This window comes from Homalodisca vitripennis, chromosome 5, assembly GCF_021130785.1.
Source record: "Homalodisca vitripennis isolate AUS2020 chromosome 5, UT_GWSS_2.1, whole genome shotgun sequence".
Taxonomy (NCBI): domain Eukaryota; kingdom Metazoa; phylum Arthropoda; class Insecta; order Hemiptera; family Cicadellidae; genus Homalodisca; species Homalodisca vitripennis.
In genome coordinates this window covers 3,232,986-3,377,164 of record NC_060211.1, presented here as the reverse complement: position 1 = coordinate 3,377,164, position 144,179 = coordinate 3,232,986, and the positions used below count along the sequence as shown (strand labels likewise).

The 144,179-nt window shown below is 35.7% G+C and overlaps 2 protein-coding genes across 9 annotated transcripts in view; both read right to left on the bottom strand.

Annotated features, from left to right (window-relative positions):
* The window catches only part of LOC124361727 (ubiquitin carboxyl-terminal hydrolase 48-like), a 213,769-nt gene extending 161,184 nt beyond the window's left edge, over positions 1-52,585 (bottom strand). For 2 of the 4 annotated variants that reach the window (XM_046815669.1, XM_046815672.1), the window contains exons 1-13: positions 52,292-52,585; positions 46,790-46,990; positions 44,314-44,524; positions 43,596-43,711; positions 39,958-40,200; positions 29,618-29,784; positions 26,208-26,312; positions 24,866-25,059; positions 24,240-24,470; positions 15,696-15,859; positions 12,796-13,520; positions 11,352-11,476; positions 1,937-2,115 (exon numbers count right to left, since the gene is read on the bottom strand). In XM_046815669.1, coding sequence (XP_046671625.1) covers positions 1,937-2,115; positions 11,352-11,476; positions 12,796-13,520; positions 15,696-15,859; positions 24,240-24,470; positions 24,866-25,059; positions 26,208-26,312; positions 29,618-29,784; positions 39,958-40,200; positions 43,596-43,711; positions 44,314-44,524; positions 46,790-46,990; positions 52,292-52,422 — 2,792 coding nt within the window. In that variant the 5' untranslated portion in view covers positions 52,423-52,585. The remainder of the gene's footprint in view (positions 1-1,936; positions 2,116-11,351; positions 11,477-12,795; positions 13,521-15,695; positions 15,860-24,239; positions 24,471-24,865; positions 25,060-26,207; positions 26,313-29,617; positions 29,785-39,957; positions 40,201-43,595; positions 43,712-44,313; positions 44,525-46,789; positions 46,991-52,291) is intronic. The other 2 variants (XM_046815668.1, XM_046815670.1) reach the window with 2 other exon arrangements.
* A 14,874-nt stretch (positions 52,586-67,459) lies between these two features.
* LOC124361726 (CXXC-type zinc finger protein 1-like) lies at positions 67,460-135,679 on the bottom strand. Of its 5 annotated transcripts, none has more exons than XM_046815664.1 (12): positions 135,561-135,675; positions 131,315-131,419; positions 130,931-131,066; positions 122,378-122,468; positions 117,540-117,633; positions 105,305-105,435; positions 104,545-104,721; positions 103,643-103,780; positions 99,464-99,622; positions 98,379-98,537; positions 94,171-94,323; positions 67,460-68,574 (listed from the first exon to the last, which is right to left on the bottom strand). In XM_046815664.1, exons 3-12 carry the CDS (start codon positions 131,014-131,016, stop codon positions 68,464-68,466), a joined length of 1,299 nt encoding a protein of 432 aa, XP_046671620.1. In that variant the 5' UTR covers positions 131,017-131,066; positions 131,315-131,419; positions 135,561-135,675; the 3' UTR covers positions 67,460-68,463. The 5 variants fall into 5 exon arrangements, with proteins under 5 accessions (XP_046671620.1, XP_046671623.1, XP_046671622.1 ...); XM_046815667.1 differs by having other exon boundaries at positions 130,973-131,066; XM_046815666.1 differs by lacking the exon at positions 131,315-131,419 and having other exon boundaries at positions 130,973-131,064; positions 135,561-135,679.
* Between the last annotated feature and the right edge of the window lie 8,500 nt (positions 135,680-144,179).

Genomic DNA, 144,179 nt, shown 5'->3' with positions numbered 1-144,179 from the left:
TAGGTTAAATTTGGGTTATTGGAGGTGTTTAAAACCATCGGAGAGGCGAAATGGCGCAAGACGGCCATCGCAACAATAATAGTAAAAGTTTGTTACGTGTAATAAAGTAAGTTAGTCCAGTAAATAAACGTGATCATATACATTAGTCTAGTATATAGATGAGAGCAGCGACTCAGCGTGTTCAGCGCCGACCTCCAACAGCCAGACAGAGACACGATTTTTGTATGCGGACAGCGGGACCTGCAGGTCTCTTGTGTGTTGCGGAATATTTCTGAGTAGGAAATTTGCAATTGTAATAGGGATTGGTGTAATTATACGATTTTACTACTCAGGGAACCTGCAGGCCCACGCTAACAGCATTCCTTGTAAAATATCTATGTGTGACAGTGGTGACCATCTCCTGCCTGTGGCTCCTTGCGAAGACCAGTAAGCTTTTAATATATAGCTGCCGAATTGATAACAATTGTGTCTCTGTATAGAGCAAGATAGTCGGTATCTGTTGTGTTTTTTGAACACTGCCTTAATAACTAAATTTTGAACCGACATTAACGAGTTAATCACAGATAAACTAGAAGACAACAAATTCGTAGCTGCCGTCTTTCTTGACTACAGCAAGGCATTTTACTGCCTCGGACATGACCAAATTTTGATTAAGCTGGAAACCCTGGGCATGAGAAGGAGATCAGGGGACTGGATAGCAAGCTATCTTGAGGGCACAAACAGTTTGTAGAAATACAAAATACAGCCAATGGAAAAACCTCCTTCAGATCCAGTGCTCGGCCATCATCAAGAGGAGTGCAACAGGGCTCAGTCAGTCCTGGGACCCTTTCTCTTTGTCCTATTTATAAATGACTTCCCATCTTTCATAAATGATACCAATGCAGAGACAATAATATATGCAGATGACACCACACTGATACACCATACAAAAACCCTACAAGACCTTCAGTCAGAAATCATCTCATCAACAAATAAAACTCTTCAGTATTGTCTCCAAAATGACCTGGCAATAAACCCACAAAAAACAATCTGCATCAACTTTAGTCAACGACAAGACGAGATCCCAGAAATTCCTAATCTCTGGGTTGAAAGTGAAACCAAACTACTGGGAATCACTATAGAATCAGATCTATCCTGGACCAACCACACTAATAACCTAAGTAAGATAGGGTCAGGATTTTTGTGGTGAGAAGACTGATGTGGGTTGGAGGGTTAGATATGGCAAAAACAGCCTACTATGCACTTGTGGAATCTTACATCAGATACGGATTGTAAGTATGGGGCGGTACAACCAAGCAAAACTTGGGACAGAATTTTAATCCTGCAAAAGAAAGCTATCAGAACACTTGCACATCTCACACCAACAGAGAGTTACAGAGAATCTTTCAAAACTTTGGAAATCCTAACAGTGTCTATACATACACACTGTGATTATCTACACAAACCAACAGGATTACAACCAAAGAGAAAGTGTTCACCATTATAATACAAGACGAGCCAAAGACTACATCCTTCCAGTTCACCACTCCACACAATACAGCAAGATGCCATCATATATGGGGCGCAAACTATATAATGCACTACCTGAATCCATGAAGAACTTCAGCTCTACGAAACTCAAGAAACAACTGCATGACTGGCTGATGGAACGACCACTTTACACACTGGAAGAATTCTTCACTACAACGAAAAACTCATAAGCAATGTAAAGCAAGACCAAGAAAAATACCTACTATGCAATTTAGACACCATTACATTTCTTAACGAAATTGTAAATAAAGAATTTTTGACTTTGACTTTGACTACTTGGCGATACCACTTGGTACTTGGCAAAACCACTTAGTACTTGGAAATACCACTTAGTACTTGCCTTTATGGACACACTCAAATGTGTTGATTATTGTTCACACACAAAAAGATAAGAAACAACACTCACTTTAAGAAGGAACTCCACGGTTGATGGAAGTGCTGCTTGTGTAACAGAAAGATAGTGTCCTCAGTTCTGCCTGGCTGAGGTCTGTTGCGCATGGAATACAGATCGGACAGTATTTTCTTCTGGTTTGTAGCACTTTCATAATAGTGTTGTTTCAGTACTTCATCTTTAGATGCAACATGCTGGAAAAAATCAATTACATTTTATTTGTGTACAAGATTTATACTCTCTGTTAGATTTTGTGTTATATATAGTATACGTTTTAACAGAACAGTAGGACTAAACCAAGTTAAAATAAGCAATAAATAATTTGACATTAAACTAATCACAACTACATGGTTTCTCATGAAAACAGGGAAATCTTTAAAAACACTCAGAAAATGAATGTTCAACCCTTAAGGAACTCATTAAAAAGTGCCAATTTCTCTATCTGGTTGTTTGAAGCTAGTTTTATAGTAACTAGAGTTTTGAAACTCCACAGCTTCAGCACTGCGGTTAGTGATTTGATTCAATTGATTTTTGGATGTTGAGTTCAGCTCCAGTTCACCTGAGCTAAACTCAACATCCACATTGAATCAACCCTTCCCACCATAGCTACATTATGTGTGAAAATTTATTATATTTACATCTTTTTATGCACATTTAAAATGCCTGTCAATAAATGCGCCAACTATAAAAAAAAAACACGTTGATGTTTGATTTCTTTGCACTACATACATGAAACAGTTGAAATTCACTGTCAGAATTGTGAAGTGTATAGGCATAACATTATCAGGTGTTTGCTGAAGTTTCATGAAGTCCGTAATAGACAGAAAGAAGAACATCAGAGTTAGCTGATTTTGGTAAGGTGCGAATGGAAAATATTCCCGAGCTCACTTTGTTAGATACATTTAGAATATGGTTGTAAAATTTTAGTCCAAGGTCAGTCCAAGAAATGTAGTGTTGTTAATCGGTTGGATAGGAATTTCATCTAGATAGAAACTAAAATCAGGAGCGGATTTTTCAGAAATGTGAAAGCTTAGAAACTGGGTTTTGAATGAATTAATTGTGAGCAGATTACTGTCAAACTATTGTACTAAACCGTTGGCTTCAACAAAAGTCAGTTGTTCAAGAGTTTCCGCAGTGGGGCTGAACAACAAAAGAGATGTGTCTTCGGCGTAGAGGACAGCCCTGGCCGACTCGGTATCTACAGGAAGATCGTTGATAAAGATCAGGAAAAGAATAGGACCGATTATGGAGCCCTGGGACACACCACTCGATGTAGGAAGTTCGTGTGAATTATACTACCACAGAAATCCACACTCATCAACTGCTGATACCCTTACACATTGCCTCCTTCCCTTCAAATAAGACTTAAACCAATCTAATGCCAAGCCTCTTATCCTATGACTAATCATTTCTTCAAGAAGGAGATGATAATTAATGGAATTGAACGCCTTGCTAAAATAAAAAAATAGGTCATCTATTTTTTACAAACCCATGTTGATTTTAACAAATTATTTCATGTTTTCCCTAAAATGTAGATAGATGGAGTAAAACTATTTTTTAAAAGACTTTAGAAATAGCTGTCAAAATTGAGATAGGGCAATAGTTTTTGTGGTCTTTTTGGTCACCTTTCTTGTTTAACTGAATTTTGTATGGGACTGATATTTTAGACAATGAATCTTGACTACTACAAGTTGTTACTACATTGTATTGTAAAATATTGTAAACTTTTGACCACCTCAATTCTTGATGATTTTAAATAACATATCTCTCTATCTCTCTCCATCCCTCTCTTACCACCACCCACCTTAAAAAATTAATTAAACTAGAAAATATAAAAAAGAGAAAATAACTCTAATTGAATAATAAACAGTGAAAAATACCTCACAGATGATGTTTCATCAGAAATACCAAGGAGTAAAAATAATTTTTTTAGAAATTAATGAAGGTTCAAACCCAAAGGAAATTTTGATTTTTTAAATATAAGTTTATGAGCAGTTTCGCTCCTTCTCAAATTAAATATATTTATATTATCGTTGGCATATAATGTGACATTATTGATGCCTTTTAATTTATAACAGTTTTCAATTTTGTCCTGATTGTGTTTCCTGGAATGTACAGCGAGGGGCTTGTGTCATCTCAATGAACAACACTATAACGGTGACCTGTCATTGTGATACGAAGAGGGTTAGAGGTTAGGCCAATATATTGTTTATGACAAAATTACAATTTAGCTGATATATTATGTTACTTGAATTGCAATCAATAGTTCCTTTAATTGGATGTTTTATTAATTATGTTGCTGCTAAAATGTTGTCCTCTAGGGACATGATTTTGTATGTACTACAACACGGTTTTTGACAAGATTTACAACTATTAAATTTTTCCACGATTTTCTTTTTAAGATTAGTTGGTCTTCTAAAGATGACTAAGGTGGTTTTAAAAATATGTCTTTAGTTTCCAATGATTATTGTAGAATCTAAAAAGCAGTTTTGATTATGGGGTTTATTTTGTTATAAGTATTTTGTTACGAATTTGGTGATAAATTTAACCTCATCTAGAGGAATAGTTTTGTTATAATTTAAATTTCTTGGCCTCTACAATTTTGTCAGGATAATTTACCTTTTTTAATGTGTTAGTTAATTTGTTAATATAATTTGTGAAATCTGACTCTTTATTATAAAGGCAGTCCTTGCACATAGCTTGGATGAGTTTGTCCAGTAATTAGCAACATAAGATTCAAATGATACATTTTTAAATATATTAGGTAATTATAAACACCTTTGATTCTTTCACTTTTCTATATAACAATTTGTTTTGAGAGGTTTCAAGATTATGGAGTTTCTAAATGTTACAGTTATTTTAACATGCCAACATTGAAAGTTATTAAACCATAAGTATTGTGAAAAGTAAACATCTAGATTAATTATGCATCTTCAAATAAAATACGAAAATTCTTTAATTTCAAATACATACAGATGACGGCCACAGGTGAAATTTACCTTACTCCCGAATGAGCCGGAAGGGATATTTTATTATTTTGTAATTGTATGAATTAGAATACAGAATACAGAATACAGAAGAAGCTTTATTCATAAAACGTCAAGTTTAGAACAGGTGTCAAATACAAAATTATATAAAATGAAAAATCAATACAATGTAATGGAAATCAATTGCCTTTAGTTCCTTGTAAGTTTTTAACAGTTGGTTGCGACCAATTTGCAATGTTCAAGGAATTCACTGATTGTGTAAATTGATTTCTTCACAAGCCAGGAATACAGTCCTTTTTTTTAGATTTTTTTTTATTTTCAATTGTCTTGAGCTCGATAGGTAGAGCATTATATAGTCTAGCTCCAGCAATATGAGGGTTTCTTTGCGAACAGAGCGGTCCTGTGAGCAGGTAAAGTTGTAGTCAAGTCCATGTCTTGTGGTGTCGACCATTGACGATTGTTTTTTGGCAAGTTTAACTTAGCAGGCAAGCATGATGACTTCAAGTATGTAAAGAGATGTGATGGTCAGTAAATCTAGGTTTTTGTATGCATCTCTGCATGCTGTCCCGTGGTGCAATGTCAGCCATTATTCTTACTGCCCGTTTCTGAGAGAACCATGAACTCGTTGAAGCAGGTTGTGTTTGAGGATGCTCCCCATAGTACAATTCCATATCGGGCCCTGCTCTCAAATATTGCATGATAAGTGTTCGGGTGGCTTCAGTTGGTACTTACAGATTTTATTCTTCTTAGGGCAAACACTGTTGTGCTCAGCTGATGACACAAAGATATCAATATGAAAGCTCCAGGAGAGAGAGTTATCTAACGTCAGTCCAAGATGTTTTGTGTAGCAAGAAATTTCAAAGTCATGTGGGATTGTAATTTTGTCCTTGTTTTTTCCAAATATGATGTGTTGAGTTTTTGATTCATTGAAAAAACTAGGTCGTTTTCTAAAGCAATATTGATGGGCCCCCATGCTAACGGAAATGAAGGTTGTCAATTTCAAGAAAGCTCTGTCGATTTGTGAGAGGTGGTCAGAACAGTGTCATCTGCATACATGACTGGGTAGCAGTATAGATGTCAATATAATTTGGTAAGTCACTGGTAAACAAGATAAACAAAACAGGGCCAGCACCGAACCTTGAGGAACACCCCGAGTCAGAGGTTAGTGGTGGGACGTTGCTGTTTTGGTTATTCCAAATTAGTTGTGTGCTGTATTGTCACTATTTGGTTTCCGGTCACTTAAGTAGCTCTTAAACCATTGTAGTGCCGTCACCTTAATGCCAAAAGAACATTATTTTAGCCAAGACCAAATGATGATCCAAAACAGTCATAACGCTTTACTTAAGTCAAGAACATGTAGTGGTGACATTGTTTCCTTCTTCAATGTTATTGATTATGTGCTCTATTAAATCAATAAGGCAGTGTTGGTGGATCTTCCAGCTAGAAAAAACCATGTTGTCTTTCATGTAAGAAGATTGTTGGTTAGTAAATGGTTTAGGAGTCACTTTTCAGTACAAGATTTTTTTCTAATACTTTTGAAAATGTTGACACAAGGGATATAGGCCTGAAGTTCTGTAGCTCATGTTGCTACCTATTTTTATGTAAGGGTAGACTTTAGATAATTTCATTTTTTGAAGGGAAGATTCCCTGAGTCAAAGACTTGTTTATTAAATTTACTTCAGCGGATGGCAAAGTTCGTAACTGCTGTTTTAACCATCCTTGATGAAAACTTCATCTGCATCCTGCAATGAAGAGGAAGATTTTAAAGACTGAATAATTTTGAGCACCTCATCCGGGTTTGAGTCAAATGAAAAAGTAGTTAATAAAACAGTCAAACGCGTTTTGTCAGATATGTTAAATTTAGTGGGGTCTGTTTGGAGGGTTGTTATTTTTTAGTGTTTTCTTCAGCAATCGATGTAAATGTATTCATTAAAAAGTCTTACTATTTGGTCAATATTGCTTATAATGCCATCCCCCATGTTTAGCTCCCATGTACTGGTCTTGACGTGTTTTTTGGATGCCCGTTCACTGTTGATCACGTCCCAGATGGCTTTGATTTTATTGCTATTTGTATTTTTATATGATCTTATTCGCCATCCTCCTAAGGTCTCTTTGTTTTAAGGTCATAGGGCCTTTTTCTTTTGGATAAAATCTAGTTTATCTTCTGGCTTGTTACTTTTAACATATTTTTCTTGTGCCATCATAAATTGTTTTGAATTACTTCTTCAGCTTCATGGTAAGATATTATTTTTAAATTTCAGACATTTAGGCTTGCTACCTTTGATGTTTTTAAGGGACATGTTATATCAAGAGCTGACGTAAAGGTGCCGATCAATTCTGATAACTTTCCTCATAAGCTTGAGGTTCCTGGTAAAAGCCTTTCCCAGGTTTGTAGTGCAAGTAATTCTTTTAGACTTGAGAGGGGTTCTTTGCATTTAGATGTCTCCTTGTCGATGTTGTTAGTTTTTTTTGGGTAGAGTGTAGATATTTAATTTGGTGAGTTGTCCTGTGTGGTCAGAGAGGCCCGAGCAGAGTTATGTCAACTTTAAGGCTGTTATGGTCAAGATTGGTGCAGACCACGTCAATGGATGAACTAGAATCTGCATGGACGATTTCTCGTTGGTGGGAGTTTCAGTCTCGTTATCTCGTACGAAGCAAGGAAGTCATCAAGAGCCAACTTTTCTCTTCTTTGGAACTGTCTAACTGTCTATGTTGAGATCACCGACTAGGCAAATACCACTATTATCATGAGGGTATCCTGTTAAGATAACGGTAGTCAGAGTGGCAATAGGTATGGTTTACAGATGCACTGGGTGGACGATATACCCCAATGAATGTAAATGTGGCTTCTTGTTGTTGTGCTTACTTTGATCCCTGACATTTCACAAATTAGCTCTTCACTAAGATTTTCTATGCCAAGACTCTTAACTTCGGTCTCAAAACTGTTGTGTTTATAATTAGCAACACCTCCTTTGAGGTGAGCTTCTCTGCTGAAAGCTGATACAAGAATGTAGTTAATTAGACAAACCTCCCTTAATGGTGTTATTATTTGAATAACCATGTTCTGTAAGTACTAATATGTCAGGGTTTGTAGTGGTGAGGAAATGGTTGAGTCTGAGAGGTCCAGTTTGTTTAGAAAGTCTTCAATGTTCTGATGCAGAATTTTAATATTCTTTGCTGTGACATTTTGGTGATTTAATTTTTGATTTTCATTTTGCATGGACTTTTGGGGCTTTATCTCTAAAAAATATTACATCAGTAGGATCTGAAAGTTTAGTTTTTTTCCTCATGTTCTGCTTCCTGCAAAGTCAGGTCTTCCATGGACTTTATAGATCTTGGAAAGGTGTCTTCTATAGGTGTTTTTATTCATTCAATATATGATTTGAGAAGAAGTCTTCTATGCTCTCATTTTTATTCTTATTTTGGCTGTTATGGGAGTCCACCGGTTAGTGAGTTGAAGGGGAAATCTAGTGCCACATTCAAACCATTTGCATATCACCTGCAGATATGTTTGTTATGAATCATATCCTGAGTACTAGCTTTGTACTTTGCAGCTTTGAGAGACACACTGAACACGTTCTTTTTTTGAACAGGGTTACTTATCTGGTCGTTATTTGTGGTTTCGGTCATGAGATCCTAGCTACTAACTGAGGAATATCCAAGATTTTTAACTTCTGTCTTTGCAATGTGGATTTGATTTTATTATTCACTGAAAAATATTTAAAACAGTTATTAAAAGTCAGAGCTCATAAAGTTGTCAAGAAAGGAGTTAGTGTAAAGTTTAAATTTGTTTATTTGCTCATGTAAACTTTAGCTGCTTTTTTTTCCGCATCTTCCTCCAGCTTAGACAACAGACTTTGTTGTCCCTTTAACTCTGGTCTCTTTCATTCCCTAAAGTAATTAAATGAGCATTTTTGTTTTAGAATAAGAATTTCATTGTTTTCATCATTTTGCTTGTTTTGTGGTGGTAATTCTAATTCTGCTTCTATAATATTTATTTTACTCACTGACTTGGTTTGTAATTCCTGCAATTCTTTAAATCTAGCATCGCTGATTTTCTTTTCTTCCTCTGCTGTGCCAATAACTCTTCTTTGATATTTTGTTCCTTGATGAGGTTTCTGCTAAGGTAGTTTTTCTTTCTTTTTCAGAAAGGTCCGAGTGTAGTCCGTTAGTGCTGCTACTCTCTATCTTCCAATTCTTCTAGTTGCTTTTCCATGTCTTGCTGTATTGAAGATTTACTATTTTTGGTTTCCTGAGTAGGAATGTAAGTTTATCGTTTTGCAGTTGTGAGAGACACACTGCTATTAATTTCATTCTTCAGGACATTGTTCTCACTAAGTAGTTCGTTGCCGGCTTCCGCTGCTATAAAGTCAGAGAAGTTTCAAGGGTTCAAGAGATCATCAGATAGTCATATTTCTCTGATTTTTGATCTTGTACATTGTTTATGGACTGAGGTGTCATCAGTTTCTTCAAAGGAGCAACTTCTTGAGAAAAATTATGTGGAATAGTTAAATGAGCATCTGTGATTGAGCCTATGGGCTGCCTCAGCTTCTTGTAGCGCTTATTAAATTTCTTGTTTCCAGCTTAAAAAAATTATCTGTCTTGGGTAATCCATACACACATTTTATGTGTAACATACAGGTATAGGTCATTAGATTTTAAATTGCAGTTTTGTTATCACCAAAAAAAAGAATGGTATATTTTAAAGATTTTTCTTTGTCTTGGAGCAGACACATATCTATTATTTTACCAGGCCAATGTGGGTGATATTTAAGTTTGGCAAAAAAATATCTCCAATTGGAGAAGAGATCGCTGAGTGTTGCCATTTTTATGATAGTGCTATTTGTGATCCAATATAGGGGTTTATCACTTGTAATATACTGTTTTTTTTATACTAAGTTTGCCAGTCAGTCATTAGTGGGTTCAATATAGGGGTTTTGTCACTGTAAAAATTACTGTTTTTTTTGATACTACTAAGTTTGCCAGTCTCTTAGTGGTCATATACGTGTTTGGTTACTGTGATAAGTTATACTGTTTTTTTTTTTTTATACTAAGTTTGGCAGTCTCTTAGTGGTCAATATTCAGGGGTTTGTCACTGTAAAATACTGTTTTTTTATACTCTAAGTTTGCCAGTCTCTTAGTGGTTCATATACAGTGTTTGTTACTGTGATATAATGTTTTTTTTTTTTTTTTTATACTAAGTTTGGCAGTCTCTTAGTGGTCAATATAGGGGGTTTGTCACTGTAAAAATACTCTTGTTTTTTTATACTTAAGTTTGCCAGTCTCTTTAGTGGTCATATACGTTAGGTTTTGTTTACTGTGATATACTGTTTTTTTTTTTTATACTAAGTTTGGCAGTCTGCTTAGTGGTCTCAATATAGGGGTTTGTCACTGTTATATACTGTTTTTTTATACTAAGTTTGCCAGTCTCTTAGTGGTACATATACGTGTTTGTTACTGTGAGTATTACTGTTTTTTTTTTTTATACTAGAGTTTGCCAGTCTCTTAGTGGTCAATATAGGGGTTTGTCACTGTAAAATATACTGTTTTTTTTTATACTAAGTTTGCCAGTCTCTTAGTGGTTCATATACGTGTTTGTTACTGTGATATACTGTTTTTTTTTATACTAAGTTTGCCAGTCTCTTAGTGTGGTCATATACGTGTTTGTTTACTGTGATATACTGTTTTTTTTTATAACTAAGTTTGGGCCAAGTCTCTTAGTGGTCAATATAGGGCTAACTTCCCTTGTCAATGCAGTTGGTCAATTATTATATGAGCTTGATTAGGTGACAATCAAGCTCATTATAGTCAGTCAGTCAGTTGCTACTGTCAGCTATTGTGACGGTAGGTCAGGTTGCTGTGACAGCAGGTGTCAGGTCGCTCACACCTTGGCACACTAACAAGCTGTCTGTCTGTAAGCCTGCCACCTCCACTGTTTAATGAAGTTGGAGGAAATGATGTGTGTTGGAGCTTATGTGGTGTTGAGGTTGGCTCTGACGTCACTTTTCTTGAGTTATTTTTATAAAATGAAGTTTGTTATGGCATGTTTTTTGCTTTAGATGCCCTTTAAAAACAGTTTTACTTACTATATTTTTAGCTGAGATCTTTTAAAATTCTTGGATATATATTTATTTAACTGAGCTTAATATTGAATGTGTAAGATTCTTGAGTGGTTGTGAATGTTATGAAAATGTTAATATATTGTCTTCTTTGGTGAGTAAATCTTGGCTTAATTAGTTCATAATTAACTTACAGATTGATGTTGTTGAGAGGTTTTATAGGAATTTGTTGTTTTACCTACTAAAACTTCTCAATTAAATGGGGAGCACTTTCACTAGAGAAAGTTGTATGTCCGCCATCTTTGAATTGTTAGACAAAAAAATAATATATAATGTTTTCTTATCACTGATCACATTAGTATTTTATAACAAAATGATAAATACCTGACATTGTAGACAAGGCTCTGTGTCGTGGGAAAACGAGGGTGCTGAAGGGAAATATTGTTTAAAGATTTCCCACACACGGACAGGAACCAGTTTCCTCCCGGCTTCGTCTATCGATAAGTTTCCTGCAATATCATGAAGATATTAGTTTTATACTGACTCACTAACAACAAGAATAATAAAGGACAGATATTTTTCTTTGTAAAAAGCAGTGTTCTTTGTGAAATAAATAATGGTCGTATTTTACTTTAGCTATAACGATTTCAAACCACTTTTATCAATTTCTTAAAATAGTGTTTTCATTTCCAGAAAGAATTTTTAATCCATAATTGCACAATAACAACTGATGTTTGAGATTTTAGGTTATATCTCAAATAGTTCATTGATCTAAGGAGCCAAGGGGAATCGTGGTTTATGGGTGGGGGAGATAACAAGATGACGAGGTAACCAAGATACCAACATTCAGGTGAGAAATTACAAGGAATTTTAGAGGTCAGAGTAGGACTACCAACTGCATATGAGGATAATTCAATGGTTATTTAGTTTTCCTCTTTACCTTCATTTTTGCAACAGACTCTACCTGTATGTTGCACTCTTGTTTGCCTCTAGGCATCATATTTGCACATCTGGTTGTTAAATGATTTTATACTGTTTCGTGATAGATCAGATTTGCAGTGTAGTAGATTTCATAGTAAGATATTGTTCTTTGTGTTTTGTCGACCCCATTAGCCATTTTGTATCCGTGTTTCCTTGAATTTGGTTACAACAGTGGAGTTATTTTCTACAAGTGTATTAGTTTTACCTATGGGTTAAATGTGTGTACTGTTTAATTGTGTTAAAAAGACAGTATTGTGTCATTTTTAATTAGACATTGAATTTCATGTTTTTTCTTTGTGTACTGATAACAAAAAGGGTGTCCATTGTCGTCTATATCCTCCTCCCCATTAGATATTCTGTAAGTTTACCATTATTTTTATGTCTTTATTCTTTTTTTTATATACGTTTTTTTTCCCTCGGTTATATTTGTTATTTTTAGTTTTAATTATGTTATTGTTTCTTGTGTAGGCCAGGTGACCTCCAGGTATGCCACTTCTGCAAAGTCGAATCACATTGCACTAACTGAGCCCTCAGTGATCTGAGCTCAAATTTAGGTGCTGTCTCGGTGATGTTTTTTTTTTTTTGGCAGTAGTGCGGGGAAGTGCCAAAGGCATCATCAGCCCACAATGATGGCCAGGGGCATTTCGTATCGGTACTAATCCGATGTAATTTCAGTTATTATTTAGGCTTTCCACCCTTTAATATCTATTACACTACTCCCCATACATTTAATTTTTTTTTATTTTAAGTTTAAATTTTGACAAATAATGTGAAGTGGCTAAAGTAAAAAATTACCCTAAAAATTAATATATATATTCTAGGAAGCTTGTGGAACAAGATGACTCACCATGAGGGCACATGACTCCTTCATTGAAAGCTTTACTCAACACTGCCATTCCGTCATCGGACTTGCTGTTCTCCTCTTCTTCTAGTTTCACAGAAGTCTTTTCACTACTATCACAAGGTTGGGAACCTTCACCGTTACTTTCAACATCCGACTTTTTATCAAAATTTACATCTAACTGGCTATCTGCACACGGCTTCACAGTACTCTTGTTCTCGACAGAATCCCTCCTCAATCTAGACATAATTAACGTTTTACTCGATCTGTTTGGCATGGCTAATCTTCTAAGTTTGATTTTTAATTGTTTACACTGGACCAGTAAACTGCTCTCATTGGACTGAATTTTACTGGAACTGTTCAGTTTCATCTGTAGTCTATGACACATAACAAAGCAGTCTTTGATCTCACTTAAAGGCACAGTTATGGTGGGGTTGGGTTTCCTCCTGGCGAGCCGTATGCTCCTATTCCGTTTCCACCTGCAGTCCGTCCTGCTGCTGCTTCCCTCCTTGTCTTCTGCAGGTCCACCGGCCTCCCTCTCCATCTCTGCTGGCTCTGTCAACACGGCCGCTGTGTCTTCCCCGGCAGGCTCAGGAACCTCCCCGTTCGCTGACGTCGTTGCTCCGTTGTTTGACCTGCTCGCAGGATTCTGTCTGCCCTCAATAATGCTCAGAACTCTGCTTCGCCACGTCTTCAGACAATATTTGTCCACAAAATATCCTGGCTCATCACTGTAACAAAACATTCAAACTTTAATACTTAAATTGTAACACAAGTTAAAACGGAAAAGAACTCAACATTGACTTAATATATATCACTTTTCCATAGTCTTTTATTTTACCAGAGAATTCTTCAAAGAGAAATATGATGTGTTACAATATCAATACATGAATTACATTATAAAAACACTCACACTTTCTTTCTGTTTGAATTGAAAAGACATAGTGTTGAATTTACAAAGAAACAGAAAAAAAATTTTCAAACTGTGAACTACCTACCTGTTAATTATATAAATTAAACTTTTCTTCCATGAATTTGAGATGATATTAAGACCTGTTCAAAAACCGTACCTCCTCATCCCAGTAGACGGATGGCTTCCAATTTATATCTTCTAATCTTTTCTGTATACTTGGGCTACAAGTAGTTCGAGATTAATCTAAGTGGGTTGTATTTTTGTTATTTAAAGAAACTATTAACTTTTGAAAATATATAGAGCAATAATATGTAACTACACCTTATTTTTTAAAGAATTGTATAACCTAAGAGGCATGTGATTGTATGTCTTATTGCTTACATATAAAATTAGAGCTTCCCTACAGTGGCGTATGTAGAAAATTGTTTCGGGGGTTAGGGCTGACACACTGTGTGGTTGGGAATTATAAAATTAGAGCTTCCCTACAGTGGCGTATGTAGAAAATTGTTTCGGGGGTTAGGGCTGACACACTGTGTGGTTGGGAATTATAAAATTAGAGCTTCCCTACAGTGGCGTATGTAGAAAATTGTTTCGGGGGTTAGGGCTGACACACTGTGTGGTTGGGAATTATAAAATTAGAGCTTCCCTACAGTGGCGTATGTAGAAAATTGTTTCGGGGGTTAGGGCTGACACACTGTGTGGTTGAGAATTATAAAATTAGAGCTTCCCTACAGTGGCGTATGTAGAAAATTGTTTCGGGGGTTAGGGCTGACACACTGTGTGGTTGAGAATTATAAAATTATAGCTTCCCTACAGTGGCGTATGTAGAAAATTGTTTCGGGGGTTAGGGCTGACACACTGTGTGGTTGAGAATTATAAAATTATAGCTTCCCTACAGTGGCGTATGTAGAAAATTGTTTCGGGGGTTAGGGCTGACACACTGTGTGGTTGAGAATTATAAAATTAGAGCTTCCCTACAGTGGCGTATGTAGAAAATTGTTTCGGGGGTTAGGGCTGACACACTGTGTGGTTGAGAATTATAAAATTAGAGCTTCCCTACAGTGGCGTATGTAGAAAATTGTTTCGGGGGTTAGGGCTGACACACTGTGTGGTTGGGAATTATAAAATTAGAGCTTCCCTACAGTGGCGTATGTAGAAAATTGTTTCGGGGGTTAGGGCTGACACACTGTGTGGTTGAGAATTATAAAATTAGAGCTTCCCTACAGTGGCGTATGTAGAAAATTGTTTCGGGGGTTAGGGCTGACTGACACACTGTGTGGTTGGGAATTATAAAATTAGAGCTTCCCTACAGTGGCGTATGTAGAAAATTGTTTCGGGGGTTAGGGCTGACACACTGTGTGGTTGGGAATTATAAAATTAGAGCTTCCCTACAGTGGCGTATGTAGAAAATTGTTTCGGGGGTTAGGGCTGACACACTGTGTGGTTGGGAATTATAAAATGTCCTCCAAAATCAGGACCAATCTTCCACTGGGAACTTGTTGAGTTCTAAGACCTCATAAATGTGTTCTAGATTAAAACAATCTACTGGATGCAACTTTAATGTTTGCATTATGAGCCCTCTCCTCATATACGCTCTTGCTTCTCTATCATAAAAATGTCAGAAATGTAATGATTATACTTACACTTGCATTCGCTTCTTTAACAAATTAGTGACTTCTTTGCTCTCCTCCAGTATTTTGGCCTTGGTACGAAGGATCAGACAGTTGTTGGTTACACACTGCTCACACATGGCATGTAACATTCTGAGCTCTTGCTTCTCTATCATAAAAATGTCAGAAATGTAATGATTATACTTACACTTGCATTCGCTTCTTTAACAAATTAGTGACTTCTTTGCTCTCCTCCAGTATCTTGGCCTTGGTACGAAGGATCAGACAGTTGTTGGTTACACACTGCTCACACATGGCATGTAACATTCTGAGCTCTTGCTTCTCTATCATAAAAATGTCAGAAATGTAATGATTATACTTACACTTGCATTCGCTTCTTTAACAAATTAGTGACTTCTTTGCTCTCCTCCAGTATCTTGGCCTTGGTACGAAGGATCAGACAGTTGTTGGTTACACACTGCTCACACATGGCGTCTGACATCCTGAGTCGTGGACCTCCTCCGTAGTGATCATATAACACGTCAGCCTGCAGTAAAAAAGTGTTTGTTTCAGGTTCTCGTCTTGGACAAACAAGTTTAACTGTACTTTTAATTCTACCTTGTACCATCGAATAAGTCATCTTCCACAAGTTCACTCAATATGCTTAATAAATGAATGTGGTTTACGGTTTAACCTCTTTAATCTTGCGTTATTTCAGACCTGCACTCTGTACTAACTGGGTTTTAGAGATCAAATATCTTCGTGCACTAGCTAGCTTTCAAAATCATATAGGTAACACTTTAAACCTACAATGGAGGCATTATATAATTTGTATAGCCATAAAATATTGAGATTATGGTTATAGATAGAATAAAGTGGGGAATTAGAAAGAAAAACATGAGGTTATGAGGACTGTATGCAAAGTCCTTAGTGCTTGCCTGTTTCTTGGCATGCCTAAACGTCTAAAGTACATAAAGGGTTAACATCACATCCAAAAAATACTGAGCCTTCATAAAGCATAATGTGTCAAAGTAAAATTTATGTTAGAAAATATACAACAAAAATCTTTTATATGTAGCACCAAGTGCCCTCAACATTATCATGCAGTACACAACCATTTAATAACTAATATCAATGAAATTATCTATGCATTTTATGTAAAATGTACTATAGCAAATAGCACTGCATAGACATTCATATAATATTCAAACAAAATAACAATACACACTAAAATGTTTTATCTTATGACACATGCGTTTTTATGGTAAAGGTTAGTTTTGTACTTTGTTTACCAATAAATATATAAATCTTAAATTGTTAGTATTATTTTACCAAATATTCACATGTCTTTCTCAATTAAATATATTATACTATAATACAGAGGTTTGTTGGGTAAATGTTTTTTTTCAGGTATTTATTAAACTGTTAATTCATATAAAAAAATATAAAAAAGTATCTAACTTTTAAAGGTATACAATTTTAACAGATCAACATTTCATAAATTCCATTACATGTCATTGTTCTCCTATTAATCACAAAAAAATGAGATCAAAATTCAATTCAATTCAATTCAAATCTTTATTTCACAACACGTTACATATTATTATAGCAGTGCTATAGTAACAGGTGATATTGTCTACTATTAAAAACTGTATTAATCATACAAGTAGTATTCGTCGATATAAATATTAATAAATTTGAGTGCTACTATAAAAAGTACAAATCATTAGTTTGTCATAAAATTTAGTGAAATGAAAACAATTGATATCGATGTGTGTCATAATTCGTAAATTGGCTCCGGTGCTACTACGACATACCCAGCGGCTATGCCGCGGCGCTCGACGGGACAAACTGCACCAGTAACTTTGGTGGTATATGATGCGACCTGCCCAATATGCTTGGCTACTGCGACATACCCAGGGGCTATGTCGCGGCGCTCGACGGGACAACCCGCACCAGTAACTTTGGTGATATATGTGACGCGACCTGCCCAATATGCTTGGCGCTACTGTGACATACCCAACGGCTATGTCGCGGCGCTCGACGGGACAACCCGCACCAGTAACTCTGGCATTATGTGACGCGACCTGCCCAATATGCTTGGCGCTATTGTGACATACCCAGCGGCTATGTCGCGGCGCTCGACGGGACAACCCGCACCAGTAACTCTGGCATTATGTGATGCGACCTGCCCAATATGCTTGGCGCTATTGTGACATACCCAGGGGCTATGTCGCGGCGCTCGACGGGACAACCCGCACCAGTAAGTTCTGGCATTATATGATGCGACCTGCCCAATATGCTTGGCGCTACTGTGACATACCCAACGGCTATGCCGCGGCGCTCGACGGGACAACCCGCACCAGTAACTCTGGCATTATGTGACGCGACCTGCCCAATATGCTTGGCGCTATTGTGACATACCCAGCGGCTATGTCGCGGCGCTCGACGGGACAACCCGCACCAGTAACTCTGGCATTATGTGACGCGACCTGCCCAATATGCTTGGCGCTATTGTGACATACCCAGCGGCTATGTCGCGGCGCTCGACGGGACAACCCGCACCAGTAACTCTGGCATTATGTGACGCGACCTGCCCAATATGCTTGGCGCTATTGTGACATACCCAACGGCTATGTCGCGGCGCTCGACGGGACAACCCGCACCAGTAACTCTGGCATTATGTGATGCGACCTGCCCAATATGCTTGGCGCTACTGTGACATACCCAGCGGCCATGCCGCGGCGCTCGACGGGACAACCCGCACCAGTAACTCTGCCATACTGAACTGACTGAATGTTTCCATAACGGGATAAACAGTAGTCTTAAAATATTTCATCTAAATATACGTAGTTACTATAAACATATCGACCAGGCACTAATATTAATACAAGGTTTGAACATTATTTATGATATCATTGTGTTTACAGAATCGTGGATTAACTCAGACAAGACTCTAACTAATATAGATGGATATGAGGTATTTTGTACGACTGACAACTGGAACAGATGTGATGGTACGGTGGTCTACTTGAGAACAGATCTATGCGGCGGCTCGCGACAAATTAAACTAGGGGAAGCGACTGGACTACAACTTGACTTTGACGTTGACGGCCGACATTTTGACATATTAGATATCTACCGCAGCCCTGCGATGGACTGCCAATTATTCTTATCTGATCTAGAACTTCACTACTCGAAACTGGCAAACAATACTTCCTACATATTCACTGGTGATATAAACACTGATATCTTAGATAGTATAATAAACGACGCTCAACAAGACAGTTATCTAAATATAATGTACAAAGCTGGACTACAGTGGAGTCCCGCTAATCCGAACACGTGTAATCCGAACGTCGGTTAATCCGAACAGGTCCAGGAGGAATTATTTATAATGATAATGAACAGTTATAGGAACTAATTACTTAAAAAATGAAAATGGGTGCATCATTTCGTACATAAACAAAGAAAACTTTAATTAAATAGACATACAGTATTTTATTAAGACAAATTGTGTACGGTACAGTACATAAATAATGAAGTTAAATATAGTACCAAATTGAAACTTATAGGTTAAGTATGAGTTAAATTACTGTATTAAGAAGTGAAATCAAACAAAAATTGGACGTACAGTACTGATATTATTATTGAGTACAATATTAATTGTTAAAAGACATAAATTCAGTTATTGTCTTCTGTCGCATTAAAGAGAGTCTATTGGATGACGCGTAGTTTCGTACAACTATTGAACGCGTGGACCCGTACAATATCCAGTACGCTCACATTGCTTAACAATAGAACTCTCACACTAAATACGGTAAATGTGCTTAGTATTCGCAAACACGTTTATTTGTCAAGAAATACAATGCAACAGTCAGAAAACATGTTTTAATAAACAATGTTGATAATTCTATAACAAAATAGACCCATTCTCAAGTTTAAAAACTGTATTTTTCTGTAATTCTGGCTAATCCGAACAATCACATAATCCGAATAGGGATCGGTCCCAATTAGGTCAGATTAACGGGACTCTACTGTAATTAACTGTATAAACAAACCAACACGGGTTACCGCTCATTCTTTGATGTGTATTGACCATATCTTCTTAAAACATGATAACTATGACTTTATTACTTCAGGTATTTTAAAAACAGGAATTACCGACCACTATGCTGTCACTGTTATGATACGTCTCCCAATTACTTCTCCTCACGGTTTGGACACAAACAACACGTACTTGGACATGAAGGTGATGGATGGACTGGTAGCGGCTCAGACGTGGGACCATGTCCTCGGCTTACAAGAAGTAAATGCTAGCTGTAATGCTTTCCTAAACACGTTTGACAAGCTTAGAGCAAGTTCGTTACGAACAAAATATCTATCTACAAGAAATAAAAAACTGAAACCTTGGATTTCATATAATTTAATTCATGCTGTTAGAAAACGTGATAAATTAAGTAAAATATTAAAAAGACAACCATTTAATGAACGATTACGAAACTAATACTTGATTTTTAGGAACAACTTAAGCAATGAAATAAAAAGAGCAAAGACGGCTTATTTCAAAGAAAAATTATTAAATTCAGCGGGAAACGCGAAAATGTTTTGGAGAACTGTTACGAGTTCATTTCTGTCAGGAAAAAGAGAGAGGAGTTTCCTGTGCGCCATTTTACTCAAAACAGTGACAATCCTGGTGGAAGTACAAAGGAAGTGGCTAACTCTTTTAATTTGTTTTTTTCGCAAGTGGGAAGGAAGTTGGCCATGGAAGTGCCAGCATCAACTGGTCCCCTGTTGGTGGATGATACAGTGCATAGGGTACGGGGGCATGAGTTTCGCTTGCGCCCCGTCTCGGACAGCCAGGTGGAGGAGTGTGTCAGGGGAATGCGAGGTGGATCGGTTCCCGGTATGGACGGCCTCTCCGTAGCCCTGCTCAAGCAACAAATTAGTAAGCTGGCGTCCCCTCTAAAACATATAATAAATCTCAGTATATCTTCAGGTGTTTATCCAGAATTATTTAAATCTGCAAAAGTAATCCCAATTTACAAAAACAATAGTAAATCAGACATGCACAATTATAGGCCAATATCATTGCTAAGTGTGCTAAGTAAAGTACTAGAGAAGTGTGTAAAATCTCAATTACAGAAATACCTCGAAGATAATAATATTCTGTCAGAGTCCCAATACGGATTTCACAAAAACAAAAATACTTCAGACTCCCTATTCGCAATTAATAAATGTATAACAGATGCCTTAAATAACAATAATAAAGTGTCACTTCTTTACATTGATCTGGCAAAAGCTTTTGATAGTATAAACAGAAACCTGCTTTTTCGCAAATTAGAATGTGTTGGAGTTCGCGGATTAGAACTGAACTGGTTCAGAAGCTATTTGAGCGGACGTACGCAAACAGTCTCTATAAACAATCATTTAAGTGACACAATGAGTGTTGATTACGGTGTAGTCCAAGGTAGCACTCTTGGTCCACTTCTATTCTTAATTTACATAAATAATATTGTTAAACTCGAGATTACTGGTAGGATATTTCTGTTTGCAGATGATACTGCAATATTGTTTGAGCGGAGATCGTGGGAGGAGGTCTACCGTGTTGCTGCGGGAGAATTGGCGTTAGTAAAACGGTGGTTTGATGAAAATATTCTAACCATGAATGTTTCAAAAACTAAATGTATGCCGATCTCATTGCGCAGCGCGAGCGAGCCGCCTGTGGACATGGGATTGGTACTCCACTCTTGCGGTGACACGAACAGTGGCTCCTGTGATTGTCGGGTGTTACAGAGGGTGAACCAGTACAAGTACCTGGGAGTCATCATGGATTCAAAATTAAAATGGGAACCACACATCCACATGTTAAAATCTAAACTAAGGAAAATGATTTACGTTTTCCATCAATTAACTGAAATATTAAATCCCAATGAAATTAAAACTATTTATTACGCCTATGCACAATCAATTTTACAATATGGTATTATAGTATGGGGAGGGGCTTGCAGGTCTATTTTATATCCGTTAATGACTGTTCAAAATTTAGTTATTAAGGCAGCGTTCAAAAAACACAACAGATACCCGACTACCTTGCTTTATACAGAGACACAATTGTTATCAATTCGGCAGCTATATATTAAAAGCTTACTGGTCTTCGCGAGGAGCCACAGGCAGGAGATAGTCACCCCTGTCACACATAGATATTTTACAAGGAATGCTGTTAGCGTGGGCCTGCAGGTTCCCCGAGTAGTAAAATCGTATAATTACACCAATCCTTATTACATTGCAAATTTCCTACTCAGAAATATTCCGCAACACATAAGGGATCTGCAGGTCCCGCTGTCCGCATACAAAAATCTTGTCTCTAACTGGCTGTTGGAGGTCGGTGCTGAACACGCTGAGTCGCTGCTCTCATCTATATACTAGACTAAAATATATGATCACGTTTATTTACTGGACTAACTTACTTTACTACACGCAACAAACTGTTTTTCACTATTGTTACGATGGCCGTCTTGCGCCGTTTCGCCTCTCCGATGGATTTGAACACCTCTAATAAACCAAATTTAACCTAAGTATCGTTAGTAATTAATTTTGTTCCATTTTAATTATTTGCACTATAGCAAATAACATACCTTATTTTTATATGATCTTTTATATCAAATAATTAGACTATTGGGTATTGTGGCATAATTAATGTTGTCTGTGGCCTACAAATTACACAGATTATTTTAGATTTCATACTTAATAATTGTTTTGAAAATAGATATAAAATAATTTATTGTTATTAAGGATAACTATTATGTATGATACCGCTGTGCACAACAACTAGAAACTGACTCGTCACCACGCACAAGCCTCTATGGCCCATGTGGGACTAATTTCATTTATATTATGTGTACTATGCTTGTTTGCAAATTTTGAAATAAATTTGATTTTGATTTGATTTGACATACCCAGCAGCCATGCCGCGGCGCTCGACAGGACAACCCGCACCAGTAACTCTGGCATTATGTGACGCGACCTGCCCAATATGCTTGGCGCTCTACAAGACAACCCACACCAGTAACTCTGGTGTTACGTGATGCGACCTGCCCAATATGCTTGGCTACTGCGACATACCCAGCGGCTATGCCGCGGCGCTCTACAAGACAACCCACACCAGTAACTCTGGTGTTACGTGATGCGACCTGCCCAATATGCTTGGCTACTGCGACATACCCAGCGGCTATGGCGCGGCGCTCTACAAGACAACCCGCACCAGTAACTCTGGTGTTATGTGATGCGACCTGCCCAATATGCTTGGCTACTGCGACATACCCAGCGGCTATGGCGCGGCGCTCTACAAGACAACCCACACCAGTAACTCTGGTGTTACGTGATGCGACCTGCCCAATATGCTTGGCTACTGCGACATACCCAGCGGCTATGCCGCGGCGCTCTACAAGACACAAGACAACCCACACCAGTAACTCTGGTGTTACGTGATGCGACCTGCCCACATGCCCAATATGCTTGGCGCTCTACAAGACAACCCACACCAGTAACTCTGGTGTTACGTGATGCGACCTGCCCAATATGCTTGGCTACTGCGACATACCCAGCGGCTATGCCGCGGCGCTCTACAAGACAACCCACACCAGTAACTCTGGTGTTACGTGATGCGACCTGCCCAATATGCTTGGCGCTCTACAAGACAACCCACACCAGTAACTCTGGTGTTACGTGATGCGACCTGCCCAATATGCTTGGCTACTGCGACATACCCAGCGGCTATGCCGCGGCGCTCTACAAGACAACCCACACCAGTAACTCTGGTGTTACGTGATGCGACCTGCCCAATATGCTTGGCTACTGCGACATACCCAGCGGCTATGGCGCGGCGCTCTACAAGACAACCCACACCAGTAACTCTGGTGTTACGTGATGCGACCTGCCCAATATGCTTGGCTACTGCGACATACCCAGCGGCTATGCCGCGGCGCTCTACAAGACAACCCACACCAGTAACTCTGGTGTTACGTGACGCGACCTGCCCAATATGCTTGGCTACTGCGACATACCCAGCGGCTATGCCGCGGCGCTCTACAAGACAACCCACACCAGTAACTCTGGTGTTACGTGATGCGACCTGCCCAATATGCTTGGCTACTGCGACATACCCAGCGGCTATGGCGCGGCGCTCTACAAGACAACCCACACCAGTAACTCTGGTGTTACATGATGCGACCTGCCCAATATGCTTGGCTACTGCGACATACTCAGCGGCTATGGCGCGGCGCTCTACAAGACAACCCACACCAGTAACTCTTGTGTTACGTGATGCGACCTGCCCAATATGCTTGGCTACTGCGACATACCCAGCGGCTATGCCGCGGCGCTCGACAGGACAACCCGCACCAGTATCTCTGGTGTTATGTGATGCGACCTGCCCAATATGCTTGGCGCTAAAAGGGTTAATGACTTTTAACAAATATATGACGTAATATGGGTTGGACTTATTTGTTATGCAACGTAAAGAAACAAGTGTGCTATAGATAAACTAAATTGTTTGGGTTAATACAGTGTACAGTGTTTTAGACTTATTAGTTCTCATACTTTTGTATTCTACGAGTGAATAGTTATGAAAGAAACCTTTTGAAACAGCTGTTTGCTGTTCAACAGATAAATAGCTGTGCATTTTTTTTTTATTAAAACCTAATTTTTTATAAAAGTTATAAAATCTATATATTTTTGTAATCAGCATAAAATATATACTATATACTGGGTGATGAACAACGTACAGTACTATCCTTTGCATATTAGGTCTAAAAAATCTAATAATGGTGTACAAAGTTTACAATTGGTTTACAAATAAAGAAATGTGATAGATTATATAATATGCTAGAAAGTCTGCCAGTATGAAGTGGCCCCAAGGCACTTACAGCCAAGCTCGAGACATATTTGGCTCCAGTGACAACGCAGGGGTCCAGCCTGTCATGAGGACAGACCAGCCGTGTGTTATCGATCTGTCGCAATACATCAGTCCTGCTGTCCAGCCACGAGACCAGCCAGTCAGTGGACACAGCCTCCACTTCACTCAAGTCATCCGAGCCATCCACAGACAGAGAGTTGTATAGCTGCCACTGCTGCTCTTGTCGCTCCTGGCCTCGTTTCTGGAAACAAAAGAATGTGTAATAAACTAATAAAGTAACCACTAACTACAACGAGTCGGTTGCAGTATTATGAGATTTTCCCTATAAGAACAATGTTAAACCTCAAGTGGTTTTACACCTTTATTGTTTATCATAGCTTTATAGATGTTTCATTTTAAAGATATAATTAATACACATGCAAATGCTTGTTAATTTTTTAGAATATTTGTATGGACTATTCAGAAAAAAACTCAAAAAACTTAAAAAATAAGGCTGTAAACTGCATGAGGTTCAACATTGTTCTCATGATCTCATGAAGGCTCAAGGTCATTTGACTACAGCCACCTCCTGAGGACCCTAACTGAGCAATCTTTCAACCATGGTAAATGCAATGGAACATGGCAATCAGAACTTACCTTACTAGAAGCGATTTCCTCACAAAACTCATCAAATATTTTATTCTGAGAATCGACGTACTCTTGGAGTTTATGGGGAAGTTTAACTTCCATGGGGCTTGGGTTGTGTTTCTCAGAAGTGTAAACCAACATGTAGGCGTCAGTGGAACTCTGGCAGCCCTTGGGTAATCTCTGAGTTTTGGGTTTCTTGGGATCTAAAACAGGACCAAGCATATCTATTACACATACCAATAGTGGAACATTTAAATACTATACTATAAACCCATGCTTTATTTTGGATTACGAGTAGCTAACAAAGTATACATTTGCTTCAATTATTTTAAATCAGGTAAATTACAATACATTTTGTTTTATAATGTTACAAGAGGGGGTTACTACTAACCACCCCCCCCCTTTTTATTCCTTATTTCAACGGCAACCGTCAATTCAATACAGCAATAATATAATGTGAAATAATTAACAAAATATATTAAACAATAATAACAATACTCCAGCAATACACAGTAACATTTCAACTATAATACACTAGTAATAAATATAGACTATGAGAATATTAACAAGGCTAGACATTACAAAATACAAGACAAGCATTTGCAAATCAACAAAACAATAATAACTGTTAAATATGAATAAATTAACAATATATCACAACAAGGGCATAGTTTTGCAATGACTATGAAAACAATAACAATAACAACAACAAATAAGAATTGAGGAAAACAACAGAATTAACAATTAGTAGAGGAAAATTATTATCAGAGCATGTGTTGCGCGTATGTATCTATCTGATAATAGTTAATGAAGGATGGTCAGCAGATGATTCCTGAAGGGACCACTTTTTAAATGGAAGAAATCCAAATCCTCAGAGATAGAGTTCACCTTGTTCCAGACATAGGCACTCTGAATGTGATTCTCTAGAGAAGGTCAGGGCAGTTCAGCTCGGAGTTGATCAAGCGGTATGAGAACATGATGCAATGCGTCTTGTCTTGAGAATTAACAGATTGAGAAGACTAGCAATATCAAGCAAGGGTGTATTCGAACCCAAGATGGATACCCACCAGTTGGAGGAAACAATTTTTAACCTTTTCAAGATCAGATTTTAGGTAGGCCTGATGAGGAGCCCAGATGACAGATGAGGTCTGATGAACAAACAATAAAGCAACTTATGAGAACTGATGCTTTTGAATGTTCCATAAAGGTGATGGAAGAGACCAAGCACACGCAGTGCTCTGGTGTAGGAAGCAGGAACTGTTCCCAGTTCAGAGATTTATAACAAAAATTACACTTAGGTCCCCCACTTCCTCTTAAATCCGTTATTATTGATTGGCCATATCGTACTTACTTTCAGGATCCTCTTCATCCAGCTTCAGTTTCTTGCCTTCCAACTTCTCCACAGACTCATCATTGAATGTATTCCACACACCAGTCGACCCATCTTTAATATAAGCTGCAACAGAGAGTGTACTCAGATCGACTGATATAACGTAACGTGAAATTGGATGGATCTGAATATACAAATGTCTGTGCTTAAAAATATTCATTATTTGGTTAGGAAATGCACACGTCCATCAACAAAAAGCTTTTACATGTAATTTTTTTATAGAATTCCCAGATTGACTCAAAATTGTCTTATTTTCTGGTACAACATTAAAATGTGGGTTTTAAAGTTATTGTTACCAATAAAATTTCCTTTAAATATTTCATCAAAGAAGATATTAATTGTAAAATTCTAATTAATTTTGCTCCCACAAGTATTTACCATTTTGTCCAATGCATTCACTGCTAACGTTTCTGATCACAGACCTTCAGCTATTATTTGCTTTCAGGATTCAAGCTGGAATGTTGATATTTTCGTAGAGTGTTGTTAGTAACCTAATAGTGTTATATAAGACAATTTCGGATAACAAATTACAACACCTTTTGTTTACCTGTGATTTCAAACCAAGTGATGTGAGTGCTTCAAACCATTTGCTTGTTTTGACAAGTGGCATGTCCCCTAAGAATGGTGGAGTTATGTTGTAATAAATAGTGTAAATGAAAATTATGGGACTTTTAGGATAATAAAAAAACTTTTGTAACTGTTTCCTACCAATATCTACTGCCATCTCCGATAGGAGATATAGCTGATGACATCACAGCTCCAAGGAATTCTATGTCTGACAAATGTTTTGTTGCTGTTCTTGGAATTACCTCATGATAAGGTTTGTTGGTAAAAGAAAATTTTAGCATGCCTGATGAGTTTCACTCTTTCTTTAGTAGTGAATGTGTTCAATCTGAATTTCTAACAATTGCTGGATTCTTAAAAATGTATGTCCTAGATTTTATTTTTTTCTCTGTGTGCCAATGTCATTTTATATTTCTGAGACAAAAATTTACTTGGCTTTAAAATTTTAAAATATTAAAGTACTACTATCATGGGTATTCTTTCATTGTGAATATACTAGTGTGGTGACTAATCACCACATATATCAGAGGATCTGATCCACAGTTGGAGCCAGACTCATCATGTGCTGGTTGGACTGATAAGAGATGTGGGGAAGGGACCAGGACGAGTAGTCACGAGTGAGTGGTGAACTGGGGTGTATCATTCCGGAGGCCAAGGATACCGCAAGTCACCTTAATTATTTGCATATTTGATATAAGCATTATTATGAAATAATTTAATCAGTAGGGAGGGGTAGGTGCTGGAAAATTACGAGGGGTGAATTTGTTTTGTAAATTAAAATATGTAGGGACGGGTTTTAACATGATTGGGGATCAGCGTGGTGTTGGTATGTGCGTGTGATTATTTAGTCTGGTTTTAAGGGTTTAAAATCTTTTAGTTCTTTTCTTTAATTTAATACTATTTTATCAAAGCTGACAGGAGAATGGGTGTAATTAAGGATTATGGTCGCACCAAGGTACTATAGTGCATGCGTAACGTGTCTAGCCCTGCACAATGTCTTTATCGCTTCCACATTATACACTCAAAATCATAAAAGAATAACTTATCACCACATTAGTCCTCAGACCTGAAATTTAACATTTTCATTATAAATCTTGTTTTTTGTGAACTACATATAAAATAAATGAGAAGATTTTACTCTGAGTTTTGTGTTTTAAATTTAAGTTTAGTACATACTAAAAGTATAATTTTTTTCTTCCATGGTACATTAACCCATTGACTGACTCCCAAGTATGAAACATGGGTTTTTGCTATACTCAGTGCAGGTTTATCAATATAACATTATAGACAAATGCCATAATAATTAATATCAGACTGTATCTATCATCGGTAATTAAGTCAATGTTACATGATGACAGGCAATATACATCACTGATAGCTGGTGGGTTAAACTACTACACAAAATACTCCTTTTTTTAATTCAAAAGAGCTAAAAATAAGTAGTAATTCTTAAATTGGAAATTACTGCAATATCCAAGTTACATTATATCTCTGTTTACTCACATAACTTGTACTTAAAGTAGTAAAAAAGAGTGCAAATGTACTCATTTCATATCCACTATTATCAGTTATGACATATTAACCAACAAGAAAATTTAATATGATATAGAAAATCATCTGAAGATGCATTACTTTTTGCCAGAATGTGTGAAAATTTCACTGGTGAAAACACAGATTTTTCCTCATTTTTCATATTGTAACTCAGAAATAAATGATATGACTTTGGATCTGAATAACAAATTGCAGCAATGCCAAAATTACTGTTTACGTTTTGTATTTGATCTAAGACGTGACAACCATATTATAACGCATATTTATATTCAAAATTCTATTCTAAAATTGGCCAATACAAGATTATTAACAATTCTGAAATTGGTGTATTGTAGTCTTACCTCTGGAGAGCCTATATATGTGGCTGACAAATTCAAATTGATCTCTGAAACAAGTGTAAGAGAGAGAGACAAGAATTGCCTCATCAATGTTTCTTATTCCTCGCCACCGAACCTTAACTTAAATAAGTCATTTGTCATTATTGCTTGCCGAGCATGGAATTCCTTCCTAACCATATTAAGTCAGTAGGTAGTAGAAACCAGTTTGCAGCCTTACTGAAAGCTCAATCGCTAGAAATTATGTCAACAATGGGTTGGTTGGGGTAGGTCATGGAGGATGGATGGGGTGCTAATGAATGTGTGTATGAATGTACTGTATGTATGAATGTATTTGCACTCCGAATTCGTATTACATTCTTAAAGAGACCTTTATTATATAATTTTGTTTTATTTTAAATGTAGTAGAACAATGAAAAATGAAATGAATGAATGATGATGTGTTTTTTTTAATGTATGGAGATGTGTTTTTTTTTAATGTGTGTTTTATGTGTGTGTTGTTTTTTGTGTATGTATGTTGTGTTTTTGTATTTGACTTGACAATTATTATTGTATTAGGGTTAATTGTAAGACAGGGCCTTATGGCCATAAATTCGCCCTTTTGTATATTATGAATATAATACAAATAGTCATTTGATTTGATTTTAAAATGTTTTATATAAGGGTAAATAACTTCACAAAGAACATGACACATCCATCACACTTTCATATTATAATTTACTCTATATAGACATGCTAACACTCAATAATATTTTCTAATTAAGTAACCAATAAAAAATGTTTTATAAATGAACATTTGCTGATTACGTGTACAATACTGCTATTTGTTGTAAATGGATTCTATTGAAAAACTCCACACAGCTGTTTTCCAATGGTTTCTGAACGTCTTTAACCAGAAATAGGAGTAAAGTGATTACTGACCAACAAAGTGACCAGAAGAGGCACTTGCTCCCTTATGGATGAGAACAGCACTTAAGTTATACACCAAGGGTTCATCAGTGTCAGTGGCTTTCTCCACAAAGTCCTTCATGTCTAGAGTCTCTGGGAACTGGACCACAGTCTTCAGCTTCTTCCTCTGGCCTTTCTCCCTACGCAAGAAAACAATGTCCTATAAAAACTAAACCATAAATAAGCTGATAATAAGTTGGGTTGACCTGAGAATAACTACTTGAGCAACACGTACAATTTAGTAATCAGCTATTTTACATAAAAGAAAAATAGTCTCATAACATTACGGTTTATAGTCCTATAGTCGGATGTATTACAAATCCACAAAAGGCACATCCAGAGCAAGGGTCACCAATTACTTTTGTTAGAGGTCCTTTTTTAAAATATCATAACCAGTGCGATCCAGAAGGAATTTTTCCCCCTTTGGGCTTAACAATTTCAATAATAAACTGTACTATTTAAATATGTGTAGATACAATATCAATGAATAAATAAAACAAATGGTTTCAAAACATTATTTAATTAAATCATAATAATAATAATAATAATCTCTTTATTGCATTAAACAATTTCTGACATTGTATCGCAATCTTCAACATTAATAAATATTGAAAAAAAAACCATATACACGTTTTCGATCAGTCAGACATACATTTTATAAATACACACAGACACATCCATTTCCACATCAGATCCAGTGTTTATTTCTTATTTCTAAATTTCCCAGTGGCTCATCATAAATTCTTCAACAGAGTAAAACGCGTTAGACACCAGAAGGTGCTTGAGATGAGTTTTAAAATTATATGTGTTGTTTGAATTTTTTGCACAGTCAGGGAGCCTGTTGATTAGTCTGACACAAACTTGTTGCGGGAGGTGTTGAGACAACGTCAATCTGTGTTGCTCTGTTCTGAAGTTGTCTCTGCCTCTGGTTTCATATTGGTGAACTTTCTTGCCATGAACCAAGACACACTTGGACAAGCAGTACATGATCACCTCAGAAATATAAAGGCAGGGAAAGTCAGCAATCCCAGCTCCCTGAAAGATTCTTTGCACGACTCTCTAAAGTTTAACTTTCCATTTAATCTTACAGCTTTTTTTGGAATTTAAAAACTCGCTCCATTTTTCTTTCGGAATCAATCTTCTCTGTCTTATTCCATACACTAAATGTGCATAGATAAGGCCATAACAAGTCATATTTAAGACTTTTGGGGAACAGAACATTGCTAGTTTTTGCAAGGCAAATATGCCTGAGGAAACTTTAGCACATACATTATCTACATGATTGTTCCAAGTTTTCTAGAATGGTGAAGAATCCTTGTAAAATACAGCCTTTACTTAGCCATCTTAACCCATTGGCATGCTGCTTTTTAAATTAACACTTAGCACTGAGGAAATCCTATTTTTTTGGCCTCTCGGGTCTGGGAGTTAGCCTACTTTCCATAATCCAATTTATTTGAAATTTTGCAGGTGGCCAATATTAAAATTATGATCTAAGTTAAACCCCCCATCACCCCCCCTACCAAATGACCCCCCCTTTATAAAAGTTGTCAGATTTTTACAAATTTTTTTCTAAAATGTGCGTTTTGATGTCTACTTTAGGAAAAAACAACCGACGATATTTTTACTCCCAATTCCTTTGGGGGGGGGGGGGGTTAAAAACCCCTGAGAAGTCATAATAAGGAGTGTGGGGGTTAGCCACTTCCTATAATTCTAACTTATTTATATAATGAAAGTGTTGAGACAGGTACTTTTCCTGATGTACTAAAGATAAACAAAGTGATTCCAGTACATAAGAGGGGTCCAAAGGACCAAACTTGTAATTATAGGCCTATAACTATTGTTACAGCATTGTCAAAGGTGTTGGAGCGGCTAGTTCATAAGCAGTTGGTTTGCTATCTCGAAACCAATAATTTACTCAGCACTTGTCAATTTGGGTTTCGAGCTGAGCGGTGTACCGTTGGCGCAGTCCAGTCCTTCATAAATGATTGCTTTGATGGTTTGGAACTAAAAAAATCTGTCAAGTTCAGATCTTATGACTTATCCAGAGCCTTTGATACTGTAAATCATAATATTATATTAAATAAACTTAGGTCTTATGGTTTTAGTCAACTTGCTGTCAGAACTCATATCTCTCAAATAGGTGTCAATATGTACATTTAAATGGCTCTATGTCAGAAACTAGGCCTGTTAAGCTAGGTGTTCCTCAGGGATCCATTTTGGGACCTACTTTATTTATTTTGTATATAAATGACTTGCCTTTTAATCTCAATGACAATTATGTTAGTACGTATTTGTTTGCTGATGACTTGGGTCTCAAGGTCTGCGCAAAAACGAGGAACGAATGTAATGAGCTACTTAGTGTTAAGACCGCAATCAAGGTATTAAACAGATCAAACTTTAAAAATGTTGTAAAGAAAATATTAGTAGATTCATGTTTGTACACTGTTGATGAATTTTTAACTGTGATAAGAAGTAAGGCTATTTAAAGTAAGCTATAGATTATTTATAATATGACGTTGTTATATACATATTTTGTATTCTGACAATAAACCATTTGAATTTGAATATAATCCATTTTTTTAGAAATTTTGCAGGTGTGTACCTGTGGCCAATATTAAAATTATTATCTAAGTTAAACCCCCCATCACCCCCCTTTAGGGGGGCCCAATGACCCCCCCCTTTATAAAAGTTGTTTGATTTTTACAAAATTTTGTAAAATTTTCTACTTTCAGTAAAAAAATAATAGAAAACTTTCTAACCTCCCCAACTGACTTCATTCATCAGTAAATGGCAAAAAGTATTTTCAAAATCAGACAAATTTCATAAAAGGAGTCATGGTATTGCCCTAAAGTAGGAGGAGAGTAGTGGATGATATTTAGATCATAATTTTACTATTGGCTACAGGTTGAAAAATTACAAAAAGTTGGATTATAAGGATTTAGGCTAACCCCCCAAAGCCTGGTGGTTACCCTATTTTTCTTTAGTTTGGTTGTTTTGAACAATAAATTTATATAATTTGGAACTACAAGAGCTATTATCATGAAACTTTACCAAACATGTTTTATATAGATATATAAACATGTATACTATTCTATTGTACAAGTACATTACCTACCCTCCACCATGATAATAAAAATGTGTCCCATGGGTTAGGTTGCAAAAGTCTTTCTAAAACATCACTAATATGAAAGTATAAAGCTAAAATAGTTTACAGTATTTACAAGATATAGTACATAGGTCTACACTGACACTAGGAAGTTCTAGTAGTTTACTGAAGTATGATATACTTCAAAGCACCCGTCCAAGTGCAGTGGAACGAGGCACTGCTTACACTGAATGTGGACTTCTTTCCTCAAACCATGTTTCAAACAAACAGAGCATCTCTTGCTAGGGAACTCTTTATTTGCAGTTGCTGGGATCGCCATTGGAAAGTGTTTTCCATGTAACCTTGTTGGATTGTGAGCAGATCTCCTGCCAGTGGAAGGCTTTGGTCTCAATTCAACTCTCTCATTCAGTTGATCTGCCAAGTTAGTTTTGAATTCAGAAAAATGTTGCTTTTTCTTATTACTTACAGCTGAAAACACAACATGTGCATTGAATAAACACATCTCAAAGAGATAAAAAAATATTTTCTTATATCCTTTCACATATCGCCTCGTAATTAGATTGTAGGAAAGTACTTGGTCATGTCTGTCAACCGCAAGCATGCTATTATTATAATCCATAATGGCCTGAGGCTTCATGATTGCTCTACGGGGTTGTTCTGGTGTTTCACGAGTATATTTCCAGTTTGCTGAAAGTTTATGTCCTCGTGTCTTGAACTGATAACTAAGACCTCCTTTTTGTCCATCCACTTCAAAACTAACAGGCCTTCTCCACTTCGGCGTATTGCCTCACCTCTCTCTAGTTTTGTTGTATTTATTTCTGCTGGCATGTTTTTTCTGTTTGTGCGTACTGTTCCTACAGCATAGGTGTTTTCACCCAAAAGACGACTAAAAAGAGAGGGTGAGGGATACAAATTATCTAAGTGACATATCTACCCCTTCCCTAGGTAGGGCTGCAATTATTATTATTATTATTCTTTATTGAACATATTCTTAGAGAACAGTACAATCGTCAGATTTTATTTTGTTACATCAGGTTAGAAAGTTCTGTTTAAAAATTCATTTATCGTGTAAAATGGATGGTCTTGAAGCCAGAGTTTTAGTTTGTGTCCAAACTGCAGCCGGTCTCTCCTCTTCAGTTCTAGTGGGAGGGCGTTCCACAGCTTTGCTCCGACATACGTTGGCTTCTTCTCCGTGGACGCTAGGCGGTGAGCTGGAAGATGGTAGTTTGCAGCATGCCGAGTGTTGTAGTCATGTTGCTGTGCTCCAGTCATCACTTCATCGGGTGATTTCAGGTGTACGTAGGTCACAGCTTCTAGGATGTATAGGTTGACCACAGTGAGAATCTTCAGTTCTTGAAAGGCTTGCCTGCATGATTCTCTTGTGCGTAGGCTTGCAAGGATCCGAATTGCTCTCTTTTGGTGTATTAGGACCCGTTGCAAGTTGCCTAGTGTGGTACCTCCCCAGACTGCTATACCGTATCGAAGATGTGATTCGTAGAGAGCATAGTATGCAGTTTTAGCTGTTCCTAGGTCGCTGATATGTTTCATCCTGCGGATCACATACAGTCCTGCGCTAAGCCTTTTACAGAGGTTGTCAATGTGGTGTGTCCACGTCAGAGAGTCATCTATTGTCACTCCGAGATACTTTGAAGTGCTGATTTCCTCCAGTTCAGGCAGTCCTCCTACAGTATCTTTGTGTCTTCCAAAGAATAGCTGTTTTGTTTTTGTCTCGTTTACAACAAGGTCATTGCCATGGCAATATTACACTGCCATATTAACAGCCGTGTAAGCAGCTATCTCTAGCTCGTCTTGATTCGTTTTCCCGAGCAGAAGCACAGTATCATCAGCATACATCAGTGTACTGCTGAAATCCTCCATGTACTGAGGAAATTCTTTGTTTGAAGGTTATTTTTGACGATGGAAGGATTGTGAAGGAAACAGGATTTTTCCGGACATTTGCCATCATTCAGTGAAACAAGAAAACAGTAACACTACGTTTCGAGATCTGCAATCTGATCTCTTCTTCAGGTAAAGAACTAACCTAATACATAATTACAAACTAGGTTAAAATAAACAAATCTTACTAAAGCGTTGTGGCACGCCTAAGTCAGGAATCACAACCTACATGTTGTTTGTCAACTTCACTAACTCTAAAGACATGCACTTAATACAAAACTATACCAAACACTAATCATTAAAACTAAACTACGGAATACAGGTCACAATACGTCTTCACTCGTCTACTAACCACCACGACTGAACTGAAACGTAGTGTTACTGTTTTCTTGTTTCACTGAATGATGGCAAATGTCCGGAAAAATGCTGTTTCCTTTACTGAGGAAAATCGTTTGTGTAGAGGATAAAGAGGACTGGTCCAAGAACAGAGCCTTGCGGCACTCCTTGAGTGATGGTTTGTAGTCCTGAGCATATTTGGCGTGTAACTCCTTTGGCTGTGTATTTCACTTCTGTCATCTGGCTTCGTCCTGTGAGATAGCTTCGGAACCATTGCAGGGATTGTCCTCGTATTCCAAGCGTAGCTAGTTTTGATAGCATTGGTCGTCATAATTGCACAACAATCTCCTCACTAGCCAAACTCCCTGTTGGTAAGATCTTCTTCCCAGTATAGATCTCAAAAGCCGAGCAGTAACCAGTTGCAGCTTCACAAAGTTTGTAAAATTTTATTCCAAACCTAGCCCTCTTACTCTTATTGAATTGAATGTAGTGGAGCCTACCCCTGAATTTCATCAGGCTCTCATCAACTGAAACATTCCTGTTAGGAGTGTAGTTCTTCCTAAACTTTTCATTCCAGTAAGTCAAAATTGGCCTAATTTTTTTTTAGTTTTTCAGAATCATCAGTGTGGTTATTATCAACAAAATGCAAAAATCGCATTATTGCTTGAAACATTTTCAGGGTCATTACATTGCCAAAAATCTTGGTTTCAGTTACTTTTCTGGTGGACCAATAGGCCTGGAGATTTGGTTTTTTTACTATACTCATAATAATGCAGAGTGAAAAACGTTTTGATTTCATTTGGGGCACAATCAGTCCACTTATTGTCTGATTTTAGCTGCTTTCTAGAAACATCAGCAAATTGTTGTTGAGCATATCTGTTTGTTTCCATGGCTATCATATCAAACAAATCGTCACCAGCAAAATGTGAAAAGCAGTCAATTTCAGATTCTAGTTCTTCAGGGTTTTCAATGTTAACGCCCACATTTGGGCCAAAAAATAGAATATTGAATGGTTCATTGGACTCATCTTCCCATATGTATGGTTCAGCTAAATCTAAATAGTCATTTGACAATAGACAATTATATTTATTTCCATTAGGCATATTAACAATGCAATAGGACACGTCATTTCTATGTTATAATATAAAACTGTTATGGTAACATCATAACTTTATACACAAAAAGTATTTAAAAATTGTACATTGCATGAGTAAAATTAGTTACAAGCTTAGGATTAAGGTGCCTTAATATAGGAAGTTGTTTTAAGCAGTTTTGTGAAACAGAAGAAAATGCAAAATGAAAGAGACAAACAGGCCTAACTCAAATGCAAACTGAGACATCTGGTTGACAATGGTGGACAGAAATTACTTAATCAAAATACAGATTAATATGAACAAGACACAAGAAGTATTTAAGAGACAAAGGTGGTACTTAACAGAAATATTGACAAAGGTGGTACTTAACAGAAATAACTTAATCAAAATACAGATTTACATGTGGGACTTAGAAGCTAAGACTAAAGTATTCATCAGTTGTGTAAAATGCTTGACTTTTTAACAGTTTAGTAATGATATTTTTAAAATTGTTGTATGTCATGTTTCTAATAGCTAATGGTAATTTGTTAAACAATTTAAGTTGTTGATATACATGGCTGTTGATTGTTTTAGAAAGTCTTACCGAAGGTGTCGCCAGATTGTTTCTTTGCCTAGTTAGATGATCATGAAAGGAGCTTTGGCAAGAAAATGAGTCTATGTTTTCTTTGACATAAGTTAAATTGCCTAAAATATACAAGGACGGCATTGTCATAATTTCTAACCTTTGAAAACTTGCCTTACAGGATTGTTTGTTGGTAAGGTTATCTAAGATTCTAATGGCTTTTTCCTGCCAAATGAAAACTTTTGAAGCATGACATGAATTGCCCCAAAAGCGTATTCCATATGTCATTAGTGAATGGAAAAGACCATAATAGGATAGTATAAGAGTTTCTAAGCTAACTGATTGTTTAAGTTTTCTGAGTAGAAATACAACACGTGACAGTCTTTTGCACAGATTTAGTATATGAGGCTCCCAGCTCAGCTGATTGTCCAGGGTAAAACCCAACAACTTTACACACTCACTTGTGTTGTCCTCAGCAGGAATATCTCTTAGAGAGAAATAGATTAACTCAGTCTTGTTATCATTTATAACTAGATTATTTAATTGAAACCACATTTTTGCTGAATCAAAAGCATTCTTAATTTTTGGTTTAACATTTTCAAAGTTATCATCAGAGCAGATAAGTGTGGTGTCATCTGCGTAAAGTACGCAAAGAGAAGGAATATTACAATACATATCATTAACAAAAATCAGATAGAGAAAGGGCCCAAGGACAGAGCCTTGAGGGACACCTGCAATCACTTCTTGATAGGTTGAACTATTGTTATTGACCACCACTTTTTGTTTCCGCTCAGACAGATAGGATTTTATTAAGTTCAATTCATTATCTCTAATACCACAGAAAGATAATTTGTCATATAAAATATCAAAAGAAAGACAATCAAAGGCCTTGGTTAAATCTATTAAATTAGAGGCTATTATTGATTTGTTTTCAAAACCAGTTAATATATATTCTATTGCAGAGCAGGTGTTGTGCTTTGGTCGAAACCCATATTGGTGCTGATACAGTAAACTATTAGTACTAAAATATTCATACAACTAAAGTATTAAGCAGGATTCAATAATCTTTCCAATAATCGGGACAATAGCAATGGGTCGATAACATTCAGCTGAGTTACAGTCGCCTTTTTTAAAAATAGGGGTTACTCTTGTTAATTTTAAAAAATTTGGAAATATACCATTTACAAGAACTAAGTTAATTAAATGTGTAAGAGGGCTAACTAAAGTATTCCCTAATGCTTTGATAACATAATTGGAGAGGCCAAACACATCTTCGCTTTTACTGTTACTAAGGTTAGACACAACCGATAGTATTACATCAGAATCAACATGTTGCCAACCAAAACCAGTTTCAGGTATAGGCTTATCAAAGTTTAAAAGAAAGTCATTAGGTGCTTCTAGTCCCAATGACCCGACTGCAACATTCTCAATAATATCGTCTAAATTATTGTTCATGCCTAAATCTACCTGGTCGAACTCCTCGTTTTCAAAGTTAAATTCGTCTGCAGAAAGCTCCACTTGATCTTCCAGAACAATGTCATCCATGTCTATATCACTAGGAACAAAATCACTATCACTGTCACTAAGTAAAACTCCATCTTCGTTTATAATTCGATGGATTTCACTGCTGCGTAATCCTGCCATTTTGCGCCGCCGACTACGACTAACCTCCGTTGTCAAAACAATAACAGACATCAGCTGGCTACAAATAAAAGCAACATGTTGTTTTACGAAGTTTAGCCAACTCAAAACATTGAATATTTCATTCAGAAGGCTATGAACAATATTCACGTACTGTTTGGTGCTGCTACCTACGGGGCAATAGACCAACTACGTAGTCAAAGATAATGGTGGAAGCGTTCCGTCACAGCGCGATTGTGGCCACATTTCTACCGGCGGATCGCTTCCGTCACTGCATGCCAATGGGTTAACACTATTATGCTACAATAGATTGCCACTTCGTCAAGAAATATTTTCAATTCACAATGTTTCATTGCTAATTTTGCACAATGAAAGTTTATTTTCATTACTTCATTCATTATTCTCTCAAGACTAGGATTAAGTTTGCAGCAAAGCACAGATTGATGGATGATACAGTGGTAGGAAGTCAAATTTTCATTACATTTTGCATTAGTTCTCAACATGTGAACTGGTCCTTTTTAGACCCAACTATTACTGGTGCACCTTCGGTACTTATTGATTAATGCTTTTTAAAACCCAACTCATATTTAACAAAATAATCCATCTCCGCTTTGATCATGTCTTCTCCCCGGGTTCTTCCTATTAACGGCAAAATAACCAAAAGCTCCTCAACAAAGGTTTCTCTCATTTTATCAAAGAAACATCAAAATATAACCAATTGTACTTTATCAGTAATGGCACATGATTCATCTATAGCTAAGGCAGAATAGTCAGAATTATTTAACTGCCCTTTCAGATCACAATAATTTTCTTCTGCCAAAACTTGTGTGTTTCTCGAGTGAGTACTCGTAGATAGGAATCCGTTGAATAGTTTCAACATCTTTTTTGTTATCAAACAAATCAATGTATGCCTCTAGCATGCATTCCTTAACTATGTCAGCATCGGTAAATGGTTCCATATGCTTAGCAAGAGTCCAAGAAATACAAGAAAACACAAAGAAGTCCCACCACAATTGTTCCTGTTCATTTATTGAATGAAACTTGATTCAAGTCGAAGATACGTAGCTAGACAATAAATTCTCAATTTTAGATGTAAGCAAGTTACTGCCAAGTGGAAAATTTTCCGCAAATGATTTGGGTACTGACGATCTTGTGCTCTGTGACCATCCGTTGGCAAATCAATTACCCACCACGACTACTGACGATCTTGTGCTCTGTGACCATCCGTTGGCAAATCAATTACCCACCACGACTACTGACGATCTTGTGCTCTGTGACCATCCGTTGGCAAATCAATTACCCACCACGACTACTGACGATTTAAGAGAGAGTTTTATTATTGGGAATCGGCAGTCTTCTTTAATCTTCTCATTGACTTTAGAGACAATTTCATTGGTCACAATGCTTGGCCTTCCACTTCGGTCATCATGCACAATAATTCGGCCATTTTTAAACCTAAGTAAGGCACCACTTACACACTCCACCTTCAGTAATCACATCTTTTGTGACAAACTTTACAGTTTTGGTGTGAAAATCCAAGACTAAATTTTCAATTGTAGGATTTTCAATTGCATTACACATTTTAAACTGCTATTGTATAACACCAACAATACTCAGTTGTATCAGTTTATATACCAACACCATAAATGATAAGGTGAATAAGATACACTACGCTCACCTGTCAAAAACGAATCGAAGGAGCTGCAGGTTGAGTACAGGTGGGAGGGAGCAGAGTTTGATAAACCGACAGGCCTCCTGCTTGACTTGACATACGGGACAACTGTAACAATCAGCTCCCTCCAGTCTCTCCACCTGCAGGAACTCTGCCAGGCACTCAGTCAGAGTGTTGTGCCCCTTCACGTTCAGCTCTAGTTCGTAGAACATGGACGGACTCACAGACTCCGTCAGGCACTTGCAACATCTACACATCACAAACATTACTACAACATGCATTGAAACAAGCCTCCTGCTTGACTTGACATACGGAACAACTGTAACAGTCAGCCTCCTCCAGTCTCTACACCTGCAGGAACTCTGCCAGGCACTCAGTCAGAGTGTTGTGCCCCTTCACGTTCAGCTCTAATTCGTAGAACATGGACGGACTCACAGACTCCGTCAGGCACTTGCAACATCTACACATCACAAACATTTTTTTTTTCCCCCTTGGAACGGCCTACTGCCATGCACTTAAGCCTCAAGGGCTTTTTGCGCACCCCGGAAACACACCATGAGGCCCACCAGTCTACAACTTCAGCAGTTTAACAAACCGCCAAAAATAACCTATCAAGTCCTCCTGGGAAAATTCACCACTCCTGTCCAAACTACCAAAGATGGCATACCGCTCTCTTGCTATTGCAGGGCAATTAAAGAGCAGGTGCTCACCAGTCTCCTCCTGCTCATTACACCTTCCACAGAGCGGATCCTCCTGAAGGATGCCGACTCTGTGAAGATGCTTCCTCAGGTGACCATGCCCCGTAATGAGACCAATGACCTTGGAAGACATTGATCTGTTTAATGAGAGAAGGTCCGAAGCCACCCTGGAGGCCTTCTCACTATCTCCTCCACCTCCATCCCACCACCGGACCCACAGGGATGCCTTGTGCTGCTTGCAGGGACAAATGATGTGACTGCAGGAAGACATACCGACATTTTCCGGTGACTGTAATACCATTCTACTCACTCTCAAACCCGGATGCAACCTCCACCTTCTCTCATGCTCCGCGCGAATCCATTTCGAGACAACCCTAGAGGATTCACACCTTGGAGCACCGCAGAACGGTTGAGGGCCCGTCATAATTGTCGCTGAGCCCTGGTTGGCCAGGGCATCAGCTCTTTCGTTCCCAAGAATCCCCTCATGACCAGGAACCCAACAAATGGTTACATTGTTGATTCTGGCATGAGAGGAAACAGCCTGATAGCAATCCCAAACCAGTTTGGATTTGATCACGCAGGAATCCAGCGCCATCAGTGCTGCCTGACTGTCTGTGAAAATATTAATCATCTTGCTCCTATATCGCAGACGAAGATTCTCACGAGCACATTCCATAATAGCTGCGACCTCCGCTTGAAAGACTGTCGGATACGGACCCATAGGGACCACCAGCTCCCTACATGATCTCACTCCCAGAATTCCAGCGCCTGTGCCACTTTTTGTTTTAGAGCCGTCTGTGAACCATTCGAGCTCCGCTGGTGGAAGAGGTTTCCTCCCCTCTAACCAATCATCCCTTGAGGGTAAAATAATCCTAAAGGGTTTGTCAAAGGAAAATTTTTGTGGCATCTGATCAGAGATCATGTGCAGAACATACTCCTGTATCAGAGTGCTAATTCTGCAGTGCCCACCGCTGCAGCCCGACCAGAGTCCCATCTGCTGAAGACAGTAGGCACTTCTCCTGGCCATAGCCCGAATGACAATGTCCAGGGGGGCTAGGTTAAGACAAAAATCCAGAGCCGCACCTGGCGCACTAGGAAAAGCCCCAGTGATAGCAAGACAGGCCATCCTTTGGATACCCGCCAGACGAGCTACCACCGTCTTGGCCTCCGTTTTTGGCCACCATACGACAGCTCCGTACATTAGTGCAGGTCTGACCACGGAAACATAAAGCCAGTACAAGAGCCTCGGCTTCAGTCCCCAGGGCCCACCTATCACACGTCTGCATTGCATTAGAGACCACTTCCCCCTGGCAATAACCCTTTCTAGATGAGGTCCCCAGTTTAGAACCCTATCTAGGACCACGCCCAGGTACTTGACCTCAGACTTCAGCTCAACGGGAGAGCCTTTGAATAGAAAGGGACCAATGCCCTCCATCTGTCGCCTCCTGGTAAAGGCAACCACAGCAGCCTTGGTGGGGTTGACAGTGAGGCCAACCTCATCACACCAATTTCCCACCATGTTCAGAGCAGCATTGGTCAGTTCCGTGATTGTTGTGTTGAACTTGCCACTCACAAGAATCACAATATCATCTGCGTACCCTTGTGCAAAGACACCGATGCTATTCAAAGAATTTAGCAGGTAATCCACAACCAGGTTCCACAGAAGAGGAGAGAGGACGCCGCCCTGCGGACAGCCCCTCGTAGCCTTCGCACTAACACTTGCTCCCATGAGGGTTGTAACAACAACCCTGTCCGTGAGCAAGGCCCCTATCCAGTCACACACCTGACCATCAACACCACGTCTTGAGACCGCATTGATAATCTCCTGAGTGGCTGTATTGTCAAAGGCTCCTTCAATGTCTAGAAAGACTCCTATGGCTACCTCTTTTGCCGCCAGCGTCTTCTCAATCCTGCATACCAATTGATGCAGGGCCGAGTCGCATGACCGCATGAGTGTTGATGTTTTGACATCAAGAGGTGTAATATGATTACATTGATTACCTTTGGGTAATTGGCGACAAGTACTACTTAGTAGGAATTATTTCATCGCTTGTCTTTCTGTAATCACTTCAGAGGCCTCACTTCGTATTTTATTTTTGTTAAATTTGGCAAAAACTATTCTCTTGTAAAGATAAAACTTTAGGATGTACGGAGAGTGAAAATAACTACTCTTTAATAGTTTATGATAAACAACTATGTCCATATAGCGGATGCTTGGATTTCTATAATTCACTTGTGTATACAATAAGAAATTTTTGAATTCAGTATAACAATTAAAAGTATTGAGATCAAAATAAAGTAATTATTCTTTGCTGTCTATGATTATCTTTTATCAGTTACTAACACATTAACTTTGAATGTCAAGTAGACATATTAAGTTGTAGTGTATGCCTATTAAATGTGCAAATTTATTGCCTAAAGTACCTCTCTACATCAGGGACACCTAAACTACAAACAAATGTAACCTAAATGACATGGAGCTGATCATTAACATTCGTATTGAATCAACCCTTCCCACCACGTGTACATAAATTTAAGCTCAAATCACGTAAGTGCTCATAAATGTTGATTTTAATTTTTTTATATTTATAATACGTACACATGTATAGCCTAATAACAAATAGTAGATAGGGACTGGGTGGTCTCCCTCTAGTGATATGTACGTTTTACTGTGTCAAATAAAAACTGTTCTTTCTAATAATGTACTTATTTTAGGTCCTGGGTGAGAAAAACTTTTTTTAAATAGTGGCCTTCCAATATTACAATGGTACCCATAAGTTATATCATTTAATTGAAATTACTACCTATTTAAAAATAATTGGGTAGACTTGTAAAATTTCTACTATTTACTATTTAATTTGGATTTACAGGTCACTATTTCTGGCAACTAAAGATAATTTTGATGTATTTTTCCATTTCATTTTCTAAACGACTAATTGAACTTACCTTGTTACATACTTGTATTCTCCTCTAAAGTTGTCCGTAACAAGATTCTTAACATTTTTCAAACTCTGATGTTTTAGTGTACTTTCTAGAAGTGAGATGAAGAGTTTGGAAAACTCCTGTAAACCAAAAACATTTCATAAAGAAACACTATAGACACTCTGATATTTTATGATTAACATCAAAGAAAACTTATTAACAGTTTAAAAATATAAACCTCCAAATCATTTGCTATTTTTGTAATTCACTATTGCTTATTCCAATATCAGTATTATAATTCAGTATCACATAATACACATTTTATTGCCTCTACATTGAAGCAGTCACAGTCATTTGAACAGGAATATTTAAGTAAAGGGAGAAAGAACTGAAAGTGGCAATCGGTCTTACTATGAACAATGATTGTAACTACGTTTTGACATCAATTGGAAGATATGATTGTACTGAGCCACAAAGCTGCTAAAACTCAGGGTGGATGGAAAATAACTAAAAATGATTCTTTATTCTATGAGGGTTACATCAACATTCTGAAATTTATGCAAATTGAGCAGTCAGCGATAACTGTATCTACCTCATTTGGCTGTCTGAGGATCAAAGTACTCAACATCAAAATATGAAGCATTTTGGTTTATTGTGCTGCCTATAATCTCAATAAAACTGAGCGTCCGTACTATACAGATGTCTGAATTTCTAGGACGTTGGCACTGAAAGGGTTACTGACCTGTGCATCCTGCTGGGTGGATGTATCCAGTCGCAAGGACTCCACGAATGGAGACGGGTCAATGTAGCGACATTTGCTATAAAACATAAGTGCAAACAGTTGCTGTAGGTGCCCCACTACTGACTGAGGCAGGAATGGTCCATCCGAGTACAAGGAAATGTTTCTTTGTTCCACTGGGTCTTCCAGCGGGTTCCACAAGAATATTGCATCTCTGAAATTCATTATTATTATTAATTAACTATCAATTATTTAGAACTGTTTTATAGTAATCAAATAATATGTAACAATGAAAGGACAATAGGATTTTGGACACTTTCAAACGTTATATGTTACAAAATATATATAGCACTATGTTTCGGAAATTGAAATCTACCCTCTTCCTCAGTCTACAAAACTTAATACATACAACCTCCACTACTATGTACTTAAAACCTACATAGGTTGGCCAAAAGTTGAGACATCCTCTCAACTTTAGAGAGATATATATTAAAATCTTTAATATCAGTAGATCAGTAGAGTATCAGAAGATTAAATAACCAAAACGTTTCAGACACACTCTGAAAACAGTAACAAGAACCTAATCTATCCAATCAGTTAAGTTGTTTAAACAAGATCACTAAGACAGTGATCAATGAAGAGTGGAGTAAATTAGATGTTTTGTTATGAAGTGACAAACTGTTTGAAGGTTGAAGGACAAGTGAAAAGCGCCTGTACTAAATAATTTATTCAAAACCCTGTGGAGGAAGTGCCTGTACTAAGTAAGTAATTTATAAATAACCCTGAGGAGGAAACGCCTGTACTAAATAAGTAGTTGATACACAACCCTGTGGAGGAAGTGCCTGTACTAAATAAGTAGTTGATACACAACCCTGTGGATCAAATGCATGTACTAAATAAGTAGTTGATACACAACCCTGTGGATCAAATGCCTGTACTAAATAAGTAGTTGATACACAACCCTGTGGATCAAATGCCTGTACTAAATAAGTAGTTGATACACAACCCTGTGGATCAAATGCCTGTACTAAGTAATTGATTCACAACCCTGTGGAGGAAGTGCCTGTACTAAGTAATTGATACACAACCCTGTGAAGGAAATACCTGTACTAAGTAAGTAATTGATACACAACCCTGTGAAGGAAATACCTGTACTAAGTAAGTAATTGATACATAACCCTGTGAAGGAAATGCCTGTACTAAGTAATTGATACACAACCCTGTGAAGGAAATACCTGTACTAAGTAAGTAATTGATACACAACCCTGTGAAGGAAATGCCTGTACTAAGTAATTGATACACAACCCTGTGAAGGAAATACCTGTACTAAGTAAGTAATTAATACACAACCCTGTGGAGGTAGTTAAGAATCAAGATAGAGGTTGTCTATCTCAGAATCATGAATTCAGTAACATCAGTATATATAATGATCATATATGATTATTTGGCAAGGAATCTTGTCATTCAGTCTGCTGTTTTTTAATGGTAAGTTTTGAAAGCGTATAACAAATTTATATTGTGTCACGTTCTGATATAAACCAACACATCTTTTAAATCCAAAAACGTGGACAAAATGAAAGAGTGTTCTGATTTAAAACCCTACTTCTTCCATCAAGCAATCAACACAGAACATGAAAACTTATCTCATACTCAAGATGGACTTAGGAAAATAAAATTATTGCCAGGTACTGCCTATAAAACTGTAAAGTATAAACATTAACTTTGTTCATTAGACTTTTACAAACTTGTTACCTGACATAATGATACAATCATACTGAAAGCTAGAAGTTAACATCAGTGGGGTCCATCAAGATATATAAAATGAAATATCAAATATAAATAACAACACAACTTGTTAAAAGATACTTGATACTTGTACATTAAACAGGAGGAATAGTTTCAGCCAACACATTAAGTTATTATATCACTGAATAAGCAATAACACAGACACAAAATAAAACAAACTGTAAAAAAACACAATTAAAAGTAAAAGAGGTATGTGTCACTGTTTATACTGATCTAAATTACAGTGATTTAATTAATATATTCTAGATTTCTATGATATACCATAATTTAATTACCAAACATAAACACAAATTGTACCTAAATGCTTTATTGTGGAACCACAACTGTAGCAGGCTGTTGACATAGCAAGTGGCACCTAGATTTAATTACCAAACATAAACACAAATTGTACCTAAATGCTTTATTGTGGAACCACAACTGTAGCAGGCTGTTGACATAGCAAGTGGCACCTAGATTTAATTACCAAACATAAACACAAATTGTACCTAAATGCTTTATTGTGGAACCACAACTGTAGCAGGCTGTTGACATAGCAAGTGGCACCTAGATTTAATTACCAAACATAAACACAAATTGTACCTAAATGCTTTATTGTGGAACCACAACTGTAGCAGGCTGTTGACATAGCAAGTGGCACCTAGATTTAATTACCAAACATAAACACAAATTGTACCTAAATGCTTTATTGTGGAACCACAACTGTAGCAGGCTGTTGACATAGCAAGTGGCACCTAGATTTTTCAGACCCACAAAACTGCCTTCAGTTCTCCTGGGCAAGGCATTGTTTGCATCATCACACGAGTTATTTAAACTGTCTAACAGGCGTGCCTCACCAACACCTGATAAACAAAATGGATTTCCTCGACAATTCCTCCTGAAAAATATATTTAAAAACAGTAAGATTTAATTGAGTTACAGCTTTTAGACATTTTTACACAAGCATCCTAAAAAAGTAATAAATACGAGGTCTATTCATAAAGCATCTGGACTGGTATCACATATCATACGTTATTAGTCCCCGCTTCTATGAAGTAAAACAGTCACTAAAGAATACAACCGTGAAGTGTTACATTAGTTACGGTATGACATTTGTTGGAAAAAGCCATAATTACATTACAGTGAGAATTGGTAACTTCATCAAGAAAACGCTCGAGCTCATGTGCAGCAACTCGGCCAGCAGTTTTTTGATTAAACATAAAAATACACAGATCCAAGAGGTCTCCTATTAACCTCATAATGTTTCTAGTGACATTTTTGTGTCCCAATACGAAATCTCGGATATAGCAGAGCTACAACTTAATACAATGTAGCGTGGCGCTGCGTAACATGTGTGGCATCAGGAGAGAACAAGGGATTATACATTGTACAGTCGTCAAACCCAAATTGTTTAATAACCGAACCAGAAGTTTTGAATAAACCTTGTAGATATAAACAAATATTTAAAAATTCAAATAACCGAATATGAAACTGACGCTAAAATATTTTAAGAGTCCTGAGAATTAAATATTGTGCGTAGTAGGCAAACTCAGGGGTAAGAAAGTGGAGTCTGCATGAATCACTAAGCATGTTGAGATCAATGAAAGTCATTTTAGCTCTACATTAAACTTAAGATACATTGTTTGATGACAATATTTAAAATTATTTTTTCAAATGTTCTTTTATATGTAGAGTATCTTTCCAAAAAACTAACATTAAACAAGAAACTAGGTTATTTACAGCTACAAAAATCAATTAATTTTAGTTAACAATGTTGTGATAAATTGGATGAAAAACATGGAATAAAGGTTCAACTTAAAGTTTCATTTGAATATTTATTGAAAACCATTGAAATTGATACACTAATTGCAGAGAAAGTTGCAAAATAATCATATTGATATTAAATTTTGATATAAATGATGCCAAAATAAATAGCTATATCATAATAGTTGATCAAATTTAAACATTAAAAAAGAAATATACAAGTATAATGATAAAATTACGAGTCATGACATGTTTATAGTGAAAAATAACTTAATTTCAAAATTAGAATTCAACCCAATTTTAGTAGAAACTTCAAAAAGCATGTATTTACATGCACTGACGGAAATTTCACATTCATTCACACTACAGCAAAACAATTGTTTTCTTTTATTTTCATATAATAATTGAACATTCTACATTTTACTAAATTAGCTACCAAATTATGTTTTGTTGAAATTTATTTTTTTATTGTAGAAAGGTATTTCCTTGTGTATTACTTATCCTAACTAATATTATAAATGTGAAAGCGAGTTTGTTTGTTTGTGAAGCTTTCACATGTAAACAACCTGGACAGATTGCATTGAAATTTTACATTGATATTCTTAGGCTCCCTGGTTAACATATGAGCCTATTCTTAATTTCTCCGGGCTACGACTCACTGATCTAAAGTAGCGAAAAAATTACATCTTGGTCTCTAAAGTTGCGTTACAGCAAACATATATTATTAATTGAAAGAGCCTATTAAATGTAATCAACTGTTCTGTGTAAAGAAGTTTTTATGTCAGCACACCCAAACATCCCATGTTCACCATGTAAAGTAATTCTAAGCACTACACTGCTCAAAAAGTAAATAAACTTATATTATTTTCTATCATTTATAATGCATATATTTCTTTTACATATAAAAATATAGCTTCACTATAATACAATCTTAAAAGTTTATAATGTAGTTTAAATCAACATTGTTGTTCAAAATTAATTGAATCAAAATAAACTCATGTGTAGGCCTACATCATATTTGAGTAATGTCTGCTAGAAATAGGAAATATTGTTATTTGTCCATAAATTATTAAAAATATAACGTGTTGAGGTATTATGTTCCAATAACCAGTTATCATCTTCCAACACGATCTGACATCGGAGAAGTTGGATGATCTGGGACGTGATCTGAGGTCAGGATTGGAACTGTCCCTGGCCATCAGTGCGAGCTTCAGTGGCGCCCCACCCCACACTTCTGGCGACAGTACCCAAACTCAAGCTCAGATCACGTGAGCACTTGTAAAGGTTATCTTTAATTTTTTTTATTTATAATACTTACATATGTATAGCCTAATAACAAAAATAGTAAATAAGGATTTTGTAGTGCCCAATATTTGTGTTGTATCGTGAAAATTCGAATCAACCTGTTAACAATTTTATCAGTCTATGTTACATTGTAGTGAGTATACCAACATGTTACCATGGTAACAGGTTACTGGAACATAATACTTCAACATATTATTTTGTAATAAGTTATTGACAAACAACAGTATCTCCTGTCTCTAGTGGCCATTACTCAAAAACCACATACATGGTTTAACTTTGAATTAATTTGGAACAATAATGTCAAACTGAATTACAAATAGACTTTTAAGATTGTGTTATACTGAAGCTATATTTTTATATGTCAAAGATTTTAGATTATACAAAATAATACAACTTTATGTATACTAAATTTGAGCAGTGTGGTACTTGCAATTACCTAATAGGGTAAACATGACTGACAACGGCTAGACTTTAATAAGCGGCCAACACTCGTTATTCGATTGCTATTATCAAATGGTTAGATTGTTTTTATCGGAATTATAATTCGATATTACAATTTATTTAACTTATCATTTGATTTCAACTTATTAGTTAGAGTAATTTTAATGTAAACAATAAACAACAAGAAGTAACTAATATTTTGAGACTTTTAAAATGGCGGTGAATATGAGGAAATACGTAAGATAATTCTCTCAAGTGACGAGATTTGTTTAAGTAGCTTCAACATGTGGGTTCGGCTCTTAGTAACCCATGGGGAGAATTCTTTCCTCCTTTTCACAAAAGCGGTTACTTATTGATATCACGCTGGGCAAGTTATAAATATTGGTTTTATAAAAAGTGTCTTTGATATCTAACTCTGGCCCATAGTTGGTATTGTTGTTTTGTAATTTTATTGTAAAATTTGTGTATTTAAAATGGTAATGTACGAGATTCTTCTTTTACAGTGATTTATTATAACTCTTACTGTGTACTATTTTAAATACATCAAAGTTGGATAATATATCGAATTGTTCGATAATAGGGGGTAGGGTACGATAAGCAGACCCGGTTTTTATATCGAAGAATGTAACCACCGATACCTAATATTCGCATCTCAAATCCTAGACTATCAATCGATATAAAAGTATCTATAGCTCTCAATAACAATCATATATGTGAAATTAATATTTAAAGTGGTCAAACAAATTATTATAACCAAAATTAGGAAAACTGAAGGCGACCATATTAGCTCCTCTCACAGTTACAGTTGTTTCTTTCCCACAAATTTCACATAATGGGGTTTTTGGTACGAATCCAACATGTTTTTTCAAAGCAATGCCGTGTAGTTTTCTAAAATTGACTGCCATTTTTAATAGCCTAATCAAATGTTACTTAAATGTCAAGTTGAAATATTACCTTACATGTATTATTTGAAAGTGTTTACAGCTTTAGATATAGATTATTTGTTAATCATTCAAAATAATTAATTAGTATCGATTGATTATATCAATGGTTATGATTAAATAATATCGTTTGCCAATTTCGGTAATTCTAAGCAATATATGGGTCAACCTCGATTTTTCTCATATTACAATATAATGTTCCAATAGTCAATTAGAAAAGGAAATGACTAGAATTTCTTGCCGGAAAGCAGTTATAGGGAGCAGGCAACCGCTAGACGGTCATGTGTTTAAAATTGTTTTACATACATTACTTACATTATATTGTAATATGTGTAATATGTAATAACAACTTATCAGTAATTTTTAATAAAAAAAAGGATCACGCACGATGCCTGCCCGCTGCGCAGCGCTTCGCGCTGCTTGCTCTTTTAGAAAAAAATTAACTCGAGTAGTTCCAAATTTGAAGCCCAGATCACGTCAGTGCCCCTGATCACTAATAGGTAATTCTAAGCAATATATGACCGTCTGGCGGTTGCCTGCTCCCTATAACTGCTTTCCGGCAAGAAATTCTAGTCATTTCCTTTTCTAATTGACTATTGGAACATTATATTGTAATATGAGAAAAATCGAGGTTGACCCATATATTGCTTAGAATTACCCCAATTTCGATATAAAAAACCGGGTCTGCTTATTGTACCCTACCCTAGCAATCGAATAACGAGTGTAGGCCGCTTATTAAAGTCTACCCATGACAACATTTAAATTGTTCTAATCATGATTCAATACTATCGATCACTCAAGTGTTGAATGCTTATTATACATTTTATCATATGCTGTGAAATCAATTCATCTAGCTTTATTACATGTCCTTAGCTTTTGGTATTTAAAAGTAGGGTACGGTCCAATAAGCGGACCCGGTTTTTTATATCGAAATTGGCAAACAATATTACTTAATCATAACCATCGATATAATCAATCGATACTGATGAATTATTTTTAACAACTTAAATAATCTATATGAACAGCTGTAAACACTTTCAAATAATACAAGGCAATATTTTAAATTTCACGTAACATTGTGTATTAAAATGGCCGTCAATCTTAGGAAGCTTCACGAAATTGCTTTAAAAGACGATAAAATATGTTTTTTATGGCTTCAGGATGTTGGGTTAGTACCTAAGAATCCATTATGTGATATTTGTGGAAAGGTAACAAATGTAACTGTCAGAGGAGCTAACATGGTCGTCTTCAGATGCAAAAAAAGAAGGTAATGGTGGACACAACTTTAGTAAAAACGTTTTCGTTCTGTTTCATTTAGTTAAAGTTATGAGTTTCCCTGATTTTGGTTATGTTCATTTATTATTTGTTATCATTAAATTCACATTTTAATTTAAACATATGATTGTTATTACTTTTATATCGATTGATAGTCTATGATTCGATATGCGAATATTAGGTATCGATGATTATATTCTTCGATATAAAAAACCTGGTCCGCTTATTGGACCCTACCCTAAAAGTATAAACCATATTGAGGTTGACTCATTAGGACCATACTTATATCATTAGGCTAGGCATAGGCCTATATCACTAAGTAATCTTAGAAACATGCAATGACATAAACTGGTCAAAACATGTACTTTTTATAAACTGACTTCATATTCTGTAATGTTTCTGGAAATAAACTACTCCAGAAAACTTGAGTAGTCTGTACTATATTCCCAAAGAAGTTGTAAAAATTAGGTTACCTGCATTGCTTGTTCTTACAGAAGTTTTGTTTGATCCTATACGCTGTAAATATATGTTCATTATTAACTGACTTTGGGTCAGTGTATTCTGCCCAACCCCAAGCAAATTTATCCTGATCTTTTAAAGGCATAGTTACTGTAAAATATGATATAAATACACATCACATAAAACTATGCTATAACTGTAAACAAAACAACAGCCAACGGCAACAACTCTACATAAACATAACCTCAAAGAAATCGCCTTGATAGAAAGAGAAACAACCAAGTCCGCCAAGTCCTCTATCGTGTCAGATTTATCATGCAAGGGTTTCCACCATGGCCATCTGTATAGTAACTACTTCCAGTCAACAAACTATATATATAAAAGTCGTGTTGGTTACACCATTTATAACTAGAAAACGGTTGGACAGATTGTTATGTTTTGGATTTTTCTTCGTCGGGAATAGTTTTAAAATATCATAAAATTTAACAAGATTCCGCCCCACTGGCCTCTAAAAGTTGCTGAAATACCCATAAAAAATACATTGCAGCAAACGGATGTAATTCAGTGAAAGAGCGTGTTAAAATTTAATCGGCTGCTCTTTGTAAACATAAATAATATAATGTAAAAAAAAACTACGTGTTTTCCATTTAATTAACATTTTTAATCTCTTTACATTTATAGTCTAAAAACATATAGCAAGCTTAAAAGTTACAACACATTTTATTTCAACTGTTTCTGCAATCACTATTGAGCACAGACTTTACTATCCAAATAATACAATTCAAATTGTAAGTAAAAATACACTTTTAAATGTAAAATTGAGCTAATATAAACTACGCCCATGCTTGATCAGTAGAATAATGCAGATATCAAAATTACTATCAGAATCAGAATCTGAAATTTATTGTCACGTAACGTTACATAATTTTATTGGAGTAGATTAGATCTACAATGAACAGGTGACTCTTCAATATAGTTTAAAATATACTAATCCTAAAAAAAGTTATAAACATAATTAATAATTCATTGATAAATATTATCAATATAAAAAAAACTATCTTACGTTGGCTACAAATATAAAGAATGTTATAAAACCCACCTTGGTTGTTTCTTGACCAAAGTATTATTCTCAGAACTGCGTGAGTACAGTACATATTTTCTTGATTGGGACAACAAACCAAGCTCAATCATGGCATTTGAAATATTATTAATTCGATCCAGAAGTGTTCATACATGCGCAAAGCCTAAGATAAAACCAAACCAAAATATTTCACAGGAACGTATTAAGACTGTTTTAAAATTTTAATCGTAAATGGATCATGTGCTTGGAATATCTTTCACTGACTATCATTTATCTCAGGAGAGTATTAACAACATTTAAAAGAAATATGCCTCCTTATCCCAGTTTTTTAGTAAGAATTTTAGTGCGAAGCCGTGGGTAACTGATAGTTATAACTACTGTTTGTTTCTGCGATGATGTGCCCACTTCATTTTTATAAGCATTTAGTTAGTCAGAAGGGAGTCAATGTAAATACAATAAATGCAACAACGGAGGAGCAACTATCCAGCTTTGAGTAAATCTTATATTCAAAGGTAAAACTGATGCTTACCGTGGTGATGGGCATGGGATTTTCAAGTTACTGCGCAGCGAGCTTTCAAGAAAATTTTTCTCAAATAATTAAAATTTTTGAAACTTATGTTACCAACTTAACTTTTTTGGACCCATATCAAATTATGTTAGCAAGACTGTGGCTGGGGATCAACAAATCTTGCTTGATGACAATAAAGATAATAATAGAATATGATTCATTTTATTTGGTCCATGTTCTTGTTTGAATTAGTAAAAACGGATATTTAAAAGCGGCATATCTCATAGGTTACATATAATCTTGTCTTGTATCATGTTTTGAGATTTGCTTAAGGGTACTCACATAGAGTGCAAGGAAAACATTAGGATATTTCCCTTTAAAGAAATCGTTTCAAAATCCACTTCTGCAAATCCCTATTTTTCAAGATTTATTCATATATATTTCCTCGCCTTTGGTTTGCTGGGTGGTACGTCCCTAGGCCCCTATTGGGTGTTAGCAAATTCGGGAGTAAGAGGAATTCGGTTACATACTTCATTTGGTGTTGAGTTTAGCCAGAGTGTTTTGGGTGGTTACACTCAGTTTTGGGTGGTAACTGATTTTGCTATTAATTTCTTGTTTAACACAGTGCAAGAAGTTAAAAAGCTGTGCCAGTTAAGGCTAAAATGTCAACTCTAGGGTTAACCCTCCATGCCAGGTCTGATTCTTCGACCATTCTTTCTTCATTGATGGTCTCTGTGTCATTAATAGACTGCCACCATTTCAGAGCTAGTTACCCTCCTTCTGCAATACTCTCTAGATACTTATGTTTTGGTTTGAGTGTTTTTAATCAGAAATCTAAATATCACACCTATTTTAATGATTTACTGTCACGTAACATATACTGTAAAAGTTATTAAAATCAACATAAAACAGGTGGCATTGGTATATATGAGTAAACCATATAAAAAGTAGATATTGTACAGAAAAATATTAAATTGTTTGTGATAATATGACAGTTTTGCTACTACAGTTGAGGAAAGGAGTGATTATGAAATGGCAACAGAGCCTAACTCTAGGAATATTTGTTCCGTACGGTTGAATTGGCAACAATGTTTGAAAATACCCAAACTTTTAAGAGGTCACAGTGTGAAACAACGAAGAAATTTGAATCATAAAAGGCAGGAACATTGCAATGTTTTTTAAATTGTTATTACAATATCTATTGTACAGTATAAATATTTTCAGATATAACTTTGTCACTATATGAAAGCAGTCTGATTTGATGAAATAAAGAACTAAGTGGAATTCATTGAGTGTTTTATAGCAAAATTTTTACTGAACCCACATTGTGCTGATAATTTCTTTCCATTATACAAGTCAGTGTCAAATCTGTGACAAACTTCTGATACTTGACTCTTGCTCTGTGAAAACAGTCTCACAGGATTACTCACTCTATATCTTTATTTTTCATAAATAGAATCTAGATTGCAATATGGTGTGATTGGTTGGGAAGGGACCCACTAGTACTTAATTGAAAGATTAAGCGTAATACTAAACCACTTTATAAGATTAATTCTAAGCAAACAAAAATGGGAAAGCTCTTTTCTTCTATTTATTGATATGAAGGTTTTACCTATCCAGCATCTTTATGTTTTTAACGTTTTGAGATTATTTTATTTGCGTAGCGGAAACACTGGGACAACAGATCTTTTATATTTGACCAGAAGCATTGATTGTAGAATGTTCAGAACGTTGAAAGTATCCGTCTTTATTTAAACATTCTCTTCAGTATAGCGGTCCAAAATTATTCAATATATTACCGGAGGAAATAAATAAATTGCAAAATTGCATATAAAGCATTTTTGCGTTCAAATTAAAAACTGGTTGTTTTGTCAACCAGATGTTCCTCATTTCAAGGAATAATTGTATCAGGGAAGCTGTATAGCTGAAATATTTTATTTGTTACAACATATTTAAGTTTCTTCTACTAATGTGGGGTGAGTTGTTTATTTTTAATTACCACTTTTAGTTAAAAACCTTTCTTTTAAACATATTGTATTACTTTTTTTGTTTATTATAAGCATACAGTAAAATATTTTTGGAAAAAGTACTACAGCTTTTCAAGTAGATTTTGTCTTTAGTCTAAATATGTTAATTAACAAGATAAAAGTCAGCTGTGTCTGACAGACGCCACAAAGTGCGGCTCAACTGGTAGCAATGTAATATTTATGGACTCAAGAATTGTATTAGTTTTTATTTAATACTATCACTGACCACAATTATACTTGTAAGAGTGGTCAGTGTTTTCCAGGGAAATTTTCATTTAATTTGTTTTGTGCATTTTAAATGCTGGAATAAATCATTATTCTCTCATTATTCGCTTTTACTAGATTACCTTCAAGGGTGGTAAAACTGTAAGGCACATACATTAACAGTTTCTATCCAAGATGAAATTTCAAAACTCGGTAATCAAAAATAAAATTATTTAGTACATTTTTACTCTCTGAACTTGAAAATTTCAAGCTAGAAAAACAGTATACAGTATCAAAAGCGAAAAAATCATATAAGTTTTTGAAGAATAGGGTCAAAAGCGTTTTTAAGTATGTAAATAAAATTATTGATATGCCAGTCCCATGATATTATAAAATAGCAGAACCTGCTTTAAATAACAAAGAGAAAAAAATTTAAGCAATGTATTTCCCATGAAAGAAAGTTTGGATGAGCTATGCTGAAACCAACCTTAACACGTCATGTAGATTAAAATTATTTTTTCTATAAAATATATTATAAAATGTTTTCAAAAAATAATTTATTGCCACTGTAAATTGGGGAAACATTGTAAATGAATGTATTTTTATAATAAAATAAAAACCCTACTTTAATTTATATATTAAACTGAGTATATTATGCCTCTCAAAGAGGAGGGCAATTACCAAAGTAATCAAGCATCCTGTATTACGCACTCCAAAAGTACAAAATTAAGCCAGTCAATTTCAGGAGATTTGCTGAATTGAAATGCTAAAAACAATCACAATTGTGTACCTGATGAGACAATGAGACTACCACTTCACCTATTTATAGGTGTCACTGATGTCAAAACATGTAAATGTTTCATTTTGAGGTTCTTCGTCGTTGACTTTCTTTGGATCTCTTTAGATGAACATGACTCCAGATTCCAGGAGTCAAGTCTGAGACAGAGTCAGATACCAGACACTGCTATAAAAGGAAGGTGATTTGGAGCTAAACCCAAAATTCAACAATCTCGTTTTCCTGAGGAAACTCATTAGTCTTGTCTAAAGATAGCAAAGCAATCACTAGCTAAAAGAACATCAAACAAGTTTTCTGCAGTTTCTTGGTCATTGCTACTCCTACTGAGTTGCATCCTCGATTATGCATCCTTCTGAGAGGATTGAATTCTGTACAGACAGTTTTTCACATATACAAGTTTTTTACTGAGGCCTTACTATCCACGAAGATAAACCTCTGTTACAACTAAATGTTTACAAAAAATATGAACAAAATCCTTGCTATCAATTTGAATTATTTTTTTATTATTGTTTGATTCTCTTACTTTTTTTATTGTAACCAGAACAGCTGACTTGTTGAGAGGGGAAGAACTCATGCACACACATTGCACTACTGATATATGGATCATGACAAATTTTCGTTGTACACAAAGTTACCTGTGGAAAGTGATTACAAGTGGTAGTGCATTTATCTTTGCTTAGTGCAGTCTTAAAAAATCTACCAAGTAGAATCAATTACAAAACACAGCCAAAGTTTATTACAAATTTAACACAAAATTAACAGTATTATACAAATTGTCCATAATGTCTTGCTTTCCTCTCTAGATACCCCACATTTTGTGGCTAAAGCACAGAGAGTAACATTTCACAAACCTCAAAATTTGAAAAACAAGCTAAAGTACAACTAATGGATGTAAACTGTGCATCAAACCACGTTGAGGTTCTTGTAAAATTATGAAAAACTGTAGATAGTTGAAAAGCAGCGTAACTGATACACATTACACACCGGGTAGCACATTCACCCGGCAAGTGAGAGATCCAGGTTCAAGTCCCGGCGGAGCAATTCCTTTTTGTGATTCAATGTTTATTGAGATTAAATTCGGCTATTGCTATTTTTATAAACTTAATTAATGTTAATAAATGTGGGTTGACAGGTATTTGGTCTTCAGATCATATGTTAGTTTGTTTTTTAAACACATATGTGACAGTTATAGCCAAATACAAAATAATTGAAAGTATTAATCGTAAAAAGTAAGGGCTCTGTGGTGTAATGATTGTACATTCACCCGGTAAGTGAGAGATTCATTGAAATTAAATTCAGCTATTGCTATCCATACAAATTTTATATATATATATATATATATATATATATATATATATATACACATTAAATTGTATAAATGGCAATAGCCTTATTTAATTTCAATAAACATTGAATCACAATATACATCTTTGTGATTCAATGTTTATTGAAATTAAAAAGGTTATTGCCATTTATACAATTTAATATAAATAAAAGTCATTTGACAGGTATTTGGTCTTCAGATCATATGTTAGTTTGTTTTTTTTTAAACACATATGTGACAGTTTATAGCCACAATACAAAATAATTGAAAGTATTAATCGTTAAAAAGTAAGGGCTCTGTGGTGTAATGATTGTACATTCACCCGTAGTATTTGTGTTCTACCGACGTAAATGAGAGATTCATTGAAATTAAATTCCAGCTATTGCTATCCATACAAATTTTATATTATATATATATATATATACACATTAAATTGTATAAATGGCAATAGCCTTATTTAATTTCAATAAACATTGAATCACAATATACATTTTTGTGATTCAATGTTTATTGAAAATTAAAAAGGTTATTGCCATTTTAAGGACAATAGACAATAGACAATATACTTTATTGACATGTTCTTTGAGAACAGTACATAGCGTCAGTTATACAGGTATAGGTAACAATTTTTAGCTGTTTGTAAATTCTTCTTCTGTGTAAAAAGGTCTCTCTTGGAGCCACAGAGTCAGTTGTTTCTTGAAGCGGTGAGGTGGTTGGTTCTTTAAGTGCTCTGGAAGGTGGTTGAAGTAGGCGGCTCCTTTATAGGATGGTTTCCTCTTGTATAGGCTCAGATGGTGTGGGGGCCAATGCGAAGTCCCAAAGGCATGTCTAGTGTTGTGTGTTGTTGTCAGTTTTAGCCTTACGCTGGTTATTTACCACTTGCCATAACGCTCTGGACCTGTTGTCAGCTTTGTTTTATATATTCTGCCATATATTCTTTACGTAGCGATTTTAGTTTAGTGTCGTAACTCTTTTTTCCTTGCAGCCGTCTCCATTTTGTCTTCTGCTCTTCCTGTGCATTGTTTCCTTTTCCAAAGCTTTTTATGTATTCACTTTTTAATTTGGCACATTCCGTGTCCCAGCACTGCCTTAAGCCTTTGTTATGTCTGGTTGCGCAGGTTTTTTTAATGGGCAGGTTTCATCTAGAATAGATTGTGTGATAGTGTGGAAGGTGTCATACAAGTCGTTTATGTCCTCTTGAGCATGGAGAATGACCCAGTTTTTGGGTTTGCAGTCTGGATTTGAAAAGTTCTATTGTTTTCTTGCTGAAAATTCTTTTTTCTTTCTTTGAAGCTTTCTTTTATTTTTGATGTGATTATTGTGGCTGATTGGGCTGTATGGTCAGAAAGTCCGGATGAGATAAAGATGGGTTTATCAATTGTTGATCAATGTTAGTGCATATCCAGGTCTATTGATTTAGAGGTATCTCTGGTGATACGTGTGGGTGGTAGGTTCATTCTTGTTATCTGATAAGATGTTAAGGAGCTCTTCGAGTTTGGATTTGTCATTGGCTTTCATTCAGGCTGTCCACATTGATGTCTCTACAAGCACGATCTTTTTTGTGTGACTCTAGAGATCTGTCGAGTTGTTCTGTAAGTATGTCAATACCTTGGTCTAAGTTTGCGTTGGGAGGTCTGTAGAACTCCGAGTATTCGTTAGGCTTGTTTTCTTTGTTTTTATCTCGAAGAGAGCTGTCTCGCAAATAAGCTCGCTCTCATCTCCACTTGTGTATATGAGATTAGTGTGCTGTTTGAGGTCATCTTTTATGTATTCCTGCCACCCCTCCTTTGATATGGTTTTTCCCTGGCAAAGCCACCTACAAGTGTATAGCCATCAATGCGGGTGTTTTCCAGGTTTTCTTTGGTCAAGCCGTGTTCAGTTACTATTATAAGGTCCGGGTTTTCCTCGCTTATGAATGAGTAAGTCTGTCAATTTTGTTGGATAGCCAATTTACATTTTGGTGCATTGATTTTAATTTTGTGTTTTTGTATAAGGTGCTGAATTTTCCTCGATGTTACGAGTTCTGTGTCTTTGTGGGTTGTTAGTTCTGTACATGTTGCTATTTTCTTTTCCTTTCGGAGTTTTATGAACGTCCTTGTTACAAAAATGGTTTTTTCTTTGTCCCTTGTCCTTCGAGTGCAATCTAAAAAAGAGCGGTTTTGTTTGTGTTACCAATTTGCAGGGTTGCGTGTCTCTGTTTAGTGTCCTTATCTTTTGTAGTATTTCCAGTCCTCTGAGGATTTATCGAGTGGTCTTTAAGTTCCAATAAATGATCTGGTTCTGGGGAGTGCTTGATTGTGAATATTCAGGTATTACTTACTATTTCATTGGGATCCTCTACTTGGGTTTTCATCTCCCTTACAGGAAATTTCCTTTTCAAGAAGACTGGAAGCTCTGGTTCGCTTCCATCATCGTATTTGTGTATTTCAGGTAATACTATTATGTTGTTTGAGCTGTTTGTTTTGGAATGGCGATGTCGGATGTGGCGGGAAGGGTGGTGTTGTCAGACTTTTGAGTGGGACTCTTCTGGTTCATGGTTGGTGAGGTGTTTCCCTTTCTCAATGTCAAAGGGGGTGAGGGGTTCTGTATCAAACAAGGTTTGGGGGTGAGTTTTTTTTCAATTCTGTTTGTTGCGGTTTTGAGGTGTTTTTCCGTGTGTGGAGGTTGAAAGTGGTCAGCTAGGTCCTGGCTTGCGTGCGAGTTCATCAGTCTTATTCACTTGCTCAGCATGTCATCTCCAGTGGGGGGTGAAATAGATAAAAGATTGAGTGTGTCTGGAGGGATGCAACAATACAGTGTGGTAGGGAGTCATATATGTCTTCTTTTTTCCTTGATGTTCGTATGACTGCTACATGCCCTGCTTGTTTGCTTGAAATTCATGCACTGTTGACACATTAAAGCCTAGGTTATTAAGTGCTCGTTTTTCAGCCTGTTTGAATACAAGGACTTTATAAAGGTCTTTGTCCAATCGCAGCTTTTTTATGTCTTCCAGGTACTTTAGGCTCGTCTCGTTTTTTCACAGGGTTGCAGGTTACCATTCCTTGTTCATTAATAAGATGCTAAGAGGGTGGTGATACTGTTAGTACATCTATATGAGAAACTTAGGACTTGTGTCACCTCAGCCTCTATTGTGATGTCATTAGTATGTCATGTTGTAGTTTGTCTGTTTATGAAAGGTATTTGTTGTTTATCTCCCACCAGTAGTGCTGCTCTTTTTACTCCGGCAATCGCACAAGCAAAGAGGATTTCTCCAGCATGGAGCATTAAGGCTTCATCTATAATTACCCTGTTGTATCTTCCTCCTTTTTTTATGTGGTCTGTTAGATTTATTATGAAGGAGTGCACTGTTTCTGCATGAGTCTTTTGATATGCTTATTATTGTGTGGTTGGGTATTTTGTTTTTAATTTTAGCCGATTTCTAAAGTCATTTGCTCCCTCCTGGTTGGGAAAAGGACCAGGTCATTTTTTGAGTGGTTGTTTATAATAAACGTTGTTTTGCCACATCTCCGGGCACGCCTTGGACAAGTTGGAGTTTTATGTCAGTGTTCTTGTCTATGTCAACATTTTTTTATGCCACCATAGAGCGCCAACTTGATTTCATCACCTCGGTTTCTCCTGAGACCAGAATTATTTTGTTTGCTGGCCTTGTGTTGGCATCGGGACTGTGTATTTTTGAGTTGTTGTAAGTTAGTTTAATAAATCGAGTGCCGTCAAAGCCGTAGCAGTACTGTTTTGTTGGTTTTAGGCGCAGCAGAGGATTGACCGGTTACTGAGGTCAATTATGTCATAAGCTATTTTTGACGCTGCGATCTTTGTTTCTAGTGCTTGTATTGAGAGAGAGAAGAGGGCCTTTTGTTCAAAGGAGTTGGCCTTATAGAATTCAGCAAAGGATTTTAGTAAGGCACCTTCTGCTTGTCTCCAGGCATTTTTTTGTTCCTCCATTGCTGCTTTAATGAAGGCTTGTGTTTCAGTAATTTTCTAGATTTTGATCTTTAGCTGTAGTATTTGTAGTCGCAGGCAATTTGTCATTGTTGAAGTTTGCGCTTCTTCTTCTCCATGTGCTGTATATGGTTGGGTCATAACTAATTTAAAGCCTATTAATAAACAGTTCCAAAAACATTTTTATAAGAATAATCATGAAAAGAAAGAAAAACTGAATCATCCTACCCTTTGTTTTTGAGATTGAATATTCTTCCGTTAAGATATATGTTTGTTTTTAAAGTTTTAAAAATATTTTTCTTGAGAAGCAAAAAATCATAAGTCAACAAATAAATTTAAACTTAAATTAAGAATGCAGAAGACTCATTAGTACCAAAACCTTCAAATACTTTCTTTACAAAAAACTTTTTATTTATTTTAGCACCAAAACTTTTTAATCTGTTACCACTGCATATAAAGAGTTCAGTATTCAATTAATATTTTTCTAAAACAGCTTAAAAAGTGGCTATTGTCAATGAAGGATATTGAAGAAGTACTTTTTAAAATTAATGTTTAAAATGAGGATTTTTCCTTTCCTTGTAATCTGTTTCCAATAATGATAATATGCATAATTTAGTTTATGTTCTGGTTGTGTTCATTGTGTTTTCCATGTTTATTTGTTTAATTTTTTACATTTAGGCTTAGTTGATTATTTTATGTATAGTTAAGATTTTTTATTAATTTAGTTGTGTTTATCACGAACTTCATGTAGAGTAAAAATAAATAAGTTTTACTAAAAATATTACTGTACTGTTTGTAAAGCTGCTAGTTTTCTGTTAATTTTATGATATTTATTACTCCAAACAGGCTTTGCCTTGGAGTTTTTTCTCTTTATTTTTCATAGTGATAGTGTTTTATAGTAGTTTTAGTTGCATATGTATGTATTGTTTACGTGTAAGTAAATGTAATGTTTTTTGGTTAGTTTGTAAAATTTTATAAAAATTTCGTATCTGTAATTTATTTGTGAGAAATAAAGTTTCTTTCTTTCTTTCTTTCTTTCATTTTCGCTGGCTATTCTTGAAAGGTGAGTTGGTGTTTAAAGCAGGTATCTAGTATGGAGTCAATGGTTTTCTTTATTTTTTTGTCACTTGTATAGATTTCTATATCTGTGCAGGTAGGCATTACTATTGAATTGAAGTACAACTTGTAGTATTTCTTCTGTGCTGGCTTTATTTGGCATTATGGATGCCACAGTTTCGTTTATGCTGATGGTGAAAAGTATTGGAAATTTTATGCAGTCATTTGCCGTTTCCATGAATTTGAGAGCTTTGATTTCCAGGTCGTTGTGTTTGTGAGGAGTAACAGATTTATGCTGTATGGTTTCTTGTCATGTATTATGGTGGCAAAATTGTTGTATGATAATTTCTTGCTTGTGACTCTGCCTTTCAGCTCTGCTCTAAAAGTTTCTGAAGGCAGCGTGAGGGAGGCAGATGGATGTATCTTTGTCGTAAAAGCCAATTACCGCAGGCCCTCTCCCAGTCAAGGTCAGAGTGTTAGTTGTGATGTCACAAGGGGCGTATGTTCAGGCACAAAAGCTACAGTTTTCAGGTTACTAATCTGTTTGTATCTTGTATGTTTAAGAATGAAATGCGGCCGGTATTTGTATTTACTGCAGTATTGCGTATTATTTTTCGTGCAACTGATCTGGTTTGACATGTGTCTGTGTCTTCTGAGTCACTAAGCTCTTGTTGCTCAAGGGTACATGAGAATGTGTTATCTATGTTAATCACATTATTGTCCATTTCTGGGTTTTCACGGTATAGGTTCAAGTCTGCCATTTTGTCTACATTTGAAGTTCTTGACACAAGAAATAGGTTGTTGTTGTTTCCTCTTGTGGGAAAGTCAGTTTTTTTGTGGCCAAGTTTTTTATGTGATGGCTTTATATTGTTGTTTTTTCAAGGCCTTTGTGTCTTTTTTTACTTTTCCAGTGACTGAAATCTAGAGTCCAAGATGTTCAGGCTGTTCTGCAGTTCAGTAAGCTTGGTCACAATTGAGGGGGTTGTTGTGAGGAGCAGGTCACTGTGTTTGAGGGGAGACACGTGTTTGGGTGGCCATGCATTTTACCTGTTTGTTAGCGTTCTCAGTTTTGCTACTGCCCTTTTTATTTTGGTTATATATTGCTTCAGTTCTTCTATTTCTTGTAAGTGTGCATTATAATTTGAGTTTGTTCCCTGTCATGTTCCTCAAAGACACTTTGAAGCTTCCTTTGTGGTCTTTTCCTTTTTCAAGGGAGTTGTCCGATTCAATTAGTTTTAATTCCAACTGTTCATTTCTCACTAAAATGAGATTCTTCTTTGGTTAGTAGATCTTCTACAATGGCCTCCATATTATCAAGCTTTATAGTCAACGCACTATTTTCCCTTTTTAGCTGATTATTTTCTTCTAGGAGTGCAGACCCCTTATTTTTGCTGCTATAATCAGCTGTTCCTATTCTGTGGCGCTGTTTATTGGATCATCTCCAAGAATACTTAATTCCAATCCTCTGATTGAGTTGTTCAGTATGTGGCTATCGTTAGGAGGTGTTTTGCTGAATACTTATTTACAGCTGAGGAGCAATTCGTGACTTCTTGGGAGGGTATAGATAAAGGGCAGTCACCCTGTGTGGTGTTCAGTGAGGATGCACTTCCCTGCTGTAGGGGGGAGAGAGTGAGGGTGTGTAAATGGGTGGTCGTCCAAATTGATTCTGCTTCTCTTAATGCTTCGTTGAGTTTTTTGTTCTTGTGGTTGTCTGCTTGTTGGGTCCCGTATAAATGCACATTTCCCGAATAGGAAAATAGTTCTGTGGCTTTTACTTTTGCTGTTTTGTGGTCTCCATAGAACATGATGTTAAATTTAGGATGATTTTTGCCAATCGCATTTTATTATCTCAGTGATAACTGCAGGCCAATGTCTATAGCCCTTTAGCTTGGCGAAGACCAGGTCTCCTACTGAGAAGCTCGTCATTTTGTGGGACCCTATTTAGCAGAGAAGTCCTACTTTATTAAAAAGATTGAGGCAGTTTGTCAGATTTTATTATAAAATAAAATTGGAAATAAAAGATGTAATAAGATTGAGACAGTTAGCAACTAATAGTAGTATGCTAATATGGTAAAGGCAGTTTTTTGTCTAGCAGTGTTTGACTGATTCATGGGTTATCCTTGTAATTTATTGTCGAAGATACAGTAGAAATGAGAACGTTTTTTTACTGGGTAGATTTTGCAGTAAATATACTGTTTTTATTCAAGCTTTGGCAGGCTTGCTTATGTCATTAAAGTGTGGTCTGGATAAAAATAATAAAAATTCTTGATCAGTTAATAATATTGAAGTGAAATTACTGTTTTTTATTCAAGCTTTGGCAGGCTGCTTATGTCATTAAGTGTGGTCTGGATAATAATAAAAATTCTTAATCAATTAATAATATTGTAGTGAAATACTGTTTTTTATTCAAGCTTTGGCAGGCTGCTTATGTCATTAAGTGTGGTCTGGATAATAATAAAAATTCTTAATCAATTAATAATATTGTAGTGAAATACTGTTTTTTATTTCAAGCTTTGGCAGGCTGCTTATGTCATTAAGTGTGGTCTGGATAATAATAAAAATTCTTAATCAATTATAATAATATTGTAGTGAAATACTGCTTTTTATTCAAGCTTTGACAGGGCCTGCTTAAGTCATCAAAGTGTAGTCTGGATGCTTATAAAAGACGTCAATCAATTAAAATAAAAGTCCATTTAAGACAGAGAATGTATAGTTGTGCTTGATTTCAATCCCTGTCAAATGAATGAAGTAGAACAGCACTATTGTACTGCAGGTCTGGTCGACAGTTGTTGTGGCAGTTGATCTGTTTGCTGACTGGCTGACGGCTTTGTCAGGTGTGGAATGTGATATGTCAACACTGACTGCCACTACTTCCAGTTGTCACCATATGGTACCAGGCAGTTCTCAATATATTGTTATTAATTTAATCAGTGTCCCCTTAGTCAGTAGTGAGTGTTTAAATGTGTTAAAATATACATATATATTGTATTGTTTTGCTTGACAATGGTTACATGAGTGTTCATAAGTAGTTCTTAGTGGTTACATTTGCTTGGGTTTCTTGAAGTAAGTAATTTTTGGTTTTTATGATAGTATAAATTTCTTTTTGAGGTAAGTGAATATTACTACAACTTACAGTTTGATGTGGTGTTGCAGTTTGATTGGGAATATGTTGTTTTACCCGTTCAAAACTTCACTTAAAATGAGGGAGCACTTACACTAGTTGTGTTATATGTCCACCATCTTGAATTTTTTTTTTTTTTTTTTTTACACAATTTTATTTATTTTATTATAATTTTATTTATACAATTTAATATAAATAAAAGTCATTTTGACAGGTATTTGGTCTTCCGATCATATGTTAGTTTGCTTATTTAAACGCATATGTGATAGATACGGCGAAATAAAAAATAATTGAATCAGAAAAAGTAAGCGCTCTGTGGTGTAATGGTAGCACATTCACCCGGCAAGTGAAAGATCCGGGTTCGACTCTCGGCGGAGCAAGTACTTTTTGTGATTCAATGTTTATTGAAATTATATATATATATATATATATATATATATATAAAAAACTACCCAGGTAATTATGCTAATCAAGAAAATCTCCTCTTATAATACAGAATGAAAACAATGTAAAATTAAACAGACCAGAATCCAGCCGACAAACATAAACAGCTGTGAAAATTGCGCAGAACATCAGAGAACTACAAGTTTTAGTTAAATGTAAAGAAATGTAATATGTATAAAAGAGTACATCAGAAGAAGAAAGCATGAAATCTGCTAATTACAAGGATATAGCTTTTATTACAATTTATGCACTGCATATTATGACTTTACCAGTTCCAGCGTTAAAGTACTTTATGTGCCCACCACTCCCATCCCAAAGGATTTTCTGCTCCAAAAACGAAAAGATGCTTTCAATGAATCTTTAGAGATGAACCTCTATAATAATTCCGTCCCAATCCCATCTCATTCAGGAAAAATGTTGTGGGTTTAATTCTAAGACCTCGGTAACTACTTTCACCGCACAAAAGTGACGCTGACACCTTTTTGTTGAGTAATTGAATAGAAAGTCTGACACTAAGTTTAGTTTGAACAAGTGTTGTCTCAGAATATTTGCACTAACTCCCACAGAACAGTCAGCTCAACCACAAGGCCAGGTCGCAGTGATGTGACACCCAAGTCCGATATAAACTTATAAAATCCAAAAACATTTAAATATAAAACAGAAAGGAAATTAAAAAACCAAGTACTTTAAAATCAAACAATTTATTGATATAATATAGTAAATTACCTACCTTAATTTATAATATTAGTTGCACCATTACAGTGTTGTTATTTACTATGAATCAAAAACCTTGTAAAATGGCACACAGATACATCTATTATTCTATTGTAATGCTAATATTATACTACGAACATGGATAGACGTAAAGAATTAGAATTAAACTAAAACCTATTACTTTTGCTACATTGTATTGATATTGTAATGTTTAATACAAATGTTATTACAATATTATACAGAGGGAAACATTGGTGTGCTTTGTATGTGGTTTAGCACAAATGTTTTGACAAATAACAATACAATTTATCCACTATTTTAAAAACAACTTATTAATTACTTCAGGATGAGGCAGATACAGGAGTTCGGGCAACTTAATTACAACTCAGATTAATTGCCCACAAAATAATTATTGTCAATAGTACTTCATTACATTTACACTTAACTTTATTAAATAAGTAAATATGCCAAAATATATTGAAAGAAAACATAATGGGGAAAATGCAAATTACTGTTTACATAAAAGCACACATCACTATCACTGCAAGTGTTATTAACATTTAAAAAGTCTGCAGAACTAAGATGCCATAAAACTTGTTGTGACACCTGACTAATTCTGGTTTATGTAAAATATCAAAATACTGGGAACATTGTTACATTCTTAAAGAACTCTGAAATCTATAGTAGTTTTACAAACATGTCTTTAAGATTAATAATAAATAATGATTATTATAGGCTTTGAAGAAAGTTGTTCATATATTTCCTGAATTTGAATATAAAAGCCTCATTACACAAGACCTATTTGATATTTGAACTAACATGTATTTAAAAATGGTTTAAATTAAAGTATTATATGGAGAATCCCATGCTTATTCTAAGAATTTTTTTATTTTACAGCAAAAAAGAAGTTAATGGTAAAATCATTTTAACAAATACTACTGAATCATTTACTATAATTATTAAATCAGATTTTCACTTGTGCACTCTTGTTGAATGAAGCAGAAGTCCCACTACATTGCATCGATTTGTAAGTTGCCTCAAAAGATGATATTCTTCTCCAAATAGCGTGTTGATTTTGTTCAACTGTAAGCAAAATATTATAATAAATTAACAGATTATTATTAATTTTAAAACAAATATCCATCTTTCACAACATAGACAATAGACAATATTCTTCATTCATAAACGTTGAGTTTAGAATTTTTGTCAATACAATAAAGGACATACAGAACATAAAATTTAAAATATCAGTTCATGATGCAATTGATTTCCAGTTTATGAACTCTTGAATAGTGTAGAAGGGTTGCTGGAGAAACCAACTTTTGAGTGAGTTCTTCAGGTGTTTGACTGGTGTTTTCTTCAGTGAGTCTGGTAGAATGTTGAAATAGATTGCTCCTTTGTATGATGGTTTCCTCTCATATAAACTTAGGTGGTGTGTTTCAAGAGCAAAGTGGTGTCTATTTCTTGTGTTGTAGCAGTGATGGTCTCCAGTTCTAGTCTGCCCAGTTGTTACAGAGTGCAAAATAGTATCAATTATATAAAGAGCTACTACTGTTAAAATCCTCAGTTCTCTGAAGGCTTCCCTGCAACTGTCTCGTGGTCTCAGTCCAGTAAGAACTCTGATGGTTCTCTTTTGTATTACTAATACTCTTTGTAAATTTGTTGCTGTTGTACTTCCCCATACAATTAATCCATATCTCAGATGGGACTCAAAGAGAGAATGGTAGGCTGATTTACCCATATCTATATTGCTAATTTGTTTAATTTGTCGTACTACATAAAGGCAGGAGCTAAGTTTTTTGCAGAGTTTATCCACATGAGGCTCCCAGGATAGTTTGTTGTCTAGAGTCAGACCTAGGTATTTTGTTGATGTTGTTACCTCTAGCTCTGGGAGACCCCTGTGATGGTTTCGGGAGGCAGTGAAAATCAGCTGTTGTGTTTTCTTCTCATTTAGTACCAGATCATTGATATGGCAGTATTGCTTTGCCATATCAAAAGCTATATACGAATTGATGTCAAGTTGTTCTTTGTCTTTCTCGGTAATAATAAGGGCAGTGTCATCAGCATACATCACAACCTTGCAGTATTTCTCCAGATATTGTGGGAAGTCATTTGTCAAAAGAGTGTAAAGCACTGGACCAAGCACAGATCCCTGAGGTACGCCTCTTGTTACTGGTAATAGTTCCGACTTTATTTTGTGAATTATTCCGTTGCTTGATGATGTAAGATCTACGAGTTTTTTCCTGTTGCTCAAGTAGCTTTTGAACCAGTCTGCCTCTTTGTCTTCAATTCCTAATGATCTCAGTTTTTTAATTACTAAGCCATGCTCTAGGCAGTCAAAGGCCTTACTGAAGTCTAGGAAGATACTTGTGGCTATACAACCTTCTTCTAGTTTGTCGATGATAGATTCAACTAGCTGAGTTATTGCTGTGGTTGTTGATTTATTCTTCTTAAAGCCATGCTGTCTTGGAGTAAGAAGTTCATTTTGATTCAGGTGGCCTAGAAGTCTTTTCAAGATGACACGTTCTAGAATCTTTGAGAAGGTTGATATTAGTGAAATGGGGCGGTAGTTGCATGGTTCATTCGTTTGACCGTCTTTATATTTAGGATATATTTTTGAAGTTTTAAACAATTTGGAAATATTCCTTGGGAAAGAGATTTGTTATTTAAATTTGTTAGTGGGATGAGAATTTCATTTTTGCAATATTTAACCAATTTTGATGAAAAATCATCTTCTCCTGCTGAGGACTTTTGTTTTAGTCCATTTATAATTTTGCCAATTTCATCACAGTTTGTTTTATAGAAGTACAAATTGGATTTTGAGGTTTCTTGGGTTATTGTTTTCGTGTGCTTGTTATTCTGCGTACTGTTCATGAGTGTTCTTTCAGCTGTGGTTGCAAAAAATTCATTGAGATGATTTGCTATTTTTGTTGGTGAAGAGATGGTTTCTCTGTTGACGATGAGAGTGTCTAGCTGCACGTTTGAGGTACGAGACTTTCTTTCCTGGTTAATTATATTCCATAAAACTTTGGTCTTGTTGTCTGCTTCCTCAAATCTGTTTGCGATCTCTTCTTTCCTAAGTGTTTTTAATTTCAGATCATAGGCTTTCTTCTTTTGTGCTGCTTCCAACTTATCCTCTGGTTTCCCTGTGAGAATTGCTCGGTTTATGGCTTCTAGGTAATTGTCCTTGAGCTCATTGCTTTCTGCATCCCATATTTTTTTGAGGTTTTTCTTTTTTAGTTTCATAGTAGAGAGAGGACAGGAGATGTCTAATGCTTGTTGAAGTGTTTTGTGGAACATTTCAAATGCGTCATCAACATTGTTTGTTTGTAATACCTTACTCCAGTCTTTTACTTCCAGTAAAAGTCTTAAGTCCTCCATTGTATCTGGAGGGTCGTGAACAGCTGGTGGAATTGAAGGAATCTAGGAATGGAGCAACATCTACAGTAAGATCTACCAAACTTCCCATTACCAGAGGAGTACCCCAGGGGTCTGTCCTGGGCCCGGTGATGTTCATACTTTTCAGTTTTGACCTCCCTTATTTTACAGAACAATACTGTCGAATCGTGATGTATGCTGACGACTCTGTCCTTGTGACTTCATCAAGGGTTGTGGAGGATCTTCAAGTGCAGACATACATAGCCTTCAACATGGCTCTTGACTATTGTAGCTCCAATGATCTTGCTCTAAATGAAAGCAAAAGTGTACAAATAAACTTTGGAAGCAAGAGAGATGACATTCACGCTCTTCCTAATTTACAATGTGCTAAGTCAACTAAGCATCTAGGAGTCATACTGGACAACCATATTTCCTGGGCAAATCATATTGACCAATTATGCAGCAAGCTGAGCAGCTCACTTTTTGTCTTGAGACGGATGTTGACTATAGCCTCACCTCAGGCAGCCAAGACTAGCTATCATGCACTCTTTGAGGGACACTTAAGGTATGGCATCGTGCTTTGGGGAGCCTCGTCACACAGCCACCTTGAGCGAGTGCTGATAATGCAGAAGCAGGCTGTGAGGTTGCTGCATGGTCTAGAAAAAAGGTAAAGCTGCAGAGACACCTTCAAGGGTAACATATTAACTGTAGTGGGCATTTATCTATTGGAAACTATCTGCCTAGCTAATTCAAAAGGCCTTGTACGGAATGGACACTTCCATTCTTATGGTACTAGGCATGCAAATGACTTCAATCTGCTTGCTCACAGGACTGGAAGATTTGAAAAGAAGCCTACATACGCTGGTGCTAAATTTTACAATAGACTGCCTGCTGAAATCAAGACAACTGAATCAAGGAGTTTCAGAGCACATCTTCAGGATTGGCTTCTTCAAAGACCTTTTTACAGTATAGCAGAGTATATGGACTGGCCAAACAACTTTCCATGAAATATCTGTATTTAACTACCCAATTTGTATTGTATGACACCATTTTCAATTTTGATAATTGTAAAATAAAGTTTCTCTCTCTCTCTCTCTCTCTCTCTCTCTCTTTGTTTATTTTTCTTGTCAGTGTCTGTGCTGGGATGAGTCTTTTGTCTGTATTGATGTTACATAACTGGGCACAGTGGTCAGATATTCCTGTGTCGAGGACTTGGGTAGATATGTCAGCTTCACTCATGTTTGTACATATAAAGTCGATGGAGGTTTGGCTACTATGCGTTATTCTTGTGGGGGGCAATTTAAGTCTTCTCAAGTCATCTCCTAGGAGTGCTTCTTCCAGTTTCAGTGTGTTTTCATTCACTGTCATGGCACCTACATTTATATCACCCATTACAATCATAGGGTTATTTGTTGTAAGAGCATTGTCTAGTTGAGCCATGAGTTCTTCAAGAAGGGAAAAACAACTAGAGAAGGAAAAGCAACACTTCCAAGAAATGCAAGACATTTTTGAAGAGCATGATAAGAAACAATTACATATCATGGAAGGATATATCAAAGACATTGACAATTTGAAATCCAAACTCCTGGAAAAAGAAGCAACCCCTCAACACAAGATTTCGGACAGACCTTGCCCTATCAGTGAAATAAAAGAACCTTCTAAAGCTCAACCTACAACCACTTGGATGTCACCAACTTTTCTTTGTGACCTTAAGGAATTAAAAGAAAAACAATGAGCTATGGAGCAAAAAATTGTACTATTGGAAGGAAAAATTGCTTCCCAAAGTCAAATTAAAAATACAGAAAATACTAAAGCAATCAAGCAAAACAGAAAAAAAAACATGTTTCCGTCGAAAAAGAGATAACTCAAAAAACATGTTTAACATTACTAACATAGAAAATGAAAACGAGCTAGCAAATACCTCAACGAGTTTGAAGAGTTCATCTCCGAAAAGCGACGGCGACCTTCACATTTTACTACTTGATAGCGAGGCTGCAAGAGATGCCTCTCCTCAAGAACTTAGCGATGATGAGGACAATGGAATCACTCAGACAAGAAGCATGAGCAGGAGAATTATTAGAGCTGTAGCAGTTAACTCTAATACCGGTCGCATCTCCACCATAGACCCTCAAGATATACCAGTGATTGGAAAGCTAAAACTGTCCGGCTTCATTCCAGATGAAACACCACTAATATCTACAACGCTTTGCAACGATGATGATAGACCTAAATTGTGTGAGATTGGGTTCTTTGACATAGAAAAAACAAAATGCTCCTTGAAATTAACCTCAGAAACAGCGGAGGATATTTTTAAAAGGGTGAATGAACACAAACTCTCATACAATAGCTTTGTGACATTTTTAGACAAAGAGAAGATCTACTTTGTAATATGTTTCTCATCAGAGCAAAACAACTGGAAAGAAAAACTTTTCAAATTTAACGAAACTATCAACGAATGCATCAAATTCCCAGTACTTTTCTCATTGGATGTAAGTGACATGCTTAGCTCGCTGCAACTAGGTATCACCAGTGTTGCGGATATCCTTCAAGTCTTTCAACAATTCTCCTGCTGCATACTTACATAGATTCAGATTCTATACCATTGACAAAACAATTAAAAAATCTTTGGACAGAATACTTGAGGATCAATACAATTCACAACTTACAATATCCCGTTTGGCACCTAAGACAGGTATCTACAATGTCTGGAGAAGCAATGAGACTGTAACCCCTGCTCTACACTCAACTAAAATAGGAGAAGAATCAATGGTACAAAGCTTTGCAGTGGCTGCAATGGAAGAACAAAAAACACTATGGAAAACTGCAGAATATACACTTCTTCAAAAATTCTCCCAATTCTACAAAAATAACACACTAAACAACAGCACATTGGACCAAATTAAGAAGAAGCTGACTGCTTTGAAATTCAGTTACGATGTAATTGATCTTAAGACGGGAAAACTGCTTTTAGGTAACCATCCAAAAATAAATGATCAATTTGGCTTTGAAGGTATTCATTTCATAGAACTTCAATGCAACAACAATTTCAAGTACTCGGTTCCCTCGAGTGCCAAACCAATAAATGAAATTATTTTAGTCTCTGACGAAACAGTCATTATGAACCAAATCAGACTCTACAAAAGTGTAAAACGCCTCCAAATTAAAGATCCCTCTAACATCAAAATCAAATTGGTTCAGGGAGTACCAGGGTGTGGTAAAACCACTTTTATCATCAATAACTATAAAGATGGAGACCTAGTGCTTTTCCCTACGAAAGAAGGGGCAAAAGATTTTCGAGAGAGACTAAGCCAGAAACAACCAAACCGTGATGGCACAAAGGATGCATGCAGGACAGTCCACTCATTCCTGATAAACAAGACAAAATATATGGAATCGGGAGGCACCTACAAAAGAGTGATTTTTGACGAAGCCCTGATGATGCACGCTGGTGAAATACTCTATGCTTGCGCATTAGCAAATGCTCAGGAAGCCCTTCTCATTGGTGACATTAACCAGATACCATATATAAATAGAACAACACATGACTTAACCTACTACGACATCATGAAGCTGACAACTGTTGATAAAATCCTACACCATTCATACAGGTGCACAAACAGTGTGGCAGCTCTAATGTCTCATTTCTACCCACAAGGAATGACAACATGCAGCTCCATAAAGAAAGAAACACAAACTTTTCAACTGGACAACATCAAAAAACTCAACATTGACAAACATGAACACAAAGTACTAGTGTTTAAACAATCTGAAAAACTGGATACAAAAATTAGGGTATGATGTGTCATCTATCCACGAATATCAAGGAAAACAAACTGACCACATTGCGGTTGTACGAACATCAAAGATCCCAGAAGAGGAGCTCTACAACTCTAAACCACACTGCATTGTGGCAATTACAAGACACAGAAAAACATTCAAATATTTCTCACCAGTGGCAAATGACACACTAAGCAAATGGGTGAAGCAAATGAACAGTTATTCGGACAATGATCTAGCAAAACATCTTAGGGCTGAATCACACATAGTACCACACACGCAAGCAGATGAACACATCCCTCTAAGTCAATCTCTTACACTTCAGACTCACAGTGCCTCTACTCTGGAAAATACGGAGAAAGGTAATAACACATCCTTGCCGATTACTCAAGAGAACTCAACCATGACACACCACACCTTGCTGCCACCCATTACAGTAGGTGAAGACCACCAAGAAACCCAGGAAAATGAACATGAGACAAAACTCACGAACAACACCTCTTCAGATCAGTATTACCATACTGAAAAAGCTCCTTTTTTAGAATTTCGACGTCCAAGAAAGACAAGGCACAAACAGGCTACAAAAAAACACAAAATCAAAATATTTTGGAATTCTATCCTACACAAGATGAAATAGCTCCCATAACTATATTTCATCAAAATGTCCAAGGACTATCAAAAAAAGTAGAGAGAATAAACCATCTAATGAATGATTTAAAACCAACAATACTGATACTTTCTGAACATGGATTGAGCACAGAAAAGCTATTACTTACCAAGATTAGTGGATATGAATTAGTAACATCTTACAGTAGGAAAAATCATAAAATGGGAGGAGTTGCAATCTACGTACAGGAAAAAGGTAACCTAAAAACAGAAGCAATTGACATATCTAATAGGAACGTGGAACTGGTATGTGAAACTGCATTAGCAAAAATTAATATCCAGAATAAAACACTCTATGTACTTGGTGTTTATCGTCCTCCAGGAGGACAAGTCAAATTAGCTGTTGACATATTAGCTGACGTACTTACTACATATAAAGCTGAAGCTAAACTCCAAATCTTAATGAGAGATGTCAATATAGACAGATTAACCGTAAATACAGACAACACTTTCTTTGAGGATGAACTATCAATTTTTGGTATCAAGCGGCTATCTCTCCCAGAGACAAGGACTACTTATCACTCCAGAACATCTATTGATTGTATTTGCACAAACATATCAGAAGATATGGTGAACTTTACAGTAGTACAGACTGGAATATCAGATCACACTGGCCAGATTTGCACCGTCAACATGCAAACAAATTTGTCCTCTAAGAAAGAAGCTACTGTGAGGAGAATATTTTCAAGGAAAAATCTGGACATACTTAAAGACAAATTCTTTCTATAAAATTGGGAGAGCGTGCATGCTGCATCAGACGTTGAAGAGAGCTATAACTTATTTTTAACAACAGTAAGAAAAACACTAGACCATGTATGTCCTAAGAAGAAAGTACAAGAAAACCAAGTAGGAAGCTTAATGTACAATATGATGAAGAAGTAAAAATTCTAAAAGAAGACTTTCTAACTGCCTTACACAGATATGAACTAACTGGAAATAATGATGACAAAATAGCAATGACAAAAAAAAAAGAAAACCTACGACCTTAAACTCAGAAATCTCAAACGAAGCATAACAGCAGAATATATTAATCAGGCTGACAACAAGAGTAAAGCCATCTGGACACAATCAACTCGGAGAAACAAAATAAACAAAAAGGTGAAGCAAATATACAGTTGGAGATGGATGGCAAAATAGAGGATAACCCTGTTCTTGTGGCTGAACACTTTAATAAATATCTTTTGAAAATAGCAGCTTCCACATTGGAAAACAATCGCAAACAATTTAAAAACACAATAATAACTCACCAAATTACCCTCCCACAAAGTGATACCCGGTTACTATTTTTAAAACCTACTAACACAAAGGAAGTCATTGCAACAATATCCTCACTAAAATCTAAGTTATCTTGTGGAGTAGACGAGGTTCCATCAAAAGTCGTAAAACACTGTGCCAAACAACTAGCACCTCCATTATTCAGCATAATAAACAAATCATTTAGTTCAGGACAATTCCCCTCTGCTTTAAAAACTGCTAAAATATATCCAAAACACAAGAAGTCAAATTCAAATCTTTATTTGTCATTAGGCTATATTACAAGCAATAGACATTGTCATACTAATACTAAATATACTATGCAGTATACAAATTGTCATAACTACAATAATGATAAAAATCTTCAATAGAATATGGTGCAGTCCTCACAAAAAAACTTGTAATTATTGTTTTGAATACATTAACACTTAATTTTTTTACATATTCAGGTAAACTATTATACAATTTAATTTGCATATATTTATGACTGTTTATCACTTTTTGGAGTCGGGTACTTGGTAAATTAAGATTATCACAGTTCCTAGTATAGTGGCTATGATACACATTGCGCTCAACGAAATCAGATAAATGTTTTTTAACATATAATAAATTACACAATATATACAAGCTAGGTACAGTTAAAATCTTAAAACTAATAAAATATGGCTTACAACTGTCTATCTGACTTATACCAGCCATAACTCGAATTGCCCTTTTTTGGCATAAAAATACATCGTTAGCTCCAGGACTATTTCCCCATAGCAATATGCCATAGTTCAAGTGACAATTAAAAAATGCAAAATAGGCCATACGCAAACAATCAGATTCAACATTATACTTAAGCTTAAACAATAAGTATAACACTAGATAGTTTAGTAATTAGCTGCTCAGTATGATAATGCCAACTAAGTTTTGAGTCCAGATGAATACCGAGCAACTTGACATGCTGATTGACTAACTCTCCATCTACTTTCCTTAATGTAAAGACGATTTGTTCTGACTTATCATCATTAAGTATTAACTCATTTGCTGAGAACCAGTCACCAGCTCTTTCCACTAATAGAGCAGATTCATGTTTCACATAATCCAGAGAGTAACCTTTAACCAGTGCTGATGTATCATCTGCAAAGAGGACAGACTCATGGGGGAGGTTGGATGGAAGATCATTAATCATAATGACAAATAGGAGTGGCCCCAAAACAGACCCTTGGGGAACACCTCTAACCACTTCCCGCGTACGAGACACCTGATCCCCCATTACAACCACCTGTTTTCTGTTCACAAGGTACGAACGTATAAGGTTTAATTCTTTGCCCATTACACCATACTTAGAGAGCTTTTTAAGCAGTATTTTATGCGATATAATATCAAAAGCTTTTCTTAAATCTAACAGAGTCAAAGCCAAGAAAGAATTTTTTTCAAAAGCCTTAAGAACTTCAGTAACAACCTTTTCAACTGCATCAATGGTAGACTTACCAGCTAAAAAACCAAATTGTGCATTCGTAAAGTAATTATTTTGTAGAAAAAAAGAATATAGTCGTCTTTTGATAAAGTGCTCAATAATTTTAGAAAAAATTGGTACCAGAGCAATTGGTCTAAAATTAGCAAGTTCATCTACATTCTTCTTCTTTTGAACTGGGATAACTTTAGTAACTTTTAAACTTTCAGGAAATATTCCTTGATCTAAAATTGTATTTATTAGATATGTAACTGGAGATACAATTGCTGGCATTATACACTTTATCATCTTGTTTGAGAGACCATAGTAGTCCTGACTAGTAGAACCTTTCAAGTTAGAAGTTATATGCAACACCTCTGCCTCTGACGCTGGATCCCAGGCCTGTCTAGCATCTGGATTAGATTTTATTTCGTTGACATTATTCATATAGTCAATATGACTATGCTTCACAGGATTGCCACTACCGTTTTGACCATCCTTAGCAACAGATTCACCTACACTAACAAAGTAGTCATTAAATGTATCTGTTGAAATTGAAGAAGGTTGCTGTTTCTTTACACCAACTTCGTCTTTAATTACCTTCCAAGCAGTTTGATACTTGTTTGTTGCATTATTGATCAGGTTTTCATTATACTTATACTTAGCCCTCCTGATAAGATTTCTATAAGTTGCCCTACAATTTAAATAACAATTTTTGTCTCTAGTATCCTTAGTATACTTATATCTATTGTACAAATTTATCATTGTATTCCTAACCCTATTTAGTTCAGGTGTAAACCATTTATTATTTGTTTTCTTGCTTCTATCATTAATTAAATTTACTTTTTTATTTTTTAAAGGACAATAAATATTAAAGTTAGTACATACAACATCCATAAAATGATCAAAGGCAGCACTAGCATCTTCAACCTCAAACAATCTGAGCCAGTTCAGATTATTTAAACTACTGACAAATTGATCAATATTGCCTTTTCCCATCAGCCTAAAGCGAATTCTTTTTGGGACATGTTCAGGCTGTCTTACAACTATGGCGTCTGTATTAAACCAGATAAAATCATGGTCAGATACTTTAAAGCAGCCTATGTTGGACTGTAATCTAATATTAGTTGCCAGATTGTCAAGGCAGTAGTTACCCCTAGTAGGAGTAAAATTTGTTAAGTGGAGGTCAAAAGACTTGAGCAAGTTGCTGAGTATTCTACTCTCCTTTGAATCACTTAATGTACATACATTAAAATCAGACCCTAAAATTACTTTAACATGGTCAGAATTATCCAGAACTTTACTTAAAAAATTTTCAAGTACCTCTAAAAACATTGATAATTTAGAACTTGGTGTTCTGTACAGTGATATTAAAATTACTGGTTCTTTACTTTCTAATTTTACGGTAGCAACTTCAAAAACACCAGGTTTACAAAACTCATCAACATTCAATTCCGCAACACAAATGTCTTCCTTAACCAGCACGGCAGCACCACCATAGTGTTGTTGAGGTCGGCAGTAGGTAGCAGCCCACTTGTAGCCTTGAGGGACGTACAGGGGTACCTCGTGTGGAGATAGCCAGTGCTCATTGACAAGGGCAACATCAAAGTCATGTTCATGTAGAAGGAGAGTAAAGTCTTCAAGCTTGTTGCGAATAGATTGCAAGTTAATATGCACAACCTTAAACCCAGCATTAGGAACATTTATTAAAGTCTTTTCCCCTAAGGCCTTGGTTCGTGGGGATCCCATTTCCACTTGTAACTGAGAGTATGGTATTGGAGGGAAGTCATTTCCCGAAAAAACAAAACTGTCTGTAGTCACTGAATGAAAACTCAAACCATTTGCATCTTGATTACTCATAAGGGGTGTTGAAGTACTTGGCGCTGGTGAGCCACCAGGGACCAGGGGGTCATTAGATGGCAGTAAGCTTCCAGGAGCTGGCAGACCTCTGACACTCAAAAGCAGGTTGTCCGGTGCCGGCTGAACACTATCAGCCGCAGGCGGTGTGCCCAGATATGAAGGTGTGTCCAGGCGGTCAGGACTTATTTGATGTTGAACATCACCACCCGCCACTGCACAGATACCAGCCGCCTCACAGATTTCCTGAGCGAGCCATCTCTTGCCTCTCTTGTTGAAATGCAACCCATGACGTGTGTGTAAATGTCTTTCTGCATAGCTTGCCTTGACCAGTGATACATTAGTATAGTCACTACTCAGTTCCACTAAAACATTATTTACTCTCTCAACTTCTTTATTTACACAAGACCAAGCTTTAAGGTCATATCGATGGGGTACATCAACCACAATAACCTTGTTTTTACCTACCATATCCAGGGTTTGTTTAATATATGTCAGTAGTTTTTGTGCTTCATTGGCAGCTACATCATTCGTACCAAATAACAAAATTAGAATATCATCTTTACTCTTAATACCATCACAGATGTTTTCTTTATTAAGTACCTGTTCAGCTTTACCTCCTGGTCTTACAAATCCTACACTGTCATAAAGTTTTTGACACTGATTTATGTTCCAACTTAAGTCTCTTCCATGACTATCAGAGCATAACAACATCGTCTTTGTTTGATTGGATAAATTTGTTTTATTATGTAAAGCGTTTTTTCGATACGGCACCTTTGGACCATGTTTTTTACTATTTTTTGTATTCTTTAATAGGAACTTTGAACAGGTGCTCAAACCTATGTTGACATCTTCCTCCATTTCATCCTGACTGTCAGACAATGGTTGGAATACATTCTTAGTCTGTAGTCCAGAGTAGTTTGGTAAACTCATTCTTAGTTGTTTACTTGAAGTTGACCCTTGTTTAAAATTGTCAGCATTAAATTTTAATTTAACTATTTCCTCTTCCTTCTCAAGTATAATTTTCTTTAAACATTGTATTTCCCTCTTGGCTTCCACAACGTCATCATTAAGAATTTTTATAATAGATTTTTGGCTGTTTATTTCCTCTTTTAAAAGCATATTAATGTCAATATTAATATTGACATTAATATAAGGATCCCTCATCAAACCAGAGAATTACCGCCCTATCTCGCTAATATCAACACTCTCAAAAATAATAGAAAAGATTGCTCTGTCAAGAATGCTAGACTATATGGAAAGAAATGAACTTATTACAAAAAATCAACATGGATTTCTCAAAGGTAGATCCACCACCACAGCTGTTACAAATTTACTTGAAAAAATCACAGACAACCTGGAAGATGGCAAACATGTCTCAGCTATTCTACTTGACTACAGCAAAGCCTTCGATTGCTTGGGTCATGACCTCATCCTGAGAAAACTCTCAGCTTTAGGTATTGACGGCCTAGCAAAAAATTGGGTGGCTCTACCTGAAAGATTGTACACAAATTACTGAAATTCAACAAAATCTGAATGGAAAAAAATGTGTATACAGATCAAAGCCACTGCCAGTGAGAAGAGGAGTGCCTCAAGGCTCAGTACTGGGCCCCTTTTTATTTATTCTTTTCACCAACGACCTTTCTGTTTTTATCAATGATGACAATGTAGAGACTATAATGTACGCAGACGATACAACTCTTCTATTTGCAAATGACACATCACATGAATTAGTAACTAGCATTTTATCATCTACAGACAAAGCACTCCAATACTGTCTTCAAAATGACTTAGCTATCAATCCATCCAAAACCACACATATCAATTTTAGCAGAAGACATGAACAAATACCAGATATTCCCAATATTTCAACGGAACAAAAGACAAAACTACTGGGGCTTACAATTGATGCTGACCTTTCCTGGGGAGATCATATTAATGCACTGACCAAAAAACTCTCATCTGGGATATTTGTAGGCAAAAGAATGATGTGGATGGGAGGCCCGGAATTAGCCAAAACAGCCTACTACGCGATGGTGGAATTAATTCACTCACATTAGATATGGATTAATTTCTTGGGGCTCAACATCCGAGGCCAACCTTAACAAAATCCTGATCCTCCAGAAAAAAGCTATTAGAACACTTGCAAGCCTAGGCCCTACAGATAGCTGCAGAGAAGCGTTCAAGTCACTTAATATCTTAACCGTCACATCACTCTACATACTTGCAGTTGTCATCTACACCAATCAGCTGGACCTTCCAAGAAATGAAGACATACATTTATACAACACTAGGAGAGCAGCCGACTACAGTCTTCCTATTCACCACACAACAACATTTAGCAAAAAACCTTCATACATTGGCCGCAAAATCATCAACTCATTGCCACAAAACCTTAAGGACAAGAGAGGAAACCAGTTAAAAAATGAACTTCAGAACTGGCTAGTGGAGCGACCCTTATACTCGACCAAGGAGTTTTTTGACCTTTTATAAGATGACAAAACATTACACAAAATGAATAAACAAATAGATACATAAAATTGTAAAGCAAGATTACCAAATGTTGACGCCATTGTATTTTTTAAAGAAATTGCAAATAAAGAATATTGTCTATTGTCTATTGTCAATGGCTTGGTCAAGATTACTGCTAGGTGATCTGTATACCCCTAGAATATACAGTTGCTGTTTTTTTCAGTTTTATTTTAAGAAGGGTTGTTTCACATATACATTCTGAGGCTGGGTTCGATGTTGAGACAAGTGTTATGTCATTTTGCACATTGGATTTTGCAAATACAGCAACACCTCCTTTTTTGTGATTCTGTCTGCTGAACCCTCCAATTAAGCTATACCCTGTAAGTCTGGTATGTTCTAACTTTTCAAACATTAGGCCATGTTCTGATAGTATTACTATGTCGGGCTTAGTGTAGTGAAGAAAGTCCATCTACATTTTGGTGTGCCACTACTAATCTTTTACTGTTTTTGGCTTGATATATTTTTTGTTTACAAAAGTCCTGGTTTTGTAGTGTATTTTCTCTTTGTCCTTTTGTTTCTGTCCCATGTCTAAAAAATGAGTGCTTTTATTACTGTTGTCATAGGATTTGGTTAATTGTCGTTGGTTTTCTCTGTAGCAGCTAATGTTTTTATTAAAAAATTCTTCATTGGATTCAGATGGATCCAGTTTTGTTGCAGTTACAGAAGGTTTTTCACGGCTACATCTAGCAGAAGATGAAGTTCTGAGCTGAGAAACTGGTTCGTCCAATACCGATGAGGGATCCAGGAAGTGAATATCAGCTTCCACCTCTATGATATTAAAATCTTCATCGTCGCTTAATGCTGTTATAGACAGTTTTTCTGGTGGGGTTCGGCTGATTCCCTCTGTTAAATTTGTCAGTTGGCTGGGTTCCCCTGTCAGTGCTGTTACAGACAGTTTTTCTGGCGGGGTTTGGCTGATTCCCCCTGTTTAACTTGTTGCCTGTGAAGTTGTCAGTTGGCTGAGTTCCCCTGTCAGTGCTGTTACAGACAGTTTTCTGGCGGGGTTTGGCTGATTCCCCCTGTTGAACTTGTTGCCTGTGAAGTTGTCAGTTGGCTGAGTTCCCCTGTCAGTGCTGTTAAAGACAGTTTTTCTGGCGGGGTTTGGCTGATTCCCCCTGTCGATCTTGTTGCCTGTGAAGTTGTCAGTTGGCTGAGTTCCCCTGTCAGTGCTGTTACAGACAGTTTTTCTGGTGGGGTCGGCTGATTCCCTCTGTTAAATTTGTCAGTTGGCTGGGTTCCCCTGTCAGTGCTGTTACGGACAGTTTTTCTGGTGGGGTCGGCTGATTCCCTCTGTTAAATTTGTCAGTTGGCTGGGTTCCCCTGTCAGTGCTGTTACAGACAGTTTTTCTGGTGGGGTCGGCTGATTCCCTCTGTTAAATTTGTCAGTTGGCTGAGTTCCCCTGTCAGTGCTGTTACAGACAGTTTTTCTGGTGGGGTCGGCTGATTCCCTCTGTTAAATTTGTCAGTTGGCTGGGTTCCCCTGTCAGTGCTGTTACGGACAGTTTTTCTGGCGGGGTTTGGCTGATTCCCCCTGTCGATCTTGTTGCCTGTGAAGTTGTCGCTCCGTTGGATTCACCTGAAAGTGCTGTTGTAGGTAATGTCTTAGTTGAAATATGACTGTTGTTCAGCTTTATTTTTTGTATTTTTTATTTTGGCCACTTGCAGAGACACGCTAAAAATATTCCCTTTTCTATCAGAATTTTTTGGTTTTATAAAGCTGGTAGTAGTTTGGTCCTTGAGTCGGTGCCTTTGTTGCTTTTGTTTACTGCAGTAAGGACTATGATTTATTAAGTAATTGAAATGTTTAGGTAAGGTGTTATGGTCGAAGTGAACAGTGAGCTCCTTTATTCTGTGCTCCATTTCATCCTGCCTCTTTTTCAGCTGAGTTATATCCAAGAGTAGAGGGGTACTTATTAGTACGGGAGTAGGTGTTGTGTTGCATGTTTGGGTTTCTATAGTTCTGTGGTATTTTAGATTCTCCGACTCAACAGTGTTTTCATGTAAATGTTTTGCTTCATTGTCCGTCTTCAAAAGTGTTTTTTCTAGATTACTTATCTTTACTGAGTATTGTGTAAGCAGTTGGCTTTGAGTTTGGTCATGATCTTCAAAGATGTGTTGTTGTTCTATCCGTTGTTGCTTACTTTTATCGAGTTCTAGGAGAGTATCTTGAAGTTTTTCTTGTAACACTTCATTTTATTTATATATTTTTCTTCATTTGCTAGAAGGTCCTCTATTTTAGCCTCCATGCTAGCCAGGTTAGCCTCTAACATGGACTTATGCTTGTGAATATTTTGGATGCCTTGTCTTAGTCTATTATTCTCATGAAGCAGTGCATTTCCCACTTCTGCAGCTAAAGTTAGTGAAGTCTCTAGGTCAGGTTCTTCTAGCGTTTTACGTTCTTGTACTTTTGACTTCACATCCTCAAATTCTGAGATTTGGTCACTACTTTTAGACAAAAAGGAATTTTCTTTGTAGGGGGATTTTTCTGGGATTTTACCAATTTCACATTCATTGCAGATCCAGGATTTTTCTGACTTGGACATCTTTGTAAGGTTTTTTTCTGATAATTGTACACATGCAGCATGGTACCACAATTGGCAGGGGCCAGTGCACTTTAGTCCTGAGTATCTGACTCCAATACTGCATACACCACAAGGATATTTAGTTTGTGGCATTTTAGGCTGACATGGCTGACAGCCAACACTACCTATGAATTGTAAATTCTTCTAAAGTGTAGTTTTAGTGGAAAATTACAACACATGTTTACCAACTAAACTCACACCCAACCTAGAAGAACTGTAAGTCCATTCCAATATAACTTTTGACTCGAGATTTAAGAAAAAAACAAAGTAAACCAATGAAACTTAAACTTTCACGTAGCTGACTCACCTAATGAATAGCATCTCATATTTGTTCCAAATAACACTATTGTTGAGATATTACAAGATAAACAGAGATTTAGTTTTAGATTTAATTTTACTAAATCTATTCTTGACTTTCCAACTTTTACCCACATTAATGACAACCAAAACATCAGTGACGTAGAACTAACAACATGTATAACAGTGATGTCACCGCAGAATTAAGCTAACAGATATCAAACAGCCACATCACTCAGTGCCAGCATACAGCTGTACAGCTGCTCTACCATATGTGACTGTGACCATTGACCCAGACGCTGTGTCAGCACCGTCAGCATTACATCACATAAACAGTGCTGTAACTACTGCTGTAATCTATACCCGGTTGACAGTCAAATATCCAAGAACACTCTTAAATCTCTGTTCATTATTGTCAACAACTTAAAAACTGTACATTTTCTTCTTTTTATATCATAACAAAAAAGTTCAGACAATCCTGACTGATATTAATCACTTTTAGACAAAACAATTGGTTAGCTCTCCACCATTAAAACCATTATTACAGACACCAAACACTGATTTGTGCATATTGGTATTTACTTTTATTTATTTTCACTTAACACCCAGTCATAAAATGTCAAAATATCCTTGTGGTGTATGTGACATAGAGGTTAAATATTCTGCTATTTGTTGCACTAGTGGCTGTCATAGATGGTTTCACTCAAAGTGTCTTGACTGGTCGGACAGTAAACTTAAAAAAATTAGCAAAAATGACATTGAACAGTGGAAATGTAAGCGGTGCAGTGAAGAAAAAGAGTATCAAAGACATTGAAGATCTGCAAAGCAAAATTTATAACCTTTCAATAGAAGAATACTTGGACCATGAGACCTCTCTCACCCTCGCAGCTGAACTTGGCAGTGCACTTCTGAAGGAGAACTGCCTCATTAAACAACAACTCCACGACCTGAAGGAGACAAAATCTGAAAATCTATTGGAACTGGAGGACAGACGTAAAAGTGCTGAAGAAATCATGTCAGAATTAAAGGGAAATAACCAGATGATCAAAGAAGAGCCGTGCTTCATAACAAGCAAACTTGAAGAAGAGCACAATCTCAAACAGGACTTCTTGCTCCAAGCAGAGATTGAAAAAAAATGAGTTCGCCACAAAAATTAATAACCTAAACTCAGAAAAATCAGTACTTAATACTAGAATCCAACAACTCACAGAGGATCTTGACAGCAAGACCATCTACTTTAAAAAGGAAACCGATAGACTTCAGTTGGAAATAGCTGCCTTGAGGGACAATAGACAATATCCTTTATTACAATTTCTTCAAGAAATGTTACAGCGTTGTACCATAGTTCTAATTATTTATGCTGAATCGCGGTAGGAAGTAGGCTCTTGTTAACTAGACGCGGTGCGTGGACTTTGTTTGTTCAGTTAGACCGGTCAATCAGCTGATCGAGCTACGGTGATACGTTCCGACCCGGCTCGCTGGAGAGAGGGAGGGAGTCAGTCGAGTCTTGGAGTTTCCACGAGAAGGTGTACCGGTCCAGTTAAGAAGCTGAAGTTCTTTCTCTAACCCTATAGTTGGGATTTAGAGTAATTATTTTATCGCGTGTAAATTCAATTTCAAGTATTTAATTTCTTTAGTGCGTTTTAGTTTCCGATCTGCCTCCGTAATCTTCAAAGTAGTAAGTCCCGTACCAGCGTATAGTTAATATCTTTTATTTTTATAATACTGTAATTAAAATTTCTAAAGTTTCCCATATTTCAGAGTCTGAAAATTTAATTCAATTTTTTTGAAGTATTGTGAATTAAATTTTGGTGATAAAGTAAATATCAAGTTTTGTGTTATATTAATTTTGAGTATTTTGAGAAGAGAACTTTTTATTTTGTTTTGTTAATTTAAACCATTTTTGGAGAAGTATACATTTTTAGTTTAATTTAAATTTTAATTCCTTTTTATCAGACTCTTAATTAGATTTGTTCGATTGAGTGACATTTTGAAGAAAATCGAATCACAAGTTTGTAAACTTTGTTAACCTTTTGGTGAACTTAAATTTCGGAATAAATCAAGTATTTCCGAAAGGTTGTTCTAATTTATAAAGTATTAGCTCTATACAAATTCAATATATGTACTATAATAACGGTACAGCGTCAAATTTAAGTCAAATTAGTATAATAGGTACAAAGTGAAATGAAAAAGCTTCTTCAGTGTTATGTGGGGTCTCCCCAAGTAAAGAATTCATTTAGGGTGTAGAAAGCCTTGTCTAGAAGCCATCTCTGTAGCTTCCTCTTCATCAGCACAGGGACTCCAGCTTTCAAGTGGTCTGGTATCTTGTTTAGCATCTTCATTCCTGCATAAAATGGTTTCCTTTCATACATGGCTGTTCTGTGACCTGGCAGCACATAGTTTCCTGCATATCTGGTGTTGTATTCATGCACGTCACTTTGTTTAGGGGGGTCTTTGGTCACACAGTAAAGGACAGTATCTAGGATGTAGATGGAAGTGACCGTCAGGATGTTCAGGTTCTTGAAAACATCTCTACAGCTTTGTCTTGGACTTAAGCCTGCTATTACTCTGATTGCCCTTTTCTGCATACCCAGGACGCGGTTGAGATTGCCCATAGTGGATCCACCCCAGACAGTAATACCATAGCACTGAAGTAGTGTTGAGAACTGAGCTAGAATCCAGGAACTTTCTCATTCACTCCATTCAAACAAATTGTCAAGAACTTATCCTTAAGCTTGATGAACAAGAGTGTACTATAAGAGCCTACCTTAAATCTCTTGTAGTAAACACTAAATCTTACCTCAACATGAAACTTTACAAAGCAGCTCTACAACACCTTACAAGAAAAACAGCATATCAGTCCTTCAACCTCCCACTATCTATGAATCTTCACGTGCCCTCCTTATAACTAAAACTCTGGATAACCCCTGCCACTCCACTATTTCTCTTCATGATGAGCTACTTAGCACTTCAAAGGATTTAATCACATCAGGAATCAGACAAACCTGCAATAAAAAACTGGAAACCACTTTGACTACATCTCCCACAGAGCAAGGCAACTCTCTGACTTCAGGAATCAGACAAACCTGCAATAAAAAACTGGAAACCACTTGGACTACATCCCTGACAGAGCAAGGCAACTCTCTGACTTCAGGAATCAGACAAACCTGCAATAAAAAACTGGAAACCACTTTGACTACATCTCCGACAGAGCAAGGCAACTCTGACTTCAGGAATCAGACAAACCTGCAATAAAAAACTGGAAACCACTTGGACTACATCCCTGACAGAGCAAGGCAACTCTCTGACTTCAGGAATCAGACAAACCTGCAATAAAAAACTGGAAACCACTTTGACTACATCTCCGACAGAGCAAGGCAACTCTGACTTCAGGAATCAGACAAACCTGCAATAAAAAACTGGAAACCACTTGGACTACATCCCTGACAGAGACTAACAGCTCTCTCACTTCTGGAATTAGACAGACTTGTGTTGAAAAACTAAATCTTAAAAATCCCATACAAACCAACAACACCTTATGTGTTTTTGCAGTGGCTTACAGTGTCTGTTTGCAAATGGCTAAAGTGGGAAAACAATCGAACGATACAGAATAAACACACAAAACACCTGGTAAAAGGAAACCACCATTATTTGCCAAAATAAAGCCAAAGGAGGAATCTTTTGAGGAGTTCTTTTCAAAACAAATTGATTTTTATAAGGAATGTACGACCACCATAAATTTGACCCATCAATCCTACAAGCAACAAACCTACTCCCCTTCTCAGCCACAAGATCTGTCACAAAATCAAATTGAACACCATATAGTGAAGGATACAATTACATCTCCAGTGATGTCAAAAGGAAAGTCAGAAGCATGCAGTAGCAACATTTTACAATGCTAAGAGTCAATAGAAACAAACTGTTTTTTAGGCAACACTCAGCAGAGAAAATTGACAGAAATCAGAAATCAATAATCTTTATTCTTGGACTTAGAGTACAGAATTTGCGTCATACAGTTATACATGATGTGAATCAAGGACTTTATTTTCTTTGTTCATGTGGTTAGGTGTTCCTCCAGGTGACAAACTCTTCTAAGGTGTAGAAGGAGTGTTCTAGCAACCATTTGGTGAGATGTTTCTTGAAGTTTTTCTCTTGGTGGATCCTTTTTAACTGCTCAGGCAAGAGGTTGAACAGCCTCCTGCATAGCACGGCTTCTTCTCATAGAGAGTCAGGTGGTGAATTGGCATGGCAAAGTTTGTGGTGTTCCTGGTGTTGTATTGGTGATTATCTCCTAGTTTCTGATGAAATTTCTCTGTGGCATGTTTGACCACTTCTAGGATGTAGAGTGATACTACAGTAAGGATTTTTAGTTCTTCAAAGGCGCCCCGACAAGTGTCATATGGGTTAAGACCTAATAATGTTCTTACTGCTTTCTTTTGTAGTACCAATATTCTTTGGACGTTTCTGGCAGAGGAGTTTCCCCACACTATCAGCCCATACCTAATATGCGACTCAAATAGCGAGTAATATGCTATTTTAGCTGTTTCTAGATCATTAGAGCTCTTTATTCTTTTGAGTGCATATAGGCTGGTGTTTAACTTTCCGCAAAGCTGGTCTACGTGTGATGTCCAGGTGAGTCTATTGTCTATTGTAACGCCAAGATATTTTGCTTTGCTTTTAAGTTCGAGATCTGGAAGCCCAGGTAGCTCTGCAGTTCTATTTCCAAAGTTTAGTTGTTGAGTTTTGTTCTCATTCAGGATCAGGTAATTTTGATGACAGTACTGCTTGGCCATGTTGAATGTTACGAAGGATGAGATTTCCAGTCTGTTTGTCTGTTTTTCAGTAACCAGGAGTGCCGTGTCATCTGCGTACATTATTGTTTGACCATATTCATGCAAATATTTTGCCAGGTCGTTTGTAAACAGGATAAAAAGAATTGGTCCCATTACCGAGCCCTGAGGAACACCTCTTGTGATTGGGAGTGAAGAAGATCTTGCTATGCTGGCGGTGTTTTTCATAGTGTACATTAGTTCAACTATCTGTGTTCTGTCGGTCAGATAGCTTGAGAACCACTTTGCAGCATTACCTTTTATTCCCATTGTCTTCATTTTATTCAGTAAGAGGGAGTGGTCTAATGTGTCAAAAGCTTTGCTATAATCCAAGAGGAAACCAGTGACCGATGCCCCTTCCTCTAATTGGTCGATGATATGCTCAACTAGGTTTGTAAGGGCTGTGTTTGTTGATCTCCCTTTTAGAAAACCGTGTTGTTGAGTGCAGAGGATGTTGTTATTGATCAAATGACTCATGAGTCGGACAAGCATTGCATTTTCAATTACCTTGGATATAGTTGATAGAATAGATATTGGTCTATAGTTTCCTACTAATGCAGTGTCCCCTTTTTTGAATTTTGGAATTACCTTAGATTTTTTCAGGGCATTTGGAAAAAACGCCCTCCTTGAAAGACAACCTAACAATATGCCATCAAAACATAAGAGGTCTGATTTCAAAAATAACCGGCTGAACCATCTACTATGTGAAATATGTCCCAGCCTCTCAGTCTTAACAGAACAGGGTCTCAAGCAAAGTGATATTAAAAACACAAAACTTCAAGGATACACTCTCATAGCTGAATATTGCAGAAAAGAACATAAATTGGGGGAGTTGCTATTTATTGTAAGGACAGCTTAATAAACAGTATATAAGCTATTGACATAACTGACTACTGTGAAGAAAAACTACTCGAGGCTGCAATGGCTCACATAACAATCAGAAGGAACCATCTCTACCTCCTATGTGTTTACCGCCCTCCTGGGGTAAACATTCAAACTAGCTTGGACATTCTATCAAACATCCTGGAACATATTCAAGCACATAATAACTTGTTTATTATGACAGGAGACATAATTATTGACAGATTAAAACCCAACCACCCGAACCACATAATGCTTGACAACAAGCTGGCAACACAAAACATAAGAAGGCTCCCTTTACCACCAACTCGCATTACACCTGACACAAGTACTTCAATTGACTGTATATGCACTAATATTCCAGAACATGACCTTAGTGCAACAATTTTACAAACTGGACTATCAGATCATACAGCTCAAATGTGCAATGTGTATTGTAGTAAACATTATACTAATACACAAACTCAACGGCGACAAATGGGAAGAAGAAACCTCGACCAGCTCAAGTCACTGCTTTCCATTAAAAACTGGGATACTGTCCACAATGCTGAAGATGCAGAGTCAGCATTCAATATATTTGAAGGAGTACTGCAAACTGCCCTTGACATCGCTTGCCCTCAAAGGAAGAATAAACCAATTCACTACTATGACCAAGAATCAGCCGAAATGAAAGCTGCCTATTTAAGAGTTCTAAACACCTATGAAATAACTGGAAAGGTGCAAGACAGAGAAAATATGGTATATATGAAAAAGATGTACGACAATAAACTAAAAGCACTACAACAAAATGAAAATACCCGGAAAATAATGACATCTGACAACAAGTCCAAAGCTGTATGGAGCCTAATAAATACAGAGAGCCATGCTAAACAACCTAGTAAAACCTGTCCTAAGCTAAACATTAACAATACAGTGGTAGAACACCCTATTCAGGTAGCTGAACAACTAAACACCTATTTTACTCAAATAGCTGAACTGACGATACAGCAAAACAACCAACAATTGGGAGATTGCAGACTAGGAGAGGATCTAAACACCCCTTTAATAGAACCATTTCATCTGACTCCCACAACATGGAAAGAAGTAAAACAAGTAATACACACAAAAATAAATCATCCAATGGTACAGATGAATACTCTTCAAAAACTGTAAAGCATTGTGCAGAAGAATTGACTCAACCTCTTACATCAATCATAAATAAATCATTTTCCCTAGGCCAATTTCCTACAAAACTTAAAATTTCCAAGGTATATCCCAAGCACAAAAAGGGGTTAACAACTGACTCCAAAAATTATAGACCCATATCATTCATCTCTACATTTTCAAAAATTATAGAAAAAATTGTATTGAAGAGGCTAATGACGCATCTTGCAAAACACAGCCTTATTACCGACTGTCAACATGGCTTCCAAAAGAGAAAATCAACTTTATCTGCCATCATAAGCTTGGTTGAGTCCATAATCAACAGTATAGAAGAAGGACAATTTGTGACTGCATTATTTCTAGTTTACAGCAAGGTTTTCGACTGTTTGGGACACAATCATATCTCCAAAAAACTTGCAGCCTTGGGAGTAAGAGGCTTAGAAAACAAGTGGTTTGACAGCTACCTAAAAGGAAGATCTCAAGTTGTGGAGATTAAGCATACAACATCTAACCTCACTAGCATGTTCAGATCACACCCTAAACCAATTACAAGAGGAGTCCCACAGAGATCTGTACTAGGACCCATCCTGTTCATTCTGTTGACTAACGATCTCCCAGCCCTAATTGAAAACAACAGTACCAGCTGCATAATGTACGGAGATGATACAACTCTCCTTTTAAGAAATGGCTCAGCTAAAGAATTGTATAATAACTCTGTTCATTCTCTACAAAATGCCATCGCCTACAGCAAATTAAATGACTTGGCGATAAATCCTGACAAAACTACACAAGTGCATTTTAGCAAGAAAAAAGTCCTACCTGCAAGCATCCCCAATATATCAGTGCTTAACCAGACTAAGTTTTTAGGTGTAACTCTAGACAGCGGCCTCACTTGGACAGATCCCATAACAACATTTGCAGAAAGATCAGTAAAGGTATCTACGTTGTTAAACGTATCAAATGGGTTGGCACTCTGGAAGCGGCAAAAGTAGCCTACTATGCATTAGTAGAGTCTCACATTAGATACAGCCTCATAATCTGGGGAACCTCGTTAGGGAACCTTAAGAGAGTGCTTGTACTACAAAAGAAGGCAGTCAGGACCCTTGCAAACCTTGAGCCGCTGCAAAGCTGCCGACAGGCCTACCAGACCCTAGGCATACTTACAGTACCTGCCCTCTATCTATGAAGCGATCTTACATGTCAACAAATTACACCTGCAGACTCACATGGATGTTCACAATTACCCCACACGCCATGCCTCAAGACTTACCATTCCACAACACAGAACAGCCCTCTTTTAAAAAAAAAACCATCAAACATAGGCTGAAAATTAAAAAACCTCCTTCCAGACTTCCTCCGAAACCTGACAGGCGACAGACTGAAGAACTCGCTTAGAGAATTTCTGCTTAAGAATCCTGTCTACACTATAGAAGAGTTTCTGGAATCTGCAAATGCAAGAACTACCATGACCTTCAACATTTAAACACCAACTTTTAATTCACAAGTATTATATTACAATTGTATTATAATAACTTTGTATTATAATCTGACAAATTACTGTTCTTAATGATCATGTAATAAAGATACTTTGACTTTGACTTAAAATATTTAGGAAGATTATTTTTGTTATGTCAAATCTAAACTATATTTACAATTAGTCTGACAATGTATTTTATACAGTAATTCCTTATTGTCTCCAAATTATACGTGGGCTGCTAGATGTGCTAGTTTAACAAAAATATGAAAAGTAATAAAATATCATAAAACCCTACGAGAACACATGATATAGGTTCAACTGGAAAGTACAACCAACCAGAAATGAACCCTGAGGTAACTCTCTTGGAGTTGGACAACGGCCGACTGGTGCACACACTCCAACAGGTAACTAGTCGGCACAGCCACGCTACACTTGTCATACATAACAAGCTCATTGGTGAACCTGACTTCACTTATTAAATTTGTTGCAAACCTATGCATAATCAAAAATATTTTAGTTTTAAATTTATTTACCAAATCTACTTATTTTTCTTATTAAAAAGTTTCTCTTATAATTAAGCTTTCTTACCTCTCTAAAACGATCAAAATCAATATCAGCCAGGAAGAGGCTCTCCCAATTGAAATGTTGGTAACAGTTTTTCTTAAGCCTCTGGCAGAATTTATTCACCACACCAGAATAAATTGTTTGTAATATTGTTTCCTTCATTGGGCATCCACAAACCTGTGACAGGTAAATTAAAATATATATAACAAAACATTTCAAATACTTTTCAACATGCATTACTAAAACAGTAAAAAATATAATAAATCTATAAAAGTATTCAGTAACTGAAAAATACAAAGCTTGATAGCAAATTGGCATTACATTTATTGTTAAAAATAAACAATTTTTTAAAATAAAATATCACATATATTTCTATGAGGGTGTATCAAATATAAACAGGACTGATTTTAAAATATAGAACTTTATTTGACTAAACTTATGAATAAGAATTACTTTTCTACATATTCTCTCCCACTCTTCAAATACGTCTTCCCAACCGGATTGAGAGCTTTTTTTTCAATCATCACAAAAACTCCTGAGACATTCTCCTACACATTGGAGCACAAACACCTCATTGGCCTCCACACACTTCTCAGTGAGGTTCAACAAGTCTGGGCTATAGTGTATATGATCCACGTTACACAACCTAATGCAACAAATCTTTGTCACTTCTGGCTAATTGCTGCTACCAAATCTTCATAATAATGTTGTGTATTGTGATTTCAAAGAGAGTTGTGTAAATTTTCCTCATTGAACTGCCTCAATGTTAACCTCAGTGGATGACAATCATGGCTCTTGTTCTCAAACTTTTCCCGCACTACAGAAAATTCTTTGTACCAAGCAAACACGTGGGTTCTTGACAAGGTATTGTACACAAACTATGCACAGAATCACCACAAAATTTCAGTTGAGCTCACTCTCTGCTTGGCCTAAAGCTCTATTACAATGCACTGTCCACAGGAGTGTGCACTTCCTGTTCACTCATGATTTGTTTTGACAGTCTCCCTCTTCCTAACAGTACAGATTACCTGCTTATCAACCAATTGTAGACCAATGACCCCTTCATGTTTATATTTGACATACTCTAGAGTTGCAGTACCTACCATACTCCAGCTCACCGGAAACTACAGGCCTTCCAGTAACACGTGGCACCAGTATCAAATTTATTAATACCAAATACATTCTACCATAAACTAGAAATAATTCTGTTGCCTTTGGTTTGTAAACATTTCACTCTAAATGTTGAATTTATTGTTTTTGACTGAGATATATGATAATCATACAATATCAACTGCCATACAAACAAAAGTTCATAGATCTGAGAATACCTAGCATCGGAAGACTATAAATAAAGTTTTCAATTAATAAATTATATCTTAATAGATACGGCAATTTAGATAAACCATGTTAACAACTAGTGATGAAACCGAAATCACAACCTGTAATTTTCTCTCTGACCTCCTCTAATCACAGGTTGTCCTGTAGATCACAGGAACTGCTCTTTACAGTAACTGGTCTCATATTGCTTGGCACTACAAACCAACTTGACTGAATGTTATTCTTCACTGTCCTCCTCTAATCACAGGTTGTCCTGTAGATCACAGGAACTGCTCTTTACAGTAACTGGTCTCATATTGCTTGGCACTACAAACCAACTTGACTGAATGTTATTCTTCACTGTCCTCCTCTAATCACAGGTTGTCCTGTGGATCACAGGAACTGCGCTTTACAGTAACTGGTCTCATATTGCTTGGCACTACAAACCAACTTGACTGAATGTTATTCCTCACTGTCCTCCTCTAATCACAGGTTGTCCTGTAGATCACAGGAACTGCTCTTTACAGTAACTGGTCTCATATTGCTTGGCACTACAAACCAACTTGACTGAATGTTATTCTTCACTGTCCTCCTCTAATCACAGGTTGTCCTGTGGATCACAGGAACTGCGCTTTACAGTAACTGGTCTCATATTGCTTGGCACTACAAACCAACTTGACTGAATGTTATTCCTCACTGTCCTCCTCTAATCACAGGTTGTCCTGTGGATCACAGGAACTGCTCTTTACAGTAACTGGTCTCATATTGCTTGGCACTACAAACCAACTTGACTGAATGTTATTCCTCACTGTCCTCCTCTAATCACAGGTTGTCCTGTAGATCACAGGAACTGCTCTTTACAGTAACTGGTCTCATATTGCTTGGCACTACAAACCAACTTGACTGAATGTTATTCCTCACTGTCCTCCTCTAATCACAGGTTGTCCTGTAGATCACAGGAACTGCTCTTTACAGTAACTGGTCTCATATTGCTTGGCACTACAAACCAACTTGACTGAATGTTATTCTTCACTGTCCTCCTCTAATCACAGGTTGTCCTGTAGATCACAGGAACTGCGCTTTACAGTAACTGGTCTCATATTGCTTGGCACTACAAACCAACTTGACTGAATGTTATTCCTCACTGTCCTCCTCTAATCACAGGTTGTCCTGTAGATCACAGGAACTGCGCTTTACAGTAACTGGTCTCATATTGCTTGGCACTACAAACCAACTTGAGTGAATTTTATTCCTCACTGTCCTCCTCTAATCACAGGTTGTCCTGTAGATCACAGGAACTGCTCTTTACAGTAACTGGTCTCATATTGCTTGGCACTACAAACCAACTTGACTGAATGTTATTCCTCACTGTCCTCCTCTAATCACAGGTTGTCCTGTAGATCACAGGAACTGCTCTTTACAGTAACTGGTCTCATATTGCTTGGCACTACAAACCAACTTGACTGAATGTTATTCCTCACTGTCCTCCTCTAATCACAGGTTGTCCTGTGGATCACAGGAACTGCTCTTTACAGTAACTGGTCTCATATTGCTTGGCACTACAAACCAACTTGACTGAATGTTATTCCTCACTGTCCTCCTCTAATCACAGGTTGTCCTGCGGATCACAGGAACTGCTCTTTACAGTAACTGGTCTCATATTGCTTGGCACTACAAACCAACTTGAGTGAATTTTATTCCTCAATGCACATTCTGTGGTACTGGAAGTGATTGACAATCACCGCTGTACTGAATTTGTTCTGTGAATTAATTCACATTTTATAGCAGAAATTAAATGAGGTCCACTTTGGAGCTTTTTACCACAATAAATGAGATCTTTGCTTTTTGTAATATATGTAAACATAAACTTTCTTACAAGACCACTACTTCTAACCTAAGCTTTCTATCATTCCTTGTCAACTTATTTGTTTCACAAATAAAGATTTATAAAATAGAGTATGATTGATTGTATGAAAATAACATCACTGAAATTAATATGCAAAGAAACAAAATCAACAATTTTTTTGGTAGTTAATTGTACAAAAATTTGTCTTTAGAAATTGAATTGACACTAGTTATTGCCCTATATGAGGAGTTTTTAACCTCCCTTATAAAATCTTGTATAAGAATTCACACTATACGTACGTTTGCTTTTAATATTAGAAAGTGTATAATTTTTAATATAATTACCTAATTGATTTTCCTCAACAAAACAGAAAAAGCACAATATAGTATTACTCACTAGCTAATTTACAACAAACATCACTTTATCACTTTAAAAAGCATATCAGCTCCTAGTAACACAAGTCCTCTATAGTGATCAAACATTTTCATCACTGTCAGAACAGAAATAATGGAATTGCAGGTTTAAATCACAGGTCATCCAAGTTATCATATCTCACTCAAAATGCCATCAATAAACTTCATCAAGATTCAAATGTCATTCTCTAAACTTTCGTATTCATTTCTTGCACAAAATCGTCTACAACTGATATTATAGTTTGCTATCAGCCACATTGAGTTGTGTAAACGTTTTACATCGCCACAGACATCTGTGAGCTAACATCTGGATCTGAGTTTACATGGCCTGGATAGTTCACTAGACATGTGTGAAGTCATGTACACCAGAACGTTACTGGTCTGCTCTGTGCTGGAGCCAGTGGCAGCTCTTTATTGTTACACTTCACCATGAGATTGATCTTCCCTATGTTTTTCTAAAATTTAGTATTATCACATTTTCAACTCTGAATTTAGTTTATTCACACAATTCTTTACTGATTCTAACACACACTGTCAATATATCAGTGAGCACAAGGAAATTTAACCATTGCCCACTATACATAGGTTTCTTAGTGATAATAAGATATTTACAATGTATAATGTAAATAATTTGGAATTTACTGTTAACTTATTACCTCATTATCTCCAGCTTTCGGAAGTTTGTAGTGATCGGGACAAACATAGCGTAGACGTTTACAGAAGGTGTTTTTAGATGAATCGTAGAAGTTGCAAAATATTCTACAATACTTTGAATTTTTCTCAATAACTTCCACAACGGCATCATGACTTTCAACCTTAAAACAAAACATGTTAGGAATACATTATTTAGATGATATATTATACAGTAGAACAAGAGAACTTTAGAACTGGGTATATGCTGTATACAGAAACATATTAAGTTTATTTGAAAAATCTATATTGTGATATTGAGTCAATATTAAAAATTACACATAAAATGTAGATTGCATAGTAATCATGGATTTTAAAATCTTATCACTAATTGCTCACCAAACCAAAAGTTATGTAGTTTAGTTATAATTTCATATATCTCTATGAAAGTATGTACGAGCCAAGTTTTCATTTACATGTATTTCTGATCTGGAAGCTATCTTTGAAAATTAAATGTCAGGGTCGAGGCTCATGAACCTACAGACAATTAATTTTTGTCTTGTTGAGTACTGAGAGTTTCCAAGGGCTCTGAGATTCTAGAGGCCAGGGGTTTCTAGACACTAGAAACTCACAGAGAATGAGGGTTGAAACTGCTAAACTCTTCGGCTGAGATTTAACTTTCAATAGTTCAAGAACGTTCAGATGCAAAACAATCTTCCAAATGTCAGAAGCTTCCAGAGGTCGGTGTCCGGAAGCTTAAAAAACAGGAAGCTACTACAGCTCTAGATGTCTCATAGGCTGACGTTTTAGACATAAAGATTTTATAAAAGTACAAAGAAATACACAAATAAACAAAAGTTTACAACTGTATTTTCTTACAGCTGATAAAAAAATCCATATGTATGTAAAAACTGGATCTTTTCCACTATTATTTTAATGAACTCAAATATTGATAATTATACATAGTTTACACCTTTTTTAATCAGTTTGATGTTCTAGGTAAATATAGGATTCCTGAAAGAGTGAATGCATGTGAGCTTGTAATAAAGAGACAGGAAGCAAAAACTCCACTCATTTCAATTTTTGAGAGGATCAAACAAAAGCGACCAACCTTTCTGAAGCACAGTTCCATGTGCCTGACGGCTGTTTGTATCGGTATGTCCCACCCACACGTGACACAGTACATCTTCGTCTCATCTTCCTCCCTGGACTCTTCCTCTGCTTCGACAACAGGCATTCTCTTGCCTCTGTTTATCAGCTCTTGCAGAATCTACACAAGTACAGCTACAAACAGCTGAACAGATACATTCAAAACTAATCGCTCAATTTTTGTATCAATTTTATGATGTTCAGTTTGGCAAATAACAAAGAACTGGAAAAAGGACAATGTTGTAGAGAGAAGAATGAAATGCAATACAATTTACTAATGCTACACAAAATTAACATAAATATACTAAATAATAGAACTATTATGCAACTTAGCTATACCTAGAACAGAATATGGGAGATGATTACACAGTTCTATATTTCCTTACTTGTTTAGCAAATGCCTAGGGATACAAAAAATGTAGCAAATTAAAGTAATTAAAAATTGTGTTTTTGAATTACTAATGGAGAAGGAGTCATAAGTAATACTTAGATGTTTAACCCGCATGAAAACACTACTAAAAATAGAACCCGGCTCTGGCTCACAACACAAATTATTGCACCTGTTTTGTGTTCCACTTTTAACACACATACCAATAAATCTGTATCATTTCAAAATAACATAAATGTAATGACAGAATGTGTATCTTTAGTAATATGTTGCACATATCATTATAGACAACAAATAGACATAGTAATAACAAAATGCTAACTGGTTTAAGTTTTAGTAAAATAAGTGTTTTAGTAACTGGAAAATAGTGTTTTAAATCATTGATTAAGATATACGTTTCAGAATATAATACTTATGTAAAAAGGCACCAAAAATATATAATATAAACCAGTAATTAGATTGGATTCTGATTGAATAGTGTTTATATGTAAAACACAAACCCGAAGCAACTAACAGACTGACCTCACTGTCCCCTGAATTGTGAGGAGAGAAGGTGTACAATCCCAAGTGTTGAGTTGCTACTGTTTGCAGGTATACCAACAGGACAAACATTTAATGTCAGTTCTATAAAACTTTCCTTTTCGTGTTTCTTATCTTTTTGTTTTATTTGGTTAGTACAGTTATAGTTGAAGTGGCACACGGAATGTCCTTGCATAACTATTGTGTCAATCTATGTATTACACGTTTACACCTACAAGTTGATGAATAATAATCATTATTACAAGCTATCAGGTGATCGTATCCTGGTCCATGGCTCATAACAAATTCTAATTTGTGTAATAACTCGTGTACAACATAATTATTTCTGAACAGCTATAATCTCAGAGTGACAAAATATGGTGACAGGTGAAGGTAAAGGAATCAGATGGTAATATACGACGTCTGCAGCGGTAATGGACGTTACTCTAGCTATAAAAAGAAACTCAGTAAGTCAATTTTATATACAGGGTGATTCATGAAGTTCTCCCCCACTTCTACAGCACATTGTACTAGTAAAAAATAATGAAAAAATGTTATATAAACATAGGTCCGAAAACGCTTCGTTAGCGAGTTACAGCTAGCGAAAGATTTCGCCTGAATTCCTGGGTAAAGAGTAAAAATAAAAGCCATACTGAACTTTTGGAAAGGTTAATTAAGTAAGAAATATCGTGGATTCTTATGTATTTTTTACTGATAAAGCTAATAAAAATAGGTTTCAAAACTGTACCTGTAGTAGTTTTTTGAGGGATTCAGGGTTAAATGCAAAAATTGGGGCACGAAACAATGTTTTGTTAAGTTTGATGTACAATAACTTTGTTAAATTGGTAATAAATACATAAAAATCAACCAAACATTAATTGTAGAGAATTTAATTCTGAGAAAATTGATATAATCAAAGTCTAAAATAAAACAGAAATAAGTACCAAAAAATCGATTTTATTCAGTATAATACATTACTAGCTGTAAAGAAATACCGTACGGTATTTAGTTAAAATAAAACAAAAACAAAATGTTTGTTCCTTAATGATGAGATAAATTGAGAAAACAAGATTAACTGTTAAATAAATTTGTTTGTAAATAAAAATATCATGTTTTATTACGTTGTATTTTTTTTTTTTTTTTTATAAAAATTTACATCAAATGTTTGAAAATAAAGAAGCAAACATTTTCCCATTATTGTTTACTAATCATCGAAATGCAGTTTTTTGTTTTATTAATTTTTAAGTTTGTAACGCACGAATAACAGCTGATCAACAATGGTATTCTGTACTGTTACGTTAGAACTGTGTATTAGTGGTGTTTTGCAAACTACAGCAGGAGATCGGGTTCTGTGAATCATGTTATTAAATGCAATTTTTCTGTGAGTTATAATTCGATTGTTTTATTCAGCGAAAAAATGCCTTACTTATTTACATCAGAGGAATACGCTGATGATATGGTTTTTATTTTGGGGTTATACTATAATGGTAATGCTAGAGCTGCTGTAGAAGAATATGAACTACGTTACACCTAATAGGAGGATTCCAGATACCAAAACAATTTCAGGAACTTTTCGTACTCTTCGGGAAACAGGATCACTACCAAGTTACTAGAAACCAATTATGAACGAGCTGTCCAACTTGATGATGATATTGTTATTAATGCTGTTCATCGCAGTCCAGGTGTAAGTACACAACGTATTTCTAGGCGGATAGGAGTTTTCACAGTCAACGGTGTGGAGGTCACTAATCGAAACAAATTTTATCCGTTTCATAAACAAAAGGTTCAACATCTACAACTAGGGGATGATCCGCTTCGCTTGGAGTTTTGCAACTTTTTGAATATTAATAATCAACTCTACAAGCGTATTTTGTTTACGGATGAGGCACAATTCACTCGGGATGGTGTCAATAACTTGCACAATGAACACTCATGGGCAGAAGAGAAAATCCACATGGAGGTAGTGGAACAGAACTTTTCAACACCGATTTAGCGTCAATGTCTGGTGTGGCCTTTTGCACAATCGGCTGATTGGACCTTTCATATTACCTGGACGCCTAAATGCTGAGTTGTATTTGCATTTCCTTCAAGAAGAGTTGCCGCAGCTGTTAGAGAATGTTCCTTTACATCTCAGACAAAATTTGTACTTCCAGCATGACGGAGCACCTCCCCACTTTTCACGTGCCGTTTCTGCTTACTTAAATCATCAATTTCCTGGACACTGGATTGGTCGTGGAGGGCCTCACCCTTGGCCACCAAGATCACCAGATCTATCTCCATTGGATTATTGCATCTGGGGATGGATGAAAAGACATTGTGATTACAAGACAAAAGTGAATTCTCGTGATGAATTAATTGCCGTATTATGGATTCGGCTGTGCAGATACAGGGAAGTCCTGGAAAAATTAAGAAACGCAACAAAAAGCAATACACAAACGTGCTGCATAAATGTATTGATAATGATGGCCTCATTTTTTCGAACATCTATTATAAAAAGGTGCGTACGGTTGGCCCAACCTGATTAATTTTGCTAAAAACTAGTAATGTATTATACTGAATAAAATCGATTTTTTGGTACTTATTTCTGTTTTTATTTTAGACTTTGATTATATCAATTTTCTCAGAATTAAAATTCTCTACAATTAATGTTTGTTGATTTTATGTATTTATTACCAATTTAACAAAGTTATTGTACATCAAACTTAAAAAAACATTGTTTCGTGCCCCAATTTTTTGCATTTAACCCTGGAATCCCTCAAAAACTACTACAGGTACAGTTCTGAAACCTTTTTATTAGCTTTTATCAGGTAAAAAATACATAAGAATCCACGATATTTCTTACTTAATTAACCTTTCCAAAAGTTCAGTATGGCTTTATTTTACTCTTTACCCAGGAATTCAGGCGAAATCTTTCGCTAGCTGTAACTCGCTAACGAAGCGTTTTCGGACCTATGTTTATATAACATTTTTTCATTATTTTTACTATTACAATGTGCTGTAGAAGTGGGGGGAGAACTTCATGAATCACCCTGTATATATATATATATATATATATATATATATATATATATATATATATATATATATAATATAATATATATATAAATAAAACTCACTTTCTATCTATAAAACAGTCTAGGTGTATTATAGAACACATAAAACTCACATACAGATTTTAAGTACAATAAGGATACCACAATATTAGTTTGGGCTTCAACGTGTTTTGTCCTTTACCTTCTCTTTCTTGTCAAGATTCTGCAGATTACTGATACAAACATTCTGTTCATCTCTGATCTGTTTCAGTTTACGATGATCATTGATGTCTGCCATACAGGGCACTTGTTCTTGTTCCAAGATGCGGTTCGGTATTATCTGCAAATGTGAAAGTACAATAATATTAATATATTTGTTATTCAGATTACAAGTTATTGATGGCTTTATTATTGAGGTTTTTGACTCAGTTGAATTTCGCCTGTCCCACACAGAACTTATTGTTAGTATCTGGAAATGCAAATACAGTAAAACTAGTGGCTAGTAGCAATAATGCTAAATTATTAATTGAATATTGTACACAAGTACTTTTGGTTAAGGAATTAACTGGTTTGCCACATGGCACAATGCATCAGGTACGGTGGTTTTCACAAGATAATCAGAACAAGCAATGTCAAGCGTGGCGATGTCAAGGATCCTGTACTTGCAAGCACCCCACCTACCCGACCATTGGTGGTGATTCGGCAGTCACCTTTAAGCCGTTGGTCCCCAGGTTAAGTGTTAGAGAGGACTGGTAAAATAAGACATTCTTTGACTTTTACTTTTTAAAACTGGTTTTTAATATTCATTCAAAATGCTTTAACATACTGCACAAACATACTGTCAGCAGAAACCATGATGCCAACCGTTTTCTGCAAATCTAAGAGTTAAAAAATATGGTACATTATTTTCAGAGCGCATTACATGCAGGGACTAACACTGTACTATTAATGTAAAAAATTTTCTGTGCCATTTTAATCTAAATGTAGTGCAATTTAAATCTTAATTTTTAGTATATTGATTGATTTTCACACTCACTGATTGAGTGAAACACAGCTGCATGTAAAAAAGATTAACTTAAAAGCTGATAATTGTAAAGAACTTACTGAAATTAGCCGCAAGTGGTTCAAAGCATAGCCACAATCGTGACTGCAGTATTTACTATTGACTCTTGCTGGTTTGAGACAGTTCGGCCCCATACACTGTACGAACACTTTCTTTGGATTTTCACGACATTCATTTCTTCTTAGCTGATTGATGCCAACACTCGCTTTGTCGTACACCTAAGAAATAACAAACAATTCTACTGCTGTAACTCCCAATCAGAGGTAACCATTATTTTGAGATATTCAAAAAGGACAATATAAATTACAATACTACACCACAAATAAGAAAAAATGACACTTTTTGTGTATATTTCTTGTTTGAACAATGTACAAAAGTAACTACAACTGCCTACTTTTTCAGCTTTTAATACTGTGATAGACTTGATGATTGATGAATAGATTATTTCCACTTGGTGGAACCTCAGTTGAGTCAATTCCTTCAAAGCTTGTTCAACTAGCATTTCTTATCCAGTCTTTTAAAAATCATTAAAATTTAAGCTTATTCTCATTGTTTTAGACTTTTGGTTTTCCAAAATAAAGTTAAAGAAACTGAAAACAACACAGACACAGTTTTATTGTTTGTTAATCTTCTCCAAATTTGGAACATATCTTGCAATTCCTCTTTGCTATTAAAATTTGGCTATCCATTATTTAATTTTTAGGCCATTAGGCTATGGAAAAGTTTATAGACATTTCTTACAGCGAAAAAAAAAAATAAAAAAAAACTGCACAATTTAATTTCAAACATAGAGTAACCTACCAGCTCGCATCTGGTCTCCTCATTCTTAAACTTCTTTCTTTCAAAGAAACTCTTATTGCCACATTCTTCATTTCGAAGACAGTTACTACATTGTCCGCAGCAAGCAGAGTCTTTCAAAGGAATCTCTGAAACTGAATGAAACTAAAGTAGAGATATACTAAAATAAATTCATATGGATCTTTATAAATCAAAATAAATTAATATCATCACATTCATCTGTCCCATGAGATATCCCCACAGTTACTGTGAAAGAATGCAATAATTTGGAGTCAAAATATCTATGTTTAGCAGCAACTCCTGTCAGTATATACTTCATTACACCAGAAAGGCTACTTAAAACTGTATCACTTATTCAACCATTCTTTGTGACGTGTACTATTCTTTTATAAATAGTCCTGCTTAGTCGGAAAAAAAGTATATCTTGTAACAACTGAAATATTAACACAGTTTATTTTATAAAACAAGGATTCCAGTTAAATTTGTACGAAAACAATGTTTTTTAGGCCCACAAATTACAAATTTGTGAACTCTTTTTAAGTTTGAATGTCCAATTGGAACAAAAGGGTGTGCCAACCTGACTAATGAACTTAGCTGAAATATTGATAATATCAACTTATGTAACAAATTTAAACTGGTTTCTGCATTTATTTTGCCAGTTCTTGGTGATAAAAAAAACATGGGATTTGCATGTAGTAACATAACTGGTTGTATCAAAAAGTTCAGAAAATGTTATATGTATTCCAAAACACTATTTACTTTATCTTTTGTGAATTTAGTAAAAGACTGAACAGCCACCACATTGTTAAGAAATGGATACAAAGCTGGTATATTTGGCCAAGGATCATGTTTGATGGAATTATGCAGAAAAGTGCAAGTGTATACCAAATCCACCTAAAAAAATCCGATGTTTTCAAACTAATAATATAGATATTGTTAACACTTGAAAGAATACAATGGAGCACATATTAACCCTCAAAGTGGTGTGGGCCTGATAATTGACTTATAGTCATTACATAAGCGTGTGCACCCGACATAAGGCGTGTGCGTATTTGATCTTTTCCACAACTTGTGAAAGAGATATTCTCCGATCACTTATACAATCATATAGGAGCACAGAAGATTGAATCTACACATTAAAACCGGTTTTGTCGGATTTTATTTTGATTTGCTTCCTCTATATTTGTAGTACGTTACTTCTGGTCAAAGTCTGTAGGCGGACAGCTTGTGTTTTGTATTTACCATATTATAAGTACAGGTCGGTTGTATAAATTCTTAGTTTTTAGTTAATGCCACAACTGCATTGCATATTGAATTGTCATAGATAGGTATTTTTATTTGTTTGTTGTATGTTCCAAAAAAATAAAAAATGGTAATTTCGAAGAAGTTTTTCATGTGATAAATATGACATATGGCTGTATGTATTACATTTTAAACACAAGTTGGTAGTATAAATTTATCTGTAATAGACCATTTAGGTATCAGTTAATTTTTTAGTAAAGAGAAAAAGTACATTTTTATATAAATTAATACTTGTAAACATTTTCATAAAAATGTACTTTTTCAGGATAAAGACATACAAAACAATGTATATTTCTGAAATCAGAATGATATTTCAAACAAAACATACGTTGGCCATTGCTGTACATATTTAAAGTTACTTTTACAATAAAATTAATACATAAAAATGTGTTCTAGTTATTTAAAACATTTTTGGAAAAATAATAATTTTAAAATAAAATTTCAAAGATTTTCATGTCTTTTTTTTAAAATAAACAGTATATGACATGTTATAATTAGAGTATTGGTTATGGTTAAAATAATTATTAAAAATGGTATTGTCGGTAGGTGTAAAATAATATGCCACAACTGAAGATTTAGATGTAACTTTGAGAGTTAAACTCTAACTACCAATTTAGTCTTTGCAAACACAAAAAGCTTTCTGTTCATTTCTTGCCATCTTTACTAATAATCACTTTCTACAAGAAGATTGAGGAATAGGTGTAGCAATGAAACTCTTGGTTGCTCTTCCATTTGATGTACGAAAGCTATTTAAAAGTTAATAACATTTTGCAATTTAAAAAGAAAACCAAGAACAAGGAAAACATTTTATTATATACATGTAAAATAGGGACTAAAATACTACTTTTTTACATAATCACCATACAAGTTCAGCCACTTATCATAGCGGTGGACAAGCTTTAAAATTCCTGTGTCATAGAATCCTGCCGCCTGTGATCTCAGCCACTCAGTGACACGTACCTGGAGCTCCTCATTGTTGTTAAAACGATGTGTTGCTAACCAGGTCTTCATTTTTTGGAACAAATGAAAATCACTTGGAATAAAATCAGGACTGTAGGGGGATGAGGAAAAACTTCCCAGTTGAAAAGTTCAAGATTTTTTGCTTACAGTTTGCTGTGTGAGGTCAGGCATTGTCATACAAAAGCAAAATTTTGGATGACAATTTACCTCTGCGCTTGTTTTGGACAGCTCTCCCAAGATTTTGCAACGCCGCAGTACCGCGGAAGTCCGTGAAATTTTTGAGAAACAGAGAAAGCTCAGATATTGTGAAACTGCGGTTTTCACAAATGTTTTCGTCAACTTTGGCGACCACCTCGTGAGTCACAATGCTCGGACATCCACTCTTCTCTTGATCATGAACGTTTGTTCTGCCATTTTTAAACTGAATGCACTACTTCCCGACAATCAGGTGGAAATGTTCTATACTTTCTGAATAGCCTTTGTATAATCTATAATTTTACGTCAAATGATATAAATAATGCCTTAAACCCCAATATTTACTTTCCAAAACCTAATGTAACTGAATGTAATCTTGTATTCTGGAAGCTTGAAAGTTTGTACACAAGTTACCTGGTGTGGGAGGGGCTGGTTTTTATATCCTTAGAATATTAAAACAAATGTACATACTGCTCTTTATGTTTATCACAGCCTTATTGGTTGGTCATAGAGCAATCAACATCCTTCGCCCCTTTCTGTATCTATGTGTAGTGAGTAAGAGATAGGGAAGTCCTTAAGACAACAGTTTATGGTAAGAAAACACACACGGGCCAATATCTAAGACAAGACAAGAATTTCTTTATTTTCACATTCATCAAGAAAAAAGGGCGTCAAATACATAGTATCTTAAAATTTTTGCCAGGTTTGTTGTCATTAGCTGCCTAGGTGGGGTTCCCCAGGGTTCTGTCCTGGGTCCCTTTCTGTTTATAGTTTTTATAAACGACCTTCCCAATTTTGTACCTAATAAGAGTGTTCTTTATGCTGACGACACCACACTAATGTGTTCTAATAAGCTATCTGACATTAATTCTGTAGTATTAAATTATATGAGGGAAAGGTCTTACCTTTGGTTTGATGCCAACTGCCTATATGTTAATGAGGATAAGACAGAGCATATTGTTTTTAGTTTAAGGAAATACTCTGACAATAAATCAATAAAGTTACTGGGAATTAATTTAGATTCTAGGCTTACTTGGAGAAGTCATACTGATGCTCTTTGTTCTCGCCTGTCTCGAGTAATTTTTTTACTGAAAAGACTTAAAATTTGTACTAGCTCTACCATAGTTACTAAGGCATATTTTGCGCTGTTTCATTCCCACCTTTTGTATGGTGCCCTACTTTGGGGCAATTCAAGTGGTGCCAAGGAGGTTTTTTTATGTCAAAAGAAGGCCTTATGCACAGTTTTTGATGTCAGTACTAGTGATTCTTGTAGGCCTATTTTTGTAGAACACGGTATACTTACTTTGCCGTGTATTTTTATATTTCAATGTTTGGTATATGTAAAGGAAAATCTCGATGTTTTTAACCTGAGAAGTGTCGCTCATAATTATAATACAAGGTACCAAGATCTTCTAGATTTAAGATATGTTAGACTCACCAAAACCAGCAAATGTATTTGTATATTGGGAAAAAGCTCTTCAATAAGTTACCATTAGGCTGTAGAGATATTACGTGTAAAGTTTTTAAAAATGGTTGTTTTAAGATGGCTTAAGAAAAAAGCTTTTTATTCTGTTGATGAGATGTTATCAGGCAGTATTGACATTGTATTTTAATTTAGTTTTTTATGTTTTCTGACATGTACTTATGACCATAAGTGCTAAACCTAGTATTATCTAATTTCTTTGACTTTGTCATGGCATTGTAATGTGGGACGACAATAAAATGATTCTTGATTCTAGGTCTTCACATTCTCTGCAAGTTGGCTCTCCAATTCAAGAATTCTTTTACTGAGTAAAAGTGTCTCTCTTGGAACTAGGAGTGAAGGCTTTTCTTCAACTTCCTTCCTTCCATTTTCTTCAGCTCGTCAGGGAGATTATTGAAGAATTTTGCTCCAGCATAGGTTGGTTTTGTTTAAGAGAGAGTTAACTTGTGGATCGGCAAAGTAAAGTTATTGGCATGCCTAGTATTGTAAGAATGAATGTCTTGGTGCTGTTGGACATTATGAGTTGTAGCTATCACAATACACTCTACAATATAAAGACTGACTACTGTTTATAACCTCCACTCTTTGAATAACCCTCTACAGCTCTCTCTAAATCCCAAGCCAGCCATGATTCTTAGAGCCTATTTTTGAAGAATGATGATTCGTTGGAGATTTCTTTCAGTTGAACCACCCCAAACCGCTAAGCCATATCTCATATGGCTTTCAAACAGAGCATGATAGGCTGTTATTGTGGCTTTTGTCATGCTTAGAGCTTTCGTCCTTTTTATGGCATAAATTGCTGAGCTAAGCTTAAGGCATAAGTTATCAATATGATTTAGCCAAGAGAGTTTGTTATCAACAATGATTCCAAGATAATTGGTTGAGCTGACAGATTGAAGATTTGGTAGATCTGAAATGTCATTCTTCTTGTTCCCAAATGAAAATTTTTTGTCTTTGATTCATTGAAAACCAAGTCATTGTTTCTACAGTAGCCCATATCAATGTTAACAGCAATGTATGAATTTATTTCTAGATTTTCCACTGAGCTATTGGCAGTTAATAGCATAGAATCGTCAACATAGATGACTAAATTACTGTATGAATGTAAAACCTTAGGAAAATCATTAGTAAATAATATAAAAAGTACAGGCCCCAACACAAATCCCTGTGGTACACCACGGTCCATTGACAGGACCTCAGATCTTGAAATTGCAGTAACTCTTTTTATGGTCTGAGTCACTTCTACAACCTGGTGTCTTCCTTAAAGGTATGCTGAGAACCATGAAAGTGCTGTTCCTTGGATTCCTAGATGAAAAAGTTTTCTTACAATCAAGACAATCAAATGCCTTACTCAAGTCAATTTGCACTCCCACTACACTATTTCCAGCCTCGATGTTGTCAACAATGTGCTCAAACAGATCAACTATTGCAGTCATGGTGGATCGTCCCTTAATAAAACCATGCTGTTTCTCTGTCAAAAGGTTGTTTAGTTGATGATGCTTGAAAAGTCTAGAGAGTACAATTTTCTCAATGATTTTGGATTCAGTAGGAATCAAAGATATTGGCCTAAAATTTTACTGTTTTTTTTTTGTGTTTACTGGATTTTTTGTGAAGAGGGATCACTTTGGAAATTTTCATGCTTGAGGGGAGTACCATGCAGAAGAGACAGTTGTGTGATATGAAAAAGCGGTACCGCTACTACTTCATTTTTTCAAAATTTTAGAATTCCTCTTTCCTCTTATAAACCTCTAAGCCAAAAGAGGATTTTGTTTTCAGTGAGTCTATTACTTTACTTATTTCTTCAATTGATATGGGTTCCATAGAGGTCAGTAGCATTTCAACAGGTGGGTTCTGAACATCAGTCGTAGGTTGTTGGTAGACGAATGCAGACGTATTGAGACCTGTATTCTGTAGTTCAGTTTTAATGATTAGAGTTGTGTATAGTTTTTTATTAAGTGCATGCTTCTAGAGTTAGTGAAATTGACAAACAACATGGTGGTTGTGATTCCTGACTTCAGCGTGCCACAACGCTTTGGTATGATTTGTTTATTTTAACCTAGTTTGTAATTATGTATTAGGTTAGTTATTACCTGAAGAAGAGATCAGATTGCACGTAGTGCACGAAACGTAGTGTTACTGATTTCTTGTTTCACTGAACAATGGCAAATGTCCGGAAAAATCCTGTTTCCTTCAAGGTATTATTCTCATTGAGTAGTACAGAGTCTATTTTTGCAGCCATTTCAAGCTTTCCCTCTTCACTGGCCGTGTTTTCAAAAAAGTTGTTCTCAGTTAGGCTATGTTCAAGTTCTTTAATAGAAATGTTCAGAGAATCAGGACCATTGTTCACGTTTGTGTTGATAAAAGTTTTACAGGGAGAGCTTATTTTTTTTATTCAGCCCATCAAAACTCTGTCAAAGGAGTCGCAAAGGAGTACTCTGACAGAGAAAAGAGCTGTAGTCAGGAAAAGATGGGTTAAAAGAAGAAATAAACACAATGTTGAATTAGATCTTATAAAATGAATATCTTCTGTTGTCTTACATAAGTGGAAAAGAAACAATAGAAAAAACTTTTTAGACAAATATTGTAATCAACAAAAAATTCATGTATATATCAATCCTTTTTGTGCCGGATTATTTTAAGAGACAATTAGAAGAGTAGACAGAACCGCTTTACACAATAATAATACTTTATATATAATAATAAACCGCTTTATTATATAATATTAGAACCGCTTTTAGAATTCAAAACCGTCTTAGATAAAGTCTCGGAATAATCAAACCAAAAAATGACACAAAGGACTCAAAGAACTATGTTTACAGTACAACATATTCTTGTAATAGAGAATACATAGGTGAGAAAAATGAACACTAAATGTAAGAGTTAAAAAAACATAAAGAAAAGACGAAAAAAGAGCTAGTGGCAAAAGTTTAAGATGGTTCAGTATATTGGTTCAGTATACTGATCTGAAAATCTTCACATGAAATGAGATGAAGCCAACATAATACACACAATATAAGATTCCTGCATATCTCTTCAGCCCCAAGGACATCAGAGAACAGGAGCCCTCAAATCTGATCGGTTTTTGCAAAAGCCTCAGACTTAGAGGACACAAAATTAAAGTGAGGGAGGCGTAAGGTTCTTTTAGGACTAAGCGCGGGACAAACTGTCCTTTTCCCTCAGGACAAAAAAAAAAATACACCACAAGAAGAATTTCTTCAAATGTAAAGTTATTGAGGCTTCATATATAAAATTAGCAGACAAACCACTGTCACTGGGCATCCTCCCGAACACCACACTCCTCCTCCAGGTACGTCATTTGTTACAGTATCGCGAGTCACAGCACTCTGGACGGCAAGGAGCTGAACGGCGACTATAACACCCTGTCCTCACTGGGCATCCTCCCGAACACCACACTCTTCCTCCAGGTACGTCATTTGTTACAGTATCGCGAGTCACAGCACTCTGGACGGTAAGGAGCTAAACGGCGACTTTAACACGCTGTCCTCACTGGGCATCCTCCCGAACACCACACTCGTCCTTCAGGTACGTCATTTGTTACAGTATCGCGAGTCACAGCACTCTGGACGGCAAGGAGCTGAACGGCGACTTTAACACGCTGTCCTCACTGGGCATCCTCCCGAACACCACACTCGTCCTTCAGGTACGTCATTTGTTACAGTATCGCGAGTCACAGCACTCTGGACGGTAAGGAGCTGAACGGCGACTATAACACGCTGTCCTCACTGGGCATCCTCCCGAACACCACACTCGTCCTCCAGGTACGTAATTTGTTACAGTATCACGAGTCACACCGCAGTCCGACCACAACATATTTTGTTCCGTCCACCAGACTATGCTTCTGACTTTCGGTTTAGGTTAGCTCACTTTGGGTACCATAATTTAGGGAAACCTTAAAAGATTTCAACCATAAAACCAACGTCAACCAAGAAAATTTGTACACACGCCACAACATTGAGGCCTACAACCAAACACATTGATTTTGTTTCCATGATCCACTATTGCTTATGTGGTGTGACGTTTGTGCTCTTTACTTATGTGCAGTGACAACATCTGGGTTCATTTCCTCCTGTCTGGACCTCAAGCTGTCGTCAGATATTGCTTTTTAATGGAAATCTTTAACTACTTTTTTATACACTAAATTTCTTTCACCTGATGAAGAAGGTAAATTTAAAATCCTCAAAATAGTGTTACATTTGATAACATAAAAATATGGCAAATGTCCAAAATCCTATTATACTTTCTAACCTTCCATTGTCAAAAACAAACTTTAAACAAAGAAGAGGATATATGAGGTACGTTCAAAAAGTAACAGGACTTTATTCTTTTTTGAAAAATATATTGATTTATTCGTCTACATTAATGTTGTCACCTTCGGAATAGTCCCCATTAGATCTTAGAAACTTGTGCTAGCAAAAACACTTTTCAAATTCGATCTTAGGGATGGCCTTAAGCTCTTTCAGTGATGCACTTTTAATGCCATTTATACTTATAAAACAACAGCCCTTTAAGGTTTTCATTATTTTTGTAAATAAAAAGGTCACCTTGAGCCATGTCTGGAGAATGTGGAGCCGGGGACATCTTTACACTACTATTTTTAGCCAAAAATTCATGAACAAGCAATGAAGTGTGGGTAGGTACATTATCAAGGTGGGTGCAAAAGCAATTTGTATAAAAATTAAACAATTTTGAAACAAAATTTTGCTGTCAATTTCAAATGGTTAGCAGCAAGATCGATAAACGGAAGTTGTCGTGTACCATAACCAGCTGATAAAGCAAATCAGATGTTATGTTTTTCATCACATGTAAGTTTAAAATACTTAATGAAGCAAAAGACAAGTCAACTTTATACTGGAATCAATTCGAGCTATTTAATTAAGATAATCAATACAGAAATTTGAAAACTATTGGTATAACTATTTGGTATAACTAAAACTAAAGTAAAATGTATAAGTTTAAGTTAGAGGCTGGAAGAGCTCTATAGACCAGGACAGTTAAAGCGCATTGCTCAGCTTTGTCCTTCTCCTTGCCTCAGCTGTGAATGTGAGAGGACATGCATTGATGTCTTCGTGAAAGAAAGCACATGTTCTTGTAAAATTTTGTTTTGATTGAATTCGATCACATGTTAAAGCAAGTGAGATGGTGATTGAAATTATGTGGAAGTACAAAATATACATTTAATTGAGTGAAACATGTAAGACACCACATGTATTAACCTGGTCATGATATAATTGAGGAATACAGGGTTTTTACTGACTGGACCTCATTGGAATTGCTTTTCCATCGTGTTATTGATTGATCTCATTTAAAATTCTACAAATAAGAACAAGCAATATTTGTAGTGAACACAAATTATTAATACGAATAAATGACATTGGTTTTCAACACATGATAGTCACCACGTGCTCATGTTAATACAGTATAACCATGTCGTATAACATAGTTCAACACGCCCAATTGATTAAATCAACCTCACATTTGCGACTTTATCGTATGGCATCACCAAACTTGGGCAACACATCATAATCCAAATACTTAAACTACATCACATGGCACCAACAACGTGAATGTTTTTTTCACGTTTTCATCGGTTGTGATGTGATTTCTGGAGGAGCATTTGTCATCTTTGTCTTCTCTGCTATCTTTGGAACATTTATACCACTTGTAAACCTCATAACAAACTCACTATAGGCCTTTGTTAACATTTCCAACACGTTATTTCATTTTTTACACAAATTTTAGACAAATTATTTGATCTAAATACTAAACAATTCTTGAAAAGTAAACAGTAAATTCAGTTTGAAATTTTATTATACTTTAGGGCAAGTGTACCAATATAAATTTTTAAATCTGACAATTGAACTCTCCAATCCAGTGAATTAAAAATTGTCATTACTTTTTTGAACACACCTGATATATATAAATATATATATATATATACTGTATATATATATACAGGGTGATTCGGTTAGTGTTACCGGCACTTTCTGAGCTGATTGTACTATAAAAAATAAAGAAAAAAGTTCCTATAAAACATGGGTCCGGAAATGCTTCCTTACTGGGTTATGGCCAATTGAATATTTCACCAAAAATTGTGTGCAGGAGGTCAAATGATGATTTGCCCGCGTGTTTATGAAGAGATATTTATAGGCGAATGCAACTTTTTCTAACGGATTTTTAGATGAGAAATTGAATAAAGTTCATCTCATAGCTGTATCTCATTTAGTTTTTTTGTTATACTACAAAAAACAGAAATAAAATAATTTTTGAAAACACTTTTTTAAGGTTTAACGGACAATTATTTTGTTAAATAGGCATTGAAGACCCACATTTTTACAAAGAAACTTGCAGAAAATTTAATTCTGAATAAAATTATGTGCCACATGGCTATTAACAGCGAAGTATTAGTTTCTGGAATTTAATTTTACAACAAACATTCCTACCAAGCAAGAAATACGTATTTAGTAAATAAACACCGTAATGTAATGATATAAGGTACACAAATAATTGATTAGCATACAATTGTAAATACGATTTTAATAGATTAATGCTCAACTAAAAAACAATAATACTATTACTTTTTAGGACTATCCAAATGGTTACATCATGTACCTACATATCTTTGTCACGTTAGCTTTACAGAAGGTAAAATATATAAGTTGGTATCACAAATCAGCTGTTCAACAATACACTGCAATTTATTGAGGAATCCAAATTATTTGTTACCAATTCTGTACTAGTTTAATGAGTGCAATTTAATACAATTAATTTACTATTCGTTTGTTAGTGAAGTGTATTTTAAAGTAACTTACTATCACAATTGCAATGCCTTTGTTATTTACAACGGAAGAATATGCCGACATGGTATTTGTCTTAGGCGTTTGTGACGGAAATGCAAACCGCTGCTACTGCAGAATATCGAAGACGATTTCCTAATCGCAGAGTTCCAAACCCAAAAACGATCAGTGGATCATTTTGTACCCTAAGAGTAACAGGTAAACTTCCTATTATTAATAATTATCGGGATCGCCCTGCCCAGAATAATGTAGATATGGAAGAGGCTATAATCATGGCTACTGAACGCAGTCCTGGGTGTCAGTACACGGCGTCTTTCTAGGCGATTCGCAGTGTCTCAGTCTGAAGTATGGAGAACTTTGCGCAAAAATAGCATGTTCCCTTACCATAAACAACAAGTTCAAATTATTCAACCAACAGATTCCTCCTCTTCGATTGGAATTTTGCAACTGGTTAATTAGAAACCGTCAACATCATAGAACCATTTTATTCACTGATGAAGCTCAATTTACCCGAGATGGCGTCAACAACCTTCACAATGAACACACTTGGGCAGAGGGAAATCCACATAGTACAATCCGTGCGCAACTTTCAACACAGATTTAGTGTAAATGTATGGTGTGGAATCATTCATGATCAATTAATAGGGCCATTCATTCTCCGAGGACATCTAAATTCCCGCATGTACCTAGAATTCCTTACAGAACAACTACCACTAATTATTTGAAGATGTTCCATTAGCAGCAAGGTGCAATATTATTTATCAACATGATGGTGCCCCTGCCCACTTTTCCCATAATGTAACAATGCACTTAAACGAGCAGTTTCCCGGGCGATGGATTGGTCGCGGTGGACCACACACTTGGCCACCAAGATCACCAGATCTAACTCCATTAGATTTCTGTATATGGGGTTGGATGAAGAACCTGGTGTACCAGGAAAAAGTAAATACACGTGAAGAGTTAATAAATCGAATTGAAGATCCCGCCGCACAAATAAAAAACAATCGTGCAGCGTTGCGGAGGATAACTCGATCAATCAGAAAGCGAGCTGCTAAGTGTATTGAAGTACAAGGACTGATTTTTTGAACACCTGTTATGAAAGTGGTACGTAGTATTATGAGCTTTAGATGAAAAACAATAATTTATTTAAAACTTAATTTAAATTGCATCCTAATAAATCTTATGTGTAGGCTACTCTATGTCATTAAAATGCGGTTTTCCTTTGCTTTGGAAATTATAGGCATATTCATTTTATGTATAAGTCTCTATATAGTCCAATTTCTTGGTATTGCAGTAACATATAATGGTTAGATTTGTTCTGTTTTAACTCCTAAAAAAGAAAAGATAAGTTATGAATTTTTTTAACTAAGTTATTATATAAAAAATACGAAAATAATAATAGTAGAGTGAACTTCTTCAATAGTCCTAGAATCAAAAATACTTTTGAAAATATATGAATAAATGTATGTAATGTCATACTAACTTCGATCACTTGTTCTCTTCTGTGTCTTGCATTTGTTCTTTGAACTTATGTTCTGTAAATTCTGCGCACCATCACAGATACTCAAAACACATTTCTAAAAAAATAAACAACATCAATTTTTAAAATTTGTTTTAGATGTAAAGAATAACAGAAAAACTTTTATGGTGAATTGGTAAACAAGGAGTATAAATACTTTTTTCAAAAATTACAATAAATCAATAAATACCACTGACAGCCACTGAACTATCTGAATGAAGGAATGGTTATTGCTCTTACTGTCCAATCTACAAACATATAATTAACTTGTAGTACAAATTTAACTTTTGAATCTCTCCTACAACTTCAACTAAACTACCAAGTTTTATTAAACTTGGTCTGTCATTTCATCCACTTTAGTCGGATGGCAAATAGTGTGTACCATACCACACGCAGTTGGCTGAACCTCACGAGCAATATTAATTCTACAGTGACATCACTCTCTGTAACAATAGGAATACACCTGTATATATGGTAGAATCTTCAATCTGTAGATTTCTTACCAATCCGATCTGAAGTTATCACTGTAAAGAAAAGAGATTTAAGTATTTAAAGACCATTTGTACCTTTCAGACTGACACTTTGTCTGACACTCCCGTTGGTTAACCTGGCTCCAACTGAGTATTACTACTGTACCTAATATATCCCAAGTGAGTCACACTAAGACACCAAAGGATCTACATCACTCTCTGTAACCCAATTTGTACCTTTCAGACTGGACACTTTGTCTGACACTCCCGTTGGTTAACCTGACTCCAACTGAGTATTACTCCTGTACCTAATATATCCCAAGTGAGTCACACTCCGACACCAAAGGATCTACATCACTCTCTGTAACCCTATTTGTACCTTTCAGACTGGACACTTTGTCTGACACTCCCGTTGGTTAACCTGACTCCAACTGAGTATTACTCCTGTACCTAATATATCCCAAGTGAGTCACACTCCGACACCAAAGGATCTACATCACTCTCTGTAACCCTATTTGTACCTTTCAGACTGGACACTTTGTCTGACACTCCCGTTGGTTAACCTGACTCCAACTGAGTATTACTCCTGTACCTAATATATCCCAAGTGAGTCACACTCCGACACCAAAGGATCTACATCACTCTCTGTAACCCTATTTGTACCTTTCAGACTGGACACTTTGTCTGACACTCCCGTTGGTTAACCTGACTCCAACTGAGTATTACTACTGTACCTCATATATCCCAAGTGAGTCACACTAAGACACCAAAGGATCTACATCACTCTCTGTAACCCTATTTGTACCTTTCAGACTGGACACTTTGTCTGACACTCCCATTGGTTAACCTGGCTCCAACTGAGTATTACTACTGTACCTGATATATCCCAAGTGAGTCACACTAAGACACCAAAGGATCTAAATCACTCTCTGTAACCCTATTTGTACCTTTCAGACTGGACACTTTGTCTGACACTCCCATTGGCTAACCTGTCTCCAACTGAGTATTACTACTGTACCTAATATATCCCAAGTGAGTCACACTAAGACACCAAAGGATCTACATCACTCTCTGTAACCCTATTTGTACCTTTCAGACTGGACACTTTGTCTGACACTCCCATTGGTTAACCTGGCTCCAACTGAGTATTACTACTGTACCTAATATATCCCAAGTGAGTCACACTAAGACACCAAAGGATCTACATCACTCTCTGTAACCCTATTTGTACCTTTCAGACTGGACACTTTGTCTGACACTCCCATTGGTTAACCTGTCTCCAACTGAGTATTACTACTGTACCTAATATATCCCAAGTGAGTCACACTAAGACACCAAAGGATCTACATCACTCTCTGTAACCCTATTTGTACCTTTCAGACTGGACACTTTGTCTGACACTCCCGTTGGTTAACCTGACTCCAACTGAGTATTACTACTGTACCTAATATATCCCAAGTGAGTCACACTAAGACACCAAAGGATCTACATCACTCTCTGTAACCCTATTTGTACCTTTCAGACTGGACACTTTGTCTGACACTCCCATTGGTTAACCTGGCTCCAACTGAGTATTACTACTGTACCTAATATATCCCAAGTGAGTCACACTAAGACACCAAAGGATCTACAATCACTCTCTGTAACCCTATTTGTACCTTTCAGACTGGACACTTTGTCTGACACTCCCATTGGTTAACCTGGCTCCAACTGAGTATTACTACTGTACCTAATATATCCCAAGTGAGTCACACTAAGACACCAAAGGATCTACATCACTCTCTGTAACCCTATTTGTACCTTTCAGACTGGACACTTTGTCTGACACTCCCGTTGGTTAACCTGACTCCAACTGAGTATTACTACTGTACCTAATATATCCCAAGTGAGTCACACTCCGACACCAAAGGATCTACATCACTCTCTGTAACCCTATTTGTACCTTTCAGACTGGACACTTTGTCTGACACTCCCGTTGGTTAACCTGACTCCAACTGAGTATTACTCCTGTACCTAATATATCCCAAGTGAGTCACACTCCGACACCAAAGGATTTACATCACTCTCTGTAACCCTATTTGTACCTTTCAGACTGGACACTTTGTCTGACACTCCCGTTGGTTAACCTGACTCCAACTGAGTATTACTACTGTACCTAATATATCCCAAGTGAGTCACACTCCGACACCAAAGGATTTACATCACTCTCTGTAACCCTATTTGTACCTTTCAGACTGGACACTTTGTCTGACACTCCCATTGGCTAACCTGGCTCCAACTGAGTATTACTACTGTACCTAATATATCCCAAGTGAGTCACACTAAGACACCAAAGGATCTACATCACTCTCTGTAACCCTATTTGTACCTTTCAGACTGGACACTTTGTCTGACACTCCCATTGGCTAACCTGGCTCCAACTGAGTATTACTACTGTACCTAATATATCCCAAGTGAGTCACACTAAGACACCAAAGGATCTACATCACTCTCTGTAACCCTATTTGTACCTTTCAGACTGGACACTTTGTCTGACACTCCCATTGGCTAACCTGGCTCCAACTGAGTATTACTACTGTACCTAATATATCCCAAGTGAGTCACACTAAGACACCAAAGGATCTACATCACTCTCTGTAACCCTATTTGTACCTTTCAGACTGGACACTTTGTCTGACACTCCCGTTGGTTAACCTGACTCCAACTGAGTATTACTACTGTACCTAATATATCCCAAGTGAGTCACACTAAGACACCAAAGGATCTACATCACTCTCTGTAACCCTATTTGTACCTTTCAGACTGGACACTTTGTCTGACACTCCCTTTGGTTAAACTGGCTCTAACTGAGTATTACTACTGTACCTAATATATCCCAAGTGAGTCACACTCCGACACCAAAGGATTTACATCACTCTCTGTAACCCTATTTGTACCTTTCAGACTGGACACTTTGTCTGACACTCCCATTGGCTAACCTGGCTCCAACTGAGTATTACTACTGTACCTAATATATCCCAAGTGAGTCACACTAAGACACCAAAGGATCTACATCACTCTCTGTAACCCTATTTGTACCTTTCAGACTGGACACTTTGTCTGACACTCCCTTTGGTTAAACTGGCTCCAACTGAGTATTACTCCTGTACCTAATATATCCCAAGTGAGTCACACTCCGACACCAAAGGATCTACATCACTCTCTGTAACCCTATTTGTACCTTTCAGACTGGACACTTTGTCTGACACTCCCATTGGCTAACCTGGCTCCAACTGAGTATTACTACTGTACCTAATATATCCCAAGTGAGTCACACTAAGACACCAAAGGATCTACATCACTCTCTGTAACCCTATTTGTACCTTTCAGACTGGACACTTTGTCTGACACTCCCTTTGGTTAAACTGGCTCCAACTGAGTATTACTCCTGTACCTAATATATATCCCAAGTGAGTCACACTCCGACACCAAAGGATCTACATCACTCTCTGTAACCCTATTTGTACCTTTCAGACTGGACACTTTGTCTGACACTCCCATTGGCTAACCTGGCTCCAACTGAGTATTACTACTGTACCTAATATATCCCAAGTGAGTCACACTAAGACACCAGTGGATTGTATCATGAGCACATGTTGTACTGTCTGCTTTGTTAGGAATATATACAATTCAGCAAAATATGGGCCAAACAGATATTGAAAGTTGTGAAAACAGAGCATAACCTGACAGCATTAAAACAGTTATCGATTCTTAATTATTGCAAGAAATATCTATTTTTGCCTTCTGGGGAACATGCCGTTAGTGATAGTATCGGATAACAGATGACACTTCAAGATTGTGTTACAGGAGACAAAGACAAGAGATGTTCTAATGTAGTTTCTTTCTAATAAACTTTCGTGCTACAGATTATACAGAATTATTGGATTGGAAAACATGAGACCTCATGTACCCTCCATTGATGGTGAATTCACCTCTCTTAAAAAATGACTACCAACACCACTGATGACGATGAAGGTTAACCTTCAAAACATGATTGGATTGAATTGACAGTAGGATATAACCTATTATATTTTTAGTCCTTAAAATCGATCCTGGGCTAACCACAATGAATTAAAAAATGTAATCTCAGAAAAGTATTGTTAACCCTGCCATTTTGACCCTCACCAAACCTAACATGGCTAACAATCAATTTTAAATGTTAGTTGTATTCTTTTACATATTATACTTGTTGTAATAGTAAAACTATTGGTCTCAAAAATCTGCCAATAACTAAAAATCAGGCCATCTTAAACTAATATATTCTACAATTTTGTGTATGTAAAAAAGACTTACAGGACAAAACCAATGCTCAATGCGCTTTGCTTGTTGCTGTGTAACGTTCATACAGTCTCCATGAAACCATCCTGTACATTTGTCACAGCATCTAAGAAAAATTAAAATTAAATCGCTTTGTATACTACACATTATTTCTTATTGGTTAAATCTAAGAGATGCAGAAATAAGTAAGATGTACCTGTAATCGCCTCGTCCAGTATTATTACCGGAAGTGGGGAGGGCATTTACATTTCTTTCAAATATGTTTGTAAAATATTACAATACAACGTAATTGTGTCAGAATGTATTATACAGGGTGTAGCGGAACTGATCAGATTGAGCCATTCTTGGGCTGTGGGAGAGGGAGGAGGGTGAACTTGTTATCCTTATATGAAGTGCTCCAATAATGATCAATGTACATATTTCTTAGAACCTGTCAACCTTCCTAAACTGGATATTTTGATTATTCCTCAGGAGGCTCTCACTGGAGTAATTTAGTTTACGTTAAACTACAATATAGATTTCATCATTATGACTCCTTGAAAGGTCACAATATGCCTTCGGCACAAACCGTTGCTAACAAACTGATTTATTATTTAACTGGAGTGGAAGATAATCAGTTTATTATTGACCACAACAGGAAAATGGATTTGACTGTGGAGTTTACATATTGCGGGTGGTTGAACTCCCTCCTGGCTTATAATGTTTCAGTAAACAAAACTCAGTTTCAATGAGATTGAGGACATGCACTTTACTTCAATTGAGGTGATACAAAAGCGATTAACTTTGGCCTATATATTAAATATAAAATAAATCAGGCTTAAATATAGATTTACTCACCTCATTAATAACACTACAAAATTCAAATGGAATGTTAAAAAATGTGATTCTGAAAATACAAAGTGGATCACAATAAAACATAAATCTTTAAAACAACCTTATGAAAATGTCAGATACCACAACAGCATACACAATGCTCTATGTCAAATTATAAATTGTTAGTTATTTAATATACATATTGGCATGAAAATTAAACTAGGATTCTAGGAGAGCTCTGAATTTTGGGAATTTATATATGTTATTGTCACCGGATCCCGGCGACCTCTCACGCTCACAAACATCTCACTTCAAACGTCTACCATATTAAAATATACACCTATATTACATTGGTAAAAAGTTTTACTGTTTAGGTAGTATTAATCCATATATTATAGCGAAAGAAAAATATATTTTAGGGATTTTTATTGATTGTGATATTCAAAAATATGAAGAAAAACGCAGTTTTTTGTTTTAAATTATGCTTTCTTCAGTTCAACTCCTCACAATAAAAAAATAATTACAGTTAAAATTATATCATTTGTTGTATGTCTCTTAAAGAACGACATACTGATAATTGAAAGTTATAGTTAATAATTAAAGGCGTAACAAGTTTTTTTGGAAACTCATTAGACTTGTATTTATTTATAAATCACACAATGTTTATTACTAATTGTTTTTACTTGTGAGTGAGGGTGCAGGACAAGCGAGGTACACAGTAACTTTGCCGGAATAATGAAACATACCAACTTGCCCCCAAGTGTCAAACACATAACATAAAACATCGACAGTTTTGTTTACACACAATTCTCTACAATTGTTATCCAACAATCAGGTGTAGTCTTTTCCAAAGCTTCTTTGCAAATTTTGTGATACAAGTAATAGTGAACAGCTTCTTATTTTTGCGATATTTTCTTTAATTTGAACCTATATTAGCTGTATCACAGGGAGCTTGACTGTCACTACAAGTTCGACTTTTTCATATCTGAACTAAAGTGAACTCCTTTCTGGTAAACCATTCTGGGATTTCTGCCTTATATCGTTTGCTCCTGGGTGCTTTACATATTTTTTTTTAATTATACGGTGTATTATAAATAACAATAACTACATCTTTCATAAATATAATCCAACCCTAGGGGTTGATATGTGCTTGTAATTCTTAGAACTTCTTTTTGTTTTTACAACTTCCCTATGTCCTATGTGGCACACACGTGCCTCATGACTTACAAAGAACAACAAGAGCATCTTCATGAAGATTAACTACCATACCGGCTAAAATATAATTGCAAATCCTAGAAAAACTATATTGTTATGTTTCATCTTCCTGCTGTCCAAAAAAAGTTTAAATTTCACACATACGTTTCTTAACATATAAATAGATTACAAAAAGTATATTAAAGAAGATAAACCCAGAATACGGGTTTACATGGGAGTTGCAACCCCTATAACAACTACGTTTTGTTTTGTAAACTTCCCGGTAACCTATGAATGTAAAGTTTGACATACATGTGTATTATGCATCAATGACCAACCTGGGGAGCCCACTGTTTTGATAATGTTTTTTTAATCTGCCTATATCAGGTTATTTCATGTAACATCTTTGATTTTTCTTTCTCGGATCATAATGGGCTTATTTTAAATATTCAAAAGAATACTTTGTCTAAAACATCTAAAACCTTGCTAAATCCAGAAGTACAAGTGACACCTTTTGTTTTAATTCTTCCAAAATCCTTGATTGATGATCTGACAAACAATTTGGTGTTACATGATTAGAATACCTAACTAATAATGGAAGAGTATTCTCTGCCCAAAACTTTGTTCATGCATTTTTCTGATAAAGATAATCTTAAAAAAAAGTTCCACAATTATTAGAGAGATTAAAGGTCGAAATCAAAATGATTGGTATAGTGGGGAACTGGACCAAATGAAAGAAACTTTTGTTTTTGGACAAATTGAAAAAACATTCTACTAGTGATAGTCAAAATGTACAACTAGCTTCTCAAAAACCCATTTTATGATTTGTCAGAAGTTTCAGTATGAAAGACATTAAGTTTTAGATAGTTTATTTGTATAAAGTATAAATATTTACTGTATTTTTCTGCATAATGTTATTAACATAAAAATACATGAAAAAGTATATTATAATAATACTTTGATACCCTACCCTCAAATGGGGTAGTTTGGGGTAAATCAAAATTAGAAGAACCCCTTGTAAGTGAAACATTATTTTTAAGTCATTGTACAAATACAGAATAGAATGGAAAAAAACTAGAGGTCTCTAATGTTACTGCTGATGAGATATACAAAATGGCTATTATGTATTTCCTGAAAAAATAAATAAAGGTGGCATGCCTCTTCAGTCCCTGTCCTAAATTCATCCATCGAGTTGGGCCATTCTTTATTGATCGCGACTTAACCGGTGTTAAATACTAAGTCATGATGCGAATCTGCACTGCTCCACAATTTCAAAATTACGTGACGAATCATGGATTTCTGTATGGAAACCAATTTGGCTTTCGGAGTGATAAAAACCTGAATGATAACTTATTTTCATTTACAAAAAATATTCATGATGCAGTTGGGCCGTAATAAGAAAGTATTAATAGTATTCATAGATCTAGCCAAAGCCTTTTGACACAGTCAATAGAAGAGTTTACTAGTAAAAAAATTAGTTTGTATAGGTGTTAGAGGTACGACTTTGGAATGGTTTAAAAATTACCTAAGCGAGAGATATCAGGTTGTCTCAATTTTAGGCAATCACAGTTTAACAAAACAGGTTGAATATGGTGTTATTCAAGGTAGTACATTAGGACCCACTTTTGTTTCTAATTTATATAAACAATATTGGTAAAATTAACCTTTTAGATGGCCAGATCTTTCTATATGCAGATGACACAGCCTTGTTGTTTGAGGGATCCAGCTGGGGGGAAGCATATGGAGCGGCGGAGCGGGGGGCTGCGCACTGTCAAGCAATGGTTTTGACCAAAATCAGCTCACGGTCAATTTACATAAAACCAAGTGTATGGCAATATCATTGAGAGCTGACGGAGATCCTGTGAACCTTACCTTGAAACTCCATACTTGTGCAGGCCAGAATGATTGTGACTGCGAAACTGTTGAAAGAGTGTCAGATTACAAGTACCTCGGTGTAATATTTGATAGTAGACTTAAGTGGACAGCTCATGTGCAATTGTTAAAGAACAGATTGAGAAAGTTTTATTTATATATTTTCTGTTCTTAATAAAATATTAACACCAGCTCTGATGAAAACAGTTTATCACGCATATGTACAATCATTATTACAATTTGGTATCATTGCTTGGGGCGGAGCATATAAAACTATTCTTCTACCATTACATACTTCACAGAAAGCCATTATGAAAGCGGCATTACAAAAACCAACTAGTTACTCATCTGAATTATTAATTTAATGAGTTCAAGGTTTTTTAATATAACTCAGTTTATATGCAAGAACAATAATCTTATATATTTTTAAAAATCAAGAAAATATTTTTCAAAAAAAACCAACCACCCGTACGTTACAAGAAATCAGATTAACTCGGGTATTATACACCAAGAATCAATAAATCCATAAATTTTACAGACACTTATTATAGCTAGTACTGTTTTTCTCAAAATTACCCCACCAAATGAAAAACCCCCGGTCCATGCAGTTACTATTCAATATAAGAAAATAGTTAATAATTGGCTAGTAGAATTAGGTAGAACAGGGATAGATAATCTCTTTAAGTCCACTTACAGGGCAACTTAAATGCCGGGGTACTTACGTATCTCGGTTTTTGTGTGTGGGTGTCTGTTTGTCTGTGTCAGCCTGTTTTTGTGTGTGTGTGCCTGTTTTGCGTGCATGTGATTGCGCTTGTGTCTGTGTATGTGGTGTCTGTCTGTGTGTATGCGTGCGTGCGTGTGTGCGTGCGTGCGTGTGCGTGCGTGTGTGTGTGTGCGTGTGTGTGTGTATGCGTGCGTGCGTGTGCGTGTGTGTGTGTGCGCGCGCGTGTGTGTGTGTGTGAGTTGGCATGTGTGTGACCTCTAGAAAGGATGGGTGTATTCGCAAATTAGGTGGTACTAGGTAAACCTTGTGTTTGTTTCTGTTTATGAAATCAATCGTGCGTGGAATGTTTGCTATTTGGAAATGAGTTACGCAGGTCAAACGATTTTATGCCCCATATGGTTTACAGTTTTAATACATATTTGTGCCTTGCTATAGTTAGAGCCACAGTCTGTGCGGCCACATATATTGCTTCTGTTATTTCCACTTTAATCAGAGAATGTGTAAAATTGCTGCTAATTGTTGATATATCACTTAGTTACTGAATGTGGACTGATTGGACTCGATTCTCGCGCACAGGTTACGACCCATGCGAGGATCTCATTTCTATACATAGTTACTATGGCTGTTCAATGTATTGCTTATGGCTGGAAATAAATGTATTTCTTTCTTTCTTCTAATAAATGATTTGTACAAGGCACTCAAGAGTATGTATTTCAAAAGGACGGTGCTCAACCACATTACAATGATACTCATAAACAAAAAATTCAAAAATTACACCGTAGCCAAATCTAATTTTCATACTGGCTTAAATATTTCCAAAATCTTTGTATTCACATATTTACACCATATGGTATTTAAATTGTAATAAAAATTATGTAAATATTTATTTGTGAAGTCGCGTGATGAGGAAACCTTCGGTTTTGAAAGGCCTCGCAAGAAAAATAAATAAATTGGAAATTATATATATTATTTACATTTATTAATATATATATATATATATATATATATATATATATATATATATATATATAATACTTGTATTCAGTATAACATTTATCTAACAGTTTGACATGAAACAGCTAGCTTTGTTGGTTGAAAGTACAAAACCATTGTTAATTGTAACAGTACCAAAAATACAAATATCCTAAACCTACCAAAAGATTATCATAGTATTATATTAATTCAAAATAACACAACATTTTGTAGGTAAGACCATAATAGAAATGGTTTACACTTGAATTTGAATGATAAAATAAAATTATGTTCTGTGTTATCTGAAACAATAAAATAAAATATCATGTTAAAAAATCCCAAGATCCAACAACGCAACTGAAAAGCCACAACTCATCCTCTGCAAATGTCCCTCTCATTATGTCCACCCCGACTCAAAAACTTTGAAATATGATCAAAGACCATCAATATCCCCTGGTCTGTTCCTTGGTTTTACTCCCAGTCAAAATAGTTTGAATAATACTGCCACTAATACTATCAAATCTGATCCTGTATCTGTAATCTCATCTGGTGATACAAACGTCTCAACATCACATTTGCGTGATTGTGAACATGATTCCCCTTATACTCCTCTCCAATGAATGTTAAAATAAACCTTTAATTTCAGAAAAACCTTAAATATATAATAGTAAATTTCTTCAAATATTTCATCAAAATATTCGGTATTTACCAAGCCGTACAGAGGCTTTGGAAATTATTTTATTAGAAAAAAATCCTGATATTATAATACTAACAGAACACAAAATGAACAGTCAGCAAATTAATAGATTAAATTTGAAATAATATTGTTTACTAACTATAGCAGATCAATAACAACTGGAGGAGGTAGCTTGATAATGTCAAGGAGAGCAATCATGAAAAGTGCCAGAATCTGTTAATATGTTATTAGAAAATAAGCTGTATGAAGTTTGTACTATAAGAGTTGATACAAATTAATAGATTAAATTTGAAATAATATTGTTTACTAACTATAGCAGATCAATAACAACTGGAGGAGGTAGCTTGATAATGTCAAGGAGAGCAATCATGAAAAGTGCCAGAATCTGTTAATATGTTATTAGAAAATAAGCTGTATGAAGTTTGTACTATAAGAGTTGATACAAATTAATAGATTAAATTTGAAATAATATTGTTTACTAACTATAGCAGATCAATAACAACTGGAGGAGGTAGCTTGATAATGTCAAGGAGAGCAATCATGAAAAGTGCCAGAATCTGTTAATATGTTATTAGAAAATAAGCTGTATGAAGTTTGTACTATAAGAGTTGATACAAATTAATAGATTAAATTTGAAATAATATTGTTTACTAACTATAGCAGATCAATAACAACTGGAGGAGGTAGCTTGATAATGTCAAGGAGAGCAATCATGAAAAGTGCCAGAATCTGTTAATATGTTATTAGAAAATAAGCTGTATGAAGTTTGTACTATAAGAGTTGATACAAATTCATTTACTTTTGTATTGGCAGGAATATATAGGTCTCCTAACTCTTAAGTTCAAACTGTTTTAGACAAAGTAGAATGTTTTATAGAATTTCTTTTAAACAGATATACTGTAAATATATTGTTATTATGGGAGATATGTTTCAAGGACTTGGGCTCACTTACATAGTAGACTTCCCTACCAGAGTAGGCAATGCATCAGAAACCGCTATAGACAACCGCATAACAAACTTCAGTTAAAACCAGTTGAAGATGGAGGAAATGATAACAGCCTTATCAGACCATGATGGTCAGCTACTACAATTAATGTCCAATTTTCCCATTTAAGAAATAAATCACTTAAACAATACCAATACAATTTTAGTAAAAATAAATAAAGATACTTTTAAAAAACTAACTGATAAAGAGACCTGGCTTGAAGTATTTAAAGCTCCTGTACAAAAAAGTTTTATATCTTTTATAACATTTTTGGGCCATTTTATATTATCCTTTCCAAAGACAGTGATAAAAAACAAAAATTCAATATTAGGTTAGATAATAATTTGAATCATGAAAAACAAGATATAGTGTCCATAAAGAATGTTCATTGAGAGAAATTCCATAAAAAATGCATGAAATGCCAAGAAAAGATATTACAATAAGAATATAATTAATTCCGAGAATATAATAAAAGCCACTTGGAAGGTAATAAATAAGGAGGTAGGCAAATAAATAACAAAATTTAACACCCTAACACCATACTTTAAGGATGAATTGTACTCAAATCCAATCAAAATTGTTAAATTATTTAATAATTATTTTCTTAATACAGTAATAGTACTAGTCACACTAATTTTTACTAAACTTATAGGATACAATAAATCAGCTACAGTGACACTGACACTCTGATGTTTACTCTAGTATGTGCTGCAAGTACATAAATATTAATCTAGTTATTTATTTGACCAAGAGATTGCAGCCTTTCCAGCCACAACTAAATAAGAATTTAATTTTATAACTGTACAATACAGTGGGCCACTAGTTGTGGCCGTTCTAGCTGAGGGACAGGACATTGTCATATACACAATGATCTGACACAGAGAAATGTCATGGCCATGGATCTGAGAGGGCAGTCATATAAGTTTAATGCTGATGGCAAAGGTTAAGTTTATTGCCCTTGTCAGTAAACTATGAGGGTCTGAATGTCATGTGTCTTATGTCATTAAAAGCTCATGGACAAACATGGCATGTTGTCTCACATTCATGGTAGAGCACCCTCTAAAACACATGGTCATCTTGGTGATTTGAAGCTCCACTCACTCACCCTCCACTTGTACACAGCAATACTGCTACCATTAGCCATCACCACTTCTTGTGTCAAAACATCAATTCAATAATAAATACAAAATATGATTTCTGTACATTTGTTCTATTACCTTTTGATTCAAGCCTTGGACTAATTATCCCAACTAATAGTGTAAAATATTATATGCCTAATTGGTATGCTAATTATAAATTGGTAATGCTTACATCATAAATCTTGAGCCATCACTTGATCTACACACACAGTACCTTTCAACCTTGGTTCCTTTCTGGGATTTTAACTTTGACTCCATTGTGAATTTTTGTTCTGAAAGGTTAAACTGTTTAAAACAGTTTTCTTCCTGAAAAAGAAAACAATTTAATTATTTTAAATGGAAACAAAATACGTAATCAAAGAATTTATTGTTGTTTGGTAACAGGAAGGGATAACAGAATTTTACACATTTTCTATTTTTGTATGATACAATAACTAAACTACATTTTGAGAACTGATATGTTTCCTCTTCTTCAGATATCAAACTAAAACAGCACAAAAACCACTACAAAGCATACATCAACCATTTACCATGCGTGTGTGTGTGTGTGTGTGTGTGTGTGTGTGTGGTGACTAGTGGCCGAGCGGTGCGGACGTGATCAGATTGTGCTCCTTATCTCTATTCAATATGAGTGATTGTGCACGTTGCAACGATCCCTTACCTGAAACCGATGAATATGCTAAATGGTCTGTGTGTGAAAGTTTATTACATTTTGAATGTGCCGATATACTCGAGTCTACCTGGAATCGAATGGGTCAACAGAGGCGTGAAAATTGGAAGTGTAGCAAGTGTACTACTGCAGGTAAAGGAAAGGGTGCCAAGGATGTAGCTGTGAGTAATAAATTACCACTAGACAAACTACATGCAGAGTATTTAATTAAAATGGAGGAAACAATTAAATCGCAATTTGCAGAGTATGGGGATAAATTTGGTCAGCAGTTAAATGAATTTAAAACATCAATGGAGTTTTTCTCTAACAAGCTATATGAGTATGAGGGACAGGTAAAAGTTTATTCTTCCGAAGTTAAAGGCTTAAAAGAGTCACAGGATATATTAATGAAGGAAAATGAAAAGCTAAAGAGAGAAATTTCCTCACTTAAATCTCAAATGGAGGACATGGAACAGTATAATCGTAATAGAAATATTCAGATAGATGGAATACCTGAGACTAACAATGAGAAGGTGGATGATGTGCAGAAACTGGCTGATATTGTTGGAGTACAAGTAAACTTGCAAAGTGACATACAAGCTATGCATAGATTACCCACTAGGCGTGAGGTGGGCCCCAAGCATATAGTTGTTCAGTTCTCCAACAGACGGACCCGAGATTTGTTTATTAATAAAGCTAAACAATTGAAAGTGAAATCAACTGACTTTGATAGGAATGTCCCATTAACAAAGTCGATTTTGTGCCCTATGCAGTCAAACGCCTTTGAGTAGTCAAGCAGTAAAGCTGTCGTAAACTTATTGTCGTCAAGGTGATTGATAATAAATTCAATGAGGTTGGTCACTGCTGTGGTTGTGGATTTTCCTTTTATAAATCCATGCTGGCTTTTTATTGAAATTTAAAATTCCATTAAGTGGGTGATCAGTCTTTCCAATACGATTTTTTCCATTATTTTAAAGAACGTGGGAATTATTGAAATTGGCTGGTAATTTCAAGTTTGGATTTTTTCAGCTTTGGGTACACCTTAGCTTCTTTCAGTGCAGGGGGAAATAGCCAGTTTGGACAGACTTGTTTCGTCTTAGACAAGCTAGAAAGGCTGGGAATAAGGGGCACTGCAAATAACTGGTTTAAGAGCTACTTGACAGGGGGGAGTCAACTGGTAGAGCTGAGCCACATAAGTAGTGGAGTAATACAGACAGTTAGATCAGCCCCACGTTCAATAACCAGAGGTGATCCACAGGGATCCGTGCTTGGTCCTGTTCTGTTCATACTCCTAACAAACGACTACCCTGAGTACATAAAAGTTCACCGCTTTGTTGTTATGTATGGCGATGATACAACCCTACTCCTTCAAAGTGACTCCCCAGAGGACCTTAGCATAAAGGCATACATAGCTCTAAACATGACATTTGACTACTGTTTGTCAAATGACCTAGCTGCAAACCCAAGTTCCTGTTTTACCAGACATAAGCTACGAAGAGGAGACAGTGCTTCTTGGCCTAACTAAAGATTCTGAACTAACCTGGAGTCCACAAATGGACACCCTTTGCAAAAAGTTGAACACTGCCTTATATGTGTTGAAAAGAATAAAAAACATAAGCAACAAGGAGATTGCCTATCATGCTCTCATGGAAACCCACCTGAGATATGGGGTCGTTGTGCGGGGTGGTACCTCAGCTTTACATCTTAAGAGAGTTTTAACAATTCAAAAATCAGCTGTGAGATGTTTAGCCAATCTGGATCATCGAGGCAGCTGCAGGTCTGCGTTCAAACACCTCAGAATTTAAGCACAAGACCAGTGAAGCCATATGTTTTAAGCTTGAAAACTCCAAGATAAATAGTGCACTTAATCAAACGCCTTTGAAAAATTGAGTTCTAAGGCATCCAACTGCAGTCCTTCCGCAAATGCATAGCTACATTGTGAGTCTGGAAGATTGCTAGATTTATGGAGGAAGATTTGCCATTCATAAAAAATATTGATTGTTGCAAATGAGATTGCTGACCTTGAAATTGATCTAGTTAATGACCAGCTTTTCAAAGATTTTTGCCAAGACAGATAAAATGGCAATAGGCCTATAGTTCCGTATGACTTTTTTTGTGAATATGGACGATGTTGCTGATATTAGGAAAAACGCCTTCAGATAAAGATCTGTTGAACGTAAGATCTGTAGTGTCCTTGTTACATAAACAACATAAAAAGGATGTCGGGACAATGTTTGACGACAGATGGTGTGATGCAATCAGGTCCGGGCCACTTGCTGATACCAAGAGTAAGAAGAGTTTTATACACATCATTTGGTTCGATGTGACATATACATTTGTAGGAGAGGTACTTTTGACTTTGTTTACGTATACAGATATGAAGAACTTGCCAAACATATTAGATATAGTTGTGTCATCAGAAGAATTGGTTACTTCTTGGTGTTTATTGTTTACATCTAAAATTACTATAACTAATAAACTGAAACCTAATGTTAAGTTGAATAAATCAATATCAAAGTAATATAGAGTAATTCATTCTAATAAAAACACTCACACCATTCGATATAAACAACTGAATAACGAGTTTATGTTGCTTATTAAAGTCTACCCTTCAGTTCCATTAAGTAAATTCCTCGTCATTTATGCAATGAGCAATAATATCAGGGTGTTACAAATATGGTGATTACATCAGGGCATTGAATGATCACAAATGTATCGGACCAATGTTCAAATGAAATGTATTCGAAGACTTAAATATATAGACAAATTAGTTCATTAATTTGAGTTACATTTCAGTATTTCATACAGTGCTCGTTTCTATATAACATAATTTTATTATATTAGTTGACTATAATACTAGCATAACATAAATAACCGATTACAATTTACAACCAACTTAATTGGAGATTAAATCTGTACAACCAACCAACACTAATATATTAGTCTCACAACTAATTCAAAATAACCAATCAGAATATACAACTAAATCAAGCAGAACTAAATCTGTTCAATCAAATAAAACTAGACTATTTAGTCCGTATAGCTGGTTACAGAAAAAATAACTGACTAATTGGTTAAATTAAAATAACAGAACTAAGCAGTTATTTTATTTCAGTTAGTCCCACCACTATTTCACATTTACCTTTTATTTCAACATATCTACAGAAAAGCCTTTGGGTAGGGTACGATAAACAGACCCGGTTTTGTATATCGAAGAATATAATCATCGATACCTAATACTCGCATCTCAAATCCTAGACTATCAATCGATATAAAGTATCTATAGTTCTCAATAACATTCATATGTTTTAAATTAAAATATGAACCTAATATTTACAGTGATCAAAGAAAGTATTATAACCAAAATTAGGAAAACTGAAGACGACCATATTTACTCCTCTCACAGTTACAGTTCTTTCTCCCACAAATTTCACATAACGGGTTTTTCCACACGAGTCCTACATGTTGAAGTCATGAAAAACATGTCTTATCATCTTTCCAAGTTTTCTAAAATTGACTGCCATTTTTAATAATCAAATGTTATTTATATAAAATTGAAATATTACATTACAAGTATTATTTTTAAGTGTTTACAGCTGTTGATATGAATTATTTAAGTTAATTGTTCAAAATAATTAATCCGTATCGATTGATTATATCGATGGTTATGATTAAGTAATATCGTTTGCAAATTTCGATATAAAAAACCGGGTCCGCTTATCGTACCCTACCCGAGCATTTACATTAGTAAAATAAATTATTAAAATGTCTCACCAAGTATTACAGTAATAGGTTCCTTTTATTACAATGATTTGACTACAAGAAATCATAATAAATACATTGATAATGTAGTGCTAAGCACAGAAAATGCATGTAGATTTAATTTCATGTATATTATTTGTATATAAATATGTGAAATTATGTTTAGGAGAGCATGTGTCAGTCAAGATTTTAAGATCGAGGGATTGATAATACAGCTTAGATGTTAGATAGGCTACCATACTAACAGTGTACAGAATAGCATACAGTACATTTCCTAAAAACTTAATGAGGAAACTAACAGATCACGCATTCACATTAAAAACACAAGTCTACATTATTACTTACATGTATAGTATTAAAAATATGTTAGTAAACATTTTATGGTACTTACTTAATATCCAAATAAACGTGTCCTAACCAATAATAAATTACAAATTACAAAATATACCGCCACTATGACAGTACTTCTTTATTTGTTACAATAGATTGGGATTGGATTTTGGGAATATAAACGAATTAGCCGGGCTACTGTAGTGCCAACTGCGAAAATTACCTTCCTTACATAAATATACCCGCAAGGTGTCAATATTAAAACTGTTATATATTTGATTTTTCAAGTAAAGCGTGAAGTAATTGAAATAAATGCTGCCTTTCAAAACCAATTTAATTTACATTTGATTTTTGTTTTTGCTCTTTATAGTTTTCTAAACATCCATAAACTTTCCTTTTTTCCTCTTGGAAAAAGTCATTTTAGCCGAAATATAGAGAATATTACTAGAATTTAATTGATAATTAATAAGAGTTTTTCTGATTTATTTAATATGTAATGATTTAATATTTCAACAGTGATAAGCTCCCTTTATTACAATAATTTAGCTACAAGAAATCATAACAAATACACTGATAATAGTTCTAAGCACATAAAAAGTGTCTATATATATATATATATATATATATATATATATATATATATATATATATATATATATATATATATATGTATATACATTAAATTGTATAAATGGCAATTTATGGCTCCCGGCGGAGCAAGTACTTTTTGCGATTCAATGTTTATTGAAATTTATATATATAAATATATATAGAGATACTTTTTATGTGCTTAGAACTATTATCAGTGTATTATATATATATATATAAATACATATATATATATATATATATATATATATATATATATATATATATATATATATATATATATATATATATATACAAATACACTGATAATAGTTACATATATATAATAATACACTATATATATTGAATATATACCGGTATGTATATATATATATATATATATTATATATTTTATATTTATTTATATATATATTGAATCGCAAAAAGCACTTGCTCCCCCGGGACTCGAACCCGGATCTCTCACTTGCCGGGTGAATGTGCTACCACTACACCACAGAGCCCTCACTTATTACGATTCAATTATTTTGTATTTGGCTGTTTCTTTCATATATGTGTTTAAATAACCAAACTAACATATGATCGGAAGACCAAATACCTGTCAAAAGACTTTATTGACATTAAATTTGTATAAATAAGGCTAGGCCTATTGCCATTTATACCACTTTAGTGTGTGTGCGCGCGCGCGTGTGTGTGTGTGTGTGTGTGTGTGTGTGTGGATTCACATACTTACCAGATTAAAAAAAATAAAGAAATAAATACTAAGAATTCTGACGAAGCCGTAAATATAAAAATATATTGAATGGAATATAGTGCTCCAGACGCCAAATATAGGTAGTAGATCGACAAATCAATATTAAAATGAGTATCCCAGTCATATGTAAAAAAACTTGTTTATAATATAAAATGCGTTTGTTGTTAAACTACGTTTCAATTGGGCAATCTGTTAATACAGTGAACACCTGCATGTGAAGGCAAGCGTTCATAAACTTCCGTCCTGTGTGTCCAAGTCCGATAGTTATCTGCCGCTGGTCAAGGAACATTTATATAAATATACAGTGTGACAATGTCTCCAAAATGTAGACGCTTGGCAGATTTAAGAGGTCGAAACCTTTTGAAAGCTGATCTGCGCGACTCTGAACCTTGTTTTTACAAACTGAGCGATCTAAAATATGGGTTGTTTGTATAAGCACCAAACAATATCAATCCATAAGTGGGTTGTGATAAATCAAGCCATAATATGCAGCTATCAGAACATGACTTGGGCAGTATAACAGAGCAAAGTAGAAAAATCAATAAAATAGGACGGAAACGGTAATTGTTAGAGCGGCTGAGCGGTGAAGTTTAATGTTTATACCTGTACTGCTCATACGAACAATGCTCGACACTAGCCAGTAGCAGCAGGGCGGTACAACACGGTGCCGCTGATCCGCCGCTCGCCGCCAACTCCAGAATTTAATTGTTCTCATCCCTCTCAGCACTCAGTTCACTCTGTCATTACTACGCATCATGTCGGATCCAAAACGCCCGCCTAACCCCCTTTCTGCTTTACAAGCTGACGCAAATCCATTAGTTTCGTCTCAAAAATGGTCTTATCAGGTAAACATTCTAACTGACATTCTGGTGTATTAAAAAAACCAGATTGCTTCTTTTCCCAAACCAGCAAACAGGTGATGATAATTACCGAACTGATCTCTATGTTTGTGTGTTGGGTGATCACTATAAATTTTGGCCTGTGCAACCTACCTAACTAATGTATTTACAAAATGCTGTTTTATTTAAGAATAGGAGCTGGATAATTTTGTCTACAGAGTCCATTTTGACGATTAACTGTACACAAAAACACCACTAGGCCTAGTACAGGCTGGAGTACTGCCTCACCCCAGTCGCACGTCACACTATCCATCCGTTCGGCCGTAACTCCCCTGTATTTATCACAGCTGATCAATCAATCAATTATAAGCCTGCATATCATCTGTTATTACTTGTCTGCTATAAATCTTTGTTTTTTAAAGGTTTATTTTTTTATTTTTTTTTTTTTACTTTAATTTATTTACAATCTGTTTATATACAACAAACAATAAGTTAAATTTGATGATAAATCTTAAGACCATGGTTAATCAAAGTTCATTAACCTTAATTAAACATAAACATTTAAGAGATTGTTCATCTTTAAAATCGATCAGCTAAGTAGAAAATCGTGTCTTTTTAGCCGAAATTGATGGTCAACAGATTAATAGCAAGTAGTTAACATTTAGCCAAGATCTGGAAGATTCTTTAATTGTTTTGATAATGCAGAAATTTTAAAAATCGTGTCTTTTTAGCGAAAAAGGGTCATTCGTTGTCCAGCAGATTCATTACGAACATACCAGGGCAAGTAGTTAGGATGAGAGTTTTAATTTGTTTTGATATTTGATGTAGAAGCAACTCCCCACAGTTAACAACCGTACGTCCTGATGGGCTTAGAACAGTCTTGTACACAAAACAGTTTGCTTTTCTATTGATAAATGGGATTTGTTCCCAAAAAGCCAATTTAGTTTTGAGAATTTTGAATTTAATTGGAGCCTTTTGTTCCCTATGTGTGTTTTCCAAGTCAGCTTTCTATCGATTGTACACCCAGATACCTTAGCTTCATTTCTTGAGGAATTTGAATGTTGTTTAAAAAAACACTGGTGGGACAATTTTGTCATGTTTCAACGTAAATGTGACTGAGATTTTGTTCCCCAAAGCTTTTTAGTTTAGTACTGTGATAGAATTTAAGTTAGTTTGTAGAATTTGTTGGTACAACATGGTTGGAGTGACATGCAGTACGTAGTGTCATCGGCGAATTTTCGAAATTTTGATTAGTTGGAACAGTCTGCAGTGAAAATTAAGTGATGTTTGTCCTGGCTTTGGACAACAGATTTAGTTCCTTTTTAGATTTTTCAGATCCAAAGACAATCATCAAACTTGATTTGAAATTACCTCGTTTTCCTAGAATAAGATGATTTTAATGTTGTAAACAGTCAGATGTACTTTTTATTTTAAAATACAAGCCCTTCATCATTGTTCAGATTTGTCAAAGGCAATTGACTCAGAGTTGGAAATGCTGCAGAAAGTATTGATTCCAATCTTGGATTATATTAGCTACTTATGGAAGTTGTTCGATAGTGGAGTGGTGCACTTGAAAACCAAACTGATGATTGGGAATTAAATTGCATTCTGTCATTAAAAACCCTTGAAGTCGTTTTAAAAATAACTTTTCGAATAATTTAGAAACATGGTAGTAGACTGATTGGCCTGTACGGACACTTACTTCGTTTTGAGGTTTTCCTGGCATTAGGAACAACAAAACTTGAGCCACCTTCCATTGTGGGGAAGTATCATCAGCCTCAAAATAGCATTTAATAAGAATGTAAAGTATGGCTTTCCTAGGAAGATCTTGTAGTATCTTACCTTTTATAACTCATAACCAGGGGCCTTTTGTGGGATTTTTAAGATTAATATATTATCATATATTTCAGATTGGTTTAAAGGAGCCATAGGTAGTGAGATTTGGGTTAGGTGAATCAAGAAACTGTTACAACATGTCTATTTCAAAGTTGTTATCTACAGGGTATGGTTTGAAAAACATTACTAAAAATATGCAGCAAACAAATCAGTTTTCTCTCTGTTACTTTTCGCCCAAGATGAACCATCTGGTTTAGGATATTGGAGGAATGGGCACTTGCGGTTTCTTTGTGCTTTTTGGTTACTTTCCATAAAGAATAGTTTTCTCTGTTGCTTCAGTTGGGGAGAGATTTGAAGTGAATTCTTGAAACCATATGTTTGTTTTTTAAGTTTTTAAATGCAAAATCTTTACTGTTTGATGCTCTGTTAAACATGTTTTTTAAGTTTTAACCAAATTTACATTTCTTGATAATTTTGATATTCTCTTCTACCGTATTTTGAGCAATGTTGTTGCTTAATTTTATATATTTGGGTAATTAAGATATTGCCACACGTTGTTATTATTAAGGCTTTATGGCACTCCAAAGCAGATTTCTGAACAGTATAATTAAAAATTTCCACAGCGTTTGTTGTTCCTCTCTATTTTTCCTCTCTTGTTTTCAGTGTATTAAGACTTTCAACTGTCATTTAAACGTTTGTGCCTTTAAACTTCGTTTGTGCCTTTATTCGAAAGGACGGTGCCTTTTCTTTCAATACAAACTTATTTTAGGATAGGATGACCGGGAGTGATCGGGACGACAAATCAAGAGATGAAACAGCCTCCATATAGTTAGGGAGAAATACCTCCCCGTAACAAAGAAATCAAGAAGATCTGGAATTATTTTGTTGGGATCTGAAGGCCAATAGGTTGGTTCCCCTGTAGATACGTAACTCAAGTGATTGTCATTCATGCAATTTAACAAATTTTCTACCTCTAGGGTTAATCAACCTTGAACCCCACATGACATGTTTGGCATTAAAGTCACCACCTGCTACAAAACGAGGCCCTAAAGTTTCGAAAAATTCGTTTGAATTGAAGTTTGGTAATATTGTGCCTCGGGGGAGACAGTAAACACCAGAAAATGTAAGTGGTCCCATCCAGTCCTCAACCACTATGCTTGTAGCTTGAATTTGAATATGATCTTCTTGAAATCTAGGCCAATTCATAATGTTTTATTTGTTTTCTGATTAGCACAGCGCTACCTCCATGCGCCGTATTGTCAGGGTGTGGTTTGTAGAATAAAAAGTAAAATTTTGGGATTTTGAAAAAATTTAAGTTTGTAAAGTGGGTCTCAGAATTAACATAATATCTATTTTGTACATAAAAAGTTATCTATTTTGTGTATTGAAATAAAAAGTTGAATTTTATCTTGGCCATGTCGGGCCAAGCCATTGGCATTCAGAGTTCCAATCCTATAAAATCTATTTCATTTTAGTATTTTGATATGACAGTTGTCAATAGTTAATTATCAATGTACCTATTTGCTGGGCTTGTTGAGACATCATAATTTCGATTTATTCAATTAAATCCATCTATTGATTGACCTGATGCCACTCTAGCATTAGATAAGGTTGGTGATACTGGTTGAGACTGATTACCTGTTGAATTTTGAGTACGAACAGATATAGGTCTATCTACTTCTCGATCTTGCAGTGGAGGAGTGGTCTTTTTTTAACGCTGGTCTTAGAGGTGGAAAAGCCTTTTTCTTAATATCTTTGTAAAATAGAGCAACCTTTATAGTTGGCTGGGTGCTCACCACCAACATAATACACATTTGGGAGGAACATTTACAGATTTATTACAGCTGCTAGTATATCATGATCTGAGCCGCATTTTACACAGCGGTTTTTGGTACCAGCAGTAAGCCTTTGTTGTGCCCATATCTTTGACACTTTTTGCACTGCACCACATCATTACGTTTGTAAGGGGGCTCAAACACAATTTTGGCATTTAGTAGGAATTCAAAAAATTTTTGTTGTTTGATTGCTGGCTCTAAGTTACAAAAAAAATTGACAGTGGATCTTTAGATTTGCTACTTCTAAGGTTCGACACATTCCTAACTTTGTGGTTATAAGCTTCTATAGCTGTTTTAATTTCCTGGGGTTCCGTAGAGAAGTGCATATTCTTAAGCACTACTCTATAAGCTCTGTCACCCTTATTTGGTATGTATGGAAGTTTACTTTCATTTTAGTTAAATGTTGACTAACTGCGCGGTAGCGCGAATTCAATAGTATCAGTGTTAATTTTTACTTTATCTCTAGCTATGCATTTAAATGAATATGACTCTTTTTTAATTACTGTTCATGTTTACCATCATTTTACTTATGTTTGACAATGTTTGGGGACAAATATAGGTGGAGGCCTCACCTCGTCCCTACATTTGTCGTCATTTCATCGTTTCTTCTATTCAGAGCCTAGGTTGGCGTTACTCAGCATTTCAAATTTGTTGTGCAATTCAATAGGTCTAGCAGTTTTTGCATCGTACTCTGTAGGTCTACAAGGGTTCTTAAACATCTGAAAACGTTGGCTGTTGACAAATGTCTTTTATTTATTTATTTATTTAGATTTATTTATTTATTTATTTAGATTTAGATTTTACATGTTACAATACAGATAGTTATCCAAGTTATCCTATTATAATGTAACATATCAATTCAATATATAACTAATAGTTTTATTCTTACTAGCTAACAAATGCTCAAAAATTACAACAAAAATGCTTAAATCAAAGTCCATGCTCTTCATGCCATAAATTAAAGAATTGTACATTGAAAATAAATTATGCCTATCAACAGCAATAATAATAACAACAAACACCTCATCAAACTCAGTATAATTACATATTATTTACCTAGACCGAAATTTTTTTTAAATATAAAACATATATATATATAGGTAACATAACAAACAATGAACACAATAATAGAAATTAAATAATATCATAAATTAACACATTTATTAAATAGTGTAAATGAACCTTAAAACTCGGATACAATAACAGCTTTGTATATTTTAAAAGAGTTATTTGGCTCTGGCTTCTTTTTCAACACCGCCTCAGCTTCCCTAACACCCCCAAACTCCAGATGTCCAGGCGTTCCCGGCCAAGCGCCAGCACAGACAATGGCCTTGTAAGAAAATACAGGTCTATCCGGCTTTTCGTCGGCCCGCACTGATCCGGACACCCGAGGGAAAAGAAAGTGCTTCGGTACACGATTTTATTCAAAAGCAAGGTCTGATTATTGCGGTAAAAGAGGTCAAGGTCGACGACACTATATCAACATGGTCAGGCAGAGCATTGTACAGCCGCATCATTGTATTGATAGGTGAATGTGCACCTAGATTTGAATGAGAAAAGTGTGAGGACTGAAACAACGCTCGAGCTCTAGACGAGGGGCGGGGAACATTAAAGTTTAAACGGGCAAGCAGGACACTGCAGTTCACCTCCCCAGTTATCAGCTTCTTCAAGAAAACTAGAGACCCCACACAACGTCGCCTACGGAGGCTATCAAACTCAAACAAAGTCAATAATTCAGAATAAGGTATTAAGTATGTATAAATGCCAAATATTTTGAAGTACAAAAACCTTAGAAACTTTATTTGTAAGCGTTCAATCATTTCAATTAAAATAATATTGAAATGGGTTCCATATTACAAATCCGAATTCCAATTTTGATCGAACCAAGGAAAAATACAATTGTATTAATGTAGATACTTTTTTAAAAAATTGACTCGACCTGCATACAAATCCAAAAAATTTTATACGCTGTTTTACAAATATCGATTACATGCTTGGAAAAGGAAAAAAGTAGTGTCGAAAATAACACCCAAATCTTTGAAATTTGAACAGACGGATAGAATAGTGTCATTTAATAAGTAATTAAAATTTACAACATTTCGAGTTTTTTCTAGTGTACCTCATGACAACACACTTGTCCGCGTTAAATCGCAGGCCTGTTTGGCTCCACAAGAACAAAACGATCCAAATCGTCTTGCAGTAATTTACAATCGTTTAAAAAAAGATTTAATCTCACGGAAGATTTTCATGTCATCTGCATACAACAAGACTTTACTATTTTCATTCACACATTCCACAATATCATTTATAAATATAAAATAAACAACAGCGGAACCAAGATTAGAACCCTGAGGCACACCAGATTTGTACTTCAAATTCACTAGACAGAATCCATTAAATTGTCACTAATTGTTTCCTCTTGCCAAGGTATGATGAAAAAAAATTTAATAGAATTTTCAGAGAATCCAAAAAAATAATAATTTTTTTAATAGTTCTAAATGATTGACCTTGTCAAATGCTTTAGAGAAATCTGTGTAAACTACGTCAACTTGACTCCCTCTATCTAAAAAACTGATGAGCAGTAATCTGAAAAGTTTAATAGATTAGTGTTAATAGAGCGCCCAGAGATAAACCCATGCTGAAAAGGTGTAATATAATTTTGCACGTGGTTGAAAATTCTACTGTATAAAAATTGATTCGAATAGCTTTAGCTGGAGTTGACAACAAAGCAACTGGTCTGTAGTTTTTTATATCGTTCTTCAAAGCCTTTTTTAAATATTGGAACCACTTTTGTTAGTTTTCCACCGGTC

Excerpts from the sequence above, each read along its gene's own strand:
- LOC124361726 (XM_046815663.1), bottom strand. The coding sequence starts at position 131,016 with ATGGAGTCAAAGTTAAAATCCCAGAAAGGAACCAAGGTTGAAAGGTAC. Across the intron at positions 122,469-130,930 it reads GATGGCTCAAGATTTATGAT|ATGCTGTGACAAATGTACAG; the intron begins GTAAGCATTACC and ends AATTTTTCTTAG. Across the intron at positions 99,623-103,642 it reads ATCTTGACAAGAAAGAGAAG|ATTCTGCAAGAGCTGATAAA; the intron begins GTAAAGGACAAA and ends GTACTTGTGTAG.